This window comes from Pleurodeles waltl, chromosome 5 (assembly GCF_031143425.1).
Source record: "Pleurodeles waltl isolate 20211129_DDA chromosome 5, aPleWal1.hap1.20221129, whole genome shotgun sequence".
NCBI lineage: Eukaryota > Metazoa > Chordata > Amphibia > Caudata > Salamandridae > Pleurodeles > Pleurodeles waltl.
The window spans coordinates 1,606,269,972-1,606,414,150 of NC_090444.1; positions in this window are offsets into that span (position 1 = coordinate 1,606,269,972).

Genomic DNA, 144,179 nt, shown 5'->3' on the forward strand with positions numbered 1-144,179 from the left:
AGACTGTTGAAGTACAGATAGATCTGGACTGAGAGACTGAAAGGAATGTAAGGGACATAATCTTACTACTGACAGCCACCCAGGAACAATGGAAAGCAGAAGGGTTTTTATAAACGGAAATCTAAAATGGGGGGAATGCAGTGTTTTGTCCTAAGGTATTTCAATGCATGTTGCACCTTTACCCTGGAATGTCCTAAAGAGATTCTGCATCATCAGGTTGTGGCATCGGTGGGATGAGTGCAGAGTTATGATCCTCTAGCCTTCATAGAACAAGTAAATAACAAGTGGCTTTTAATGCCCTTAACGCACTTATCCCCAAGTTCCCTCCAAGTAGGGGGCAGTAGAGGGATACATGTGCTGTCATTTATGGTTAGTAATTAGATAACAAATAATTCAGTTTAGGATGCACATGCTATACAAGTGATGCATTTTGGTTTGAGATATGTGGACAGTGTTTACTGTGATATGTATCATCTTCAGTTGTTTAATATAAAGAGTAAATATAAACAATTAAATTAATTACTAGATACGCAAAACGAGACAATTTACAATTGGTATCAGTACATAGAGGAGTTATTTTATTTTTTCCAGAGAGAGCTGGGGCTTGTGCTCTGGTATTTGGTGCTTTGGCTGACCTCTTTGAAATTATTTTAAAAAGTTATTATTATCATTTTTGGGCTTTAATTTCATCAGTGGCCAGGAAAATAACCTGAGCAAATAAATGAGAGAGCAACAGACAATGAACTTTATTGTCAAAGAACACTATAATATTCAGAGAAATGTCTTAAAGACACATGCCGCTTTGCAGGACATTTATTAATGAGAGTTGCCATTGCAATGTTGAGTATCTATTATAGGTTTTTCACAAGTGTCATCGAGCTAAGTTTACTTTAAAAAGATTAATTTAGCAGGCGTTCAGTACAAAACATTTCTGGACAAACAGAAAGGTTCACAAATCACACAGATACAAAATGCAGCATGATAGCTTATGAAATACTGCAAAGAAAGGAGCAACTGACACAATATTTTATTCTCAAGTCATTAGGACACATTCATAAGAGCAAATAATGTTAAAGACTGAGGAATGAAACAGTAAAACATGAGGATAGTGTTAGCGTTTCCGACCTTAATAAGTAAACTTACAAGGGGACGTGAATAGGTCCTTTTGACCCACAATTAAGATGTTCTTACCATAGCTCCAGTACATAACCAATACACAATAATCAATAAACATCAGCAATCAGTAACAGTAATAATCACTGGAGTCAGTAATTGTCACGCACCATCTTTCAGTCATGAATAACCACACCTTTTAGTAAAAGTTAGAATATTTATTTCCCTATATTAACAATGCTAAGGTCATGTAGATTAATCTCAAAATCAAATGAAACACATACAGAAACAATACTGGCTGTCCAAAGTGGCGGAAGAAACGTAATCTGATCAAAGCTTGAACTACAACACATTCTAAGGTTACGGTGCAAATTATTAACAAAGTCAACTTCGTCAAGGGAATCACATATATTAAGTTCAGTAGAGAAATTCCTCAAGCATTATCCCTATTAGCATGATTTCATTAGTGCCGATCCTTAACTAACACCAGATTAGCATCAGCATGTTGGGCTTCATGCAAAGGAATTTAGTAACACAAATTTGGAAAACATCTAACTATGGCTCTATCAAAACAATGCATTTGGTACCTAGAAAGAAAAAGCAAATATGCATAATAATCAACAGTCTATATCATTATACCTATCCTCAATGTGGATCAGCAAGCAGAGTCAGTCTTCGTCCTCAGGACATCAGTTGATCAGCAAGGCATCAGGATCCGGCATCAAAGTTCGGAAAACGCAAAGTCTTTAAGCAGTAAAGTTAAGAACGCCTCTTGTCAAGACGCACAAGAAATATTGACCTTTCGCTAGCAAGAAAATGAGCAATGAGCTGTCTTCTCTCCGTGCAGTCCCGTTAAGTCAAAACTACTAAAACTACTTCCCAAATCCCTATTGGTCAGTTAATCGCATGTTCACACTTTGTCCAATAAAACGAAAACTCCAAATCTATGAATTCTACTATTTCTCACTTCACATGTCATTGATTGGTTTGTCCTGCAATGTACTCATCATTCGGCTTGTCAGGTAACAATATTGTTGCAGCTTCCACTCCAGTCGGTATCTCCATTGTTCTCTTCCTGAGAAAGTCAGTCTCAAAAGCATTACACACAACATTAGTAAGAACAGTATCTTCTAGCAGTCGATTCTCATGGGAATGGTTTCTCAGCTACAAGCACATAATGCAAAATGGAAAGTCACAGTTTAACTCCACAGGACAGCCATTTATTAAAAGTTAAGAAATACAGCTTTAACATGAGGCTTGGCAAGTAGGCCAAGACATTTGCTAAGTTAAGATCTACAATTAATAAAGCTAAAGCATAATGCATAACCCTTAATATGACATATTACTACATCAGTCAAACATATATTCAACATTTCATAATATTGATTCACTAGTAAGTACGCCTTGTGAGCGTTAGTGGCCACTCTTCGTAGTCACATTTTTAAATGCATGCATTATTTTCTACGTTATTATCTGTTCCGCATAAATCCCTTCTTCAAAATACATAAACACTTGTAAATAATTTTTATTAAAACACCTGCGGTAGCAATAGGGAGCGGGATAGTGAGCAAAGGATACAGATGATCAATTCTCCTGTGTATGGTTGATGATCTCAGTCCTGGTGAGGATAAAGGTGATGCAGCAATACTGATATTGCTGGTCCTCTCTGCTGGCTTCAACTCAGTCATCCACAGGACAATGATGGTTTTAATTGGATATTAGATTCTGGGATTGAAGGTTCAGTCGTGGTTTGGTGCCACTTTTTTTCTTGTCTCAATCCGTGGCTAATTCACTTTACATCTCAACATTTACCTAATGTTTACCACAAGGATTTACATTCTGCCTCCCACCTCTCAGCATATTTACCCACCCTTCCTTCACTTATGTGCACTCCTACCTCCATATGACAGCAAACAACACAGAATAGAGTGAGGGGTTTCAATGTTTTCTTGCACACTCTTACAGTTTGTACTGTGTTTGTTCATTGGTGAGAGGACAAAAATGTATTCCCCCCGTACGGAATGGAGTTTTCATAATTGCCGTTTATTCTTTTACCCTCTTTCTTTTTACTCAGCATGACCTCTAGATGGTGGCCACAAATCTGAAAGAGATGGGTGGGGGGAGCGGAGGTATAAATATAAAAAAACATTATGAAAAAAAGTACCTTTTGCTCTATGTCGCCACTGCCGCCTCCTGCTGTGTTGCTCCTCTGGTCTTGTGGCGTCCCAGCATTCTCTGGGACACCAGCACAGACTGCCCAGCAATCCTGGCACTCCTTACATGCTAAACATAGCCCGAATTTACTCTTATAAAATGTAATAAGCCAATCCCAATGTTAACCTACGGTAGAGATAGGCCTAGCAGTCGTGAAAAACTGAATTTAAGAGTTTTCTACCAGCAGGACATGTACAACTAAAAATGTCTTACTTTTTAAATACATTGCACCCTGACATTGAGGCTGTCAAGGGCCTACCTTAGGGGTGACATATGTATTGAAAACAAAGGTTTGGGGTGGGCAAAATGTTTATTTTGCCTGGTTGAAATGGCAGTTCAAAAATGCACATACAGGCAGTACAGTGGCAGGCCTGAAGCATTTTGAAAGGACTACCTATGTGGGTGGCACAATCAGTGGTACAGGCCCACTCGAATATGTTTAATTTACAGGCCGTGGGCACAGGTAGTACACTTTACTAGGGGCATATAAGTAAATTAAGTATGCCAACTGAATATATGCCAATGTTACCATATTTTAGGGGAAAAGCACACGTACTTTAGCACTGGTTAACAATGGGAATGTGCACAAAATCCTAAGGCCAGCAGAAACGAAGTCAGCAAACATGGAAGGATTGAAGGTAAAATGTTTGGAGAAACCACATTAAAGATGCCAGGTCTAATGGGGCACAAAACATTTACCACATGTTCTAAGAAGCTGGTATACATTTTTGTGTGTTGGGCCCTTGGACACACACTTTTCTGAGTCAAGAAGTGTAGTTGTTCTCTTTTTCTGCTCACCTTCCTTACTCCTTTCCCTCACTGTGACTCATTTTCACCCTCTTGTTTTCATATAGTCAGCATGGTATGTGAGAAGCAACAGTGCAGCATGTGGTGTATACAATGCTTCTATTGCTACTGTCACAATGACCGGCTTCAAGACATTCCTGCCAATATGAATCATGACACCTTCCACAGTAGAAATTAATTATCACACATTTTATAGGCTCCAAATCACCTCATATGTCTCATAGGAAGTATTCTCATTTTTCAATGGCAGAAAAAATAACATAATTTACATACTCTAAAACTGATATGACATTGAGGTAGCTCTGACTCCTTTTATTAACTAATACATATCACTTTTCACTCCTGATAACAGTTACTACATGTTAGACCTGTCAGCCTTATGGAGAGTCTTCCCCCTAGCTTTATGCCTCTCCTACTTCATTTTGCTGAACCTATTTTTGTTGGCCTTGAGACTCTGTGCACTTTACCACTGCTAACCTATGCTAAGGTGTTTGTGCTCATTACCCAAAAACATGATTAGATTGGCTTATGTCTAACTGACATATTTAATGTACTTATAAGTCCCTTACTGAGTGGTATACCACATCTCCAGGTCTGGTAAACATCATAGTTATGTGACACTACTGATTTCCTTAATAAAATTGATGATTTATATTTGATTCAGAAACACAATTGCTGGTTAACTTCAATGTAATTTCTTTATATGCGCATATCCCACAGTATGAATGACTGGAGATGATTGAGTTGTACTTGGAACCAAGACAGGAACCGCATAGAGCACCAACAAAGTTTACTGCTACATTGGCCCACATGGCATTGACGAAAAACTACTTTGAATTTTGTGAGGATTTCTTTTTCCAAGTCAAAGGGGCTGTTCTTTTGCCCCAGAGATGGTGATCCTCTATATGGCTCCATTTGAAGAAAACTTCATTCACAGTAACAGCCCCTTCACTAGTAAAATCACAACATGGTTGAGATTGATAGACAACTTCTTTTGACACTGCATCAACTTCTCCAGTGGTTGAACAAATGGACATTGGATATTAAGTTCAATATGTGCCAAAATAATAGCTCCTTAACATTCTTAGACGTTGAAGTCAATGCCTTTAAAAACAAACTGACCACAAATTTGCACCGCAAAAGGACTGACAGGAACAATGCTTTGCATTATGTGAGTTATCATCCACGCAGCCAAAGAGACAACTTGCCATATGGACAGCTTTTAAGAATTAGAAGAAATTGCGCTAACGAAGAAGATTACTTTCACCATGCTACAGTTTTATCTACGAAACTGCAAGAAAAAGGTTATCCTCGCAAACGGGCAAAAATGTGTTAAAAAGAGAATGGTTCACCCCTTGAGAGGCTTTACTGGTGAAAAATGCAAACATAAATCAAGGACAGTGGGTACCCTGCACGAACATTGGAAGTAACCCATTTTTCAAGGGCATCATAAGCGTGGTTCCTGTGCGGTCTGTGACCAAACTATCGAAGGCACTGAATTCAATATCGGCCATTTAAAATGGAAACATACATTGTTTTAAAACTGTAGAACAACAAATGTAGTGCATGGAATAATTTGTCATTGTCAAAAGCTTTATGTTGGCAAAATGAATGAAGAAATTCAACAACGAATAATCCAGCACAAATCAAGAATTTGACACACAGTTTTGTCAGCCCCACTGGTCAATCATTTCCAAGAATTTGATCACACAGAAAATTATTTCCAATGCACTGTTTTATCAGTCATTCACCCTGACCGCAGAGATGGCGATTTAGACTGTATTCTAAACAAAACAGAAGGCAATTTAATTCTGCGATTCACTACGACAATTGAGAGCCTCAATAAAATGTCTGAATTACAAAATGTATGTCAGCAGTGTTGGGTGATTATTCATAAGGTTTTTTGTGGCGCAATTTAGTCAACCAATTAGCTTCACTCCCTGGATTGCCTGCATTGAGATTCCAGAACTACAATTCCCGTCATTCCTAGAAGATCAAGTGTTGATAAAGTGTCCCTTCCAAGTCTAATCATTGAAGGTAGCACAAGCACCAAATGGCTGTATAATTGAAAATCTCATTTTACACTTGATTTGCCCCTTCAGGTTTGCTGTGCTTGTTACAATAGGCTAACAACACAGTTGGAGTATACGATTCACAGCACTCATACCACTGTGACGGCTGCTTCTGGGTCAAAGATTGCTGAAGCTTATGTAATTGCCGACCCTAAACATATTAGCGCAAACCCTGAAGATAGCAAAGCATGGAATTACACTGCAGCTTTGCGTGGAAATGAAAGCTGGCAGATGTACTTTACTCCGCTACCGATACTTGACTTAAGCTGGTCTTATAGCCACATCTCATAGAGCACATACCACACCAATTGAGGATCCTCAACCCATGGAGCTCATATATGACTGAAGATATTCCTTTTTTCAATGAGTGCCAAGAGGTAAGTTTTGAATTGCCGTTGGCGGCCAATAGAGATTTCCTCCTATTATTTCTGTTTTAAGGCTTTCCAAGTTAAGAAATGATGTTGCTGGTGACAAGGACCCATTACAGTGATGTGAGATCCCTCTAATGATACCAAGCCAAGGTAAGTTTATACTTGAGGTGTGGAAGACACAAATTTCTAATTTCTCACTTTGACAAGATCTTTGAACTTTTTAAAAAATGTTGTATTATATCTGCAGCTCTCCCCAGTTCAACGTCCTGAGGATACTCTAAAAGAAAGAGGGTCGAAACGCATTCACACTCCACACTAGGGAGCTGAACAAATGTATGCCTTGGAGGAGTTAACCTTTGAAAAGGTGGGTCTCTACCTGTAAAAGGAATGCTCAGCTTCTGGTTTTGGTGCTCAGTAATGGAGTATGGACAATGAGTTTTGGGACATTGTACTTCACACTGTTTATTTCAATTAACTTAATAGGAAATCAAACAATGTTTTTATTTGTTTTAAATGCTTGCACATAGAGGGTTTTGAATAATGTGGGCTAAATGTTAAATCGTGTGTTGGCTTGATAGATAGGATTTGCTGTTTTCCTTTCCTAAATGCAAAAGTTTTGAATAAGGTGTTAAAATTACAAATGGTGATGAATTTATAGGATCATGCAGATTAAGTTCTTGATCATAAGGATAAATGTGGCAGTGTACCTTGCTGTCCACTTGCCTGGGGAAGAAGGAGTGAGCTTGCAACTTGAACCCAGGACCACCAGAGTGACTCCAAAAGGCTAGTTGCTGGCCTCCTGATCGGAGCCTCCGGGACTCAGAAGGCACCCTTCACATTGGACCCACACCTGAAGCACGCCCAAGTGAGTCCTGAACCTCCAAGTGATGCACCACCATTCCTGGACCCTTGGAAATTGTGCTGAAGGTGAGCAGATAGCCAGAACTCAAAAGTGACTAAAAACTGCTCTGAGAACCAGGTGGAGACTGGGATTAACCTCCTTTCCTATCCACCCGAGATGCATCTCCGGTCAGATTTACTTTGTGGCTTCTCCTGCTAAGTTCTTCCCCGCAGCAGCAAATCCTTTTCAGCGATCCTTTGCCAAAGGGGTATCCAGCCTCATGGAACTGCCTTCAGCTATAGCCCTCTGCCTCATCCAGCTGGGGATTTTTGATTTCCATTTCATAGACTAGATCGTGAGTCTTTGACTGAATTCTGTCCAACAACAACGTCCCTCCTCGGACACTACCTGTAGCCTTGCCCCCTAGCATCCTCAGAACATTTGTCCGACAAATTTTTCTAAGTTCAAAAGTAAGCACTGACTGGGCCCAGTTCACTTCTTGTATTTGAACCGCAGTACATTGTGGTCAGCCATATTTTTCAACTTTGACCTGGTCTTGCTTGACAAGGTGTCCACGGTTGGCGCTTTGATAATTTAGGCACTAGTTTTCACTAAAAACTTTAAAAATTCATAACTCTGGTTCTACTGATTGCCTTTTTGTCACTTTGGTGTGAAATAATTTAGTAAAATGTACTCCACTTTTCTAAATTGTTTTTGATTTTTCTTGTTTATTACTGTTTGTCTGCTGCTTATATACATTATATGTTGCCTCTAAATTAAGCCTGACTGTTTTTTATGCCAAGCTACCGTAGGTTAAGCACAGGTTAATTAAGTGACTTTTTGTGGTTCACCAGGCAAGGGATTGTGGCTTTTGCTTGACCAGGGCTCACAGCCCAGTCAACCAACAACCAAATTTCTTACACCACACTCAGGCCACATACGAGTATTTCCCCACAGTACTGATTTGAAAGAACTAATTAGAAACATTACTAAAGCCAAAAGCTCTGGCCTATAATAGAAAGTGCCTCAATTGGTGAGTTTTAGCAATCAATCACTCATCCTTACACTTTTTGTATTCATTCTTTATTCACCCCTGACTCGTTTTTCATTACCCACTTACTTACTCTTCCACAGACACAAACTTACAAATCACTGAAGAAGTATTTTTAGTTGGAAGCCAAATCTATTGGTTTTGACACTGCTTGTTAAATTAGTGGATAACACACAGATCAACCAGGACAGCCAGATCAGCCATCTATACCTATCTTCACACAACTGTATCAAGGATGATGGTTAATGAACATAAATTAAACAAAGCAAGGCAAATGTTATGGTTTTCCTCTGTGTTTCTCACTTCTGTGGACATCAAAACACAGTCCAGCATTTGTGAGTGCCCTCCCATTATCCAAATTGAAACAGTTGAAAACCTTTGTGTGACTTTTCAGATATCAACCTCTGGTTCAAAATAGATATCACCTTTGATAAAAATGGTGCATTATATTGTGTGGTTGTGTGACTTCACCGTGCAAGACACTCACAATACCTCTTTTGTCCAGTGAAGCTCATTTGGTAAACCTTTGCTCAACCCTGGGTAACTGTGGCTTCGAGTAGTCAGGCTAAAACAAAGGAACAAGTGTAAAGCATTCAGGAGAAACAAAATAACAAATTAAGAAAGTCACACAATACAAAAGAAATTAAACACCAATTTATAACTTTATTTTTATGACCTTTTAGACACCAAAACAACCAAAATCCACCAGAGGCTTCCAGAGAGATGTTTAGGCAAATCATTTACACTGCTTTGTCTGCAAAATTTCAACAACCATTGAAAACTTTGTAAACCTGTTATAAGGTTGTGTTTGGCTTTCCGGCCTGCTTTGGGGGGACCAACTCCGGCAGGTAGGATGTCAAGGATGCCAGTAAGGAGTTGTTGGACAGTTACATTATTACCGAAGCAGTATCAAGTACAGTCCCAGGCTCTATGGGTGAACTGATATAGGCTTCAATGGAGTGGTCCAGATGCAAGGGATACAAGACATTGCAGATGCTGTAAAGTGCTGAGGATGCAGGGCTATGGACTGGGTAGGGGGTTTCTTGGGCTGCTTCCCGGTCCAGGTGGGGGGCAACTTTAGCCACAGGGGCCAATGCCCCCCAAAGTCCTCTTTGGCCCAGCAGAAGTCCAGTTTCCACTGGTCTACTGGTCTCTGGTCACCACGAAACTAGAGGTTCCTTTTGGTGAAGGCTAGTGTCCATCTTGGACAACTTAACTGTACTCCAATGACTCTCCCAGGTCCAGCAGACTCTGGTGCAACTTTTGTACAGTGAGACTTGGTCTTCCCAGCTGCACGTCGGCGGTCAGTGGCAGCCAATCGACTGTGCCTACTGACTAGCCAGGATGGACCTCTGCAGCTTCTGTGGACCTGTTCCAGTAAGAGGAAGTCATGCAACTGACTCTTGGAGTTCACCTCTTCTGTCTGGGGCTTGGGAGTAACTTTTCCATGAGCAAGGCACCACAGCCACAATCCTTTCTTTTCTATCACAAGGAGCAGGAGGTGCAGTCCAGTGGTTGATGCAGCCTTTCTTGCCAGGTCCAGTTAATAGCAGGGCATTCTTTCTTTGGTCCTCTCTCCTGTTCAGATGTGATTCAAGGTCTGGGTGCCAGGGGTGCCATTTTTATGCCCTGAAAGTGCTCTCATGAATGCAGTGGTCACTAACCAATACGCTACCAGATCACTTAGCACCTGTAGATGACTTCCTGCAATGTGTGGTATGTAGCTATCCCAGAGTGCACTTTTCTGCATGCTCCCAAGATGGCTGAACCCTTCTCTAAGTGTGTGAAGTTTCGTAGCTGTTAGACCTGGCATCCTTGGCGTGGTCTCCCCTGATATTTTGCATCTGTTTCCCAGATAGTTAATGTGTGGTGGACTCTGTTTTGCTGTTTTTTGTAATCTGTGCACTTTACCATTTCCAACCAGTGCTAAAGTGCAGGTGCTCCTATGTAAAATGTAAGGGTAATTAGCTTTCCATGATTGGCATATCTGATTTACTAGTAAGCCCCTAGAACAGCGTGCTAGAGGTACCCAGGGCCTGTGAATCAAATGCTTCTAGTGGCCTGCAGCACTGGTTGTGCCACCCACATGAGTAGACCTGTAAACAGGGCTCAAACCTGCCACTGCAGTGTCTGTGGGTGCAGTTTCAAACTGCCAATTCCACTTGGCAAGTGTACCGATTTACCAGGCCTAAACCTTCCCTTTTCATACATGTAAGGCATCCCTAAGGTAGGCTCTAGGTATCCCCCGGAGCAGGGTGAAGTGTATGTTTAAGGTAGGACATATACTAATGTGTTTTTTATATGTACTAACAGTGAAATACAGCCAAATTCGGTATTCACTGTGCAAGGCCTATCTCTCTCATAGGTTAACATGAGGGGTGCCTTTAAATATTATTAAAGTGCAGATTCCCTTTGGGAGCAGATAGAAATATGGAGTTTAGGGTCTCTGAACTCACAATTTAAATATACATCTTTTGGTGAAGGTTGTTTTTGGACTGTGTGTTTGAAAATTTAACTTTTAGAAAGTAGGCATTTTCTTGCTTAAACCATTCTGTGATTCTGCCTGTTGGTGGATTCCCTGTCTGGATCAGTTTGACAGTTGGGCTGTTTGCACCTCTCCTCTAGACAGTGACACAAAGGGAGCTGCGGTGTAGCCTGCATATCCTGATGAGCCATCTGGGCTGAAGGGGAATGGAGGAGTGGTCACTCACACCTGAATGGGCTGTGCCTGCCCTCACACAATGCAGTCACCATCCCGATGGTGTAAATCTGGGGCCTGGCCTGAGCAAGGCCGGATCTTACAAACAAGAGAGACTTTCCTTTGAAGTTTGCCTACTTCAATTGCAGAAAGGGGTATAAGTAGTGGACCCAAAATCTTAGAAAATTAGATCACTTCTGGATTCAAGGGGAACCTCTGTCAAGGAGAAGAGCTGAAGAGCTGATGAGAAGTGCTGCCCCTACCTGTGGGACAAGACTGGACTTTGTTGTGCATTCCTGCTTGAGAAGAATCTACAAGGGCCTGAATTGAGCTTGCCTACTGTTGTTGAAATAATAGGGCCATCAAAGACTTCCTCTGCCAACACCTAGACTCTCTGCTGAGACTCCTGACCTGCCAGTTGGTGCCCTATCCAGTCCCTCGGCCCTTGAAAAGCAAAGTTGTCAAACAAGAACTGAAAATCCACACACAGAACGCTGTGAGGGGAAATCTTTGACGCATCTTCCGCAACACGGCTGACAAAAGACGCGCCGCTGGTTTCGTGGTTGAAATCGATGCTCCATCTGCATCACAGCTGGGAGATCGACCCATCGCAGCTAAAGAAACGACGCACAACACTCGCTTACGGAGGCTAATAACAATACAAACCCAACGCAGCAAGGTTTTTTTGATACCGTGTGACCAGATTTTCCACGCATCATTCCTGGGTGTCCAAGACAACCCGACTGCATGGATCCAAGGAACCCTATCCGGAAATCGACGCATTGCTGTCTTTTGTGGATAAAAACAATGCATTGCCGACCTGACTGGAGAAGAAAACGACACCCGGCCTCACTTATGAGTAAGGAATCGACACAAATTGCTGACTTTTCCTACGAACACTCGCCCTTGCAGCTTTATTTTTGACGCTAACCAGGTACTTTGTATAATAACAGCATTCTCAGTTTTCTAAGGATTAATAGTCTTATTCTTTTGAAAATTCACATCTTGACTTGTGTTTGTTGGATGTTTGTCATTTTGGTCTTGTTTGATTTAGATAAATATTACCTATTTTTCTAAACTGGTGTGGTGTCCATTTTGTAGTGCTTTCACTGTATTACTGTGTGTGTTTTTACAAATACTTTACACATTGTTTCTGAAGTTAAGCCTGCCTGCTCATGCCAAGGTACCAAGGGGATGAGCGGGTCTTAACTAAGTGTGATTTTCCTTTACCCTGACTAGAGTGAGAGTCCTTGCTTCGACATGGGGGTAACCTGACTGCCAACCAAAGACCCCATTTCTAAAAGTAGCCTACCCTCGAGGTGTAGCTACCTTAAGGCTACACACCCGCGGAAAAACTAGTTTGGCAACCGTTCTCCCCTATCTGTTTCTGACTCCAAACTGTCTACTTGAGCAAAAGAGCAGCCCCTCTCGTGTGTGATCACCATTTGCCCTTCAAAGGCTCATCCTCTTTGAAGCTTACCTTTTGGGCTCACAACCTGTGAGGCTTCTGCCAGAGAGAGTTGTCACCATTTCCAATTGCAGTCCTTTATCGTTCTCTCTTCTGGGAATCTTTCACACTACTCTCCAGGAGTGCAGAAGGCTGCTTTGTCACCAGCATCAAAGAATTTTCCACTGAAAAATGTGGGTAAGAGAGTGCCACTTTCCTTATACTTAAAGGTTACATTGGATTTGACTGGGGCATCATGGGGCTCATTTGCAAGGCTTTTGCACTGCTGTAGCATAATTCTTTATTACACTACGCTGGCGAAAACAGTCCCCCACATAGCGCTGCATTAACAAACTTGAGCAATGGTACCATTACACCAGTTTGTCAGGCCTTGTACCACATTATAGCTGCACCAGGGATAATGTATGCAAGCTAAGGCGTAAGATTTCACTGTGCTATTCTACGCTGTCATAGTGTCATTTTGTTCAGGACAGGCGTTAAAGTGACGATATGCTGTTTTCAATGGGGCCCCCTTAGCGTTGCTGGACTAGGGTCAACATTTTTTATGCTTGTCCAGCACTGCTAAGGTTTTATTTCTGACGCAGTTCTGGACACTGTATGGTAAATGAATGGCTCCTATGGTATCTTTAGGGGGGCAAAGGGCAGTACAAGAAAACTGGTGCATCAATCACCATACACCAGTTTCTTGTAAATGAGGCCCCAAGTCTACTTTAATGTAACGTTTAGTTTGATACCTTGTAGTACCAACTTTAGCAGTCCCATTTAGGAGTTAACATAGTGGAACCCTGTATGCGCCAAAGGGGCTACTAGCCTTTCAACAGTAAAAATGTCAAGTTAGGGGTTTTACTGTTAGGATATATAAAATTATATGTCCTACTTTCTAATATAGAGCACTCTGCCTTAGGACGCAGTGGGCCTGCTGTAGGTGAGACTTCAGGGCTGGTTTTAGCGCTGCTGGTACCCAGTGTGACAATGTTTATTAGGTACTACCCTTTAACAGTACACCTCATCTCTCCATGGCCGTTCTCTCAGATGCATTTCTTTTGTCTTACAGCACTACTCATACCAGTGTATGATGTCAGAGCACTTAAATCACACATATTACACAGAGATAATGAATTACGTGTGTGTAAATCAGTATATAGACAATGTTACAAAAGACAATGAGGATTACAAGTTATAGGAATGATATGTCATCCATGCTAGTAGGTGGTATATTTTAAGACTGCTTGGTCTGCAGCAGCACAAATTCAGAATTTAAAGCATTTACTAATAAGAATTGGTTTCTACCGAAATGAACCTATATTGCAACAATAGTATCATGAAAGACTGGGGAAAAACATAACGCTCCAAACTATACCTTGAGTTTGCATGCTGCTCATGGATGACAGTTAATAGTTCACTGTGCTGTATTAAGAGTTCAATAAATAAACTGCAAGTAACAAAAGGATCTCTCTGACAAAAGCAGTAACCCACTGAACTATTTACATTATATTCACTTCTGCATGGTGCGTTTGCTTTGCATCAGGCATAATAACCCTGTGCGCTACTTTACGATGAGTGAAAACTTTCACTAGACAAAAGATCTCTCCAGTATGTCTATTAATCACCAGTGTTGCCTTGCCATTTTGATTGTTGCCATGCCAGTGGCAAGGATACTGCAGGAGCTGCTTTTACATCCATGATATATTTCAAATCCCCCCCTCCGCCTTACCCCCGCCAAAGTCAGCACCTGGAGCAGTAGCACTGGTCGCATATATATATATATATATATATGGGAATTTTGGGCTTTGCCGTTAGTGTACATTTAAATGGCAAAGTCGAGGTACCAGGTCAAAAAATTCTCTACCAGTCTGCGGTGGCAGGTTGGGACACTCGCTTGACTTTGTCACACTTGGGTCACACAGTAAGTACAATGTTCCACAGAAGATGGTTCAATTTGAGAACTTAAAGACAATTATATAAATATTTCACATTAGGCTGCCTCGTCCCTTGCATTAATGAGGTATAGACTTGATGACGTCGATGGCATTCTCTTATGCCTGAACTTATAAGGAGTCCAACAGTAGTCGATAGGATCCTGTTAAACCCATACCTGTCTCTGCCTCCACTGCCCTATGCATTTCACCTACTCTCGGTCACACAATATATCATTTTAATCACTTGGAGTGGCTCTATGGGTCCTCCACGATCAACACTCACAGGTCTGATAAATAAGGTCATCAGGTACCTGATCGTAACATCCGTTTCCTGGGGAAGCTTTTACTCCAAGCCGAAGTGATCTGAACGGTGCAACGCAGTGGCTGTTTTCTCGTGCACTTTGGCACCTGCCTTAAGAATTTTCCCTGCATTTACATTTTGCAGTGGCCAGTGTAGGTCCAGGGGGCACATATCCCTGTCAGCGTTTGAAGATTTCCTCATTAAAGACACTACCAAACAACAAAACTAAGTGGAGCTCCTTTAAACAGCCAGTAGATTTGAAGCAAATGTGGCTTAGATGCACCCCTCTTGGACCCACGTTTAGGACACTGTGCTATTTTATCTCTGACGGGCGTTGTTTTATCCATTGCTACGTTCTAGCCAGTTTAAGAGGTTTAAAGTACTGCGAAGAAAAGCAGCTTCTGACTGTCGTTTCCCTATAACTACGTAGACCAAAATATTCTCAGTTTCAAGAGGAATCTACCAGTTGCCTAGCTACAGTGGCCTAGCAATGCAGTTACAAAAATACTTTTGCGAAGAGTTCATGTACTTAAACATATATTTTTGCACTCAACGTCCATCTGAAGTCCATATAATGATTACACTGTTATGCAACTCGAAGTATTCCCTCTGTAGGTGGACAGAATAACAATGAAAGAAACAGCTATCGCCTATGTAAATAACTGGTAAAGTGAAGCAGGGCTACCCTCACACTCAGGGGTATATGTATGAGCCCCTTGCGCTTGCGTTGTGTCACATTTTCTGATGCAACATGGTGCAAGCGTTGAACACATACATATGAGGCCACGCAAAGCCACTTTGCATGACTTTTAATGATCTCATAGATAGGGAGTAAGATACACAGCGCAGATCACTGCCTTCTATTACTCTGCACAAGGGAGGAGTTCATGAGTGTTGTGGTGGGTGTACCCATGCAACACCCATTGATTTTGACGCTTCACCAGGTTTACAAGGCCTTGTAAATAAGGGGATGCGCCAAAACCTTACGCCTTCCAAGGCAGATGCAATGAGGAAAAATATTTTGCAGCACACATAGAAAGAGGAAAAAGCCTCTCAGGATTGGTTTTGTGCAGGAAGGTGTCCCTTCCTGCACAAAATCCTGCATACAAGTAGGTACCCTTGCACCACGGTGCAAGGGTACCTACGTTGGAGCTAGGCAGCCAAGCACAGTGGGAAAGGACAGGTATGCACCGTATTGCATAGATATGTCACATTCCTGCCTCTTCCCTTTGACGCAGGACAGAGCAGCCAGTTGACTGGCTGCACTGTCCTGGGTCAAAATCTCATAAATATGGCCTCAGTGTATTTGGGATGATGAAAAGGCAATAGCTACTCTGCAGGGACGCTCAGGAGGAAGCCTGCTCCTAACCTTATAAACAGTGGATGTTGTTCATTGTGGGTTATTGTTTGGAGACATTGCTGTGCATGGATGAGTTTCTGTGCTAATTACATCCCCATTGCAATTCTGTTTGTTTTAGGAGTGGTGGATATGTTATTAAACTCCTGTAACCTGTGCCCCTGATTGGGCACTTCATTGCATATAGGTGCTAATGCTAATGAACCTCATCATCGATGTCACTGCATAATATGGTAATGGTATTCACTGCAAGTATTTGAACAGCAGTTATGTTTACCCTTCCACTGTGATTCTGTATTTGCTTCTTTGCTTATTGTAAAGAGATAATCAAATAGGTTTATTCCAGACTAACACTAGATGTTTTTTTTTTTTCTTGCATGCTTTATAAAGAGCAAAGTACTGCCTGATTCAGGTTAGATTTGTAGTATTTCCAGGTGTAAAATTAACAAATAAATAAATAATTTACTACTATGCCTAACCTGGGTACGCTAATACAGTGTTAATTTGCTATTGGTGAGAAATTTTAAGTGTATATAATTATGTGCTCTGTTACTTTATTAATGTGAAGGTGACTCCACTGGCAAAAAGTACATTGTAGACAAAAAAGACACCTTAGCTACAACCCATTGCTATTTCTAGTTATATTTTTCAATTGGGATATAAGGGTTAGACAGACAAAGACAAGGTTTAGTGAGCTCTAAAGTACCATTAGCTTGAAACAATTGAAAGCACAAATTGTGATGCACTGGGTGACAAAAAATTCCACAATGTCAACTAGATACTATTTTGAATTTTGGTATTGGTCAGAGTACCAAATTAAGGAGTGTTGAAGTTAGAGGGCCTTCATACAAGCGCCTGGAACCACTCAAGTAAGAGGTAATACCTATATTAGATGTTAGGCCCTTAACCTGCCTTAACAGCAGGTAGGTCCTATCAGGGCTCCCTCCAACTGTAACTCTCTCCTAGCTCCCATTCCAGACCATACACCGAGATTCCATTACAACATTAAATGACAGCATTCTAGACTACAGCTCAAACAATTATAGAATGTGAACACAGGATACTACAAACCTCCCTGTCTCACAAACAATCAAACATAGAACAGTCATTTCCTTGCATATGAAGTACAAGGACTATCAGTCACAACTTAAGGTGGTCATTATGACTTTGCCACCAAAGACACGGGTGCCAAAAGACCCACATATTACAGATACTGCTGGATTTCTGCTACACTTTGGGTGGAAATCCAGCAGTAGTCGTGCTGGCAGGCGGAGGCGCTGGGGCGGTTCCACCATTCGCCCTTCCCTGCCAGAAGGACTCCAACAGCCATATTATGAGCTGCAATACAGCCTGCCGGTGTCCTGATGGTGGGGTGCTGCCGAGGAGGAAGCGTCCCTTCCCGGTGCCTGCCAGATGACCTCCTCCCCAGACCCGGTATGTTGATCATTCGACAGGGGAGGCAGTGGGAGAGTGTGCGGTGTTGTGTGTGCGTGTCTGCGTGTGTGCATGAATGTGTGTTTGTGTGGTTGTATGCGTGTCTGAATGTAGAAGTGAATTTCTGTATGCATATATATGTGTGTATGCATGTGTGTATGGGAGTATGAGTGTTGTGGTGAATGCGTGTTTATCTGCGTGTGAGTATGCGAGTTTGGATGGGTGTGAGTATGCATGTTTGGATGGGTGTGTGCATGTGTGGTTGAATGCATGTATGAATGCTGAGGTGAATGTGAGTATGGATGCGTGTGAGTGAATGCGTGTAGGTGAATTAGTGAATGAGTGTATGCATGGTGTGTGCCTGTGTGTGTGTGTATGTATGCGGGGAGGTGGGTGCTGTATCTGTAGGGGGGCGATCTAATTGGAGGGGGGCAGGGGGCGGGGGGGCGCTGTGATGGACTTGGGTACAGGTGCATGGACAGTGTGCATGTGTAAGGTGGATGAGTGGGGGCGTTTATTGAAGGGGGCAGACAGGGTGGGAGAGGACAAACAGGACGTGTGTATGCATGTTGTTGTGGTGTGCTGCATGAGGTTGTGATGGTGGTGGTGGTGACTGTGGTGCATGTGATGTGTGGGGTGCATGTCTGCGTGTCTGCTGTTGTGGTGACTGTGGGCAAGCCTGTACAGGTGGCAGGATCTGGGACTGATGATGCAGTGCATGCAGGTGTGAGTATTGATGTGACTGTGAGGGAGGAGGAAGTGGGGGAGACAGTGGAGGCAGTGGCTGTTGTATTATGTGCATCTGTGTATTGGATGTGTGTGTGCTTGTGGAGTGATGATGTGTGGTGCCTGTGTTTGTCTGTGCAAGTCCTGTCTGTTGTTTAGGGTTCATGCTTGTCAGATGTGTGCATGGGATAGGATGGGTTGGGGCGAAGGCTTTGGGACTTGGAACAGGTAGTTTGAGGGGGAAAGAAGAACCAGGGACACTGGCTGACGTCAGAGAGGAGACCAGAGTCTGAAACGATCTCTATAGGGCAGCCAAGCCACTGTGAATGCCCTCCAGGTAGGCATTGCATTGCTGCATCTGGGATGCCAGCCCCTGGATGGCATTCACTATAGTTGACTGACCTACAGAGATGGATCTCAGGAGCTCAATAGCCTCCTCACTGAGGGCAGCAGGGCTGACTGGGGCAGGGCCTGAGGTGCCTGGGGAGAAGGAGATGCCCACCCTCCTGGGTCAGTGGGCACGGGCAACTGGGTGGGGGGCTACTGGGAGGGCAGTGCTGGTACGTGGGTGGTGGAAGATCTGGTATCTGGGGTGGTCCTAGAGGGGTCTGCCCCCACCAGGGAGCTTCCATCGGAGGAGGAATCAGAGTCTGTAGTCATCACTCCTGTCTCCCCTGTGGTGCTCCCCTCGCCCTCCAACCCACTGGTCCGCTGTGCTCTCCTCCTCCCATGGGCTGCAGCTCCCCCACTCGCCGGTGCCCCTGCTCCTTCCACAGATGATGCTAATGCACACAATGACAGGATGTGAAAAGGAGAGAGTGTGGGGAAGAAAGACAGGGGGCACAGGGTCAATCACAGCAACAACAGCACATATGACATACACATCACAATCACTCACTGGGACTAACACTGTGCAGTATGGACCACAATGACAAACCATTAACTGGGAACAACAGCTGTAAAGAATCCAAACACTACCATCTGCACACCTACTTGGACTCAGCAAGCCCTGTTTGCCATGGTATGCTAGCTACTTAACAATACCAAATATACATACCACCGTAGATAGCTAAGCAGGACCACACAAGGAAAGCTAAACCGGCATATTGGGGCATCCACTGACTAGAACCTTGCACCCAAACCCCATGCCAGGCAACAAAAACAAATGCCACACATTCTGTACTCACCCCATTGTGACTGCTGTGCTTCCCTCAAGAACCCATCCAATTCAGGATTGGCTGCCGCCAGTATGCGGGCCATTAGGTGGGTCGTTGGGAGACCATCCCCAGCTTGGCCTCGATGGTCTTCCGGGCCCAGCATCTCAGGTCTTTTCACCATTTCCTGGAGTGGGTGCTCCGCCGGCTATGGACCCCCAGGATCTGCATGTCCTTGATGATGGCACGCCACAACCCTTTCTTTGGATGGGCGTTGCCCTGCAGAGGAGACACAGATAGAAGGACACCATGAACTCAACAATCCATTCTGTCACACAAATGGCTTACATACTGCATATGTCCCACATTAAGCAAACACATGGCCCGTACCTCTGCAAACACATTGCATGCAGCCAAATACCCCCCAATAGACACATTGCCAGCACATACATAGATCTTCATGCACCAATGTCACATCCATCGTACCCATGCATGATGTACTCACCTGTTGGTTTGGAGGCCCATACAACTGCTCATATGGGGGGGGGAACCCATCCACAAGCTTCTCCAACTCCTCGGATGTGAAGGCTGGGGCCCTTTCCCCTGTAGCATGGGCCATCACAGGTTCCATACACAGGTCACAGCAGCACACACAGTGGAGATGTTGAACCGTAGAGAGTCAGGAATCAAATGAAAGTGGTAGGTAGAAAATGGCGGTCACATCCGCGGACGTGAACACCATCACCGCCGGTGTTGATCATCATTGGTTCCTGTACTCCATAGAGCTCCATGTTAGTCAATGAGGAGTTGCACGGCGGTGCAGACCCCCTTCCGCCAGCAGAGTGAGGTCACTTACACCTGTCCCTGCATACAGGATGGGCGGTTGCCATTTCCAACTGCTACTACTCATGTTGGACAAATTTATGTGTCTCATTGGTATAGACTGTACACACCTAGACAATTCCAGTCTTCTACATACATACATGCTCTGTGTACTGTCTGTTGTGATATTGTGTGTCCATACTTCCTGTAGTCACACACATTTTAATTTTGGCTAACTTAGATACCAACCACTGTGGAGGCAATTGACGGGCCCCATATTGCCTTGGTCCCTCCTAGGGTAAATGAGCAGGTCTACAGGAATAGGAAGAGTTTCCACTCAATAAATGTTCAGACGGTGTGCCTTGCTGATCAATACATCTCCCACCGAACTGCCAAGTTTCCTGGATCTGTGCATCATGCCTAAGTATTGAGGAATACCAGTATCCCACAGGTGATAGCACAACTACAGGGGAACAGAGTGTGGCTCATAGGGGAGCTTGAGTCTTCACACAATGTATGTCAGTGTATGCCAACTGGAGTTGTACTCCATGCCATTGTACATGGGTAATGTGTGTCCCTCACTACTTCCAGGTGACTCTGGCTACCCAAATCTGTCCTGGCTGTTGACCTCTGTTAGGAATCTGAGAACAGGGTCTCAAAATCGGTACAATGAGGGACATGGCCGTACCAGGAGGGTGTAGAACTCGCATTTGGTCTACTGAAAGCTAGGTTCAGGTGCCTCCATTTAGCAGGTGGTTCCCTATGCTACGCTCCTAAGAAGGGCAGCCTGATTGTGGTGGCCTGCTGCATGCTGCACAATTTGGCCCTCAGGCACCATCTGCCCTACCTGCAGGAGGAGGGGGAAGACAATGCACCTGTGGCAGTAGTGGACACTAAAGACAGTGAGGAGGAGGAGGAGGATGTGGACAACAGGACATATATCATGCAGCAGTACTTCCAATGACACTCAGGTAAGACTGTAGATCTGATCATATCTCTGTTTAAGTTAAGCGCTGTGTTGTGCCAATCACTGCCTTTACATTTCAATTGACTGTCACTTATGTCTTCCCTTTTTGCAGATGTTGGTGTAGTGACAACTGTGTATTGATGTGATGACTACATACTGTTTAAACACATTTGTTTGATGGATTCACACATTACAGGACATTTGCACAGGATAATACAGTTCAATACTTTGCACTTATCCGTCTGATATAGCACTATTACTCCAGTTGTGTTCAAGGGTGTTTATTAAAGTGAATAATAATGAAGGGATAATGCAATACAGTGGGGTGATGGTTGAGGAAAACTTCAGTGTAGTGGCCCAGTTGGTTTTTAGCACAGGTCCAGTGTCCATGGCGCCAAAGGAAGAGGAGCAATGGCAGTCCAAAGTGAATAAGGTGAATCAGTGGCACACAAGGGGAACATTCTGGAGGGGCTCATTTCCTGGCAGTGGTCTTGGCAACAGTCTCTGGTGTTTGTCTGGGTTACAGAAAACGTTTGTGGGGTGGTTCTTCTGCTGCAGAGGGAGGGGTGCTGGTGGCCTGTGGGTCTTGTGGCAGGTCCTCCTGTCCACTAGCTGCAGCAGATGTTGATGGCTGGTGAGTGGAGTGGTTAGTAGAAGTGGGCCGCGTTTGTGCTCTGTTCTCCGCATGGAGTTGGCCATGTCACCCAGCTCCCCGTCAATGGAGGACATGTTGTCATTTAGGCCCTGCAACTGCTGCATGACCTCCTGGTGGTGTACCCCCTGCAGCTGCTGGTTCTCTTGCATGATGGTGATCACTTGGCCCATCCTGTCCTGGGATTTTTGGTATACACCCAGGACATGTGTGAGTTCCTCCTAGCAGTCGTTTTCCTGGGCCTGGCCTCCCCCGGGGCACAGCTGACCTCTCACTGTCCCTGGCCCCTGTGCCTGTGTCACCTGAAAGGTGTGTCCACTCCCGCTTATACCAGGACTTTCATCATCTTGCTTGTGTGGTGTTGACTTGGGTCCCTGTACAGGTGGGCACACTATTGATCGAAGTGTCCTGGGGACAGGGGTCCGGGAACATTGAGTGGCTTCTGTGGTGTTGGAGTCAGACGGGGGCCTGTGGTGACTGACTGTGGGATGTGAGAGCCGACTGACCTGTGGTCCCAGATGGGCCAGGGAGTTCATCCAGAATTGCTGTCATCACTGAGGGCATCTTCGGGTGGAGGTCAGGGTTGCCGTGGCATCTGCTCGCCATTGACATTAGCTGGGGCACCTGTGGGGATGTAAGTGATTTGTAGGGGTTATTGTCTGTCACATTTTTCACATTTCTACCTTTTCCTATGGGTTTGGTGTTACACTCCCATCTTTGGTAGTGTATGGGAATGGATTGTGGGATTGGTAGTTCTACATGCTGTCCATGCTTTGCTGGTGGGTGTGCATGCAGAGCAAGGATGGTTGGGGTTGCAGTAGGTATGGCATGCAGGGATACACATTTAAGTCTGGTCATTGGGGTGGTGCACTGTGGGGGTTGGAGTGGGGTGTATGGAGACAGGGTGAGGGGGTGACATGCCAAAAAGGTTTTGGTGGGGGTAGATTAGTAATGGTGTTTTACCAGTGTCCAGCCCTCCAGTGACTCAAGTGAGTCCCTCAGGATGCAGGATTGCCGTGACTTGCTCCTCCCATGCTGTCAACTGTGGGGGAGGAGGTGGGGGTCCACCGCCAGTCTTCATGATGGTGACCTGGTGCCATGATGCAATGGAATACACCTTCCCCCGTAGGTCATTCTGCCTCTTTCGCATGTCGTCCATTGTCTGTGGATGTTGTCCCACAGCGTTCAACGTGTCCACGATCCTCTGCCATATCTCCATCTTCCTGGCAATGAAGATCTACTGGACCTGTGCACCAAAAAGCAGTGGCTCTACCCTGACAATTTCCTCCACCATCACCCGCAACTCCTCATCTGTGAAACGGGGGTGCTTTTGTGGGAACATGCCTATTGTGTGTTGTGTGTGTTGTGCAGAAGGTGTTCAGTGTTGTGGTAGGGTGTGTGGTGTGTGATGCATGACGGATGTTTAGGTAGATGTAGTGTGTGTGAGCAGTTCTCTAAGGGATTGGCCTGGCAAGGTGTAGCAGTCTTTTCGTGTTTGCAAACGATTGTGTGTTATGTGGGGGGGTTTATAGTGCTGTTGGTGGGTGTGTAGGGTGTGTGTGTATATGTGTCAGGTCTGGGGGTTTTTCTCTGGCCAATGTTGGCTTGAAGTGGTGTTGGGGCCCAATTCCACCGCGGCAGTATGCACTGCCAATGGCTGACCACTGTTGAATGTCCGCTGTGGTGATTTGTGGATCATAATTTGGGGGGCGGTGTATTGCTGGCGTAGTGGTGAGGGTGGTGGGTCTGACAGTTTTTTGTCTTGGTTGGTTCTAGCGGACTTGTGGTTATGGCTGGTTTCTGTCGGTTTTGTGTTTGTGTGTGTAGTGAAATATGTGTTTTTGAACATTTACTTTGTGTTGCACCACTTTGCACCTGGACTAGCTGTCTAGTGTTCAACAGTTGCAGGCTACATTTTATATTCAGTTTAGCTGCCTATTGACTTTATCGTAGCATTAGACACTGCTATGTTAAATCTATTCGTACTTTTCCACATTTTATACTGTGCTTGTTTTCGTGCTTTTTCTCGCCAAGGGCTTTGGTTGATAAGGATGTACTCAGACGGCAGGGAATGACCTAGTTTTGATTTAGCATTTTGGGATTGTGGCCAAACTCCAATGTGGTATTTCCAAAGCAGACCTAAAGTAGCCAGCATGTTTGAATTACTAAATGAGTGGGGGTGGGGGGGTTCCAGAAAGCTCCTTTTGTTTGTTTAAGATATAAAAAGACCCAGTGAAACAATGAGAGTGAGAGTGGCCTCAATCAGGATTCTTGACGTCAGATGCCTGATATCTGTCCTGTGAGGGTGGAAATCTCTTTCTCGCAGCCGAACTGGGTCATCGTCTTTCTGGCATGAGAAAGATGAAGAGCTTGGCAGGCCCTACGGTGATGAATTTTTACTTCATTATTTGCTTTGCATAATATAATATAATATAATATAATATAATATAATATAATATAATATAATATAAATACATATTTGTTGTGTACATTGCAGTGGAGAATCATTTTGGTATGTTTTCCTTTCATTGTTGTGACTATTTGTAAATGTGTGCTTTCAACATGCTAATTTCCTTTTTAGGAACCTCATGGTGAAATATTAATAAATGTATTCTTTGAAATGAGAAGTGCATTCCAGAGATTTTTGTCAGCTCAGTCATTAGTGAAAGCAAAACAGTGTGTCATAATCTGGTGGGCGGATTAACGCCTCTGCTGCAGTCTGCTGGCAGCCGTCACCACGGCGGTCTTTGGAATAGACCGCCAATGTCATAATGACCACCATAGAAAAAGGAAAACAAAAGGAGAAATAGAGTTATTTCTCATTGTTACACCACCCCTGGGGATGTGTAGGCTTTTGACGCATTCCTAGGTTTATAAATCCTCCTAAATCTGGGAATGTGTCGAAATCTATGAGAGTAGCATGGGAAAATCGATTGCAATGCCCATCGAATGCCTCTTTCACTCAGAGTAAGGCAACGCAGAGACTTGCGCTGCATTGCCTTACTCCATATCTACAAGGCCAATAAAAGCCACACAAATAGGCTTTGCACTGCCTTGTAGATATGGGTCCTCAGCCTGTGCCACTGGTGCGTCAAAAAAAGTGATGCGCCAGCGGGGCAAGCTGCTTGTAAATATGCTCTGAATTCGCATCCAGTAATCTTCCCACTATAAAAGGCATCAGAAAAAGTCGGGACTTCTTTTGAAAACAATGGCGATGGTCTTAAGCAGTCATACTGAAAAATTATTCACACAACACAATCCATCACTAAAACAGCCAAACGATACAACCATTGAAACCAGAACAGTCAAGCAATGCAACCACTGAAACCAGACCACTTTAGCATGTACAACCTACAACAGACTAGAGCTATGTCAAACCTACACCACACTAGAGCTATGTCAACCATTACCATTCAAATACAACAGTGCTTGAAAATTATTATAGGCATCATTATACACACACTGAATAAAATGAATCACAAGGCAATCACACATGTACTAATCTTCCTGTAAAATCCTCCTGACACATCTTTCCCTTTGTACAGGACGATGATTGAATGACCGAGGTGAATCTTGTGGCCTTCATACTCAACTCTACAGGGTACTACACATGTTCAGTTTCACTCCATGGAGTATTTCACTTTGCACCTTCTCACAACAGGATACTATTCTACTCCAGCTTAGCACTCCCTGTGGTGCTCTCCCAGGCATCTTGTATAACAGGGTGCTACTATTTTCCAGTTTTGCATACCACGGGAGGCTCCTACATCAAATCTCTAGAGGCAGGGTGCTGCTCTTTTCCTGCATACAACTAAGGCACCCATGCACCAGGGTGCAAGGTTGCCTGCGTTGGTGCTAGGTTGCCAAAATGGTGCCGGTGCAGTGGGAAAGGACAGTAATGGGCTGTATTGTTTAGATATGGCGCGTTCCTGGCCTTTTCCTTTGAAGCAAAGCAGCGCAGCCTGTGCCAAAAGCCCATAAATACCGGCCTAAGTATTCATCCAACCACAATTATAAAATAAGCTGCAATTCCTAAACGAGATAAGTAATCTAACATGTAGACTTATGAACCTGACACATGTGTTACCAATAAGATGTATATAGTACATGTTAATATTTAGGAATCAACAACCAAACTGTTCCCCAACCTAATGAACCTCGTAGTTAATGGGAAACAAGGCAAGTTTCATGACGAAGACACATAAAGTAATATGAACTTCATGATTATTAATAACCACGCTGAATAATTTAATATTTTAATTAATATTGTACTTGGACAAATGCCAGGCAAATTATGTTTTGACTTTCCATGACTTCATTACACATTGTATCCTAGAACAACACAATCGGAGACCCAAGCTGAGGAATCACTTTCCCATTATATCTTTGTGAAAATCAGTCTTTATGTCCTTCTAGAAAAATCTCAAACTCGGTTCTACTGTATTAATATCTGTTTCATTCATGGCTCATTCATTGGTAATCTTTGCAACTAGATAACTTTAATTTGTTCAGTGTGCGGTATAATTAAAATACGTCCAATACATTTAAATACAATAAATCACGAGTGTCAGTTTATTCACAGCAATACTTGTACACATTTGTCTTTTTCAATTCTCTTGTGCTGGTGAGTTGTCAAGTACTTACGACAGAGCCCATATTTGTTTGTTGTTAAAGGTGTGTCTGATTTCAGAGGCTTTTGAAGTGGCATGTGTGTGCTATAATTAACCATACTTTGGAGTTAGTTTGATATTTTAGCCAGTACTTAGCAAAGACTTTGTTCCACTTTATTTGTTCTCTGTTCCAGTAGATTAATTATAATATGTTTTAGAGTATGTCTTGGAGTTATGCCATCCATACATGTACGTATGTGCCATATGCTGTGATTAAACACATTAAGTCATATCCTAATAGTTTGAAGGTTCTTGCAGCTATAAATAAGCTATTTGTATGTAAATATAACAGATATGAAAATGAAAAACATTGCCTTTGTACAATTAATTTCATTATCTACTAAACACAGATGAGATTCTTCGTTAAACTTGCCAATGGTTGATTTAACATCCAATCCTTGTAATGTTTCCATTTTAATATAAAACAGTAATTGAACTTTCAGAGCAACCGTTATCCCCCATTGTAAACAAATACCCACCACCATGCAAAGAAGAAACGTGGAAAACTGTATACTACACCAAAACATAGTAAACCATGCCAACCTCCTAGTTGGTTTTCAGGTTTTACTTTACTACAAGCTGTTAATTCTAATCACAGTAAAGTCTAAGAAGGGCTGTGGTGTTAAAAATGGATGTGCCAGCTTTGTGATTGGCTGAGATGCCTGTGCCATGCTCCAGGAAAAAGGGTTACTTCTTCACTGCATTAATGCAAAACAAGCAAATTACAACCAGTCTGGCACTAAAATGTTTGAAGACAAAACAGTTCATACATACAGTTCTCAACTGGGCCACCAGTAATATTGAGGAGGATAAGGCCAATCTCTCTTCCTCCCCAGCAGATCAACTGATCCTCTGTAGTTATCGCAAAGTCTGTGAAGCGGATCCGAGTGTAAGGGGAAAAGGAAAGGAGACAAAAAGAGGGAGGAAAAAAATAAAATCTCCTGCACTTTTGTTGATGGAAAACCAAGAAAGGATGGCTTTGGGGCAGCATTGTTGACCAGTGTTCAAGAGGGTAGCAGTCCTCCAATTAGAGAACAGCTAGTACAATCAATAGAAGGGCAGCACACAAGAGGAATATGATTATAGTTATCATAGGAATAGGATCTCGACTTTTATGGTGTTGAGTGCTTAGCAGACTGTAGCTACCCCCAAGCACACCTGGAGACCTGGTCAAGTGCAGAAGTATGAAGACATAACACTGTAACACCAACAGAGAGGAAGCTTGGGATTAGAAGACAAAACGAACAAACTGAGGATACCATCACCTCAAAGGAACAAAAAAGACTGGGAAACCCAAGGATACAAAACAACAGAGGTGACAGAACGAATAGGCAAAGCATGAACTGAAGCATACGTTAAGTAGTCATAATAACCACATTTAGTTTGTATACCTTCTCTACCTCTACTGACCTGGAAGTGCTATTGCTAGGGTTCGTTCTAACATAGTTAGTGCAGTGCAGCTGATCTGTCTGATTCTGGAAGTATTTGTCCTTGATATGCATGCCTCTATTTTTTACACTTAACAAACTATTTGGTTACCCTGTGTTGCTCAGAACTTGAGCTACAACACTATAAAAATCAGATTTTTTTATGTACTTATTGATTCAGTGTAAGAGGTTAGCCTATCTACTTACACATAAAGATGATTTCAAGAAAACACAAGTCTGAGAGCACAAATTCTATTATAAGTACTTTACAAGTAAATTGTGTTTTACTATCTCATTGAACAAAACAACTGAATGGCAAAATATTTTGAGGAGTAATTAGAATAGGCTGGACCCCATAAAGGATGAACAAATAAATAAATGGCACACCATAGACTAGTGGGCCTGGGATAAAAAAAACGAACGTATATGTTGGATTAATTGCCAACAGGCTGGTGGGGGTGGGAAAAAACACTCCTATTCCCCTACGGCAAAACCTCTCCTGGTAGACAGTGTCTTTATTACAAGGGTATCTAACTGCATTTCTCTGGTGCACACAGGAAACAGTATTTTTCTCATTGTGTTTGATTCATCAGTCACAGGGCATGTTCTCTCCGTATATCAAAGATAGCCAGTGTGTCATGCATTGACACCTCCTTTCTTGTCAAAACCATTGTGTCACCCACAAACAACAAATGTAAGACCCATTGAAAAAGTAGCGTTGTTAACCCCTTCGCTGCCAGGCCTTTGCCCCCTCAGGTGACAAGCCTTTTTTTGGCTGTTTGGGCAGTTTGCACTTAGGCCCTCATACTTTTTTGCCCACATAAGCTACCCATGCTAAATGTGCATCCTTTTTTTCCAATATCCTAGGGATTCTAGAGGTACCCAGACTTTGTGGGTTCCCCTGAAGGAGACCAAGAAATTAGCCAAAATAAAGCAAAAATTTCAGTTTTTTAAAAAAAAAGGGCTGCAGAAGAATGCTTGTGGTTTTTTCCCTGAAAATGGCATCAACAAAGGATTTGCAGTGCTAAAATCACCATCTTCTTAGCTATCAGGAACAGGCAGACTTGAATCATTTTTCTACACAATGTTGGCATTTTACTGGGACATACCCCATTTTTACAATTTCTTGTTCTTTCAGCCTTCTTCCAGTTAGTGACAGATATGGGTGTGAAACCAATGCTGGATCCCTGCAGGCTAAACATTTCTGAAAAGTAGACAAAAGTCTGAATTCAGCAAGGGGTAATTTGTATAGATCCTACAAGGGTTGCCTACTGAAAATAACAGCTGAAATAAACAAATTATGAAATTGAGGTCAAAAAGCAGCCATTTTTCTCCACATTTTACTCTGTAATTTTTTTTGCGATGTCAGATTTTTTAAAGCAATATACTGTTACATCTGCTGGACTCTTCTGGTTGTGGGTATATATAGGTCTTGTAGGTTCACCAAGAACCCTAGGTACCCAGAGCCAATAAAATGCTGCACCTTGCAATGGGTTTTCATTCCATACCGGGTATACAGCAATTCATCTGCTGAAATGTAAAGAGTGAAAAATTGGTATCAAGAAAACCTTTGTACTTCCACAATGGGCTCAAGATAAGGTTTTGAGAAGCAGTGGTTATTGGCACATCTCTGAATTCCGGGGTGCCCATACTAGCATGTGAATTACAGGGCATTTCTCAAATAGACGTCTTATTTACACACTCTCTTACATTTGGAAGGAATAAATGTTGAGAAAGACAAGGGGCAATAACACTTGTTTTGCTATTCTGTATTCCCCCAAGTCTCCCGACAAAAATGGTACCTCACCTGTGTGGGTAGGCCTATTGCTCGCGACAGAAAACGCAACATGAACACATCACATTTTTACATTGAAATCTGACGTGTTTTTTTGCAAAGTCCCTAGCTGTAGGTTTTGGCCTCTAGCTCAGCCGGCATCTAGAGAAACCTACCAAACCTGTGCATTTTCTTAAACTAGACACCTAGGGGAATCCAGGATGGCGTGACTTGTGGGGCTCTGACCAGGTTCTGTTACCCAGAATCCTTTGCAAACCTCAAAGTTTGGCCTAAAAAACCCTTTTCCTCACATTTTGGTGACAGAAAGTTTTGGAATCTGAGAGGAGCCACTAATTTCCTTCCTCCCAGCATTCCCCCAAGTCTCCTGATAAAAATGGTAACCCACTTGTGTGGGTAGGTCTAGCACCCGCGACAGGAAATCCCCCAAAACACAATGTGGACACATCACATTTTCCCAAAGAAAACAGAGCTGTTTTTCGGAAAGTGACTAGCTGTGGATTTTGGCCTCCAGCTCAGCTGGCACCTAAGGAAACCTACCAACCCTGTGCATTTTTTAAAAACAGACACCTAGGGGAATCCAAGATGGTGTGACTTGTGGGGCTCCCACCAGGTTCTGTTACCCAGAATCCTTTGCAAACCTCAAAATTTGGCCAACAAAACACTTTTCCCTCACATTTCGGGTACAGAAAGTTCTGGAAAGTGAGAGTAGCCACACATTTGCTTCCACCCAGCGTTCCCTCAGTTCTCCCAATAACAATGGTACCTCACTTGTGTGGGTAGGCCTAGTGCCCTCGAAAGGAAATGCCCGAAAACACTATCTGGACACATCTAAATTATCAAATACAAAACTATCTGTTTTTGCCCGGGGAGGCACCTGCATTTTTGGTCCTGGGCTCAGCAGCCATAGAGGGAAACTTACCAAACCCAGACACTTCTGAAAACTAGACACCCGAGGGAGTCCAGGGAGGTGTGACTTGTGTGTATCCGGCAGTGTTTTCTTACCCCGAATCCTAAGCAAACCTCAAATTTAGCTGCAAAATCACATTTTTCCCACATTTCTCTGTGGGATTACCTCTCCAGGACAAATTTCCTTCCACCCAATGTTCCCCTCACTCTCCCGGTAAAAATGATACCTCACTTGTGTAGGTGGGCCAAGTGCTTGTGACAGGGAAAAGACAAAAACAAGTCGAAATTGAGGGAGAACCATAGCGGGTCCAAAAGGGCAGTTCGAAAAAAACATCTTTAAGCTGACAAGTGGGGCAGAATTTTTATCGGTATAGATGAGACAATGCTGGGTGGTAGGAATTTTGTGGATTCCTGCAGATTCTGGAAGATTCCATCACAAAAATGTAGAAAAAATGTGTGATTTCCAGCAAAGTTGGAGGTTTGCAGGACATAGTAGGTAAGAAAATGGTGCAGGGTGCATGTGAAGCACCCCACCCTGGACTCACCCAGATGTTTAGCTTTCAGATGTTTCTAGGTCTTGTGGATTTTTCTACATGGCAGCATCCCAAAGTCCAAAAAGTGCAGCCCTCACCATTCCATGTGGGATGATTTTGAGAGGTAGCCAAGCTCTTGTGGCCCAAATGTAAAACCAAAACCCAAAATAATCAAATGTCCTCTTGCTTACCATGTGATAAGATGTTTTAGTGCACGGGGAGAGCTGAAAGACTGTTACCCCCTTCAGTTGAGGTTGAAGGTGTCCCTTCCTGCACAAAAGCAATCATCCCTGCAATGCAGACACCCTTGTACCATAGTGCAAGGGTGCCTGCGTTGGAGCATGGTAGCCATTGTAAGCCAGTGCAGGGGAAAAGGACAGGAGTGCGCCATCGTATCTCATGAATATGACCCTTTCTTGCCCTTTTCTTTTGACGCAGGGCAGCGCAGCAAGAATCCTTGCAGTGCTGCCCTGCACCAAAACCTCATGAATGAATCTCATTATCTCTAATTTAAGCCTGATTGATTTTGTGCTAAGATACCAGAGGGTTAAACACAGGCTAATTTAGTGACTTGTTGATCACCCTGACAAGAATTGAAGTTGTTGCTTGAGAAGAGTCTTCACTCTCCTCAATCAAAAACCCCAGTTTACTCAAGCTGTCAAACCAGAAAGGGAGAGACAGGCAGAGATGGGCCTGATTTAGAGTTTGGCGCATGCAGTTACTCCGTCACAAACGTGATGGATGTCCCGTCCGCCATATTATGATTTGATAATATCCTATGGAAATTGAAATACCAGGGACAGGACATACATCAAGTGTGTGACGAGTAACCCCATCTGCCAAACTGTAAACCAGGCCCTTAGTTTGGAAGGGCCTTGATCAGTATCACACCTTCGTTCACAATTAGCTGTCAAAAAAGGGGAGGCTTGAGAGCAGGAAGTCTTTTTTTGGTCAGGGAATCTTTTGATCAGTGAGAGTGTAAGGCGGGGGCATGGAATAAATCCATTAGCTCGTGAACTACAGGGGTAGCAGCAAAATGCAGGAGAATAAAACCGACTGGACGAACTAAAAGGGTAAAAGTACGATAAAGATATCAAAGCCTTCCTTGCAACATATAAAATAATAATCCATGTTACGTAGTTCTTTTAATTTTATTTTTATTTTTATGCATTTCCCACCTCTAGTAATCTAAGCAGAGGGTTCTTAAACAGTTTGTAAGTTAAATAATATGAAGGCCTCCTGCAGCCACACTTGTAGCAGTACACGATTCTCAGCAGGACCATGTTTGGCCTTTAACCTGGAAACAGGTTGCACTGTTTATGGGGATATATCAACTGTCTTATACAACTGTCAAACATGCCAACTGCTTAAATGTTTTACGGAAGAAAGGATGCAGAAAGGGCCTTTTTCGAAGGCCAGGAACATAAAAATAAGAAAACACAAGGGAAATCTGGCAGGAACACAGATTTTCTTACAAAGAAATGCGTTGAATCTTTATTCGATACTTATTATTGGCTGACCTCACATGAAGGCTTCAGCCAATGAAGCAGTGGAATTAGTTGTAAGCAGCAGGGAAGGTATCTGTAGCGGATGCTGTGTGCCCAGGCAATCACGCGGAGAGATAAGTTACAGTTCAGTTTGGGAAACCACAATTTACGAAGGTAGGAACAGTGAGGCAACTTCGTGAGCAAAGTAAATATTGTAAGGAAAAAGAGGGCGTACTCATTGTTCAGGGAACGTAGTACCAGAGAGTTGGGATGGCAGACACATACAGACAAAGGGATCTATATACTTGAGAGAATTGTGAGTAGCTCCCACCTTGGCAATTTATTTTTAACGACAAATAACATAAATTAACGGCAGAAATGTTTGTTATGGAGGTTTCAGTGATTATCGATGAGTTAATTTTGGATTCAAAATGTATCTTTTTTTCTTATTTGTTATTCCTTTTATCTCGTGTAATAATTTGCACAATTAATACAACTTTCAAGTAATTTGAATTGGTTCATTGTTGTGCTCTTAGGATTGAACACAGAGAGGCAGCAGTTCGTCTGACCTCCAGACTATACTGACCGGGACTATGGGCCGTATTTATACTTTTTGATGCAAAACTGCGCTAACGCAGTTTTGCGTCAAAAAAATTAGCGCCGGCTAACGCCATTCTGAAGCGCCATGTGGGCGCCGTATTTATTGAATGGCGTTAGCCGGCGCTAGCAGACCGGCGCTGCCTGGTGTGCGTGGAAAAAAACCACGTACACCAGACAGCGCCGGCGTAGGGGGAAAATGGCGTATGGGCGTCTTAAAATGGGGCAAGTCAGGTTGCGTCGAAAAAATCGTCGTAACCCGACTTGCGCCATTTTTTTTCGACGCCCATCCCCCATCAACATGACTCCTATCATTGTAAAGATAGGAGTCATGCACCCTTGCCCAATGGCCATGCCCAGGGGACTTATGTCCCCTGGGCATGGTCATTGGGCATAGTGGCATACAGGGGGGCACAAATCAGGCCCCCCTATGCCACAAAAAAAAAAAAAAAAAATACTTACCTGAACTTACCTTAATGTCCATGGGATGGGTCCCTCCGTCCTTGGGTGTCCTCCTGGGGTGGGCAAGGGTGGCAGGGGGGGTCCCTGGGGGCAGGGGAGGGCACTCTGGGCTCATTTTGAGCCCACTTGTCCCTTAACGCCATCCCTGACCCAGGCGTTAAAAAGCGGCGCAAATGCGCCGTTTTTGGCCACGCCCACTCCCGGGCGTCTCTTTTGCCCGGGAGTATAAATACCACGTAAAGGCCTGGGAGTCATTTTTTAAGACGGGAACGCCTCCCTTGCATATCATTAACGCAAGGAAGGGGTTCACGCTAAAAAATGACGCACACTCCGGGCACTTTGGCGCCCGAAGCGTCTAACGCCAAAGTATAAATATGGCGTTAGTTGGCGTTAGTTCTGCGTCGAATTTGCGTCGAAAAAAACGACGCAAATTCGGCGCAACCAGAGTATAAATATGGCCCTATATTTGTATGGTTTAAGGATTACTCCATTGATACGGTTAGTTGTGCTCCAGACAAGCCAAGGTTCGCACATTCTGAATATCTATCAAAAAGGCCAAAATACTACACCTTGAAGAAAGATGTGCAAATACATGGCAAAGAGGAATTTATAGTGTATGCAGAGCCACCTTAAACACCTTCCAGAAAGTTCTGGAACCTTCCTTACAGAACATTCTGTAAGCTTCTTCAGGCTTCTAGAGCAGTGGTTCCCAACCTGTGGTCCGGGGACCCCTGGGGGTCTGCAAAGCCTCCTCAGGGGGTCCGTGGCTGCTTAAAAATGAAATAATATTAATTGATTAGGTCCCCAGCTTTCAGTAATGGCTCAGTGGGGGGTCCCCGGATTCCAATAAAGAGTCAGTAGGGGTCCCCAGGCTCCAGTAATGATAAAGTGGAGGTCCACAGATGTCAAAAGGTTGGAAACCACTGTTCTAGAGCATTCTGGAACTATTAGTTTCCAGTCCAAGATGGAAGAACTTCACGTTTCCCATTTGAGTTCTATATAAAGAGCTTTAGATCTGCTAGGTCTTGCCTTGCAGCACAGTCTAAGCCCCATACTCAACAGTTTCCTCACCTTGTGCTGAGTTCCTGTGCTCTGCTGCGAATCGTGTCCTTCATCTCTGTGTTTTCTTTAGCCCTACTTGAACTCCCTTCCTGCTTACCTCCAGCATCGACTGCCTCACTTTTCTCTATGCTCCTTCGGTACCACGCCTAGGGGGGAAGGTGTTTACCCCGTGGTTTTCCCCTTTTAGGTTTCCTTTGCATAGGCACTTCACTTCTACACGGGAGCAAAAGTGGCCACTGGAGTGCATCACCTATACCGCGAGTAGGCCAAGGCTAGGTTGAAGAAGAGTCCACAGTGCCCAGCCATTGACATTCATAGTCATAGTACAACTGTGAATCTGCAACAATTAAATTCCCATTCTTTAAGATGTGCAACCGGCAGTCAAACATGTTATAAGACTTTGCATTGTCTCAGTTTTAGTCTAACCAGTAAGCGCGATGTCTGTTTGCAGAATATCGAGTGCCGAATTCAAAAGGCTATTTCCCTGCGTAAGAGATGCTTGTACGTAAAATATCCCTCTACTCGTGTAAAACCATGTTTTGAAAATAAGAAGTTGATTATTGCTCCTAAGGTAATTTACGCATCCAGCCATTTTCCATGTGCAAAAATCTAGAGTGGAGTAGGTTGGTAATGAGATTTCCAAGTTTGTGGGTTTGTGCAGCCTCACAGAGCATTCCAACACTGGAATGCTTTGTGAGAATATTTACGTGTGATTCCTCATGCAAAAATAAAAGTCAATAACTTTTTCAGGAAAATGTTTATGAATTCCTAAAAGTAGTAAATCTGCACGCATCCTATCTAGGTCATAGGCCTGTGAATGCTTATCTATGGCTTTAATTGAGTAGTGCAGCCTAATGGCCTCATTTGCGAGGCCCTTGCGCCAACGGAGAGTCACTTTTAGCGATGCTGTAGTGGCGCAATGCCCTGCACTATATTTACAAGGCAGCGTTAAACCTGGATTAACGCCACCTTGTAACTACGGCCCCTTTACACGCATCACTTAGGCCCTGATTTATACTTTTTGGTGGAAAACTGCACCAAAGCAGTTCTGCACCAAAAAGTTCAGCACTGGTTTGCACCATTTCTGAGCACTAGCTGGGGACCATATTTATGGAATGGAGCAAGCCGGTGCAAAGGGTAGGCTAGTGTAAAAAAAAAAAAATGACATTAGCCGGGTGGGTCTGGCGGTACAGAAGAAGGGGGTTTTGCACCAAAAACTGACGTTAGGCAGGTTAGAGTAAAGAAAAACGACTAACCAGACTAGCGTAATTTTTTGACAGTAAACCATACATACCACATGACTCCTGTCTTATAAGAGACAGGAGTCGTGCCACCACCCCAATGGCCAGCACAGGGGACCAGGGTCCCCTGGCCATGGCCATTCCACCCATTGTAATGTAGGGGGGCCATTTCAGGGCCTCCAATGACACTTAAAAAAAAGAAATACTTACCTATACTTACCTATACTTACCTGGATGGGGTCCCCCATCCTCCGCTGTCCCTTTGATGTGGGTGGGGGTGTCCCTGGGGTTTGGGGAGGGCACCTGTGGGCTTATTCCATGGTGTTCCACCATGGAAATAGGCCCAAAGGTCCCCTAACGCCTGCCCTGACCCAGGCATTTAATAATGGTGCAAAGAAAGATTTGCACCATATTTTGGCCCCTCCTCCCCACCTTGCGTGATTTTTGCACGGGAGGATAAATAAGGCGTTAGGGCCTTAGAGTCATTTTTGCCCGGGAATGCCTACCTTGCATCTCATTGAAGCAAGGTAGTTTTCCGCAGGCAAAAAATGACTTTAACTCCAATATTTTGCCGCTAGACATGTCTAGCGCCAAAATATAAATATGGAGTTAAGTTTGCCCCGGATTTGCTTTAAAAAAAAAAGACACAAATCCGGGGCAAACAGAGTATAAATATGCCCCTTAGTGTGAAAGACGCATGCAATGGGTGTTGCTCTAGGTGTCCACTGCAACACCCATTGCATTTTCATGCTACCCTAGATTTACGAGAAATCCTAAACCTGAGGCAGCATCAAAAACGAGTGCCACCCTAGGGGCTGCGTGAACATGGCGCAAGGAGGAGAAATACTTTTATTTCTCCTCGCTTTTGCTTTTTGCACCACACAGAAAGAGGAAAAACCCTCTCGCAATTGGTTATGTGCAGGAAGGGACACCATCCTGCACATAAACAATCATTCATATCACATAAAGGTACACTGTTCTGAAAGCAAAAGATCCTACACAGGTCAGCCTAGGCACTTATATAAGTAGAAGCACTGTCTTATGGCTCTACCTTGAGAAACGTCTGTTAAGGCACTCTGTCATCGTGACATCCATCAAACAAGCCCTAGGTATGCTCAGCATCTGTTCACACATTACCTGCCTGCCAAACACCTGTGCTCTCCTTCAGGTAAACCTCTTCAGATCCCTCGTATTATCAAAGCAAGGAAAGGCTGTCGCTGATTCTGTTATCTTACAAGCCACGCCCTGGAACAATTTGCCATCATCTCTTCATTCCACCTCTTCTCTGACTAGTTTCAGGTATCTCCTCAAAACCAATGTATTTTCTAGTTAGCCTATCCACTCATGCCCCGACTCCAATTTCTTTTGTTTGTTTAGCGCTTCATCACTCATTTGTAGGTAACTGCGTCCCCGACAGGTGTACAAATGCATCAATGTATTTATTTTATTTTTGACATTTACTAAACACCGGTGAATCGCCCTCAAGAGGGTCTCTTGGCGCTGATGCACCCCACACAGGCCAGATATAAAAATTAGAAGGTTTTAGAAAAGGCAGGTTTTGAGAGGAAATTGCACTACATTAGCACATTCTTGAAAAAAAAAACAGGTTTTGAGAGATTTTTTAAATAGCACTAGATCAGGGCAGTATAGTGTCTGCAAGGGTAGCTGGTTCCAATGTTGGGGGGCTAAATATGAAAGCGATCGACCCCCCATGTCTGGCCGTACATATTCGACAAGGGTGTAGTAAAGATTTCTCACTGGACCTGAGGTTGAGTGTTGGAACTTAAAGCTACAGCTTCTTCCGCAAAGAGTGTGAACTACTTCCATATAAAGACTTGTGAATGAAACAGGGAAACTTAAAAAGGAGCACTTTTAATGGGTCGCCAGTGTAAAGATTTGAGCGTGGGTTCTGATGGGGATGGGGCTATCAGGAGAACTAAGGCCTATATTTATACCCGGTTTGCGCTGAATTAGCATCATTTTTTTACGCTAATTCAGGGCAAACCTAAGTCCATATTTATACTTTGGCGCTAGACACTTCTAGCGCCAAAGTTATGGAATTAATGTATTTTTCTGGACGTGAAAACCTACCTTGCGTCAATAAGATGCACGTTAGGCCTTCCCATCCAGAAAAGGAAGATATGGCCTAAACACCATATTTATCCCCCAGTTCTAAAATCCAGCACGGGGTATGGGGGCCTTAAATAATGGCACTAAGCTTGCTTAGCGCCATTATTTGACACCTGGGTATGGGCAGGCGTTAGGGGACCTGTAGGCATATTTACATGGTCTGAGACCATGGAAAGAGCCCACAGTTGCCCTTCCCAAGCCCCATGGACACCACCACTCAACCCCACCTACATCAGAGGGCCACCACAGGATGGGGGACCCATCCCAGGTACGTCCTGGTATGTATTTATTATTTTCTTTTCACGTTCAGGGGCCCTGACTTGGGGCCCCCTGCACAGCGCTGGGCCCAATGGCCATGCCCAGGGGACATTTGTCCCCTGGGCATTGCATTTAGGGTGGTGGGCATGGCTCCTGTCTTTACTAAGACAGAAGCCATGTCCATGGGGGTTGTGCACCAGAAAATGGTGCTACACTGCTTAGAGGCATTTTTTGCCTCTAAACAGTGCAGCGCCATAATTTGGTGCACAAGCTCCAGTTTCCCCTACGCCTCCCCCACCCTGTTTGCATTCTTTAAAAGGATGCTAATAGGGCATTAGCACCGGCTAGCGCCATTCCATAAATATGGCGCCCGGCTGGTGTCTTGGAATGGTGCTAGCCGGCACTATGCTTTAGCGCAGTTTTGCGTGAAAAAGTATAAATAGGGGCCCAAATTTCTGACTACCTTTTTAGAGATAAGGACCGACCCTAATTTCGAGGGCCAATCAATCAAAAAAGCAAATGCTTGGTATAATTGCACAAACATCTCTATTGTTCAATAAAAAATATTTACAACAACTGTTCTATAAGAAAAACAAAATGATGTAATTTTGGTGTCCCAAGTGACCTTGTTCCTTTGTTATTGCTATGTTTAGATCTCACCTACAGGCAACTTTTATGACTTTTTTGTTGAAAAGACTTATGGTCTGATTTAGAACTTGGTGAACGGGTTACTGTGTCACAACAGTGATGGATGTCCTGTCGGCCAAAATCTAATTCTTTAGATTTCGGCAGACAAGACATCCATCTCCATTGTGACTGAGTCACCCGTCCAGTCAAGTTCTAAATCAGGCTCCTATTGTGATCAATAGCCAAACATACAGTGTGTTTGGGCCACTCATTTGATTGTTTCTTATTCAATTTCTTTCCATCCTCTTGTTGTGTTTGTTCCTTGTCTGGAGTATAGCTTCTTTACCATCCTTTTGATTGGATCACTGCTATCCTTTCACTGCTTACTTTCAGGGAACTACTTTTTTTCATTTTCTGTCAGCATCATGTGTCGATTTCTTCTTGCTCTGTCCCTTGTGTGCTGCTTTTCCACTGAAATTCTCCCTTCCTCATGCATATTGAACTGCTCTTCCCCAGCTCGCCTGCTGCTTTTATCTCTTCTGAGTCCAGGTGTTCTTTGTGTTGCCCCATTCCTCCTCCCTGTCTCACTCCAGTTTCTGACCTGCCTCCCTGTCTTGTTTCATTAAAAAAAATACTTGCGTGAAGGGCCTTATGGTGACCATTTACTGCTGTGCTGTTCTTTTGTACAAAAAATATCCTTCAGAACCCTTTCTATGTTTTTTCTGTATTCACCAATCCAAGATGTGTGTTTGATATATTCCAAATGTAGAGGAAAGAAGAATGGGAAACTCACAGAACAGTTAATAAGAAAACAGTTACTGTGGCTTAGGCCTAGTAACAGTCAAACTAACTTTAAGAGGGCAAAATGGCAGATAAACAAATACAGTTAACATGAGCAAATACATGGATTATGGTAATAATATACCAATGTGGCTTTATTTATAAGTAATATGGCCACCCACAAATTTTTTTATTAATATAGTGCATAGAGCTTAATTTTACTGTCACACACTGAATATATTAACGAATAAATGTATGGAGCAATACATTATGCAGTCCAACGTGATGACCCATATGTGTGTATGCATCAGTGCCTTATTTTTTGCCCTTTATTTGCCAATGATGTTTGGCTTCTGCAATATCTATTTTCCTCCCGGTATTAAATGTCATTGATTAAATAAGCACTGGCAGAAACTATAGGTCTGCAAAGGCAAGGCCAACTGTCTTTGCCAATGCTTGTTTAACTTTATTGTAGATTACCTGTTCTACCTTGAATTGGTAATGACTGGTTCATTCTGTTGTAAACACAATCAGACTTTGTTCAATTGAACATTTGAGACTACCTGTAAGGCTCTAGTTAGAGATTTGTTCTCAAGTTGAAAAGGACAGGAAAATGGTTCTTTCCTGCAGAATGATGACGTTTTCTAAGTTATTTTATAGCTTTTTCTGGAACATTGCTTTTTAACAAATTATTTAAGAAGGAATTCAATGAAAGTTATGTGTAATACGCCTTTCTGTGTGCACATTAGATAATGTATGTTTGTTTGATATTATTTCTCTTTATTTTACACAACTCAGAAAATGATAGTGTTACATAAATTGTGCATTGTATGTTTGAAACAATTTAGAAGATTTTTTCAAGGCATACTTATCTGAAATATTTACAGACATGCACAACTTGAGCATGTGAAACTTTAGAAAGTGAATTGATTAGCAAGCCACTGGAAAGTGAGCATGATAGGTACACTATCACAAAAACTGGGGGATTGTTTTTCTTACAAAGTTACTGAACCTGAAATGTTAATCGAAGAAAGCTGTCCAAAAGAGTCCTCTTTCAGAACAGAGAAAAAGTAATTGCCAAGCACTCGGAAATATATTACTGCAGGAACAGCGCAGGAGTCAGACAATGGAAGCACAATAAGGGCGATAGTTTAGGAAGATAAGAATTTATTCGCACTGCGCAATCTTGGTGCAATCAACAGTCTGCACCACAATTTGAGGTTTGCAAAAATCAATTTTTCAATTACAGCAAAGCATATTTTGCCCTATAATAAAGATAAAAGGAGTAACTTTGCAAACCACAAAAGCTTACCACAAATTAGTTGATTTACAATTTCAAATTGGAAAATTCAATAATGAATCAAAATTCAGCTGGTGACAGCACAGTTGTAAAGAAGCTAGGCAAATCAGATAAGTGAATGCAAAGTTCAGTTTTATAAAGGCAGAAGATAATTGCATGATGAGTTGGTTGCTCTTAATGGAAATAGCCTATGCTAATCTAAAATGACAGCTAGAGTTGAGGAATTAATTAGTAGCAACTGTCAGCACCCAATGAAAATGGCAGACTAATCGGAGAGATATGGAGCATCGAGCTAAAAAAACGGCCTGCTTTGCAGTTACACCACCTCCACAGACACTTTAATCAGTGCTCAGCATACAGGAAGGTGTGGTGCTTTCAGTGACCCTCTTTTGCTGCCAAAACTTCAAGAGAAACACGTCTTCTAACCAAATGCTCCAGAAGCTGCCTCACAATGCCTGACCCTAAAATGAGTGACACCAGGACTCCACGTGGATGAATCTCTGCTTGACTACCCCAGCGTCACTACGGGCATCATACCCCTAGAGGGGAACACTTAGTGGCACTACTCTACAATGCAGAGCAAAGATGGCGTGGGCCCTCCCGTCCTATGCCTGACCCTAAGATGGCCACCTCCATTTAATACAGCTCTCTCTAAAGTATGCTCCAGAACTTTCTTACTTCTAAACTACACACATTGGGATCCTAAATTTATTCACCTTAGGAGCAACCTAAATTGCAGACAGGAGTGGGCTGAGAATAATCTCTTACACTGCAAACTGCTGTACCTTGCTATTCAACAATCTACATTGCTGCACCATGAAAAATGATTTAATTGCTACTAACCCAGGAAGGATACCAACTTCTGCACCGCACCCTACCTCCCAACATTCAGCGCCTCCATCAAACATCTCAAGGACTATCGAAATCCCACTAGGTGGACCCAACGTGAAGTATACAGTAAGGTTCGCCTTCAAAATGTGCTGCTGATACAATTTTTGTTCATTGGTCCTACCCGAACAAAAACAACTTACAATTGCAAAACCTTCATCTTTGAAGACTCTAAGGAACTGGACTTCTACGTTGTGGTAATCCAAGACCTGAAAATGACTTCTTAAAAACTCGGAAGGAATGGCTAACACTTAACATGAATCCTTCATACTAACTTTTACTAACTTTCTGTTCACTTAGTAATATACGATAATCAAGGCTGCCACAAATAGCCTAAACAAAACCCAGTTCACATTCTTCCCATAATGCTGCAGAACTCTGATCTACCCATAGGATTAACACACGGGCATACAAGCTCATTGTTCCAAAATAACTATAACAGGCTGAAATATTTGTTTAAGTTGCTTCTACTTCTTCAACCAAGACAGAATAAATAAAGTTGACAGCAGCCTACAAAACCTTAACTAAACAAATTAACCAGCACCTACTAACCGACAAATAACCTAGCAATAAACCTAACAACCTACTGTTAACCCTAACCAAAGGTAAGATTTCTCTTCTCCTCTTCAGGGACGGGTACTGTATCTCCAGAACGACGTTCAACCTGCTCTATTTAAAGCTAATGTTTTCTAATTGCCTTCAATCCAATGACAGATTTAATGCAATATTTTATCTTCTCACTTTCAATATAATTTAGATTTATCAAATCTCATATTGACATTAATTAATATTGATACCAGCCTCACATTGATAATAATATCATACAAATCTAGTGCCATCCAATGGGTACTCAGCTGACGTCCAATTGTTATCAAAACTGTGTTTTGACCCATAGGTTTGACAATACAAAAATCACCAATGTTTTCCCACACTACCTGCAATACAGTAACCTGTGTTCACTTGACCGACTCACTTCGATATGTGTTGAATCTGTGTTGAGAATATACAGGCACAATGTGAACATTATGCTGGTACTAGGTTGATAATATGTTGGTTCTTAGTAGGCATCTTACTGATAACTTCGCTGTCTCTACATTGACACTATGTTGATATTATGTGAGCACTATAATAACAGTAAGTGGAGAATTTACTGCAAACTGTACATTGTACTCCATAATTATGAAATATATTTGGTACCATTTTTCACAATCCTAACTGTTGACATAAAAACCTGACTCAGCAAAAATAATGTCACCTGTCACCAATTAACACCCATCCCACAAATAGCCATCTCACTCACTACAAATATTACACTTTCTATATATAAAACAACTACTATGCCTGCAAACACATTAATATAAATAATAGAAAACACATTACTGTCCACTCTGACTAAATGGCAACTAACTCATTAGGCACCTCTATGGAAACAACGCCAGGCAATCCAACCACCATACAATATAGCTAAACATGCCATACTTAAACACTGCTGTGACTCTTAATACACACCCTGTTCTATACAGGGCACAGCAAGACTGCACTCTGGACCTAGGCTTGACCACTCGTGGCCTCCATTGCTTCTCCTCAGTTAGAATGTGTCGGATACCTTTCCATGGTATCTAGATTTTGATCACAAATATTTAATCAATCACTATACAATAATTTTCTTCTCCAATTTCTGTTTACCTTTCATATCTTTCTTCCTGTCCTGTACTGTGCTACTCTACTATTTTCTATTGAAATCAAGGTGGCCATGAGAGAGCCAATCCTCCTAAAAAATAGCATGGGTTAGTGACTTATCATGAACCCCAGCCATGAACAAAAAAATGGGCTAATCACCCTTATCTCGAAAGCCTTTGGCCTCACTATCCTGTCATCAGAAGCAGACAACAAAGGTAAATTACTTCTTACTAAATTACAGAGGGACAGCACTGAAATTATAGTCATCAACATTCTGCCCCCAATAAAGACAACCCTACATTTTGGATTAATCTAAAAAAAAAAAGAAATCTCAACTTTACTTCCCAACTGCAGAATGATTCTAGGAGGAGAATTCAATTTACACTGGGACGCCACATTTGACAAGAATTCTGCATGTCAATTCAAACCCAACAAATCCCATAAACAAATACTAAACATGTGCAGTTCTCTTAAACTTAAAGAAATATGGAGACTATTCAATCCCACAGGGAAAGATTATCCATTTTTTCTCCCATACGCACAATACATTCTCTTGCCTCAATAATATCTTAATTGACAAAGCTCACATCCCAGTCATCTCTTCCCGAAACATTGATCCGATCCTAGGCTCAGACCATGCCTGTATTTCATTACTTTGCGATATCGAGTGTAATACAACAGGAACAAAAACATGGAGAGTGAACAACCTCCTCACGAAGGAACCCTCCTTCAAAGAAATAACAAAAAAAGAGATTGAGGAATACATAGAACTCAATAGCTCTTCTGGTCCAAATGCACAAATCATCTGGGATGCCCGGGCATATGATTAAACTTATGTCAAAGAAAAACAAACTATACAACAAAACCTTAGACCAACTAAAACTACAAATAAAAGCATTAGAGAAAGATCTCTAATGCGACAAAGACAAAATTCAATTAAGCAATCAAATTAAACTCAAGTATGAATTCAACAAGATTCTGAGTAACAAAGTCCACCTAATAGTCTAAAAATACAAAGGCATCAATTTCTGTGGACGTAATAAAGCTGGCAACCCATCATAAGACAAGAATAACCTCTATAACCAACAAACATGGCATCACATCGACAAATGAGAAGGACATCCTAAATACCTTCAAAAAATATCATCATACCCTCTACTCCAAAAGTAATAACATATCTTATGACATGTGCTTACACTACCTCAACAACATTAATGTAACTAAGATAGATGAATCAGTAAAATAATCACAAGAACAACCAATTTATCATAAAGAAATCATAAACGTAATCGAAACAATGAAAGCCAGGAAGACCCCAGGCACAGGTGGCTTTCCGGCGTCATTGTATCAAACTTGGGGAACCTCCCTAATCACTCCCTTAGAAGAGTTATTTGCCCACTTCTCCTTCACTGGCTCTGTAGAGGGCTCTGCAGCGGAGGCAACCATAATTGTTATACCTATAGGAGGGAAAGACCCATCCAGTCCCAATAATTACCAACTGATATCCTTCATAAACACAGACTACAAAATATACGTAAAGATCCTAGCCCTCAGAATAGAGTCCATTCTCAAAAACACAATACATCCCTCTCAATCATGATTTATCAAAGGAAGATTCAGCGCAGATAATATTCGATTTTTTTCCCATTCGATTGAAAAAGGCAAATACCTGCACCAACCAACCTGCACAATAGCATTCGATGTAGAGAAGGCCTTTGATAAGGTATTGTGGACCTTCCTCCAAGCCTCACTCACCTCCTTCAACTTTGGCCCTGCTCTCTCAAAAATGATCCTTGCTCCACACAAAGAACCAAGAGCTAGAATAAACATCACTGGAAAGTTGTCTAATCCCTTTTACCTCTAATAAGGAACCAGACAAGAGTGTCCTACCTCCTCCTACTATTTCTACTAATACTAGAAACCCTACTTATAGTGGTCAGTGAAAATCTATTTATCCCCGGTATCCCTTTCTCATCAGGCCCACAAAAAGTAGCTGCCTACATAGATAATATTATCCTTTTTACCACCCAGGCAGACTCAGCCTTGCGGCACATCATATTCACCATCAAAAACTACTCTAAGATGCTAGACTACTGTCTCAACAAAGAAAAGACAGTTGTTCTTCCTCTTAATATGTACAGCAACAGCTCACATGTCAGCCCCTATGGACTCAAATGGGCCCCAGATGAGATAAAATACCTGGGTGTATGGTTCACCCATAACCTTAAAGACTCCATCGATCTCAACGAGAAAAAGACACTAGATATCATTAAAGATAGCTTAGACAATTGGTCAACCAAGTTAATTACTTGGTGGGGTATAATAGGATCTATCAAAATGATGATTTCCCTCCTCATTAACTTTTTAATCAGCATGTCTCCCATATATCTCTCAGACACCTTTTTTACTAAAATAAACATGTTACTTACCAAATTATTCTGGAAGTCTAAAAAGCTCGGAATTACCCTAAAGAAACTGAGACTTCTTGAAAAACTTGGCGGACTAAAATTACCCAACTACCGGAGATACCAGCATGCCTTAGTATCAAAACAGGGGAGTCACAGGCCCTTAACCACCAACAACCCCTTGCCGTTATGGCTTGCTATGGAAATCACTCTTGCTAAACCCTTATCCCTCATTTATTTTCTAACCATCAAAAAAATAAAACACACCACTCTATAAACATTCTATCCAGCACAGGCACTCTGAAAAATTGGCAAAAAACTACCCAGCACAATTAAACACTCATGTCTAGCCACACTATGGCACAATGAAAACTTAAAACTACAAGGGAGAACGATGTATACAGAGAAATGGGCAGAAAAAAAAATTATCTCGGTGAGAGATATCAGCACCCCCTCAGAACCCATACCGTTTTCTCAAATTAAGGATGAAAATGACCTAAACGACCTAAACTTTTACCATTTCATTAAAATAAAATCACTTATAGCCAAGCATAAACCTCCAAACCCCGACCTACCCAACACATTAGAAACATTTACCAAAGGCGGCCACCTAGCTTCCAAACTGTACTCCTTTTTATTCCCCACAATACCGCTTCCATCCTATCCCCCACAAAAACCTCACTAGATAACCAACACAAGACAAGTGGGAAACTCTACTATCAAACTCCAACAACACTCCAAAGGTCTCACCGGACTGGCCATTTTCCTGGAGTAACCTCACTTCCAACATAATAACTCCATCACTAGCACAAAGCAGATACTGGATTGTCAATATGGCCCACTGGACTCCGGCCAAACTTTTTAAACTAGGCCTCTGATCCTCCAAAATATGCTGAAGCTGTGAGAAGTAAATAGGAGACCTAAAACACATGATAATGGAGTACACCTCCACCAAATATTTCTGGCAGGACAACAGTAATACAATATCTCAAATAATTCATTCAAAATGGACTCCTACTTTAGACTCTATTCCACTGGACATCCTCCTCACTGACATTAAACAGGCATTAAACAAAGAGGACCATCCCCTGTGCGACATTCTAGTCACAACTGGCCTTAAAGTTATCCTCAATAAATGGAAAAACTCATCTAAACTATCCCCCCACACGTGGTGGAAATGGGTCCAATTCACCAGAACTGCCTGCACCTCACTAAAGCTATACTTGAAGACAACACCAATGAAGAATGAAGACTGGTAAATTCTGGTGCAAACTAGACAACTTTATGTCTCACTCATCTATGTAACCACGATCATCTGGTCACTCAATTATTCATGCATTCACTCACTCATTCTCCCACACTCCCCCTCTTATCCCCACTCTCCCACCCCATTCTCTCCCTACCCACTCTTCACTTCCCCCATGTACTCCTTACTTTTCACCCATTATCACCTTCTTTGTCTCTTCTCTAATCTCCACTCTTTTACCCTGTCTCATTCATTTACAGCTGAGGGACCTTAATCATTCACCACAACATCAAAAACCACTCTGTCACAATACATATACTGATTAACCTCACCTCACCATTGCTAACACATACATTTATCGCTACTTTTATAACTGTGGACCGACTCCTCATGCTATATCCTAAAATACTGTTCCCACTTGATGTGATGGTACCATACATTGAATTGTTTCTTTTCATTTTGTTATTTAATTTTCCTTTTGTATAAAATCCCAATAAAACACTCTTGGAATAAAAAATAGAACCAAATGAAGGTTCCAATCACGGAAAGGAGAAATGTACATGCTCTAGAAATAAATCTATGAGCGGAAATATAAGGAGCATTGGTCTCAAGAGAAGGAACAGAGATGTCCACCTGCAAGGATGGACAAGGGCAAGTGTCCTGACTAACAAGCTTCACACAGTTAAAACATGAGATTTCATGAAAATCTTACATTCTACAGGTTCCCACTGAATAGGAAACAATCAGAAATCAGTGTACCCGCAGTACTTGGTGTCAGCCTCCTTCTCACTGATAATGCAATATCAACGTCTTCCCTTATCTTGGTCTTATCTTTGTCTTCATGATACCTCACAAAGGAGTAATCACTTCCTCAGGTTTTCTTTCTGTGCAGGTGATGAAAGTCTCTGTCCAAGATAGTTAGGGCCATATTTATACTTTTTGACGCAAAACTGCGCCGGTGCAGTTTTGCGTTCAAAATATTACCGCCAGTTAACGCCATTTTGGTGCGCACGGCGGCGCAAACCACAGGTGTGAGTCATTTGTTTTTACGCACACCACAGCATCAAGTCGTAAAGCAAAACGATGTTAACACAGCAGAAATTACTGTGGGTCAATTTACGATCCCCGCAAACCGGATATGCGTCGTTTTTTGACAAGATAGCGTAAAAATTCCCTGCGAACACAGCCATTTCAGCAGAGGAGAGCCAAAATTGATCCCAGATGCCTCTACAGACCCCAGGAAGATGACAACAGACCAGGAACCAGCCAGGAGGACCCACACAAGAACCAGGACACTTTTAAGAAGAACATGTTGCTTCAGTGCAGAGGAATAGGAAATTCTGGTTAAAGAGGTGACGGAACACCAGCACCAACTGTTTGTCACCTCAAAGTTGCCAATCAGTAGGAGAGAGGCTATATGGCAACAAATTGTTGACAAGATTAACAGTGTGGCAGAAGTACGCAGAACAGTCATTGAGTGCAAGAAACGCTGGCATGACTGCAAGCGCAGGACAAAGGAAAAGATGGCCAGGAACAGAAAGGCAGCACTGCAGACTGGAGGTGGGAGTCCAGCACACCAGGAGGCCCTGGACCACATGGAGGAGATGGTTGCAGCTGTCATCCCATAGGAGATCGTCACAGGGATTCAAGGACAGGACACCGCAGACTACCAGGAGACAACGCACATGTAGGGTAAGCCGCATGGGGAATTAAAATGCACTAATGTTAACCGTAAGCATGATGCCATGCCAACGATGGAGCAAAGGTAAAGCCACGCCAGGAGGGAAGGGCACAACGTCAAATTGACATCCTGGCACACGTCAGCCACCATACCCCCTACATTAACTAGGGCCCAATTAACAACCTCTAGCCATACCGACAACTGGAATGTAACAGTGACAACAGTTGTCACTACCACCTCCGCTCTGTGTGCAGCTCAAGTAGCAAATGGCAGTAACTTCCCCATGGATCATACACAGCAAAATTTGAGGGTTGATGATGACAACTCCAGTAATCCCCTCAAACAAGACAAAGGCCCGAGTCCTGTCAAATGTCAATGCCCATAGTTGTCGCAAACATCCGCCAATGTCATCAACAGTAGGAGCTACATAGCACTAAGGACATACCCATGCTGCATATGTCAGGGTCCATCCTGTGCCTGGGTCACAATGTAACATCCCAAATGTCATACTGATCAGACAACAGCATTGAGGGGTAGGACACATGTAACTGGTCACTGAAATACACCTGCACAGTCAGAGGAGGAAATAGGGCACTGATACGATTATCAGGACAATCCAATGTACCACACATTCCCAACATCAGCTGTACACATTACCAATGCCAACATCCATATCGTGCCATAACAATGCTATGCATAGTATACGCTACATGTCAACTACATTTAAGTGGATGTGAAAGATCAGAGACTGGGGCAGGTCCAGATTGTCAAGTGTGCTGCCAGTGCCATTAGAGCACCCACAGCCAGTGAAAGGCCTCACCTTGAGAATGGATGTAGACGGAGGGTTGAGTAGGACAAGAAGGTGTCAATTCACTATTTGGCCTAAACAAACACCTAGAGGAGATGATGCCAACAAGTCTAATAACTTACCACAATACATGTGACATGCAGGTGGGTCGTAGGCCTGGTAGAATGCCCATCTGAAAGACTGGAGCAATTAACACGAAACAAGGTCACAATGTGAATTCATCACAAGGCAGGCATGTCACATCACTAATGCCACAACACACACACACTAATTGTACCCCAGTTCATTGCAGAGGAAGATGGACCTCCTGCGGATATGCCTGTCCCATAATACCCTGATGACATGGATGACGAGCTGACAAACATTCCCCAACAGGCCATCCAAGAAGTCCTTGGAATCCTCCAGACCTTACCTTCAGTCACAGGGAGGAGCACAGAACAAGCAGCCATCACAGAGGACCTACCCACCACCTCAATTATAAGACCTGCCAGCTCCAATACAGCTGAGGACTCAGACGACACAGGCACCAGCTTTGAGAGAACTGTAGTTGGGGTACAGCGGGAGCTGGCCAATGAGGTGCGGTTGGGGAAGCAAACCATGGCAGCCAGCCTAGAGGGGGTGCGTTCGTGCATGATGTCATCTGCAGATCAGGCAGCAGCCATGCAGGCGCTAACATCCATCCTGCAAGGACTACAAGAAACTGTCAAGGAATTCACCACTGCAGTAAGGGAGTTGCCACAACACCTTGCACCCCAAACCTTCCACTGCATGCACAAATGCAATCATGACCCCCTCAGGGCCGGCCTGGCTGCCTACCATTGTGATGTGGCTGCAATTCTTAAGAACCAGCAGATCCTCCTTGCTGCAGTACTGCCCTTAAGACCTTAACAGGTAGCAGTGACCAGGATGTCTGACTCCACGTCTTCTAACACTGAGGTGTGTGTTGCCACTTCACAACTACCACCACCAAGGACAGAGGAGGCAACACACACATCAGAAGAAGAAGACATGGAACAGATCACATTCACATGGAAAAGTACCCAGAAGCACTAGTCCCTGCCACATGGCCAACTATTACCAAGGTCCTGCGTTTTGTAACATGCCAGTCTAACAACAGCTCTACTCAATGACTATTTTGCTAATCACTGTATATCTTGTCAGCCTGCCCAGTGATTGTCTCTCTCTTACTCATTGGCAAATCCTGTCCTTCTGCACTGTCTGAAACATCACCTCAGCATGTCAAAAGCATTTCCTTAACCCCTTGTGTATGATCACAATGTAAGATGTCACTATAATGGACTCACAATCATGAACAAAGTACATGTAGCACTACAACACTTTTCAATAAATAGCACTTACACAACAAATCTGTCTCTGGGTAATGTGACACATCAACTGTGCAGTAGATAACTGAAATGTGCCTACTGTCAAATAACGTAGCTTGTCAATACAACTGTCCTGAAATTATGTAGTCAGATAAATCTGCACAGTGGCCAGGATTGCATCATACTCTGCCCTTCATGAGGGTAATATCTGATGAAGTGAGAAACCATACACCATCATGCTGTGTTGGACAGAATAATGCTTCCTCAAGGGATATCTAAGTCATAAAATAGTGGCAGCAAAATGTTGTCACCATACAATACTAACACATATAACAGTGCACACAAATCTAAGCAAACACTCAAAAAACTGCATGAATGAAGGTGTCTGAGTTTACATCCAAATAGGTAATCATGCTGAACAGTGTCACAAATGATCTATGTGAGTCATGAAGACAATACTACAAGAGTGCTTACGACAACTCATCTTATAAGGCTGTCCTTGAACATCACACTGCAGTCAGACCTACAACTGTTCCCCCAATACCAAGTCTGGAAGCACCGTTTGTGACTTATAAAACACACTTACCGACAAAAACATGTTGGGATCCATATTAACTGTGATTGGTGGTTGCAACAAATGGAGGAATCTTTGCAAGGTAGCTCTGGGGTAGCTGCCAATCTTACAGCTCAGTTGGGATTTGTTTGTAGCATAGGACACACATGTAATAGAACAAAATTCATGTACACTAATGCCAAGGCCATGATCAAGTAGCTTTTAACACATACTGTAAAGGGTTCACTATATATTTATTAAATGGTAATCACAGAAGAGGAAACTGAGGGAAAAGTCTTACCTACCCTAATCTACCCTGACTACTTATTACCCACAACTGTCCCTAACTAACCTAACCTAAACTTACTTATCACATGTAACGAAACGTCCTAAACATCAACCTCCCACCCCCCTTATGAGACGGGACACTTGGAGGACAACAGATACTAACCTAAACACATACTATACTATCCTAAACAAAAATATTTTTTTTTGTATTTTTTTTTTATTGTTTTTTTTTGTTTGTTTATTTTTTTATTAAGCACACAAGAACCCCAATATAGCTCCCCACCCACACACTTAATATGTAAAAATAGAAAGAATCAGGACCCCCCACCCACTAACACTAACTAAACTAACAGACTATAATAACCTAACACTAAGCCCCCTGAGCCCGCTAAGTATGAGAACAAGGAAAGAGAAGGGAGGGGAGGGAATCACGTCCATTGTCATCAAAGTCTAGAGGTTGGCCCTCCGGAGGGTCCGCTTTATGGACCGCACACGCCTGTTAATATGGCGAACATCCCGGCTCAGATTACTGATCTTCCTCAAAACACGGTCCATCTTACGTTCCATTTCCTGGATGCTGCAAGCTCAACTGTTGGAGCTGGGGCAGTCTGGGTACCGGCAGAGGAGGTTTGTGGGCGTGTAGAGCCAAGGCCTGTGGGCTGTCCTGAAACTGTTGTAATGCTGGGGCCTGGAACTACAGCAGACATTGGGACAACAGTCCCAGCTGTGGGTGGTGCCACCTGGGTGGAACTGGTGGTTGTGCTGGTGGTGGCTGTGGTGGGCAAAGTAGGGCCACCCTCTGGGAAAGCCCTCCATGCTCCGGAGGCCATTCATGGCGGTATCTACGGGCCATCCTCCTGAACCCCGGCTCTACCAGCAGGATGTGTTTGTATCTCATGGCCCACCTCTGGAACTCACGGACCTGGATGGGTGTCATGTTTGCAGCTGTGAAGACAAAGGCAAATAATTTACATTAGGAACTGCATTGTCTGAAATGGCACAAGAAGTAAATCAGACAGTACATCTACTGTACTTGAAACAGCTCATATCACCATACAGATCATTGAATGTCCCTGAGGAAGTACATGGCAGGCCAGCCTACAAAGGTCACATCACACATAGCACATCCAAAACCTACGAGATGGGTAACAACAGGCATTGACTTGACATCTGAGTTCTGCCAGTTATCAGTTAACAATCATGCTGCATATCCTCCGCCAATACCTGGGCTACAGATGTCAGTGTACGGAATGCAAAACTAAAGCCACATGGTCTGCAAGTTGTAACTGGACTTGCCAGTATACTAATTTCCGACCAAACAGTCACTTATTCACATGTATTTGTAACATACTGGTAGCATCAGTCCTAGGTACCCTATTCACAAACCCATGCCTGTGTTTGAGGGGGGGTGGAGAAACAACTAACAATTCCAAACAACATGGACACCCAGGAGTGTATAGAAAACACCACACATGTTTGGCTGTACCCACACACCACAGGTAAGGTCTATCAACAATCAGGAGTCTGCAAACCCTTGACCAATCATAGCGCCACACAGTCAGGAAATGCAGAGCTTGGTACACAACATATAATTCCAGTAAGGCATGACTTACACCAGACACAGAGTTGCAAGAACACCCATGATCATGATTAGCATGCACACCTAGGCCATTGCACTCAAGTTCCACGTACCTGTAGCACTACATGTGGAAGTACATGCTGCTAGGAAGTTCTACCTACAGTTTAATAAGTACTTTGATGAATAGGGAAGCAGAATTCTGTTGGAAAGCGATTTGCAGTACCAATCTGGGAGAATGTGGGTCTGACAGGCTGACTAAATCTGAGCTGAGTTCCAGTGCGACTCTTGTTGATACAAGTGTTATCCACATGACTCACCCCAGTACTCATTGTGGGGCCTATAGGAATGACCTACAATCCCTAGATAATACAATCGGATAAGCATTGGCCAACTCAAAACTTTTGAGAAACTAAAATCCCACTCATGGACCAAGACAAATGATTGGCCAGCGCATCACACCTTGCTATGTGTTCAACACACAGGAGTCCATCACACATCACCAGCAAACACAACACATAACAGACATATCAACACTTACTGGAGTGGTCGGGGTCCTCAAATGTAGCCACCTCTCCCACAGTGTAGGGTGCCGGTCCACCTGTAAGGCATGGAAGGAAGAAATGTGCTCAGAATCTGTGCACTGACCAACAATTTCAAAGACATATACAATGTGTAAGCTGAATAAGGAAATGACAGCCATCCAGACATGATGATACTGCATCTGATATATCACGTCTAACATGTACATAGCATGGGTCTCCTGTGACAGTTACACATATATCTGCACACATGCAGTGGCCCTAACTATCATGTGGTGGCAAACATGCTCCCTCATTAGTGATCAGAAATAATAATGGAGTGTAATCATTTCATCATGTGCATCCAAGAGAGACATCCAAAGCCTGGTTACGTGAGGACTGCATTACCAGTCAAACAGCCCATGTGGCCATGACACATTTATTACACATAGGTACAATGTACAGAGGGGCAAGGACTTTTGTAAGCCCTCATGTTGTTACAGTTTCTTCATTTGATGTGGCCCAGCAATGGTGATTTGCACCAACCATGGAGATGTGAACCCATGTGCATACCTTTGGACTGCCATCCCTAATTGGAATGTGGCACAACTAACTCCAAATACCAGTCTACGATGTTAGCTGAGGGCACCTTACACCATTTGACTATGTTTTCAAATCCATATATGACATGTATCCAAAAAGATGAAGGACCACAATAATCCCTAACATTCATAGAACTTCCATGAACGCTTTCCTTCCACACTCACCAGGCTCACATGAGACATATGACTGGGCCACTTTGCTATCATCAATTGACGTTAAGCCAGCACTCATTTTCTGCATCATGTAGTGTTTCTCAAGTCAGTCTAGCTATTGCGTCAACAAAGTTAGCCAATATTTTAGTACATCTTTACTTCTCTGGCAAATGTGACCTATATAGACATGATTGGCTCCTATTTTATTTGGTTGTCTGACATAAAGGCGGCACCAATTTACTTAACGGAAAAGTATCCTATAAGTTTGCAGAGCACGTGCTTCCTAACAGCTAGCAATTGTGATCCTTCACATAGTGCATCAATTACCTTGTATGTTTCCGAAGCATTACACACAGTCAGCAACTTAGCTGGCAGATATTGTACAAATCATCTGATGTCACTACAGAGCATTTAATTGTGCACATTTACATGATTAGTACTCACCAACAGGCCCACCAATCACTATTCCCAGGTGGTCCAGCAGATCTTGCTCCCTGGTGATTGTAGTGCTTTCCTCTTATTTAGTTTCTAAGCACTAACATAACACAACAGAAATGCACTTCTGAGGTCAAAGAAGACTTTTATTGTTGTTAATTCTTCCCCAACCACAATATTTTATGTATGACGAATTAGTAGCTTTCAAGTCCGCGTTAATCAAACAAAATATATCAGTTTGCAATATACACAGCAGGTTATATTTATAAGATATTGAATGCAAAGCAAAACAAATACTTCACTGTGTGGGAATTATCTACAGCTTCATCTTTCTAAGGTCTGCAAGCTGATGACCCCTGTCAGCCGCGAGAAAGAGAGATTCATCTACCCACACGGGATTGCTGGCAGCCTGCGCCAAGCTCCAGCACGAGGTCCGGCAGATTTGAATCTGACTCTCTGCAGCCTGTTACATTCGTTACAAAGGTGTGCCCCCTCCTCTCAGACCTGGGAAACTGAGCAAGCCTTTTGGAGACTGGCCAGGTCTCCAAGACTACTCCTGTTCCCAAGCTCAAGCGAAGAAAACAACACCCATGTACTCTCTCTTATCATGTCTAGTCTACTGTGAGAAAAACATCTTGGTTCTCTGGTGCAAAAACACAGCTTGGAAAAATACAGCTTGGATTCTCAACTGCAATGTCTAACTCCACGTTAAAGGCAATGGGCAGCTAACCTAAGTATCAAATGCAATGTCTAGTGTCATGTCAAAGCCAATAAGCATCTAAGCTGAATACAAAATGCAATGTCTTATATCATGTCAAAGCCCATAGGCAGCTGAGCTGAATACAAAATGCAATGTATAATATCATGTCAAAGCCAATAGGCAGCGGAGCTGAATATAAAATGCAATGTATAATATCATGTCAAAGCCAATAGGCAGTTAAGCTGAATACAAAATGCAATATATAATATCATGTCAAAGCCCATAGGCAGCATATCTAATAGCATGTCAAAGTCAATAGGCAGCTAAATTGAATACATCATGTCAAAGCCAATAGGAATGCAATGTCAAAGCCAATAGGAGGCTAGACTGGATACAGCATGTCAAAGCCAATAGGCAGAATACAGAATGTAATGGCTAATGCAATGTCAAAGCCCATAGGCGGCTCAACTGAATACAGAAAGTAATGGCTAATGCCATGTCAAAGCCAATAGGCAGAATACAGAATGTAATGACTAATGCAATGTCAAAGCCCATAGGCGGCTCAACTGAATACAGAAAGTAATGGCTAATGCCATGTCAAAGCCAATAGGCGGCTCAACTGAATACAGAAAGTAATGGCTAATGCCATGTCAAAGCCAATAGGCAGAATACAGAATGTAATGACTAATGCAATGTCAAAGCCCATAGGCGGCTCAACTGAATACAGAAAGTAATGGCTAATGCCATGTCAAAGCCAATAGGCGGCTCAACTGAATACAGAAAGTAATGGCTAATGCCATGTCAAAGCCAATAGGCAGAATACAGAATGTAATGACTAATGCAATGTCAAAGCCCATAGGCGGCTCAACTGAATACAGAAAGTAATGGCTAATGCCATGTCAAAGCCAATAGGCGGCTCAACTGAACAAAACATACCATGTGCTACTGGTGAACATTGAGCAACTAATATGCGCAGTGGTGAAACACAAAGTCATTGGTCAAAACAAACTTTATCAAATGGCAGTACAGTGATGAGGTCAGCCCACCGGTGATTCAGCTGGTGGTCACTCCTCTGGCTGGCATACACGCGCTGCAGGTGATGCAGCACCTTTCCCCAACAGATTCTGCGCGCCTCAGTGTGATACCCCTGTATCACCCTGCCCCCCTGCCTCGATCATGAGTGGTAGGAAATGGCACACAAGCCATATAAATCCCCCCAACTCCTCCTCACCCATCCTGCCAAGACGTGGCCTACCAGACATCTCGGCAATGAAAAGGGAATAGGGGATAAAGAAGAAGAAAGGGGAAAAGGGGGAAGTAGGCGTACAATAAAAGAAGAAAAGTAAACTTAACCACTAAAAGAGCCCAACTATCCCCAAACTAGCACTACCCACAACAGACTCCCACAAACAACAAAAACACTAGAATACTGGACAAATTTTAACAAAACACACTAGGACACTATACAACAACAATATTTATTTCACAAAATGACAATTAAGATAGCACACAGGACACAAAAGCACCAAATCACTGGACACCACTCTGAACATAGCCACACAGTCTAGAAGATTCACAGACTGCAAAGTGAAAGTGAAAGTACACCCACTGTACATAATCTGTAAACAGGATATCCTATTACATCACTTCCTGCATAAAATGGCCACCGTTTTTCACGTTATACGTCATATTATTTCGAGCATACAGTTTGTTTGTCAAATTTTTTGCCGCACAGGAGCGAAAATTAGGCCGCATCAACATAATAGTAAATAGTCTGTACAAATATTTGGGTGTGGCCTAATTTTCACTCCTGTGCGTCAAAAAATATGACGTACAATCTGTATTGGTGGAAAAAACATGACGCATAACACGAGCAACATAAAAATTTCAGTGCATGAACTGGTTTTGGGCATTTTTTAAGTTTTTATGTTATGTTACATTTGGGACACATCGGAGATAGGCTGCTTGCACCCACTATGGTGTTGATAGTGTATGTTCACATGTGAGACATCATACTGCAGCGGACCATGACCCGCTACTTCCTTAACAGGATTTTGACGGTTGGCTCACGCACTAGATGGCCATATGTGTGGCCTACATATATGTATTGCACAATTTGGGCATGTTTGGCATCAGGAGAGGATAGCAAGGTGACGCACATAAGTACAATACCTCAATGCCTATGGCTCAATGTGTGTGCAGTGGCAACTAATGTAGTTGTTGACCGAGTGTGTGTGCATCACAAGATGCATTATTGAACATATGCTTGTATGAATGTGAAATCAATGTGTCCATACGTTAGATGCAATTCATTGTGGAAATGAGAGAGGACATGTGTTAGTCATACATGTAGCAACATCTGTTATGTGCACTTCCAGGATTTTGGGTAACGTAGACACCACAAATGACAAAGCATGCACCAGATAGATGGCAAACGCTTGTTCATGCCAATGGTCCACAATTTCACCATCCTATGTCCTAGATTTTTGGTAACAGCTTCCTACGCACTTGTTGGTGAATTCCACAGTGAGTCAGACACATGCATTGAGGAAGTGTGTACCATGTGATTGTCCCAGACAGCCAAAGGTGAACCACAAATGTATGATGACGCCACAGTTGAGGTCATATAACTGAGCCACAACTCTCCAGTGGCTGTGGTGGACCAGCAGACGAGGCAGCACGTGTCCACATATTTGCAGTGATCAATTGCTCAAAGGTGTCTTGTTCATGTGTGAGGTCCAATGTTGATCCTGTATATTTTTAGGGGTGTATGTTGTCACAGTTAGGTCCAGGTCTCATCATGAGTCAGTGGCAGCTATTCCTGTATCTACTGAGTATCCTTTGTTGATCAATGTGAGTAAAGTGGATGAGGATATGAGAACCTACATGGGGATGGTCCCACCCTGTCACTGAAGACATGTAATTAGACTGTCAACAGGGCAACCTTGGTGTGCTGAGTGAGATAATGTCTCAGGTGTCATGTTCCGGCAGGTGTCATTACAACATTTATACACAGGTTGGCCTCTGCAGTTCCCACTGCTTCTGGGAACATCATAGCCTCTGTGCTGATTACTTTTTCAGCTATTCACCACACAGGGCCCATCAATATGTTGTGAGCAATGTAATTGTGTGTGTGAACTGTCAGGGTCCTGACATGTGTGGACATTTCATGGATATTATCAGAGGTTGCTGGTTCTGCTGAAGGCCCGTACCCAATCCCTGCATACGGCCCTGGGACACTGTCACACTTTGTCATTCATGCATAAATGAGACCCAGACAAGGGATGGGCCATAAATTTTGGTATTCACAGAGAATTTAACTCATATGGTACAATTAAAAGGCAGATGATGCTATACAATGTATTTGGGTATGTATTGATGAAGCACATGACCAAATACCCTCTGAGGAATAAGAGGCTTGGTAAAGCAAGTCTGGTACATATGTAGCCACAGGGAAACTTTATGGTGACGCACAGACAGATGCCAGTCAGGCTGACAGGATGCAGGGTCAATCAGGATCCAGCAAATTCACAAGTTACATAATCAGTGGTCTGACTAAGACTGTTTGGAGGACGAACTAGACAGTTGACATGTAAAACTGTGCTTGTCCTGTGTTTTTGAAGGTGACACATGAACCCAAGGGCTGTGTTACACAGCTTAATTAGTAGCTATGCTTAACGGTGTATTTGACAAAATGGCAACTCCTATGCTGTTCCAGGCATCAGGAGGGGCAGTGCAGGTTAAAATGGGTGGTGTGCATGGAGGTGATCACTGGTGTGGGCTGCATCAGTTTCTCACAGGTCCTGTAGGTGAGATTTGCATTCTAATGGCCAACAGCCGTTTTCACACGGGAAGAAATCTACAGGTGCTAACAGGGCTTAGAAACTAGAAGCCAGTGTATTAATTGACCTGACGTCCATGCAGTCAGATGTACTATGACAATGGTATACCATAGGAAAGGGTGTAGCACACTGGATTGCTATTGTTAGCCTGTGTGTGTAGAGGAGGGAATATCGGGGTACACATATTACTATTCCAGGGACCTCTTCAGACAGGTGGGTTGTGACCAGGTGCATGGGTGTGTCAGGAGTTAGGAAATGGGCTGACATGTACATGGAATGTCATGTGCGCAATGCTGCTCAGATATGTGGCACTTGTACTGTGTATGTTCTGACTCTAGGGAACTCTAGTCACAGATAGTCCTTGCAAAGATTGGATGCAGTTGGACTTCCTGATGTCACGGGTCTGGTCATACATTCCTGTTACTGATGCAAAAGCACATCAACTGCCTCATGTATGAGGCGTGTTTTCCCCTTTTTGTGTGATGGTGTCTTAGTTGTGTGCCATATGCTGCGATGAACCAAGTGTCTAACATGTATGTGTGAAATAGGTGTGGTCCTCTGCTATTGTCCTTCAAAGGTGAAATGTACAGGATGTATGTCATTTACAGTGTGTGTGTATGTGACCGTTGTATGGTACGCATCACATTTTCTCTGGGATTTTCAGTGTCCTAATCGGTATATCAGCAATGCTCCATGAGCTATTCTGATAGTTAGAGATAAAGGTGTGCAAAAATGAATAGCCAAACCATGATATCGTGTTTATTTAAATTAGTTCATAAAGTGGTGATGGTGATTATATTTAAAAGAAATTGTTCACAATATGTTGCCGCCTACGCAAACCAGCGGCCGTGTTTTGTTGTTCCCCCTCATGTTGCAGGCCACCATCCTCCTCTTCCTCCTCTTCAGGCATGTGTGGCTCTGGTTCCAGGAGGGGAATGTTCCTTCTTATGCAAATGTTGTGCAGAACGGCACATTTTAGAATGATCTTACAGACCATTTCTGGGGAATATAGGAGGCTACCACCAGTGATGTCGAGGCACCGGAATCTCGACTTGAGGATGCCGAAGGCCCTCTCGACTATGGTGTGTGTCCTCCTATGTGTATCATTGTAGGCACGCTCTGCTGCAGTACTCAGGTTGCCAATAGGTGTCATTAGCCATGGCTGGATGCCATACCCCTGATCAGCTGCAAAATGAATGGGATCATGTTGATGTAGCTATCCCCATTGAAATCACCTTGGATGGCAGAAGTTATCTTGTGTTGTCTGTGACTCTTTTGTGTTATTGTGGCGCATCCTAGGCTTGTAGGATGCACCATCTGCATTGTGTTGTTTCCTTGGCTGGACGAGTGTTTGGCTGCTGACCAGTTGTCAGCAGTATGTTTTGGGATTTGCAGTACAGTGAGCCCTCCCTAGCATTGTGACTTTTCATACAGGTGTCCCCACTGGGGGTGAGATGATAGTTCCATACACAGGTTAAAATTGACAGTGTTGTTAACAAGTTCAAATCAATTTACCCTGGACATCACATACCTTTAGACTTATGCAATGGATTAATGTAAACATTATTGAGATGCTTACAATTTGCAAGGTGACATTTAGGCAACACACTCCAAACGTTGTGATCATTGACGTCTTAACATAAGGCTGTACACCAATTTCAGACGTGTGACAGGTTCAATGGTGACCTAAGAAACAAGGCTAGTGATGTCACAACCCCAGTGTGATCCAGTCGACATGTTGCTGTTGTGGTATATGTGTTGTGTGTCCTAGAGGGTTGCTGTGCAGGCTGTATATAAGTAGTTTTTTTTACTTACCAACAAGTAGTCCATTGCCATACCGTCCATCTTGGAAGTGTTGATTGATGGTAGAGTGACGGAAGATGAATGAGTCATGGACACTCCCAGGATATTTTGCCACAATGTTAGTGATCAATCCTTGGTGATCGATAATGGCCTGCACATTGATGGAATGTGTGTGCTTCCTCTTGCGGTAGAGGTGTTCAGTTGCAGCAGGTGACACAAGTCGTACATGTGTGCAGTCCAATGCACCAAGGACATGTGGGAAGCCACTAATGAGGTAGAACCCCTGTTTTGTTTCCTGCTGCTTCTGCTGTGTGTTAGCGAAGCAGATGTGACAGGGTGTGAGTCCAATGATGGCATCCAGTACTTTGGGCAAAAAGGCAGAGAATGACGGCTGTGATATTCCGGCAACCAGGGCACCAGTTGTTTGGAAAGAGCCACTTGCCAGCATGTGAAGTACGGCAAGCAGCTTGGTTTCTGTTGGGATGGTGCGGGGTGTCAGCAAGGTGGGTGCCAACTGTGGCTCACTGTTTCGCAGCAGCTGCTGAATGGCCTGCCAGTTCAACCTGTACCTCTGGATGATGTCATGATCCCTGAGGCCATGAAGGGTTGTTCTGGTGCGGAATATCCTCTCCTGCCTTCTGTGCTGCCTTTGGGGTCCCTGCTGGTGTTGTGGTAGCTGCTGTTGTTGCTGCTGGGCTCTGCGTCTGGGTGGACGCTGGATGAGAAGCACCTCCATGTCTCCCTTTTGCTGCTCTGCTGCTCTGCTGTTGCTTCTGTGTGTTCTGATTGAATAGAGGTGTGTTTGCCCCATTTTAACGCCTACCCTGACCCAGGCGTTAAATTTTGACGCAAATCGGGCTGTGCGTCATTTTCCAGGCCCGCCTCCCGGCCGTGGGTAATTTTTGCCCGAAAGCATAAATACGACGCACGGGCGTATACGTCATTTTTTGGACGGGAACGCCTACCTTGCATATGATTAACGCAAGGCGGGTTGTTGCATCCAAAAATTTACGCACACAGTGGATTTTTGTCATCCGCGGGCTCGGGCGCCAAAGTTTAAATACGGGGCAAGGTTTGCGCTGGATGTGCGTCAAAATTTTTGACGCACATTCGGCGCAGACGGCGTATAAATATGCCCCTTAATTTCTATTCCATGTCCTTCAAACTGTACGCTAGTATAGAACAACTTTTCTAAATCAATACACAGTGTCTCTGGTGTCTGGAACAGAAAAGTGTAATGCACAGCAAGCAGAAATACAATGTTTATTTAAAAAAAGGATTAAGGCACCAAAGCCTACTCACAATAATATTAGGATCTACATAGGATCTACATGGTAGCTAAAAGTAATTCAGAAAATGTGGTTCATTCAGTTTACTAAACCTAGATGTAAAACACCATGTAAAATAATGTGTCAAATAATATATGAAATAATAAATGTCATATGTAAATCATGTGAGAAGTGGTTATGCCTGTTAATGATTAACAAACCATTATGCAGAAATAAAAACACTGTGGGGGTCATTCCAACTTCGGCGGGCGGCGGAGGCCGCCCGCCAAAGTTCCCCCGCCGAATGACGGCCCCGCGGTCAAAAGGCCGCGACGGCCATTCTGGCTTTCCCGCTGGGCCGGCGGGCGACCGCCAAAAGGCCGCCCGCCGGCCCAGCGGGAAACCCCCTGCAACAATGAAGCCGGCTCCGAATGGAGCCGGCGGAGTTGTAGGGGTGCGACGGGTGCAGTGGCACCCGTCGCGATTTTCACTGTCTGCATAGCAGACAGTGAAAATCTTTGTGGGGCCCTGTTAGGGGGCCCCTGCACTGCCCATGCCAATTGCATGGGCAGTGCAGGGGCCCCCAGGGGCCCCACGAAACCCGTTCCTGCCATACTGTTCCTGGCGGTAAAAACCGCCAGGAACAGGGTGGCGGGAAGGGGGTCGGAATCCCACCGCCGGTTCCCCTTTTCTGACCGTGGCTTTACCGCCGCGGTCAGAATGGCCCAGGAAGCACCGCCAGCCTATTGGCGGTGCTTCCGTGGTCGTTGACCCTGGCGGTCGATGACCGCCAGGGTCAGAATGACCCCCTGTGTCACCAATTTCCCCCTTCTAATGGCTCTGGGAGCCATTACATATAACATCCACCATTTTCCCACACTGCAGCTCTAGTGTTCCACCACAGACCATCTCTTTTCATGTCTCGATTCCTCCAACTCCTTTAACTTGGTACTGACAAAACACTGTGGCCCACATTTTGAGATTGGTGGTAAATGCCGCCTACTGCTGCGGTGGCTGCCGCCAAAAGACCGTTCCCGCCGCTAACATACGTCCACCAAATTATGACCATAGCCGGATTTCCACCACAAGAAGGGTGGAAATCCGGCTGTAGCCATACTGGCGGATGGTGTTAAGTTGCCGCTGCTACCACCAGAAGCGCAACGCCAGTAGACCGCCACCAGATGTATTACAAAAAATAATACTGCCTGGCAGTGTTCTGCTGGCGGACACTTCTGCCGGTAGCAGCACCCCGTCCCCTGCTGGAAGACTCCCTGGATACAGGTAAGTTGGGTTTCCGACAGGGGAGAGGGGTGGGGAGTGTTGTATGTTTGTGTGGTGGTGTGTGCATGAATATGTGAGTGTGTGCATGAATGCGAATGTGTGTGTACTGTTGTTTGCATGTATGTGTGCATGTGCCAGAATGCGTGTATGAATGGAAATTTGAATGCATGTCTTCGTGTCAGTATGAATGTGTGTACGGATGTGTGTGTGAATGAATGGATGCATGAGTTTATGAATGCCTGTAAGCCTGTGTGAAAGAGTGTGTGAATGCGTGGTGCGTGTCTGCAAGTGTGCGTGTATGGGGGCCGGGGGGTTTGAAGGGGGAAGCATGGATGGGGGGGCATCTGGGGAGTGTTGGGGGTAGGTGGGCCTCCTACCATTGACACGGAAGGAATTCCCTGTCACTGGTAGGGCTTACCGCCATGGTTTTCTTGGCGTTACGAACGCCATGAAAACCATGCAGTAGGCAGGGTCAAAATGCCGCCAGCGGGACATTAACAGCCGCCATGGCAGTCAGTGTGGTATATTGGCGGGTTGGCTTCAGCCAACCCACCAATGTCATAATGTGGCGGTATGTACCGCCAGCCTGTTGGCTGTACTACTGCCACATTAACACCGACCGCCGGGGTCATAATGACCCCCTGTATCTCTTTCAATTCTATTTCTTCTCGCTTTCTCTTCAGTCCTCTGTCATCAGCTGATTTACTGCCCTCTTACTGTTCAATATTCTTTCCTTCTTTCATCAGTTTGAATCTCTTCATCATCAAGAACAAACAAACCACACAAACCCTAATGCTCAGTAGGGGTCTTTATATAGCACTAAAAGCCCCTTGCCAAGACCACTTAGACCGCTAACTATAGAAGAAAAAAACCTTGTCCAATTGCTTCCCAAGCACCTGTCTGTTGCAATTCCTTCAAGTCTTTTGACAGACCCATGGCTCTCATTGCTACTGATTCTAAATCTATGGCATTTAATGCACCTGCGGTGTCAGCTGCCAACCTGCCAACTAGATTGGACAACTTTCTAATTTTCACATCATTCAAAATCACCCCTACAGAAGGAATCATGACACCAAACATATTGCCCACTAGATACTATTATGAACAGATCTCCCATGTGTGCCTTTACTCTTGTCTTCTATCCCATTTACAAGATATATTTTAGAATCACTAACCCCATAAAACAACTTTATATCCAACTAGAAAACAACTGAAAATAATCTTTAGTCACTCAGATATAATATACAGCAGGATTCACTGACCCAGTTCCACTCAGAAATTATTATTTCTTTTTCACTTCTGCTCATTCACACTAACTCCATCCTAGTAGTAATATATTCGTAACCTATTGTTTCACTCTTATAAAATATACCTTCCCTTGCATTACTATATCCCAAAAACATCTAGGGTGTATGCCTGCATCTGCAACTCCGGTTCTGCCGTATCCCAACTAGTAGCCTTGCTGTTCTCGGAATCCTTTGTAATCAATTCCCATCTTTTCTTGCCTGCAACTCTTCCATAAAATCCTTTTCATTCCTGTTCATCTTGCAAATAAGATTCCCTTTATTATAGCACAGCGAGGTCTCACCATCCAAAAGTATCCCATTCTTTTACATGTGCAACTGCAGCACATGGAATCAATGCTCTTAACATAGGTGGCATGTGAATGGGCTTGCCAATATTTGACAAATAAACTAAACTACCTTCTATGTAAGACAAACTATTGATAATCCTACAATTTAGAGGATATGTTAGCGGAATTTGGTGATAACTCATACCACCAGCAACAGACGTTAGCAGGAAAGTAGAAAGTTAATATCCTTTGGCATCTATTAGCTGCGAATAACCATGCAATAACTTAAAGAAAACCTTATTTGAAAAATTACCCTCAGAGTCATTGCTGTACAGAAGCTCTAAGTTAAGAGTGTGCTGCTCTTTTTCATTATTCAAATTAGGCTCTAATCCGGATTGTTCTACTATAGGAGTAGTGATAGGAGAGGCAACTAGCTCTGCAAGGGAACTCAAGATTATCATTAAAATGATAAAAAACATTGATACCATGACCACTGTTGCGCTATGCTGTTTCTGCCAAAGGGCCAACATGGTTTCTTGTGAATCAAAATAAAAAGAAAATTCAAGATTTACAAATAATATAAACAAGCAGTCCAAAAGTCTCTTCTTATTTTCCAAAGTTACAAAACTGTCAACTTGTCTATGAAGAATGTCAAGCTGAGATGCTTTAAAGTCAAGCCCTGTCCCTACATCAATCTTCTTCTAAAATGACATCCCTACTCTTCTACAGAAGCCTGGGCCCAAGAGTCATCAAAAAATTCAAGATGATGGTTCGGTCACCATAAATTGGCAGCTAAATCCAGTTCAGTCTAAACAAACATTAATTAAAGTCAGAAAGTGGAGGTTTCTCAAAAATGTTCAGCCATCTCATATATCCTCAAGTCAGCTTCACTTTCAGCAAAGTATGCCCTTTCAGGAGCTTTGTACCTTCCAATTAGTACCCTTGTTTTCTTAGGCCTTCTGACTATTGACTGTTCAGTGTCACCGTCAATTTGTTCATGTGTCTCTGTTCTTTCATTGATGGTGTCTACAGTATGTTCTTTTGACATAGAAACACTTTGTATTTCTCTACTCCTTGGCCACCTTTTGTTTCCTGGCCCCCTCTGGTTTTGATGCTTGTCCCTTCTCTAGGATCAGAGTCTGTGCTTACAGCTTCTTCAATTTGGATCACTGTGCCTATTCTTAGCTTATTAGTAACATTATCTGCTCCTGTCTCGAGTTCACTGTGAAACACTTGTGCACACTTTTCATCTTCTCCCTCTGAGCTCTCAGGTTGCACACAATTTGGTCTCTGCACATTAGTAGTAGCTGTCACCACTTCTACTACAGCATGTTCCCCTCTCTGAGTGTGTGATGCATACATGCAGTTTGGAAGGCCTCCACATTTAAAAGCGGTGTTCATGACCAGGGAGCCACCCTAGCTGGGATCCAGACATGATTTGCTCATGTGCTCAGACACAGTCAACTGGACAGAGGTGATGGCACTAATTTAGCCTAATGATTGACAGAATGTACCACGTCAGCCAGGCCTTTGCAGTAGTCAAGAATCATGCCATCAGAAGGCACAGAGGGAAGTCTAATGGCTCTGCCCTTGAGTAATTCATGTAGGGACAAGCCTGTCCTCGAATCTAGAATACTTAGGCTCATCAGTACCAAAGGAAGGGCATCAGGCCATTTTATAGATGTGCATGAAAACACCTTGGCAAGATGTATTTAGGTATCCCATTAATCTGTTCCACGATGCCTGAAGCCTCAGGGTAGTAACTACAGGAAAATCTCTGGTCATCCTGCAAAGCTGCACACAACGGTTTCATAACTTAATTCTTGAAGTGACTACCATGGTATGAATCCATTGAAACAAAGATTCTAAAACAAGGGATCACTTGCCTGCATTCATGTGTTGGCATGTGACACACCTGTGACATAACTGAGATGTAATTATACATAATATGGAGTGTAAAAAAGAGATGAACCATGGTGCCTTGGCCTATATGAGTAGCACAATGAAAATAACAGGCCATGGGAGACAACATTGAATCATGCAGCACAAGACGACCATCTACGGAAGCCTAGAATTTAATTGTCCTTCTAAATACACCCTGCTCTGGTCCATTTCTCTTGTTCGCAATCTGGTGCTTCTACCTGTAATTGTTTTTACCTCTTCACATGTATAAGAATATTCAGTAGAAGATTCATAGAAGTGCCATACTCTGATTCATCTGGAAATGCTCCATTGAAGGTGCAAGACTCCAGAGCACAATATACAACAAATTTGTCTGCGTGCCTATTTCAGGGGTCAGAAAATCATTTCTACCCTTGTGTGCTACACATTTCAGAATAGCCACTTCGGCCAGTTTCTGCAATGCATCAAATGTTCTATAACATAATGTCCATTAAAGATTAGGGAGCCATACGAGGGCATGAAATCCCCTGGGAGTACAACTGTCCAAATTTGTGGACCACGCCAAACCAGTACTGAATCTCAGTGTAGATGGTGACTCTTATATTGTCAGAGACACAGCCAGCTCTAGTAAGAGTGATCAGTTCAGCCCCCTGTGCGGAGGTTACATTGCACAAACAGGAGTCTTCCTCTGTGCCTTGTAATGTGCAAACGGCATAGGTTGGTTCCAAAATTTCTCATTCACTTCTTAAGCACAGCAGCCCACAAACAGCATATAACCATGCTCTTCCAGAGGGGCATCTCGAATGTCAGGTCTTGGTTTGGTACACAACTCAGTAACATCTAGATTGGTCTATCTATCATCCTCATTTTCATGAACAACAATCAATGGCAATAGTGTAATAGGATTGGGACATGAGCATCTCTTCATTGTGATGTCTTCTGCAGCAATAATGATTTGTTTGTGCTTTGTAAGTCGACTATTGGTCATGTGCTTATTTTGGGTGCGGGTTAAAACTATTACTGTGAGAGGATACCCCATTACAATGTACTCATATTGTTGAATACTGATATCAACTGTTCCCACCGTCTCTAGGCGACCCGGTAACGTGGCAAATTCTGGTTCCAAATTGGCTGAAAAATAGGCAACAGGGCATTCTGCAATTCCATTTATCCCAGTAAGTACTGACGGAGAACAGATCCTTCTCAGAACAGTAAAGAATAAAAAGCTTTTCACATTTTGACATTCCTAGAACTGGGGCTCCGCAGAATTTTTCTCAACTTGAGAAAGGCTTTTTCACAAATGTTGTCCTATGGTAGTGCATTTGACACATTTTTGTGTGTAAGCCTCGTGAGAGGCTTGGACACTAAAAAAGGTTGGGAATCCAGCGAGGACAGCAGCCCGCATTCCCAGAAACATTCTGGCTTCTCTTTAAGTGTTGGGAGTGCTCAACTGCAATATGTCAGAGATTCTCTCTTGAGACACTTTCCTTGCTCCTTTCTCAATATGATATTCTAAATAAGGACCTCCTTCTGAAAGTACTGCAATTGGTTTGGGGACACATTATGTCCATTTTCAGCTAGATGATTCAACAATGCTATGGTATCTTTCTCTATGCCTCTTGGGTTGTCGACGCCACTAATAGCTTGTCAATATATTGAATCAAGACTGAGTTACCCAACGGCTTTAGGGTCTGCAGGTTTTTTAAAGATCTGGGTGAATATTGAAGCCTTATCTGCACACCTTCAAGGAACTCAGCACCATGCCAGAACTTTCATGATACCAGAATGCAAAGAGAAACTGGCTATCTTGATGCAACGGAATTGGAAAGAATGCTTACCACAAGTCGAGTACTGTCACCGTAAGAAATTGGGTTGTTGGTTGAATGGTGACTGACCCCTGTTCAAGCAACAGCCACAATCCCTGTCAGGTTAAACCACTTAAGTCACTTAATTAACCTGTGCTTAACCCTTGGTACCTTGGCACATAAACAAACAACCTAGAGGCAATGTGTAAAGTATTTATTCAGCATTTAAACAGTAATAAAGTAGGAACACCACACAAGAAAATTCCCACTGCAATTTAGAAAAATAGAGTACATTTTAATTAATTAGTTGACACCAAAACAACAAAAATACAATCAGTAGAACCAGAATAAAGAAATTTTAAGGTTTTAGGAAAATCTAGCAGCTCGAAGATCAAAGCGTGAACATCTAGTCGCAAAAAAACAGGTCAAAGTAAAAAAATATGACTGACCGCGATGGAGCACAGGTCAATACAAAATAGTCAATTGGGCCCAATACAAGAAGTGAATTGGGCCCGGTTGGCGCTCACCTTTGGACTTAAAAGAAAATGTTCAGAGAAGGTAAAGTTCAGCAGAGCAAGGCTGCAGGCTATGTCTGACTAGGGTGTGTGGCATTGGGGAGCTGCTGGATGAAGTTGTGGTGAATATTTCTACATTTTGACTTACAGCCTGATCTAAAGTTTGGCAGAGGGTTACTCCAACACAGCAGTGATGAATATACCATCCTACAAAATATAAATCCCATAGGATACAATGGGATGGGAGTAACCCCTTCATTAAAATCTAAATCAGGCCCTTAGTCACTTTTAAGGGAGTCGAAAATGTTCGGCAAATGAAGCTGGAGGCTGTGGCCGTCGAGAGTTCCAGAAGGCCGGATAACCCTGTACCTTGGGACTTCTGAACAGGATTTGCTGCTAAGGAGAAGAACGTAGCAGGAGCAATCATGAAGTCTGGCCGATCGGAGATGCACATCAGGTGAAACGATGAGCAGGTCGGTCCTGCTCTTCTCTTGGTTCTCAGTCTTATTTTTTGACAAAAATGTTTAGTCCAAAGTTTTGAATTTTGGCCATGTGGCCACCTGTAACATCTAAACCAAGTGTCAAGGACCCAAAGGGCACCACGTGGGGGTTCAGGACTCACATAGGCTGGGTCCAGGTGCAGGTTAAGATGGTGGGAGCCCTTTTTATCCCTGTTGCTATGAACAGAAGGCCATCAAACTAGCACTTGGAGTCACTCTGGTTGTCTTGGGTTTCAGTGATGAAGCAGGCTCAAGCATGATTCAAGGCAGGCTCCAGGCAGCAAAACAGTCCTTCCAGATGCAGCAAAGCCTTCTTTTGGAGGACACAGTATTTCACAGAAGCAGGCAGTCATCTGAGAATCCTACTACAGGTCCAGAAAGTGAACTGAAGAGTGGGTCTGTTTTTTATCTCTAGTACCTTATTTGAAGTCAGGGAAGTTTCTAGAGGATTTCCTTTGACGTCCTTAAGTATCCTGACGCCCCTGCTCTGGTTCCAAGCTGGCTGCATGAACAATACAAGTCCTTTTTGTGAAGGCAGAGCACATCCTATTCAGCTACAAGTGGACCTGTGCCTAGCTCTTGTCCCCCATTCTGCCAATTGATGGCCTGTTCCAGCACACACAATCCCTCTAACTCTATTGTGTGACTTCCTGGGAGGAATAAATAAAGTCTACATGCCAACAATACGCAGTCACTTGACCTAGGACAGGTGGCAGGCACTAAATAGCAAGGGCACGAAAATGCCAATTTTCTGAAAGTTGCATTTTCAGAAATGTAATTTAAAATCTGACTCTACCATTAAAGAGACTTTTAAATGACATTTTAACAAATAACAAACATGAAATGCTTACCTGTTCCCAATCGAATGTTAGCACTTATTAAACAGAATGAGGCAACACAAAATTATCTTTTTCCAAGGCCCTCTCAGTCTCATCCTGCTTTTGCTCGGCCTCCATGGCCAGTTTCTTTTCCTCCATCTTAAGTTGAGCCATCTGCAGCCAAAACTCCCTTTCTACTTCTCTGTTGGGGACAGGCCTTGGGAGGTCATACTGCTTTATGCTCGGGAGGGAGTTCCAGTTCAGAGGACATGTTATCTCCTACCCTGTGTGCTACAATTCATGGCTGGCACCCAGGTCCTCCTCCTGCTCTATCACATCATCTTCCCTCTCCTTGCTCTCAGTTGCTGTAAGTAATTTATAAGCTTTTACCCAGGCACCCTGAGCCTTCTGGTGCTTCAGCTTCCTGGTTTTCCTCTTGGTGGTTAGTCCCCCATTTTGCTCAAGCAGAGTGTAGTTATCCAGGTTGGCAAGTTCTGACTCCATGCTGAAGGTGTAGCCACAGGCACAGACAGTTAGGTAGAATGAGAGTGAATTTTGAAAAAGTGAAAGAGTTGATCAAGGAAAATTTAAAAGAAACTGTAAACAGTATGAACTCATTTATCTGGGACTTTGGTGTTACACAAAATCACTGTAAGGCACTGCACAAGCACAAGTACTGAATCTTACTGCTGAACACCAATGTAGGTTACTGGTTGGGGGAGAACCCTATTCAAGCAGCAACCACAATTCTTGTCAGAGTGAAACACAAGAAAACTCCAAATTAGCCTGTGCTCAAACCTCTGGTTGCTTGGCACAAAAGCAGTCAGGCTTAACTTAGAGCCTATGTACAAAGTGTCTGTGCAGCACATACACAGGAATAAAGTGTAAATAAAACACTAAAAAAATCCCACACCAATTTAGAATAACAGAGTAAATTTTAATAAATGAATTGACACCAACACAACCAAACTCCGATCAGTAGATCTGGGGTTATGCAATTTTAAAGATTTAAATTAAAAAATACCTACTGTGGTTATCTGGTTGCCTTAAAAAAAAAAACTAAAAGAGGGGTTTATACGGAAATGGGGAGGTTTGGATAAATAGAGTCCTGGTCCTGTGTATAGAGCTCCCAATACATGTACAAAAACAAAGTATACACAGTTCCACTAAAAAAGTATAATCAGGAAAACCACATTGGATCCTGATCTAAGAAGAAGAAGAAGAAGAAAGAACAAAGAAGAAATGTCCCTGGAAAAATTATTTCTTTGGAACAAAAGCCCTCACTCACCAAAAGTGACATGCTTCATCCTTGGGCTCTTCTCCACATCAGGCAGGCGCTGCAATGCCTGACTTGCCCCTCAAGGGGGCTCTTTGCCGGAGATCTTTTGAGATATATGGCCGGTTAGAAAGTGTTGAGTATAGGATTGGAGAGAAAAGATTAAAAATAACTAGAGGTTAGGCAAATTTTATTGAAAAATCCAACCACTGTCATAATTAAAACCAAACACCGGGGAGAGAAAAGAACAAGGTCTAGGCTCCCCAAAGTCACTTCCTCACTCAATTTGAGGTTGGAAATTGTCCGTACAGGATCCCTTGTACGATTTATCAAGAGGTCAACATGTTTCTCGCTATTTATGTCCTATGGATCTGGCACGATTCTTCAGGACTTAAACTACCTAATCCTATGTGAAAATGTATCCTATAGTAAGGAATATTAGTTTAATGCAGGGACCCTCCTCGTATTAGTGGATGGGCCGCATCAGGAAAAGCACCAAGTGATGGAGGTCCTACTAGATTGAGACCTAGCCGTGATTCGCGGCTTTCCCTGCCCCGTCTCGGTGCTCCTGGAATAGGGTTGCACCAGACCAGGACAGAGTAACAAATGCAGGCCAACCACGAAGGAGCATGGGATGGCTGCAGGAACCCAGTCATGCCTGCTGAACCGAGTACCCTAAATCCTGGTGGCAAAGCATTGCAAGGCCCTACATCGAGGATGTGTTTCACATTGGTGGTTTCAAGGAGCTGCAGGGCTAAGATGCGAGGCCCTTTGTCAAGGGGCATCGTAAACCAGCTTCCTGAGGAGCTGCCAGTTCCTTTGTCTCGTACGCATCGCTTAGCAGTGGTTGCGATGTAGAGTTGCTAGGTGATGTGTTGCGCTGCAACCATTCTGGGAGGACCACAATTGGGCTGGCAGAGCACCATCAGACTCACTTCCAAATATCCAGGACAGGGGTGGAAGCACTCAGGGGGCAGCAAAGTAGCAGCCCTTCCTACAGCAGAGTGGCATAGCAGTCCTATTTCTGAGTCTCCCACAGGTCCAGATTATGTACTAAAGATTTGGGTCTGTAGGTCCACTATTTAACCTTGGTGCCATCTTTGAAGTAGGAGAAGTTTCTATAGGTTTTCAACCCCAAAGGTGTGTGGAAGTCCTTTCCTCCCTGCCCTGGCCCCAGCTTGTCACGATGCACAGAAGACTGGTGTGAAACCCTCTGTGAGTGTGCTAAGGCAGAATCTTTGTGACATGCAAGTGAGGGAGGTGGCAGCTCCACCCCCCATCAAGTCAGAGATGGCCCATCCTACCAACATCTATTGCCCCTTTGTCTCACTGTCTGGGAGCAATACACAAAGACCAAGTGCCAGCTACACCTAGTCACGTGACCTAGGAAGCAGGCTGCAGACAAATGGTTGAGACAAGAAAATGCTAACTTTCTAAAAGTGGCATTTTCAAAATTATGACTTAAAATCCAACTTTATCATTAAAGAGAGTTTCAAAATCACAATTTCTTAGAGACCAAACTTGACATTCCTAACTGCTCCTAATTGTAAGTTATTACTTTTTGAAAGTAATAAGGTATTACAGTGCTATCCTATAAAAGAGGCAGGCCTTGCAGTAGGGAAACAAAAGTAAGAGTTTTTCGCTTCCAGGACATGTCCAAATTTTAAGTACACTGCACCCTGCCCTCTGGGCTGTGCAAAGCGTACACAAGGGTGACCATGTATTCAAAAGGAAGGTTTGGGTCTGGCAAAAGATGTTTGTTGCCGGGTGGAAATGACAGTTTGAAACAGCACACACAGGCTGCAATAAGCAGGTCAGATTCATGTTTAAAAGGCTATTTAAATGGTTGGCACTGTTAGAGCTGCAGGCTCACTAGTAGCATTTAATTTACAGGTCATGGGTGCATGTAGTATTACTTTACTAGAAACTTACAAGTAACTTCAATGTATCATTTGGGTGTAAGCCAATTTTACTACGTTTAAGGGTGAAAGCACAAGCATTTTAGCATTTGTTAGTAGTGATTAAGTGTATAGAGTCCCCAAAGCTAGCAGAAATGAGTTCAGAACACAGTAGGATGAAGACAAACAGTTTAGGGGTGACCCCGCTGAGAGGGCTAAGTCCAACAGTTGTGTTTTGTTCTTATACAACTGTTTGTTACTTCTTGGTGCTTTACACTGGTTATTTTGGTAAAGCCTGGCTGCTCTGAGCCACAGCTACCCAGGACTGAGCTCAGGTATTACAAATGAAAATTATACGGAATTGTGACTTTTTTAAACAATGAGGGCACATAACCATACAATTTAATAAACGACTTTCCTCACAATGTATATTTGAGATGCTTATTTTTTGTATGCTTAACTTTCAGGAAATACCAGTCTCTTATTTAAGTCACAGAGTTGGTTATACAGAGGCAGGGTTCAGGTATGTTGGTTCATAATTGCATTTACATTCAGTCTTTTGCATGACAAGTTACTTAATATCTTCTTATCTTGTAGGAATCCAGTACATTCTGCATGCGCCATTGTCCAAATGAAGTGACGAGTCGGAGTGGTGGAGTCCTTTGTCTCTTTTCTCCCTTGTCCTATTCTCCTTTCTCCACCTCTAATACTGGCCTTCATATTTCTATCTACGTCTCCACTGGTGGGGTGTTGAGAGATGGAAAAGAGCATTGCTCCTGTTGGATCTTCCATACAATGTAGTGAAATATGAGATTACCTAGCCCAAATTATCATCTATCCTGGGTGACTAATCAGGAATCTTCTCCACCTCAGATCTTGGAAGTCATAACTATAACAAGAAGATAGTGTTGTTAAATCAGAGAATAATTCCCTTCATTTTTATTTACTTGCAATTAAACAGCAATAGGCATGTTATTGAAAACAGCGATGAAACATGTGAGACAGATACCTTTGCTCACTGATGCCGACAGCTCACTTTCATGAGCATTGCTACCTGCCTTGAGAAGTACCTCGTTTTTTGCACATTATTTTTCTTCAGTGACTCCAGTTATCCTCTTAACACCATCAGAGAAGGCCTCTGGAAATCGAAGGAAGTTTACATTATTCCTTAATCTGTGCTAGTTATTATTTTTGTGTGCAAACCTGCAATCTTTCCAGATGATCAAACCAATGTGGCATTTTTTTAACACATTGCTTTATAATTTATCTGCTTTTTTAACATCAAATACAGAAATTGCTATTTAAAAAAAATGGTTCTTCTGGCTCTATTGAGTTATTACAACATTCAATGAATTGATAGTTGAGACTGGGTGGCCAGATTAAAAGAGGACATCTTTATTTTATTAACCTCTTCAAAATGAGGTGAAGCAATGAGGTGTTTTATCTCAAGCTGTGGCCATGCTCACTCAGTTGTATACTTTACCAAGACATTTTCATCAGCAACGTTAAATGACGCCATCACTGATTTTGGTCATTAAAAGATCTTTTGAAGAATGGGGGAATTATTTGTTGGGGACAAAACACATCATAGAAATGTACCCAGATCACAGAAATCTGCAGTTGGTTTAATCAGCCTGAGCACTTTACTTGCTATGTCATGAAAAAGCTGGGGTTTTGCCATCAGATCATTTAAGACAAACAGCTATGAATTGGCTTCATGACTCTAATGTTGCTGGGCATCATGGAAATGCTAAACCTCTTCCAGCAGTACAAAGGTATATTTGAGGACAACGTTTATTTACTGATGTTACACATTATGTACAGGCATGCTTAATCTATGCTCAATTCAAGAGTTCAAATAGTAATATTCATTGAAAACTTTTCCTGATCTACTTAGACGTTGGTAAATTGTGTCAATGGATTTTAATGTCAAGTCAAGTGCCAAGGTTGCACAGTAATTCTAGAGGTTGTGGATCATTTGACTAAAATGCATCATTTTTATATCTTTTCTTGTTTTATCCAGATTTAAAGAGTACGAACAGAATTTGTCCCAATATGTTATTTGCTTGCATGGCTTTCCACAGTTGCTGTTTTTACTTTGAGAGGGTAAAAATTCTGGTCTGTTCTGTGTTCACAGCTAAATATGGAAGCCTGCCTTTCCATTAGCTATGTCTTTAAATGATTGTGAAATGGAAAAGTCTGAGTACTTGAGGTATCAAACCTTTTCAAACCTTTACACAAGAGGAGGATAAAAGCATTATGTTTTGTTTGGTGGAGTAACGTATAATAACACAGACCACTAATCCATTGGAATAATCTTTATTCTGCATGTGTGCTGTTATTCCCACATTTTTTTAAATTAGATGAGTCTTTGGCTATCTCAGTTCTTTCTTGGCAAGAACACTTAACTACGCTAATTGATATTCAGACCTCTGCCAAGACACCTTTGGAAAATCGAAAGAAACGTATAAATTCAATGCAGATCATACATAACGTCTTACACCTCAACATATTGTAGCTGAGCAAATGTGGTTACCTTTCAAAAGTTTGCAGATCTTCTAAATTGCAACTTACGTTTGTTAGTCCCTTTGAGATGGAACAGACTTTTAATGCAGCTGCTGTAAGGTAGTGCAAACTGTTCTCAATACTGTAGCCCCATGTCCTTTCCATGTTTACTGTAGCTCACCCAGTTGTGTGTGTATCTTTATGAAAACCTAACACTCCTTACTTCACATTGTAAGCCAGTTTAATTGAATTCAAAATATTAATATGAGGTGTATAAGATATTAGAAGCATACATTTTAGGAGGATTTCTCCAATTCTTGGTGCTTTGGAAGGGATTTGACCCTAAGCCTCAAGCACCTCCCTAAAATCTGCATACTCCACATTTTTGGCAAGACTTTTTTATAGCTCTTTTTATTCATTTTTCTTTTTCACAAGAACAATACAAAATAACATACCACCATTTCACTTTTGTAAGTTTCCAGGGTGACCCAACAATCCGCTATACTGGGTCGTAAGGGTGAGTCTTTTGTGACATGATTGGGGGTCAGATATCTTTTCCCCCATCCAAAGTTGAGCCGGTACTACCCCTTTCTTCAGTTGTCTCGATGCACCCCTCTTACCTGGGGGTAGCTAGAAGGGCTGAACTAATCCAGTCCAGGTCATGGTGTGCCCGCAACTCTCCCCAAAAATTTCCTCTGGCAGGCCCTAGCTTCATAGACCACTTTTTCTACTTCATACAGCTCAGCATATCTGTTTCCCACTGAGCCATTGTGGGGGGAATTGCAGGGCTTCCCCATTTACTGGCTATGTCTCTTTTGGCAACACAGAAGCCCAGGACTTGAATATGAGGTGCAGTCTGGGGATATCAACATCTCCCGGTATTTTTAAAAATAAAAACTGCTGAATGGGTTTGATGTCAGTCTCTAACACCTCCCCCACCCCAGGTCTACAACTACCTCCTTCCAGTATGTCTGTATGTGTAGACAGGGCCAGAGAGTTTGAAAGAAAGTGTGTCTCTCCTCCCCACATCGCACACAATTAGAGCTGTGCTGTCTCATTATGAACAGTCCTAGTTTGGAGTACTATGTCCTGTGATGGACTTTGAGTTGTATAAGCCTTAAGCTGGTCTTTGTTGCCACTTCCTGTAGATACATTAGTGCTGCCTCCCAATCCAAATCTTCCATGGGACTCAAGTCTGCTTCCCACTTAGTTCTCAGTGGCAGAAGTTTGCTTTGCCTGTTGTTTAGGAGGGTACAATATGTTTAGGTGATGGTCCTTAAGGGCAAGTCTTCTTGGAGTATCCTATGTTCCAGGGAGCTACTGTCCTCTAGTGTTTCCCACTATATTTCCTCCACCTGGAGGACATGGCATATTTCAATATATCAAAAGATTTGGGTGTTGTGTAGGTTCCATTTGACATGCAGTTCTTGGAAGAACGTAATCCCTTTCTTCCGTCCCAGGCCTGCAAGTGTTGAGATCTTGTTCTGATCCCAAGGAAGCAACCTAGACATCTCCCTGAATTCTCTCAAAGAGTCTCTGATCCACAACGGGGTCAACAGAGAAATTCTGTCTCTCGAACACTTTGAGGCTTCTGCCTTGCCCCAGGCCTCTGAGGAGCTTTTAGTGGGCCCTACAATTGTGAACAGTAACTCTTTCTGTATATACAGTCCATGTGGCAATTGCCCCCAATGATTGACCTCTTCAGCTATGTCCCTGGGTTGGATCCATGGTAAAAGCACCACTGACCACCAGGAGGTATAAGGCCCAGTAATATGCTCCAAGGTTCAGGAGCGAAATACTTTTATATACGTTCGTCTGCAAGATATGGAGGGCAATGTGCACGGGACATCTGTCCTACTGCAGGGTCCGTAGCGTGCTGTCCACTTTTTGGAAAGACTCCTCGGATACCGGCCACAGGGTATTTTGCAGCACATATACAAATTTGGGCAGAGTAATAATCTTGAAGAGGGCCATCTTTTCCATGATCGAGAGGGGCAGGTGCCTGCAGTGTCCCACATCCCGGCCGAAGGTCTGATAGATCACTTGTATATGCTTCATTCAAAATAATCCTATTTAGAGGTATGACTCTCTATTTCCAAGTAGTAGAACCCCACTCTGCTGGTCATCACCTGGGGAGGGAGTACTACCTCTGGGGTCCAGGCTTCCACAATGGTGCCATTCACTGGCACTCTTTCAACTAGTGCATGATACAGGAGGCACACCCACCTGCAGAATTCGGTTTTTCCTCAACCTGGCCAGGACCTGCAAGAGAAAATACCATCTGTGGAATCAAATGCCTTCTCAGCATCTAGGAATAAAATCACCTGGGACGTCTGTGATTCAATTTGGTGGTCAAACCAACAGCAAAGCCACCAGAGATTTTGCCATATCGCCCGTGTGGTATGAAACCCTGTCTGGTCCGGGATGACCAAATCCACGATAAATGAGCGGTATCGCCAGTGTTAGGGCTAGAAACGTAACTTCTGTGGTCAAGAGGAATATTGGTCTGTAGGTTGCGTGGCTAGTGCTTGGTTTCTCAGCTTTGGCCAGCACCACCATCATAGCTGTGTGTAGGTCCAGTGCAAGCTCCGCCTTTTCCAGGGCTTCCCTAAACATGGAAAGGACATGGGGTCTACAGTATTGAGAAATTTAAAATTCTACTGGGATTCCATTGGGTCCTGGTGTTTTCCTCAGCTGCCTTAACCGCAACCCCTTCATCATTTCTTCCAGGGGAAGGCCCTGGTCCAAAGTCCTCACGTCCCCTGTTGGGACTTGTGGTAGCAGCAGCTCCCACAGGAAGGCTACAATATCTACCTCAGAGGTGTGAACCCTCTCTCTATAGAGGTTCTGGTAAATGTCACCACTATGATCTCAGGAGCAGCCTTGAGCTTCCAGCTCCCCCACCCACCAGGATGCTCATGTCTGCTAAGCTAAGCCATGCCAGCAGCCGTCCAGCCTTGTTTCCACTTCATACAATTTCCAATGGGTCACAACAAATTGTTGTTTGGTCAGGTCATAAGTCAAGCAATGGTATTCCCCTGTCAATACCTTCAGGCGGTTTAAGTGTTGCACATCCCCTGTCTTGGCGTAGTCTATCTCAGTAGCCGTGTGCATTCTTCTAAGGTTCTTAGGTCATTCTCTTTGTGTCATTTCCTATGGGAAATTATATTTTGGGCTTTGTCTATTGGACATTGTGTTTTGTAGCCCTCACACAATGTCACTGGTAATGTACCTACACCCATATTTATACTTGCTTTGCTCTGAATTTGCGTAATTTTTTTAAGCACATTTGACACAAACCTAGCTCCAAATTTATACTTTGGAGTTAAAAAAATTTGCTAGCAGGAAACTACCTTGCGTCAATGAGATGCACGGTAGGCATTCCCGGGCAAAAAATGATGATATGGCCTTAGTGCCATATTTATCCCCCTAGTCTAAAATTAAGCACAGGGGGAAGGGGCCTTAATAATGGCGCTAAGCTTGCTTAGCGCCATTAATTAACACCTGGGGCAGGGCAGGGCAGGTGTTAGGGGACCTGTGAGCCTATTTCCATGGTCAGAGACCATGGAATGGGCCCACAGGTGCCCTTCCCTAGCACCAGGGACACCACCACCCACACCACAGGGACGCAAGAGGATGGGGGGACCCCATCCCAGGTAAGTCAGGTAAGTACAGGTGAGCATATAATATTTTTTTTAAAGTGCCATAGGAGGGCCTACCTTGGCCATTTGACCCTTGGAGTCCACCTTACAAGTGGGAGCAGGTCCAGCCCTTGAAGAGGGTCTCCTCACAGGTCACAAAGGCAGGCGCAGTCCTACTTCTGTCTTCCACAGATCCAGAGGTGTTCTGAACAAGATACTAGGGGTGCCACATTTATGTCCAGTGCCAACTTGTGGGTGGGGGAAACTCCTGGACACTCCTTAACCAATGGTGTAAATGTTTCTAGGGTGACCCTAGCCAGTTGTGCAGCAATTCCTGTGTGTTTTACTGTAAGCATTTTCACAGTGCCCCTCTCTACCTAAAGCCAACATGGCAGAACCTTTGTTCCCCTGTGCCAAAGCTCCCAGTGCATATGCAGAGTTCTGGCTATAATAATGGGCAAACCGTCCCTTAAGGTCACTTCAAACCAGTTCCCAAATGGGTTTGGAGACAGGCTGGCTTTGAGGACAAAAGGGTGACAAGCTAAGGTGTGAGCTGCATCTGCCAGTGAGAGCTTAGGCCTCCTTTGAAGCTCAGAAAGGGGCTGGGCACAACCTCTAAGACCATCCTGTTCAGGGAGAAAACCATCTTACCACACACAAGCCCTTTGTCCACTGCCTAGGAGTAATACAGGTCTCACCACATGAGAGCCATTAACAGTCAGATGACAATGAACACTGGCAGTAAGACACATTTAGCTCAGGCAGGAAAATTACAACTTCCTAAAAGTGCCATTTTCAAAATAGTAATATAAAATCTCACTTGACCATTAAGTTGGACTTAAAATTACCATTAAAATGAGTGAGTGAATCATTTTTATAGTTTTTCCGAAACTAAAGTAATGCATTACATAGTGTTATAATGGAAACCAGTGATTTTCTATAGGAGAGCCAGACTTACCATTGTGAAAAATGACTTTGGAGATTTTTTACTGTTGGAGCATGTAAAATATAAGCACACATACCCTACTTTTTAAATACAATGCACCAATCCCTGCCATGTAGTGTCCTCTTTAAGGGTGACTTAAAAATATTTTTTTTAAAGCTTTAAGCTTGGCAAAAGGTTTATTTTGGCAAGTTGAACTTTCAATTTTAATAGTTCCTACCTAGGCTGCAGGGGTAGGACTGGTGACAGGCATCGCATTGTCATCTAAGTAGTGGCACAATATGTGCTGCAGTACACTAGTTGCATTTAACTTACAGGCCCTGAGTACACTTTGGTATCATATACTAGGGACTTACAGGTAAGGTAAATATACCAATCAGGGTATGTATTACTTACAGGGTGTACTTTCCCTGCTTGTGCGAATGCGCACCTTTCGAAACAGAACAGGGAAAGTGCATGCCTATTATGGTGAATACACTGTCCTCAGGCCTGCAAACTAGAGCTGCCCTGGGGGCAATGCATTCAAGTGAAATACAGAGCTTCTGTTTATAAGCTGCTATGTTTTTCACTGTGAAGGTGACAACCTGCCTGCATTTTCAAGAGGGATAGACATTCCCTTGCAGGCGGGTGCAGCGAGTGACTGCCCCTGCCCGCAGAAGGGTTTCTGAGGGGTTCATGCAACCCATTTCCCCCTGAGGGCAGCCTTCTGGGGGTGCACTGACAGATTTTCTCTACTGCTTGAGCGAGGAAACTATCATTCTGGACTATGCATCTGTCCTTCCTTGCTACAGCTACGAAAAGATCTGCTTTACAGAGATTTTGGAGCACATGTACAAGATTGTCAGGCGCAAGTCACCTTGTTGCACTGCACTGCATGACAGGGAAAATGCAGGCTCATCCCTGCCTTTTTCCTGTGCTGGCATCCTTTTGACAGCCTAGAACACCTCCTTAGTGCAGAGTAATGCAATGCAGCAATTTTGCTGTGTTGCATTACTCGAGATCTATTAAGCCACTCAGGGCCATGCAAGGTGGCCTTGAGTGGTTTCATAAATTCTATTTTTTGGTTCTGTCGCTCTTGCACCAAGTTGCAGGGTGCAAGAACAATCCAAAGGGGTTCATAAATATGTTCATGTGTGCGCCAGCACTATCCATATTACAGAAGTGGGCAAAGATGCAGCACAAGCGTCTGCGGCTCATTCTTAAATACCAAGGAGCCCTGGGGGTCACTAAAGCGGGCATACATGCCTGTTGTGCTCCCAGGGCACATTGCATTATATGGCCCAGGAGAGTAGCTAATTTCAACAAGTTTTAGGAGTCAGAGAACATGAACTGGGGCCTTGTTAACAGTGCCCCATACCACAGTCATAAAACCAACAGCATCAGATCAGAAAAATGGAGGTGACTGTTGTATCTATGTGTAGAGTAGAATGTAGCATGTTGGAATGTCGCCAGACTTCCAGCATCTCAAGCCCTTTGTAATTCTAGATGTCAACAGTGCAAATGTCAGTTGGTGCTTCTATTTGACCATACAGGAATTCTGACTGGTGGACTCTTATTATAATTACTTGAACTTGATTAAATGTACTTGAATCAAAGTACAATGGAGTTACGGGTCTCGTACTTACCTGAAGAAACACCACATTTCGATGATGATCTTATGTAAGAGCTAAGGTTCAACAAGCCCACTGCTGAAGAATCCTCTGTATCCTATTGAGCTCCATGATCTGTCATGCATTAGGAGTGGAGAGTTTTTAACATGAATACAGTGCAGTTTGACTTCGATGCTGGGTGACCAGGGGGGCAGGAGTGACCAGAACCGGTTTCGGGCATCACCCCTCATTAGACAGGCTAGTTTTAACCCAGTGTTATAATGAGCCCAGGACCCGTGTCTGGGAATACCCGGCGCACCAACGGCAACAAAAGCAAAAACACAAAAATGATTGATGAAACGCAGAACGGATCAAAGATTTACCCCCCATTAACAGATCTGGGTTTAATCCGTCAATTCTTTTGCTCACAATGCCGGCCCAGTTCGGACCCAGCAATATGCAAATCAGTCTTGACATTGTTCCCCTGCGGAACATTCCAGCCCAAACTGCCAAGCCAGGTCCTCCCTAGACTAGAAACAAGCATTCTAGGACCTGTTTCAAGGTATCACCCCTTATCAGTTAGGCTAGCTTTAATCCAGTGACAAAGTGGGCCCTGGACCCACGTCTGGGCATACCGGATGCACGTAGGCCCATGTTTATAGAAAAATTACAGAGCGTGACACTGCACCAAAATTGGCAGCGCCACGTTCCGTCATTTTCACAATTTTGGGATGCGCTGTATTTAATTGAATATGGTGCAACCCTGTGTTGTCCCCTGCGCTGGCTCTAAATTTAGCTGCCAATGCAGACATCCTTGCACCACCGTGCAAGGATGTCTGTTTTGAGGAGTGTCATTGTTTATGTGCAGGAAGGGGTGTCTCTTCTTGCACATAAACAAACATTAATGGCGAATTGGCACTTCTGTGTGTGCTGCACATGTCAGAATTACTGCCGCGGTCTTTCGACCGCGGAACGGTAACCTGACGGCGGGACTTTGGCGGGCGGCCTCCGCCGCCCGCCAAGGTCAGAATGAGGGCCATTATTCTTGAACCTGTTTCCCATGGTAATAGTCCAGCTGGAACTGCCAGGCCAGGTCCTTCCTGGAACGCAACCAACTATCCTGGGACCAGTTTCAGGGTATCACTCCTCATCAGGCAGGTTAGCTTGCATCCAGTGTCATAGTGAGCCCGGAACAGCCAGGCCAGATTTTCCCTGTGCCAGAAACAAGCTTTCTGGGACCGGTTTTGTGGTATCACCTCCTTATCAGCCAGGCTAGCTTGAATCCAGTGGCATAGTGAGCCCCGGACCCACAGCTGAGCATTCCTGGTGCACTTAGCCTGAACTGCCAGGCCGGGACCTCTTGGACCAGTAACACGCATCCTGGGTTTCAGGGTATCAGCTGTGACTGGGGGTGAAAAGTTTCAGCACTCCATCCATTATCCTTTTGTGTTGTCAGTATTCAATCTTCTCATCAAGGCATGCATAAAGTCATCTGACTGACCATCTTGGATTGGGCACATATTCCCATTGAATGCGTGTCATACTATGTTTTCAGTCACAAAATGGTTGTTTAGCACATAAGAGTCATCAAGGCTTTTGCTGAGTGCTGGTAATCAGAGAAAACAGTGGTCTATGGATTTGTTAATAGGATTTTTTTTTTTTTTTTGATGAGACTGTTTACTACATCTGTTGATGTATTGGATACCATTATATGTATAACATTCAAGTAATTGAGAGTGGTCACTAACAACTAAAGAGACCTGGAAGTGGCAACATTCATTGAGCTTCACATTTTTTCCCTAGCCCTGCAAAACCAAATTTGGAATGGAAACACTGGTTTTTGACATTTGAAAATTACTCATTGGCCAAGGATTCTTATAACTATTCCCTTCAAAGGACATTAACGTTATTATTTAATTGTATAGCTAATAAAAGTCAGAAGATATTTCATCATCTACTAGCTGTATAAGATCCAGGGGAGGCCGCAGGTGACAGTGGAATTCGGAATTTGTAAATAGAAGGCCAAAAAAGGCTGGCTTTACATGTTTCAGAGAAACTAAGGCCCATATTTATACTTTTTGACGCACAACTGCGCCAACGCAGTTGTGCGTCAAAAATTTTACCGCCGGCTAACGCCATTCAACGTGCCATGCTGGAGCCTTATTAATGGAATGACGTTAGCCGGCGCTGCGGACTGGTGTGCGTCAAAAAAATTACTCACACCAGGCAGCGCCGGCGTATGGGAAAATGGGGGTTGTGCGTCAAAAAACGGTGCAAGTCAGGTCTGAGGCAAAATTCAGGCCTCAAACCGGATTTGCGTCATTTTTTTTGACGCCCAACCTCCATTGACATGACTCCTGTCTTAGCAAAGACAGGAGTCCTGCCCCCTTGCCAAATGGCCATGCCCAGGGGACTTATGTCCCCTGGGCATGGCCATTGGGCATAGTGGCATGTAGGGGGGGCCAAATCAGGCCCCCCATGCCACAAAAACATTCGGAAAAAAATACTTGCCCAAACTTACCTTTACTTCCCTGGGATGGGTCCCTCCATCCTTGGGTGTCCTCCTGGGGTGGGCAAGGGTGGCAGGGGGTGTCCCTGGGGGCAGGGGAGGGCACCTCTGGGCTCCTTCCGAGCCCACAGGTCCCTTAATGCCTGCCTTGACCCAGGCGTTAAAAAACGGCGCCCATCAGGCTGTATGCTGTTTTTTAAGGCCTGCCCCCTCCTGTGCATCAAAATGACATCAGAGTATAAATAAGAGGCACAGGCCTTAAAATCATTTTTTGGAAGGGAACGCCTACCTTGCATATAATTAACGCAAGGCTGGTTCCCCCTTCCAAAAAATGACGCACATGGTGGAAATTTGACGCCCGCGGGGTCGGACTTCAAAGTATAAATATGGGGCAGGGTTTGCGCCACTTGTGTGTCAAAAATTTTGACGCACATTCGGCGCAAACAGAGTATAAATATGCCCCTAAGTGTGGTTTTGGTGCATTTAAATTTGTATTCTAGAAATCAATTAGTAGGAGAAAATATCAATCAGTATGTGGCAGGGCACGGAATATTGGCCAGCACATGCTAATTTAACAATACACTTAATGAATATATTAGATACCAAATTGTATTGAATTTCCTTCTTAAAAAAGTACAAGAGCATTTGTTATGGTGTACGAATCCTACACTAGAAGAGAATTTTAAAGTTGCCAATGGTATAGAACGATCTGTTGAATCAGTGAAACTGCTAATGGGAACTAATAGTTTATCTGAGTGTGTGAGCGTGAGTGCGGTAAAGAATACTCAAGTCACATGGGCAAGGAATTTTAAGGCGGGATATAGAACAACTGTTATAGATGTAGATCTAATAATCAATTAGGTAACAGTATGAGTTGTCCTGCACAAGGTAAGGATCGTAACAAGTGGAGAAAGATTGGACACCTTATGGGGGTAGTTGTCTTCCAATGGGTGGGTAGCAAAATATAAATAGTGTATCCTCCACACCTTTACAGGAAAACACAGTTTTAACTGAGATGGTGAATGCTGAGTCGAGTGAGTTGAAGTTGAATATTGATGGGTTGATTGCAGCAATTGATGATTGGGGTATACTTGCATGTAAACAAGGTCCTCTTTGCAATGTAAGTATAGGAGATGTTGATCACAGCAGATCATGGCATTTCCAGGTTCACCTGTGACGAGGGTATCTAAAGTCACTTAAAAATCCTTGTGGAATAATATCAGTATAAAAAAGAAGATATAGAGCAATTGCCTATGGAGATACTGAAATGTTAACATTGGAATATTTTGAAAGTACGCTATGATTTTCAGGAAGAAACATATTCACCAAAAGATATGTTATTGTCAATGGAAGGGATATTATGGGTTGGAGCGACAAAGTTAGATTAGGTACTATTTTGAGAGGTGGTACCACTACTCCTGCGATGTTGGTAAGTCAGTACGTAGGTATAAATGAAATATTGAGTAAATAACCACAAGTATTTTTTGGCACAGTGAAAGGATGTGAACACAGGATTCTTTTGAAGAAAAATGCTCCATCAGTTGTACATAAACTACGTGATGTACCTCATTGCATAAAACAGGATCTCTGGAAAGGTTTAGATCAATTGTGCAAGGACAAAACTATCGAACCAGTGAGTGTGGCAGAATGGGTGAGTACAGTAGTTATTGCCAAGAAGACAAATGGACAAATCAGATTGTGTGCAGACCTGAGGTCTCTGAATAAGTACATAGTGGCAGATTGCCTAAAATTCATGAACTACTCAACACTTTAGGTGGGGCAAAATTCTGCAGCAGTATAGACCTTAGAGCAGCCTTCCACCAGATCCCTTTGATGAAGGAATCACAAGTTCTTACTACATGTATCATTCCATTCAGTGCTTTTAAGTACTTAAGACTACCATTTGGTCTTGCATCGTCTGCAAGTGTTTTCCAAAAATTGATGCATTGTCTATTCCTGAATGTTCCTAGTGCAGGCTTTTCAGGACAACACTGTGGAAGAGTAGAATTGCATTTTGAATAAAGTCTTAAATATTTTGAATAAACATGGTATGACTGTCACGAAAGATAAATGTAAATGTTAACGCATTATGTGGAATATCTTGGTCATAATATAACACCAGAGGGAATAAAACTAAAAAATGACCTTAGTAAGGTCTTGAGGGAAGTATGTTGTCCGAAAAACAAGAACGAGCTGAGATCTGTCAGAGGTTTATGTGATTATTATTCAAGGTTCGGACGGAATTATGGCACTATCATGGAAACTCTTAAAAAATTATTGAGGAACAATGAAAAATGTGTCTGGGAAACGAAACAACAAGAAATGTTTCTTGAGATAAAGAACATTCTCATGCAGGTACCAGCTCTGAAAACGTATGTCTCTATCTATGAGTGTATTATCATGGCTGATGCTAGTTCCATTATATTAGGAGCTGTGTTGTGCTAAAATATTGATGGTGTTGAGAACACAGTTGCCTTTGCCTCCAGGGTTTTGTCCAAAGTAGAGAGAAAATATAGCACTTTAGAGAGGGAAGCTCTGTCCTGTGTGTGGTCAATGGCAAAATTTAAAACAGATCTGTGGGCCACAAATGTTATTCTCTGTACAGATCATAAGCCACTGTTGAATTTGTTGGAGGTTAAAGGGACCTCAGCAGCATTTTCTAGGTTGATACACATACTATATAAATTGAAAGAATACAATTTTGATATATCATATAATTCAGGAAGTTCCAATGTCAGGGCTGATTGTCTTTCTGGACCTCCCATTTGTGAAGAAGCAAATCCAGTGGACAAAGATCTTCAGCTCAGAATGTGCAGTGACTGGAATTTATATTGGAGAGAGTTGTCTAGGTACCATTAGCAAAGAGCAAGGGAAATCCAGAAACGAAAAAGATACTTGAGTGTTAAAAGTGGCAGAGTACATGCAAGAAGATTGGCACTTGAATATGATGTTTCCATCATGTTTTTTCCCAACTTTCCGTTGAGTCAGGAAGTTTGTTAAAACCTGTTAAAATTGTTGCACATGCAGAACTTAGATCTCAGATCATTGGTCTTGCCCATCAAGGGTCATTTAGAGTCAACAGCTATGAAGAACATTTTAAGAAAGTCCTTTTCATGGCCAAAAATGGACAAGAATGTTAACGATTTTGTGAATAAATGTGAGGAATGTTATTGGCTAATAAACATTGGAAAGTCAGAGAAACATCTTTGTTGCCTACACCATTTACAGACATGCTATGCTATAAAGTGGTTTTAGATTTTGCAGGACATACTGTAGGAGGCTGGCCTGGTTTGTAGTGGGTACCTAAGGTACTGACACCTTATACCAGGTCCAGTTATCCCTCATTAGTGAAATGTAGCCAGTGTTTAGAAGCCAGGCTGTCCAGAGGTAGCTGTAGGCAGAACAGCCAAGGCTGAACTAGGAGACATGCAAAGCTCTTGCAATATCACTGTAGTCACACATAACTCACACATATGAAAGACAATACTCAGTGTTACCAAAAATAAAGGTACTTTATTTTAGTGACACCAGGCTAAAAATACTTTGGAGACTATACTCCCTTATGAGGTAAGTAAATTACACAATATATACACTAGTAACCAAAAACAGGTAAGTAAACAGTCAGAAAATAGTGCAAATAAGGAAAACCCATATAGGTTACAATGGGCCTAGGGGGAACACAAACCATATACTAAAATAGTGGAATGCGAATGTCGGTTTTGCAAGAATAGTGTGGAGAGGGGCACTGGGAGTGTAAGAAAACATCAAAGGTGAGTAAAGTACCCCACCCCAGAGCCCAGGAAAACAGGAGTAAAGTACAGCAAGTTTCCTCACAACACACTAGGAGTTGTGATAAACAATAATGCAAAAAACAAGCAAGTCTTCAAGACATTAGTGATGGATTCCTGGACCTGAAGACCTGCAGAGAGAGGGGACCAAGTCCAAGAGTCTCTGAAGAGTCCAGGAGTAACAGGAACCCCTGCTAACCCGGATGAAGGTGCAAAAGTGGATTCTCCGATTCGAAGAAAAAGTCAGAAATGCACCAAAGAAGACAGCTGCAGGTTCCTTCTTGATGCAAGGGATGTCCCACGTCGAGTAGATGTATGCAGGCTGGTTTTCATCATTGGATTCTGCCAACAAGCCTTGCCTCATGCAAAAGACGTGTTGGGCAGGAAAAGGTGCTACCTGGGGCCAGGAGGGACCCGGGGGTCTCTACTTGGACTGAGGTGACAGAGGGGGCTTCCAGCACTTCAGAGAGCCCTCAGAAGACCAGGCATCACTCACAAGAATCCCAGGACATGGGGAAAAAGTAGTTGCAAATCGTGGTTGTCAGCACTACACAAAGGGATTCCACGCCACCGGGGAACAATAAAGGGAGCAGAGCATCACAGGGTAGAGTGCTGGGGACCTGGGCTAGGCTGTGCATGAAGGAGTCCTTGGACAAGCACACAGAAGCTCTAGGAGCTGCAAAAGACACAGTGCATGGGGGTACTGTCTGGCACGGGGAGGCAAGCGCATACCTCCACCAAATTTTGATATTTGTACCTTTGGACAGTCAGAATAACTTCATTCCACTACCTGTGTTCCAGGATCTACGCTCGTCGTCTGGAGAGGGGACCCAGAGTACCAGTCGTTGCTGCAGTGAGGTGCCTTTTGAAGCAGGGAAATGACTCCGTCACTCCACAGGAGATTCCTTCAATTCTTCTTGTGCAGGATGAAGATAGGCAGTCCTCAGATTGTGCACGACCTGGAAACAGTTTTAGTTGCTGGCAGGAGCTGAAGTTACAGAGTTGCAGTAGTCACTTTTGATACAGTTCTGCGGTTGATCTGACGATAGAACGTAAAGCAAAGGATGCAGAGGAGTCCTGCTGGAGTCTTGCAATCCAAATCTGAGAAAACACCCATAGAAGAGACCATAAATAGGCTATAGAGGGGGATTAGTCACCTAACCAGGTAAGCACCTATCAGGGGGGGTCTCTGACGTCACCTGCTGGCACTGGCCACTCAGATGCTACCAGTGTTCCCTGCCCAACCTGAAACCAAGGTGTCAGAACCCAGGGACACTCTGGAGGAGCTCTGGGCACCACCCCTGGAATGGTGATGGACAGGGGAGTGGTCACTCCCCTTTCCTTTGTCCAGTTTCGCACCAGAGCAGAACTCCCTCCATGCCTATAACACCTATTTCCAAAGGGAGAGGGTGTAACACCTCTGTCCCAAAGGAAATGCTTTCTTCTGCCTTCCTGGGATTGGGTTGCCCAAGCCCCAGGAGGGGAGAAGCCTGTCTGTGAGCTGGCAGCAGCTGGGGCTGCAGTGGAAACCTCAGAGAGCTGGTTTGGCAATACTGGGGTCCATGGTGGAGCCCCCAGGGTGCATGGAATTGGCCACCCAATACCAGAATCAGTATGGGGGTACAATTTCCAGTTCTAGACACCTCACATGGCCATATTCGGGGTTACCATTGTGAAGCTACATATATGTATTGACCTATATGTAGTGCACACTTTATAATGGCGTCCCTCCACTCACGATGTCTGGGACAATGGGCCTAGATGATGTGGGGGCACCTCTGCTAGTGCAGGGGTGCCCTCACACGCAGGTACTATGCACCTAGCCTTCAGGGTCTGAAGGTTAGATGCATAGGTGACTTATAAGTGTCCTGGTGCAGTGAAATTGGCTGTGAAATAGTGCTTACACTATTTCACCCAGGCTGCAATGGCAGTCCTAAAGAAGTGTGTGTATGAGCTCCTCATGGGTGGCAAAATAAATGCTGCAGCCCATAAGGATTGACTGGAACCCCAATGCCCTGGGTACCTAGGTATTATATACTAGGGGCTTATAAGGGGGTCCAGTATGCCAATTTGGACTGGAATACTGGGTTACCAGTATGTCAGTACAAATTTGGAATCAGAGAGAGCATAAGCACTGGAGTTCTGGTTAGCAGGACTCCAGTGGCACAGTTAAGCATACTAACAAAACAGTAAACATACTGACATGTAGGCCACAACTATGAGCACTAGGGCCCTAACTAGCAGGACCCAAGTGGGACAGTAAAAACACACTGCCAAACACTCACAAACAGGCCAAACATGGGGGTAACCATGCTAGAAAGAGGCTACTTTCTCACATCTATTGTCACATTACCAGAGGAATCTGAGTATTTTATTGTAATTGTAGATTATGTGATTATTTAGGATTTTGTTCAAGAAATAAGCACCAATGTGGCCATAAAATGTGTGAACTTTTTTTGTCTTGAAGGGTATCCCCATGAAATTAACACAGTTAATGGTTTGCAGCTCATGTCTGATAGGATGGAAACTTTCTTAAAATATAAGGGGTTTGGTCATTATATTGGGGCGTTGTACTGCCCACAATCCAATGAATCAGTGGAGAGGGCGACCAGATTACTTAAGAAGAGTATAAAAACTGCCCTTATATGTGGTAAAGATGTACACGATTTTGTCAGGAGTAAAGTATGGACATAGCATAATAATTCTCATAATACTACAGGTGTCTGTCCTTTTACCTTGTTAAGAGGCAGAAACTCTAGTACTGCATTACTTTCAGAGGTCATGTTACATAAAGTGCCCAGGGAGTGCAACTGCATTTGTGCCCGCTTTGCACACCCGAGGCACTTTGGTATTACAAAAGGGGCTGCAGACGCATGTGCATTCCCTTCTGTAATACCATTAGCTCTGGCGCACATATAACACAGCATTTTCACCAGAGGTTGTTCTCTCAATTGCATGGAGGTGTGGTCCCATGCAAATGAGGAGATCCCTTTGCCTCTGTGCCCGTGCCATATTACAGACGCGCAGACACTGAGGCAAAGGAGCGGTCAAGAGGCGCACTGTCAGTACACCCCCTGATGGCATCCCTCTGAAAGGGGGAGAGGGGAATCCTATTGACCCCCCCAAGACATCCCCTTGCAGGCATGTGTAGTCAATCACTGCACCCACCTTCAAGGGGATCTCTAATACTCATTAAAAGTGCAGGAGGGTTGCTGCCTGCACAGTGAACCACAGAGCAGCTTTACAGCAGCTGCTCTGTTTTTCATTTGAAAATGCTGCCTTGGGTACAGCATGCGTTCACGGCTGCCCTGGGGGCAGTGTAGTCAACGTAATAGGGCGCTAATAGAGAAAGTGTGCCCTAAATGTAATAGGGCCCCAGGTTGGTTAAGTGACAAATATTCTCTAATGCAAAGTGAAGAAGAAAAAAATGTGAAAGAGTATTATGTACAAAAGTTCAAAGCTAATGTTTGTAAGGCTTATGATAAAATGAAATTGTTTTTTGAAAAAATAAATGTTGAGAAGGAGAAAACTGCATGTAGGATGTTGGGTCATGCTTAGGAACATGAGAACAAGGAAGTCTTAAGTTCACTTTCAATTGGATGGTCCTTTCCAAATAGTGAAAGTAGCACACTCTTTTGTTAAACTAGCTGATGGAAGACGGTGGGCAGAAAGGAATCTACTGGTTCTTGAGGAATTCCAAAAAGTTTATGCCAAAGAAATTAGTGAAGCAAGATGATTCCTTGCTATTAGCGGTGATGTATGAAGAATTGCATTACCTTTCTGAAAACAGTAATAGCCTGAGTAGTTTGTCTGATACTCATGATGTAAATGAAAATCTTCGTAATGATCTTGGTAATGATGTAATCGAAAATCAACAGCACGTCATTAGTAAAAGTGGTCACATGACAAAGAAGCTTAGCCACTTGCAAGAATTTTGATACAAAGAAACAAGAGTATTCTCAGATGTAGTTGTATATAGTTGTCTGACATATATAGAACTGCATATATTATAAGTGTAGTGTTACATTGGTTTTGCTTAAATATTTAAATTTTTGTTATAAATAGGGTCTTTGGTTGGCAGTCAGGTTACCCACTGTCCAAGCAAGGACCCTCACTCTAGTCAGAGCAAAGGAGAAACACACCTGGTTAACCCTCACTCATCCCCTTGGTAGCTTGGCACGGGCAGGCAGGCTTAACTATAATGTGTAAATTATTCTTACCAACACACACAGTAATACGGTGAAAGCACTACAAAATGGACACCACACCAGTTTAGAAAAATAGGTAATATTTATCTAAATCAAACAAGACCAAAATGACAAAAATCCAACATACACAAGTCACGATATGAACTTTCAAAAGAATAAGAGTCTTACTCCATAGAAAACAATGAAAACATTGCTGTTACACAAAATACCTGGTTTGCATAGAAAATAAAGCTGCACGGGCGAGTGTGCGATGAAAAGGTCAGCGATGCGTTGATTTCTCACTTGCAAACAAGATCGTGTGTCATTCTCTTCTCCGGTCGGGTAGACGCTACATCGTTTTTCTCTCCTGCAAGAGAGTGATGTGCCGATTTCCGGACGGGCACCTAGGATCTGCGCAGGCTTGGGTTGACTTTTGATGGCCATTGATGATGTGTGTGAAATCCGGCCTCACAGTGATGAAAAAATCCCCAAAGTCACTGAATGGTTTAAGCAAGAAAATGCCCACTTCCTAAAAGTGGCATTTTCAAATATCAATCTAAAAACCACTTTCACTAAAAGCTGTATTTTTGAATTGTGAGTTGAGAGACCCCAAACTCCATATTTCTATATGCTCCCAAAGGGAATCTGAACTTTAATGATATTTAAAGGCAGACCCCATGTTAACCTATGAGAGAGATAGGCCTTGCAACAGTGAAAGCTGAGTTTAGCAATATTTCACTGTTAGGACATGTATAACACATCAATACATGTCCCACCTTTAACATACACTGCAACCTGCCCAGGGGGCTACCTAGGGCCTACCTTAGCGGTGTGTTACATGTATAAAAAGGGAAGTTTAGGCCTGGCAAGTGGGTACCCTTGCCAAGTCAATTTGGCAGGTTAAAACTGCACACACAGACACTGCAGTGGCAGGTCTGAAACATGTTCACAGGGCTACACAAGTGGGTGGCATAACCAGTGCTGCAGGCCCACTAGTAACATTTGATTTACAGGCCCTGGGCACCTCTAATGCACTTTACTGGGGACTTACTAGTAAATCAAATATGCCAATCAGGAATAAGCCAATTACACATACAATGTACACCAGAGTACTTGCACTTTAGCACTGTTCAGCAGTGGTAAGTTGCCCAGAGTACCAAAAACAGAAAAAACAGAGTCCAGCACCCAGTCAAAACATGGGAAGCAGAGGCAAAAAGACAGGGGAGACCACGCCAAAGATGCCAGTACTATCAATTGTTTTTTATTTGTTTAATTATTTTATTAGCTGTGTAATGTTCCCTTTAGGTCTGCTTGATTTATTTTTAGTTATTTCTAGAAAGGGAGATGTTGTATCTAGGGGTTTAGTAGAATGTAGCATGTTAGAATGCCGTCTGCCTTCAAGCATCTCAAGTCCCCTGTAATTCTATACGCCATTGGTGCGATTGTCAGTTGGTGCTTGTAATTGAGAATGCGGGGATGCTGACTGGTGGGCTAGTATGGCAATTACTTGAACTTGAATAAATATACTTGAATCAAAGTACAATGGATTTTCGGGTCTTGTACTTACCTGAAGACACACCACAGTGACCATACAAAAGGAGGCATTTTCCTGCACATGTACATTTATGAAGGTCATGTACAAATATTGGAGTATCAGTAAATGTATATATTTAACTTACTGAGATTAGGGAAAAATTGGCTATTTACGATATTGGTTATTTTGCAGTTCTATAGAAGTCAAGTAGAAACTATAATACGTTTTCCACAACATCGTGTTTAGTAGCGAAGTTTGATGTAGTTATTCAATACACAGGGAGGAATACTAATACACATGTATATTTGAGATACTTATTTTCTCTATGTTTAGTGGTCAGGCCATACTATTCTTATATCAAAGTAAACAGAGTGTGTTACACAGAGGTAGTTGTCAGGTATGTTAATTCACAATTGCAGATTGCTCAATACTTTCAATGACAAATTACTTAAAATATTGCTTTGCTTTGTATGTGATGACTACATTCTGCAGATATTACTGACTAACCAAAGTGATGAGGCAGAGTGGTGACATCCTAGGACTCGGTTTTCTCTCTTATCCCATTCCCTTTTTCCCTCTTCTATCTCTGGTCCTCAGATTTCTGTACATGTGGTCGCTAGTGGAATGGCGAGAGGCAGAGAAGAGCATCGCTTCTGTTCCATTCCGTGCACATCATTAGTGGTTCCATTAATGCCTGTGTAATCATTACAAAATAATTGGTTTATTTCAAAGTCCTACTGGTTGAACAAGACATCTCCCTATTGTTATTAGCTCTTCCACAATTAAACACAAATGAAGGTATAGAAGAACAACTGAGTTTATTACAAAGATGTGTAGCATGTAAGATTGACACAAACAGCTTCCCATGAGGGAGTCACCAAATGTCTCTCCAATTAAAAATCTAACACCATGCATTCTACACCACAAATCATTCATTACATGTTCTATTGCTACGATCAGCCCTCAACATTCTAGCATTTATACAAAGCATACACCACATCTGTGTTAGTAATTCAGTGGCTAACCATCTTGACCTAAGACACTGCAAGACATCATCCAATGGTCGAGGTGCACAATCTATCCAAATGATAGGTCTCTAAAATGAAATTCATATTACCCAATATCGGCAAATTACATTCACAGATGGAAGGCTGGCTCAGCAAATTGTAGCTTAATGCTTTGCTCCCACTCTCAAAATCAACTCCAGTGCATGAGATTCTAAATTTACCCCTGCTTTGTTCGGAGGGCATCTATATAAGAAATGTAAAGGATCTGGTACCGGTTGAGTCTCACAGCTCTCCCTTCATAGTACAAGCACCTGTGGCCTTAATCACTCTGCTGACTGGCCTCTCTGGGTGCATCGTTGGCACCTAAAGTCCTTCCTCTATGCTGCAAAATGTTTAATCATCAGGCACCACAAGAACAACCACCTCACCCAACTCCTAAAGATATTTACTTTGGATTATATTTAAATTTAAATCATTCTGCAGAACAAACCTGAAAAAACTGAAGATTCTGTGCCCCAAGCCTTTGAATTTTCTTGCCCTATCTGTGAGAATGGTCCTTTCACTCCTGGCGTTCAGGATAGAATTAAAACAGTTTATTTTTCTGCATTTACTTTCCCCCTTACCTTACTTCCACACCATCCAACAGATAGGGGCGTAGCTTAAGGAAGGGTGTTTGGGGTGTTACACTCCCCTAAAAAATGTATTTTCTGGTAAATAGTTGGGTGCAGGTACTTTCAGTCGGGTATGGTGAGGTGTCTGTAGGATTTCACCACAAATGTTTACAGACACACAGACACACAATTACACACTCCCTTTCTCTCTTTTGAAAGTCTTCAAAACTGTTGGTTAGTTTTGTGTTTTCTTTCACTTATTACCACTAGCAATCTGCACTCCTTTCCCTTTCCACTGCCCCTTAAACTCCTCTCATGTATCCTGCCCCCGCATAATGCATTTTTACATTATATGTCAGCGCGATTGTTGGAAAATCTGAAGCTCATACCCCCTAATCTTACTAACCATGCTACACCAGTGCCAACAGTCCTCTGATCTTTGTGTAAATGTTTCAGTGCCTCTGCCTAAACTAATGGGATTCACCATACCAAAGTTTATGCAGAAATCTGTCCCTGGTCCTGTTATGTGAATGTTATTAAAAGTAATCCCTTACCTATATACAGGTCTAGCCTACAGGGATAGATAAATAAATTAAATATTAAATATGGACCCTTTTTGTAACCAGAAAGCTTCATATTGTATACTAATAGAATGGTTGGAGGCATGGAATAGAGTTTTACAGGAAAATTGAGAATGACACATACAGCTACAAATTTACAGATCAGGGGAGCTCCATTCCTTATTCTGTGGTTCGCAAGAAATGTGATTGGTCTCTCAATGGCATAATTAATACCATATGATCAGGGCCACTGGAATTAAATTATTCTGCAGCTGTGGCTTTTTCCACATGTGAGAGAATAGGGCTGATTGCAGAGGCCCCCTAACTTTTTACCCCCATTTTCCACTTTTTGCTGGTGTTTTCCTGATTCTGATGGTGCCCTGGGTACTGCGAACCAGTGCAGGGCCTGTGCTCTGTGTAAAATCAGTATGCAAATTAGGCTAATTATAATTGGCTAGGTCAACCTACCTATAAGTCCCTTGTATATGGTAGGGCATGGAGGTTAGGGACCCCAGCATAGGTAGTGCCCTCATAGGTGCACTGCTGAGGTGCCCGGTGTCATTTTAAAGGCAGACCTGCCTTACTGGCTGCTTTTAAACCAAAGTTATATGCAAATTTAACTTTGGAATTAAAAGTAGTTCCAAAGTCTTAAACTACCCTATTTTTACATATAAGTCCCCCCTACGGTGTGCCCTGTGTGCCCCTAGGGCTGGGTGCCATGTAACTATAAGCAGGGACCTTATAAAAATAGTTTTATAAGCCCTGGTGAGGTAAAACAGCCAAATTCGTTTTTCCCTCATTATAGTGATGAGCCTCCATAGGCTAGAATGGCGAGACTTTATTTTAATTTTTAAAGTCCCCTTAAGTAACAGATACTAGACGTTTGGTATCAAATTAATTGTTATAATAAATCCCACAACTTCCAGTTGTGGGATTTAATATAACTTGTTCAGGTAAAGAGTTTTGAACTTTACCTGAAAAGTTGCCAACTTCAGCCCTGCAGTGTTGTTGCTGCTGTGCTCTGATTGGCCAGCCTCTGGCAGCCTCGCCAGGCTGCCTTAATGAAGTGTGATGTGGCCTGGCTTCACACAAAGAGATGCTCCTGTGGGAGGAGATCTCCCCTCAGCAGATAGTGAGGCAGGAAGGGGGAGGGCTGCCAAACTGGTCTTCAAAGGCAGAGAAGGACATTTGGAGCAACCCAGCAACACCCCCACATCCTGCAAACCCAGACAATTAGGTTCCCCCTTGATTAGATTAGGAGAGGGAAGGAGAGGGGTGTGTTTATGATTTTTAGCCACACCAGTGGGTGGGCTCAGCCAGGTGTAACCTCCAAAAATCATTTTCAGCCATGATGGATTTTTTAGGAATGTTGCTCCCTGGGATTGATTTTTGCCACACTTCCCAGGAAGTGGTCATCACAGGGGGAAGGACCCTGTCCCTGATTGGAGAACCATGACCCCCCTGTTTTGCACCCAGGAGCAGGGATAAAACTGGCAGACCTGCACCCACACCTCAGTTCCGTACCAGATTCCAACAAGGAAGAAGAACAGGAGAAGAAGGACTGCCCTTCTGGACCCCTAACCTGCACCTGGACACTGCACTCTGGAGGACTGCACCAGCTGCACAGTTGGGCTTCATCACTAAAAGTACTTTACCTGTCTTCTACTGCTTCAAGAAGGGACTCCCTGTTTGCTACAGGTACAAAGGAGCTGCCCAGAGTCCCCCGCATCAAGTCCTGCAAGCAGAGCCCAGATGACCAGCGTCCAGTGGCCATTTGAGGATTCTGACCAGGTGCATTCTGGGAATTGTCGTCCCAACTCCCAAGGTGCAACTCAGAGCTTCTGGAACCTTGGATCAAGTTTTGAACACTTCAAGGACACAAAAAGGACATCTGGAAGAAGATACAGAAGTTTAGAGACATTTGGAGCAACTCCTTAAATTGAAGAGGTGCATTGTGGGAGTTGTAGTCTCAGACCCCAAGAGGCATAACAGAGCCTCTGAACCCTTGGCTGGTGCTGTGGACCACTTTCCTGAATCAAACACTTCTGAAAGTAAGTGTGACAGTGTTACCTCGTGGGTGGCTTGAACTCTGGGCTTTGTTCCTTTCCAGTGCAACCTTTTTTAACCATTTGAGCGCTAGTTGCTTCTATGCGCTAGAAAGCATAATTAATTCTTTAAAAATGCATATTTCCGGTTCCCCTTATCCGATTTTATTCGTTTTGGTGTCATTTCAAAGATAAAAATATGATCTATTTTTATAAATTGATTTTGGATTTTTAAACTATTTCCTGTGTTTTATTTAATTACTGTTTTGTGATATTTGAATGCTTTACGCTTTGTCTCCTAAATTAAGCCTTGTCGCTCATCGCCAAACTACCAAGGGTTGAGGTGGATTTAATTTACTGATACCTAACTGGACCTAAGTGGAGGTTGGTGGCCTATTGCTAAGTGTAGGTACTTACCTGCCCTGTCCAAAAACCCATTTTCCAACACCACATAATTAAACAGTTACCGCATATACCACATAATCTACCAGCTGCTACAAAATGTGCAGATTTTATAAAAATTAGGGGCAGATTTATGACAAGTGGCACTGTACCTAGTGCAGTGCCACTTTTCTTGAGCCCCTTAGCGCCCCCTAACGCCACCATGTGTGTGCCATATTTAAAATATGTGCACCATGGCGGTAGACAGGGGTACTAGCGTCATAATTTTTTGTGCTTTGCGGGATGAGCACCAACAATATTGCCACTAATCTTGCAAAGTACCCAGGGGCCCGTTGAAAACAATGGGAGCCTCCCTTTAGTGCCTGCTAAGAGCAGGCATTAAAAATGCCAGTGAAAAAGACGCACTCCCCCTAGTGCTGGAATACCTCCCTTGCATACATTATGCGCAGGCATAATGTGGCGCAAGGGGTTACAAAGTGGCACAATGCAAGCATTGTGCTACTTTGTAAATATTGTGCAGCGTTTTTGGCCTTCCAATGCCACATTAGCGAGAAAACAAATTATGCTAATGTGACGTTAGAATGGCGCTAGGCCCTCTTAAATCTGGGCCTTAGTTTCTCACACAAAAGGATCAAAAGTTGCTAAAAAAGCACAGCATAGGGAGGCATACAGTGGAAAACTCTTTCCAAATATTAATTGCTCACCTTTCAGTGGACAATTGTTAGTCAGGTGATAAACTGCTGATCCCGAGATTATTTATTTTGCCTCGACAGTATTTATGTGTGTCAAAATGCCACTGCCACAGAATTTACCGTATAATACCGAACGATTTGTATTTTCCTTGCTGCATAATTTAGTCTACCTGGCCCCCTTTGCCCGATGATTCCAAAAGGTATTCATATGATTTAAATAAATATAGGGGGTCATCGAACACATTCAACCCACAAGAACTCTTCTTTTTGCTTTTTCAAAGTCCTAATCATAGATTGTTGGGATAATCAGTACCAAGGAACTTGAAAATTAATATTTGGAATTAGATCACAAAAACAGTGAAGTCTGTCTGTGTCACCCACAGCGCTTGACTATGAAAGTTGATTGCACTGTACAAAAATAGAAGGGTGGTGATGTCTATAATAAATATAATTGAACTTCTGAAATGAGTCACAGAGCTCTTGACTTACCTGACATTTCGCTAAACTCACTAGAAATGGGATTACACATATTCCCTGTGAATATTTTTAGCCTGTGTATTGAAGCACTAAGCGGGAATGCGGTGGCTTTTTTGAAACAAAGATTTTTTCTGTGTAAATGGTTTTCAAAATGCATGCTTTCAAGAGTTGAACACCTCCACAAACATTACTTAGAAAAAGAGCGAAAATCATCTTTTTCTTGGAATGCCCCTGCAAACTTTATTTAATATCTTGTCGTCAGATTCTCTGCAGAGAACACACGGGGTGTTTTTATAAGGCAAACATCACGTTTCTGATGTCCAGATGTCATTCTTTGTGTTATATATTGTCCTTGAATATACCACTCTGGAACCAGATTTTAATTTGTGCGACGACTCGCATAATCTCGATTTTGGTCCAATTGGGAGGAAGTAAATAGCTGCAAGTTAAACAACCACCTCAAAATGGAACTTGAATATTCGGCAAAACCGAAATCACGTGTCTGCCCATTTTGTTGCTGAGGCCTCCAGCACCAGGTAAAAGCTTTTTTGTCAAGCAGCGGTGCCAGAGCTCGGAGTGAGATTTAACTATTGAACTCACCGCAGTGGTACCAGTGGGGCCATTCTGCAGGGCAGAAAATGGCAGGCTTTGTGTGTCAGCCTCCCCGCTGCCGCTGAGCCCACGGCAAGGTATCCACCACGCTGAGACCCACACAGCGGAGCCAAAAATAGGGATTATTGTTCATTCAACGTGCTCAACGTAAGAGCAACATACATTCTAGAACTTTCTGGGCAACCGCTGATTAGCGGTGGCTTTTTGTGATTGCCAACTGATAGCCCATTATGGCTGCTCAATTTTATTTTTCGCTGCGACATTAAAATCAACATTTCTACACTATCGTGAGTCCTAGATGCTTTTTGAGGGAATGCAATTAAACAATAATAAAGCACAGACTCTAGCGAAAGTATTTCACCATGCACAAATTATAACCACTGAAATTTACACATTACTTATTGTCCTTTATGGACATTGTAAAACCTCTGTCGATTATGACCCTTGCATGAAACTTCATGAACACTTTTCATTTTTGTTTATGGAATAGATTTCATAATATATAATGCGAATAACACAAACGGTAGTGTTAATGAACTTTAGTGCGCAAAATATTTTTTGTCTTGAAAAGGGCGCTGTGGAGCCTAAAACCCAGGCCAGGCTATTCAGAGTAGGTGTTAGAGAGCAGGAAAATTACAAACACACTAGGGAAATTGTGCCTATAAAAGTCGAGACAAATAACATGACGGAGAAAAACTAGCTCAAACAATGGGCAGGAGTCAGAGGTTATGCCATTGTATCATTTTCAAAGTGGGCCAAAGCTACAAAAAAATGTGCCTGTGTGTGTGATTTACTCTTGTAACACTCCCTGGTGAGTCGGACCCAATATGTGGAAGTTTCATGGAAGATTGACAATTTATGAGTCACACTTGGGCAGTTGTATAAGTGATTTATGTACATAGGCACATAGATCTCAATATTGCACGCAACGCAGCAAGATACCTTGCTTCACCACGCTGCGTGAAAGGGAGAAGTCTGGAATGCACTGTATTTAACATTATATGGCGCATTTCTGATCTCTAACTGATATAGGCCCATATTTATGGGAAAATGACGGAGCGCTATGCTGCACTAAAATTGGCAGCGCCGCGCTCCGTAATTTTCACAACGCAGGAATGCATCGCGTTTAAGTGAACACGGTGCACCCTAAATTTAGCTGCCAGCTCTAACGCACGCTTCCTTGCACCATCGTGCAAGGATGTCTGTGTTGAGGGGTGTGATTGTTTATGTGCGGGAAGGTGTCCCTTCCTGGAGCAGAGGTTAGCGCCACTGGAGCATCACATGAAGTGGCACTCCAGTGGCGCTAGGGGCTCATAAATCTTTTCATGCAAAACTACACTAACGCAATTTTGCATCAAAAAGATTAGCACCAGCTTGCGCCATTCCTGAGCACCAGCTGTGCGCCAAATTTATGGACTGGTGCAAGCCGGTGCAAAGGATGGGCTAGTGTAAAAAAAAATAAATGACGTTAGCTGGGTGGGGGTGGCGGTATTGGAGAAGGGGGTTTTGCACTAAATAAAGATGTTAGGCTGGATAGAGGGAAGAAAAATTCTCTAACCAGCCTAGCATAATTTTCTGATGCAAAACTATCCATACCACATGACTCCTGTCTTAAAAAAGACAGGAGTCATGCCCACTACCCCAATGGCCAGCACAGGGGACCAGTGTCCCCTGGGCATGGCCATTGCACCCTGTGCAACTGATGGCACTTTATTTTTAAAGAAAAAGAATACTTACCTATACTTACCCTACTTACCTGGGATGGGGTCCCCCATCCTCCGGTATCCATCTGGTGGGGGTGTTCTTGGTGCTTGGGGAGGGCACCTGTGGACCCATTCCATGGTGTTTAACCATGGAAATGGGTCCACAGGCCCCCTAACGCCTAGTCTGACCCAGGCGGTAAATGATGGTGCAAAGCAAGCTTAGAAAGAGGAACAACAAAGAGAAATTAAGACATTTCTCCTTGTTGCGCCTCTGGTGAGAAGGGGTATAATTCCCAAGCCTACCAGTGTTGGTAAATCTAGGAATGTGTCAGAATGCATGGGTGGATGGGTGAGAACATCCATGCTCCACCCATGGCATGCTTCCCTGCTGCAGAGTATAGCAAAGCAGCAATTTACGCTGGTTTGCATTGCTCCACATTTATCTAGCCACACAGGGCCTCTCAAAGTGTCCTTGGGTGGCTTGATAAATATAATTTAGGGTTTGCATCACCTGTGTGTGCTCTTGCATGGCACAAGGGTGACACAAGACCTTAATATATATGGGCCTTAAGTTTTCCCTTGGAGTACAAAAGTGTCTCAGATACCACTCTATCAGGATTCTCTTTGAGTACAGAAGCTACGCAAGCTTGCACTATCTACCCATATGTCCTGGCATAATGCTAAATGGCCTCAATATTGCTTCAGCCTAGCATTATTTGATTTGCTGATGTTACTGCTGCTAACTGTTCTGTAACTACAAATCTATATTTTTTCCCATTCACACAATGTAACACTGTAGATTTTCGCAAAGTCTGAGTACTGCAAATCTTAGTAAATCTGCTCTTAAAGTGTTCAACAGCCTTTTTTATTTTAAAACAAATATACTCTTATGGGCGTCTTTGATGAAAAGCTCTCTAGCTTCTGCCCACATATGTACGAATTACACTTTTAAATTCTACTTATGCTCTTAAGTGGTTTCGTGCACTGATTCTTTTGCCTACTCCTGAAACAATCACCAGCACTGTGTTTCTTTTCAGTTTGCTTATGATCAGCCACAAGTCACGTTTTCTTACGGAAGCATTATAGGCTCATGACATTTCTAGAAAATCCATAAACAGTAGTGAAGAAACATGTTTAAATGATTCTATGAAAGAAATGGACAACTTTCCCTATGTTCTTTCTGGTCCCAGTTTTACAGTTTGAAATAGAGATTTCACCACTTAATTTTCAAATGAAGACAAAGGACCCCATATTCATGAAAGAAACCATAAAACTAATGGTTGGAGATGTAATTCTCCACCCCTTATTATTGCATCTCCACCAGAAATACACTTACAAAGCTGCACCAGCACGAAATTCAAAGGATGCTTCTCGAAAGTTCAGGTGACATCCCTGTGGGTTCTTTTTCCACTGCGTGGAATTCTTACATGGCGGGATTGAGTCCCTTGTGCATTCGCCCAATTTTTCGTTCTTGTCAAGAAATGTTTCTTTCCCACAGAGAAAGCCCTTCTCCAACATCCACAATAAGGGCCAGATTTATCATAGGAATGTGTTGCCTTTGCGTCCTGCAAGGTGATGCAAGGGCAATGCAATTTTTAAGTCAGATTTAGCAAGCCATGCAAAGCCACCCTGCATGGCTTGGTAAATATGGAGTAAACCAAGGCTTTGCAAGTCACTGCCTTGCGTTTATTGGAGCTGGAAGGCATTACATGGGTGGAGAATGAGTGTTCCCACACTACAACCCATGCTTTTTGTGCATTTCCTGATTTACCAAGTGTAGTAAACGTGGCAATGAATAAAAATTGTAAGCCCTCTCAAAAGAAGCACAAGGAGAAATATCTTTATTTCTTCTCATTGTTTCATCATTCTAATTGAGCTGCATTCTGTAGCACACCTAGAAGGAGAAACAGTCCTCTTAGTATTGTTTTTGTGCAATACGGTGCCCCTTTCTGTAGAAAGACAATCCTGCCTACAACACAGGCACCTTTGCACCATGGCTGTCAAGGAGATGACTCCTGGTGGAGGGTCTTTGGCTGTGGGTTGGACCAGATGACCAGGTTTTCACATTTTGACTGCCAGACGTACGGGTGACCCCCAGCAAGTACCCAGTTTGCTGCTGAAACAGAAAGCGCGTCAACAGAGCTTGGGGACAAAAACCTCCAAGATGACTTCAGGGTGCTGTAGAGACTTCAAGCCAGGAATCAAAGCAGCGATGGAAGGATCCAAACCAACAGTGGAGAACTGGAACAACAGCCAATAATCAGGAAGGAGACAGTCGAACCCTCTGGGATCCTAAGGAGGGACTGGAGCTCTGGAACACACCACTGGAGACCTGGAAGCATCGCAATGCAAGGAGAGAACCGAAACTCCTCTTTAAATAGGTAGTACACAGGAAACACTTCACATGAAATCAAGCCACCATGTTGGGTTGAGAAGTTCCCCTAGAGATCAATGGAGGAACTGTCATTTTGGATTGGGCAGTATAACCTATCTCAGAAATCCCCACCAAAGAATTCTGGGAAGAAGAAGCCATAGTATGGAAAGGTGAATGCTGTCCTCCAGAAAGCCTCCAGGAAGAATACTGCCATAAAAAAGTACACTGACGGGCTGGCCACCTTTAGGTAAATGAGGGTAGGCACTGCGGTAGCCCACCAGTGTCTACGCGGTCCTTCCCGCAGTCTTTCTGGCACCTGCGGGGGCACCCGTTCAGCCGGCTCGACTTGCATCAGTTTCAGGCATTGTAATGACCGCCACAATGGCACAGTGGTTCCTGCATTGGTGATAGGCAGCACAGAGTGAGAGAGCAGGAATGCACTGTATTGTAATAAATATGCCCCATCCCTGCTCTCTCCATTTAATGCAGAGCAGCACAGCAAGTTTACTTGCTGAGTTGCACTTCGTCAAATATTGATACATGTGTGGGATGATCCATTCCAAACCTGGAAAGTGAGTTACACTACCCTTTAGCTTTAATAACTTTACAGCTTGCTCCAAAATAGGAAAATGACATATTGCAGTTTGCAAATGGCAACAAATGTACATGTTTGTGTGTGTTACCAGAATTCTAAGACATAACACTTCTTGAAACAACCTCCTACTTCCTCCTAAATTGGGAATACAACAGAGGAAAGCAGCATTTTTCAATTATTTTTTTAATTAATCTAACTTGCCTTGTATGTTGTAAGACGTTGGGTTATTTAATGAAGGGGGAGAACCAACTTCAAAGAATAATCAAAATATTTATCAGAGTGAACCACAAATGTCAATAAATAAACATGTCCAAACCAATTTAGAAAAGTGGAGGGTATTTTAATAAATACAATGACACCAAAACAACAAACATCCAATCAGTAGAAGCAAAGTTCTGAGATTTTAAAATGTAAGTTCAAAATAGCAGGACATGCAGATATCTGGTTGTGCTGGTCTGGGACAAGCTCAGAAGTTCAGTCTGGCCCTGATGGACTGTGTGCTGGATGCATGACTAGGGGCCAGATGTGCGACCCCGAGTTTTGCGACTCGCAATTTGCGACTTGTTTGTGAGTTGCAAATTGCGAGCTGCAAAACCTTATGTACAACAGTGTACTTTACACTGTTTGCGTTTCACAATGGGATCGCAAATGACCTACCTTATGAATATTCATGAGGTAGGTCGCAATTTGCGACCCCATTGGGAATAGCCGTCCTCACAGGGATGGTGGCTTGCTGGAGACAGCAGACCGCCATGTCTGTGACTGCTTTTAAATAACCAGTTTTTTTTTTTTTTAAATGCAGACTGTTTTCCTTAAAGGAAAATGAGAGGCATTAAAAAAAGAAAAATTAAAAGTGGGACCTCTGCCTGCTCTGAAAAAATATTTTCGTTGCATTCACAAAGGGGAAGGGGTCCCAGGGGGACCCCTTACCATTTGCGAATGGGTTGGCACCAGTTTAAAACTGGTGCTAACTGTGATTGTTTTGTGAATGCGTTCACCGTCACAAAACAATGCTACGTCGTGCTGCGACTTGCAGATTACGAAGGGAACGCCCCTTCCTAACTGCGACACACAAACCTATTTTGTGATTCGGTAAATAGATTACCAAATCGCAAAATAGAATCTTTACATACCAAAATGTTTTCTTCCTGTCGCAAGCGGTCCGATTCTGTAAATCGGGCTTTTTGCAACAGGAATTTGGTACGTACATGTGCCCCAAAGTTATTTATGCTGGGAGTTTTATCTTCTGACTTTGGTGTGTGATCTGTGGGGCATTACTTTGACCAGTAGCTGGCTGTTGTGATCACACCAGGAGAATGTGTCATATCACCAACATCTGCAAAACGAATATCCAGAGGTAACAGTAAGTAGTGCACAGAAGTGGGTAATGCCAGCATGGCAATGCCACACAGAACACAACAATACTCATAGAAATGTAAAGTTGCACTGTCTCACCTGTGTGTCATTGGAAGTACTGACTTATCAAAGATGTTCTGTTGTCCACATCCTCATCCTCTGTGGAGCTCATTCTCACTGTCCTGAGGGACCACTGCTGCCACAGGGGCATGTCCAGTCTCCTCCTCCTGCAGAAAAGGTATGTGGCGCCTGAGGGCCAAGTTGTGCAACATGCAGCTACCACTACTATCTGGCAGATTTCTTGGGAGAGTAGCACAGGGATCCCCCTTTTAGATGAGGGCACCTGAACCTGGCCTTCAGGAGGCCAAAGGTCCTTTCAATTATCCTTCTGCCTCATTATAACATTCTTCTGCCCTTGTCTTGGCATTCCTCACAGGGGTCAGCAGCCATGATAGGTTTGGGTAACCAGAGTCACCTGCAAATATTGAGGGACAACATTTAGCCACACACTATCCTAAATGGCCCACACCATAGGCATACACCAACATATACTGGGTGGCAACCAGGGCTCACCTATGAGCCACACCCTGTGCCTCTGTAGTTGGGCCATCACATTTGGGATGCTGCTATTCCTAAGAACAAAGGCGTCATGCACTGACCCAGGATACTTAGCATTGACGTGGGAGATGTACTGGTCCGCCAAGCACACCATCTGCAAATTCATGGAGTGAAAACTCTTATGATTCCTGAACACCTGTTCATTCCAGGGGGGGGCACAAATGCAATATGTGTTCCGTCAATCGCACCTATTATATTGGGGATATGTCCCATTGCATAGAATTCGGCCTTCACAGTGGCCAAATCCTCAACCTGGGTGTTAGACTTTTTTCTTTGGCGTGGTCTCCCTTAAATTTTTTTGCCTCTGTTTCCCAGGTTTTTGATGTGTGCTGGGCTCTGTTTTTGTTACTCTGGGCACTTTACCACTGCTAACCAGTGCTAAAGTGCAAGGGCTCCTATACAAAATGTGTACGTAATTGGTTCATCTATGATTGGCACATTTGATTTATTGGTAAGTTCCTAGTACAGTGCGCTAGAGGTGCCCAGGGCCTGTAAATCAAATGCTACTAGTGGGCCTGAAGCACTGGTTGTGCCACCCACATTAGTAGCTCTGTAAACATGGCTCAGACCTGCCACTGCAGTGTGTGTGTGTAGTTTTAGACTGCCAATTCAACTTGGCAAGTGCACTCACTTGCCAGGCCTAAACGTTCCCTTTTCTTACATGTAAGACCCCCATAGGGTAGGCCCTAGGTAGCCCCATGGGCAGGGTGCAGTGTATGTTTAAGGTAGGACATATACTAATGTGTTTTATATGTCCTAACAGTGAAATACTGCTAAATTCGTTTTTCACTGTTGCAAGGCCTATCCCTCTCATAGGTTAACATGGGTGCTGCCTTTAAATGTGATTAAAGTGTAGATTCCCTTTGGGAGCGGACAGGCATGTGGAGTTTGGGGTCTCTGAGCTCACAACTGAAAAATACATCTTTTAGTAAAGGTGATTTTAAGATTGTGTGTTTGAAAATGACACGTTTAGGAAGTGAGCGTTTTCTGACTTAAACCATTCTGTGTGTTTGTGGATTCCCTGTCTGTGACCCCTGGGATCAGGGAAAACAGTGAGGCGAACTGTCCCAACACCTGGCGACAGTCCCTCTGCTGCTCTGCAATCAGGGAGGGGGAGAGGATCACTCCCTCCACAGACCCATCTTTTTCTCCTGCAGACAGGAGGTCAGGGAGAGGACCACTCTCCTCCTCCACCCCATCATCTGTTGCAAGGAGCATTGACAGTTCAATCTACTCAAAGTGGGGTTTGAGGCGGTTAACATGCAGGACCCTCAAAGGGTTCCTGGGAGTCTGCAAGTCCACCAGATAGGTGACACTCTTGCGCTCCACCACTTCATAAGGCCCAGTCCACTTGTCTTGGAGCGCCCAAGGCTCCACTGGTGCCATCACCCACACTTTTTGACCAGGTTGAAACTTGACCAGAGTAGCATTTCAGTCATACCACTGTTTCATATCCTCCTGGCTTGCTTCCAGGTTCTCCTGTGCGAGACTCCTGAAGCGGGCAGTCTGTTTTCTCAGAGCCAGTATGTAGCTAAATAGATTCTGAGGGGGTTTACTAGGAGCTTTTTCCAAAGCCTTCTTCACCATACTAAAAGGTCACCTCACAGGATGGCCATATATAAGCTCAAAGGGACTAAACCCAAGTCCCTTTTGAGGCACCTCCTTGTAAGCGAACAGAAGCATGGCTAGAAGACGTCCCACTTCTGCCTCAAGGGCTCAGACAGGCCCATAATCATGCCTTTCAAGGTGAGGTTGAATCTCTCAACCAGACCATTACTATGGAGGTGGTAAGGGGTGGGGAACTTGTAGGTTACCCCACACTCCTTCCACAGAGACTTCATATACGTGGATATGAAGTTGGTACCCCTATCAGAGACCACTTCCTTGAAGAACCTCATGCAGGTAAAAAACCCCATCAAAGCACGACCCACTAAAGGGGAAGTGATTGACCTCAGAGCAATGGCTTCTGGGTACCGGGTGGCATCGTCCACCAAGACCAGGATGAACCTGTTGCCCATGGCTGTCTTGGGATCCAGAGGCCCCACAAAGTCAATACCAACCCTTTCAAAGGGGGTACTAACAAAAGGAAAAGGTTGGAGTGGAGCCTTCCATTTCCCCCCACTCTTGCCACTTGCCTGACAGGTTTGGCAAGACCTGCAATGTATATCTGTGTGCCTCCGCATTAGGAGCCAGTGAAAGTGGTTGACAAGCCTTTCAAAGGTCTTGTCCCACCACAAATGTCCATCTAAAGGCACATCATGAGCCAACCCCAGTAGGAAGGCCCTGAAGTACTTGGGTACCTCCAGCACACGGGCTGACCCAGGCTCAAGAACCTTAGACTCACTATACAGGAGGCCGTCCTCCCAATAGATCAGGTGAAATCCTGGTTCCCTGCCAGCCGCCTGGTCTGCAGCCTGCTGCCGCAAACCGTCCAGAGTAGGGCATGTCTTCTGTGCTGCACAGAATGCTTCCCTGGTGGGCCACCCTTCCTGCTGCCACTGAGACAGCTCAGGGGACTCCCCCAGTTCAGCCACCTGCACTCCTGTAGGCTCCGGGACGCCACCCTCAGGCTCCCACTCCTCCTGGACCGTGTGAACTTCTGGGGCTGGTTTCCCACACCTCCTGCCCTTCCTCTTTTTGGCGGTCCCCTGGGCCACTGTCTCAGGCTCCAAGGGCTCTTGACCAACCTGACGGGATGCCATTGACCTGGTAGATACGCATACCGACCCAGGGAGACCCGACATCTCCAAGTGTGACCTGTGTTCCACCTCCATCCAAGGGGAATCCTCCAAGTCATTGCCAAGCAAAAAATCTACAGGCATGGTTGGACTCACAGCTACTTTCAAGGAACCTGAGACCTCCCCATTCAAAGGGAACCTGCGCCACTCTGCACAGACACTCTGAGTTGTCCACTGCAACTACTTAGTGGGTATTGGTATTGATATTGGGGTTCCAGGAGAACCCTATGGGCTGCAGCATTTCTTTTGCCACCCATAGGGAGCTCAGGCAATTCTTACACAGGCCTGCCACTGCAGCCTAAGTGAAATAACGTCCACGTTATTTCGCAGCCCTTTTTCACTGCACATAAGTAACTTATAAGTCACCTATATGTCTAACCCTCACTTGGTGAAGGTTGGGTGCCAAGTTACTTAGTGTGTGGGCACCCTGGCACTAGCCAAGGTGCCCCCAAATCGTTCAGGGCAAATTCCCCGAACTTTGTGAGTGCGGGGACACCATTACACATGTGCACTATACATAGGTCACTATCTATGTATAGCGTCACAATGGTAACTCCGAACATGGCCATGTAACATGTCTAAGATCATGGAATTGTCACCCCAATACCATTTTGGTATTGGGGGGACAATTCCATGATCCCCTGGGTCTCTAGCACAGAACCCAGGTACTGCGAAACTGCCTTTCCGGGGTTTCCACTGCAGCTGCTGCTGCTGCCAACCCCTCAGACAGGATTCTGCCCTCCTGGGGTCTGGGCAGCCCTGGCCCAGGAAAGCAGAACACAGGATTTCCTCTGAGAGAGGGTGTTACACCCTCTCCCTTTGGAAATAGGTGTGAAGGGAAATGCTTTGATGGGCACAGATGGTGCCCATCTCTGCATAAGCCAGTCTACACCGGTTCAGGGATCACCCAGCCCTGCTCTGGCACACTGGACTGTTCTGAGTGGCCAGTGCCAGCAGGTGACGTCAGAGACCCCCTCTGATAGGCTCTTACCTCTCTTGGTAGCCAATCCTCCTTTCTTGGTAGCCAAACCTCCTTTTCTGGCTATTTAGGGTCTCTCCTCTGGGGTATTCTTCAGATAACGAATGCAAGAGCTCACCAGAGTTCCTCTGCATCTCCCTCTTGGACTTCTACCAAGGATCGACCGATGACTGCTCCAGGACGCCTGCAAAACCGCAACAAAGTAGCAAGATGACTACCAGCAACATTGTAGCACCTCATCCTGCCGGCTTTCTTGACTGTTTCCTGGTGGTGCATGCTCTGGGGGTCACCTGCCTTCACCCTGCACTGGAAGCCAAGAAAAAATCTCCTGTGGGTCGACGGAATCTTCCCCCTGCTAACGCAGGCACCAAAAGACTGCATCACCGGTCCCCTGGGTCCCCTCTCATCCTGACAAGCGTGGTCCCTGGAACACAGGAACTCTATCCAAGTGACTCCCACAGTCCAGTGATCCTTCAGTCCACGTTTGGTGGAGGTAAGTCCTTGCCTCCCCACGCTAGACCGCAAACCTGTGTACTGCGTGATTTGCAGCTGCTACGGCTCCTGTGCACTCTTCCAGGATTTCCTTTGTGCACAGCCTAGCCTGGGTCCCCAGCACTCTGTCCTGCAGTGCTCAACCCTCTGAGTTGGCCTCCGGCGTCATGGGACCCTCCTTTGTGACTCTGAGCCAGCTCTGGTTCACAAATCTTCCAAGTGCCTGTTCGGGTACTTCTGCGGGTGCTGCCTGCTTTTGTGGGGGCTCTCTGAGTTGCTGAGCACCCCCTCTGTCTCCTCCTCCAAGGGAAAATATCCTGGTCCTTCCTGGTCCCCAGCAGCACCCAAAAACCTCTACCATGACCCTTGCAGCTAGCAAGGCTTGTTTGCGGTATTTCTGTGTGGGAACACTTCTGCAACCTTCATCGCGACATGGGACATCTTCCTTCCAAAGGAGAAGTTCCTAGTCCTCTTCGTTGTTGCAGAACTCCAGGCTTCTTCCATCCAGAGGCAGCTTCCTTGCACCTTCATCCGGGGTTTCCTGGGCTCCTGCCCCCCCTGGATACTATTGCGACTCTTGGACTTGGTCCCCTTGCCTTGCAGGTCCTCAGTTCCAGGAATCCACTGCCTTGCTGGTGTTTGTTGTTCTTGCAGAATCCCCCTATCACGACTATCGTGTCCTTTTGGGGTAGTAAGTGTACTTTACTCCTACTTTTCAGGGTCTTGGGGTGGGGTATCTTGGACACCCTGACTGTTTTCTTACAGTCCCATCGATCCTCTACAAACTCCCATAGGTCTGGGGTCCATTTGTGATTTGCATTCCACTTTTGGAGTATATGGTTTGTGTTGCCCCTAGACCTATGTTCACCTATTGCATCCTATTGTAATTCTACACTGTTTGCATTACTTTTCTTACTCTTACATACCTGTTTTGGGTTTGTGTACATATAACTTGTATATATTACTTATCTTCTTACTGAGGGTACTCACTGAGATACTTATGGCATTTTGTCATAAAAATAAAGTACCTTTATTTTTAGTAACTCTGTGTATTGTGTTTTCTTATGATATTGTGCATATGATATAAGTGGTATAGTAGGAGCTTTGCATGTCTCCTAGTTAAGCCTAAGCTGCTTTGAAATAGCTACCTTCTATCAGCCTAAGCTGCTAGAAACACCTCTATTCTTCTAATAAGGGATAACTGGAACTGGCACAGGGTGTAAGTACCACAGGGTACCCACTATAAACCAGGCCAGCCTCCTACAGGGATACACTGATCACCAATACAATTTACACAGAGAGCATATTCACTTGAGCACTGGTTAGCAGTGGTAAAGTGGCTACAGTCCTAAAGCCAGCAAACACAGGTCAGAAAAAATAGGAGGAAGGAGGCAAAAGGTTTAAGGATGGCCCTACATAAAGGCCAGGCCCAACAAGCACTTATCAAATGTAGAAGGTTAAAACAATGTTAATATATGGGAAGCCAGGCTTGCCACAGTGAAAACAATTTTGGAGGTTTTTCACTAACAGGACATGTAAAAGATTAAATATACATGTCCTACTTCTTAAAGAAATCTGTACCGTTGCCTATAAGCATTTAAGGTATACTTAGAAGAGGCTTCTGAGGATTAAAAGGAAGGTTTATGCTTGAAAAAAGGGGTTATTTTGCCAACTTGAAAATGTAGCTTAAAACTGAAACGCAAGTTGCCATGGCAGGCCTGGGGTATGGTTTAGGGAACTTCTTTGGTGAGTAGCACAATGAGTGCGGCAGCCCAGCAGTAACATTTAATTCACAGGTTCCTTGATACAGGTAGTACCATTCACTAAGGACATATAGGCAAATTAAATGTGTCAATATTCATTACTATTTTAATCTGATATTCATGATATAATCTGCCCTATGCTATAACATGAGCTGAGTATGTCCTGACTTTAACATGAGCCAAGTGAAACTGGCCTTCACTATAGTGCAGAGTGAGCTTGGACTTCATCAACAGATGAGTATTGGAATTATCAAGCAAGTGGGGTGTTCGCTTGTTGGCCATCTCTGAGATTTGTCCAGTAGTTGAATGTCATGGAGTTTATCATGACATTTGCGGAGAAAGGTATTTCTCCTTGTTATGCCTCGCCTGGGGAAGAGTAGGTTTTTGGTGCATTCCCAGGTCTGCAGCTTCTAGTAAATCATGGAATGCATCAAAATGCACCCCTGGAAACACTTTCCTGGCCCAGAGTAACACATTGCAGCAATTTGCAGTGCATTGCATTACTCAAAATTTATGAATCCACTCAGGGCCATCTATGGTGGCCTTGCGTGGCTTCATAAATCTCACTTAAGGTTTGTGTGGCGCATGTACCTTGTTGCATGGTGCAACCATGATGCAAACCAGGTCATAAATATAACCCTGCTCTGATGTTTATTAAGAGCTGAGTGGTGGTCAGCTGATTGCGTGGTTGTTTATTAATGTGCTAGTCACGATCATTATTTAATAATACTATGTTATAATCAATCACTTTACATTCCTGATACCTGTGTATTTCCTGGCATGTTATATTGTTTTGTAATTTTGTACATGGTACATACCACAATAACCCTGGTGCTCATTATTTCTCCTTGCCTGTATGGAAATAACTTCCACTGCTGCAGAACATTTCAGACTGCAATTGTTTCTGCTTTTTTACAGTCAGGTTCTATTGGTATATAAATACCAGCACCTGATAACACACCTTTTATTCACACATAAGTAAAAACAATCGATTCACTCGTTTATATCTGTGATTCACACATAACTCTGCAGCAATAGCACTAATGGATGAACAAAAACAAAGTAATTCAAGAGGCTACATGATGTCTAAAACTAAACATTCTGTCTGATCCAGCATAAATAATAAAGGAAATAGTAAAGTTATCAATTTACTGGAAAAGAAGAGAGTTAAGAGCCCATCATTTCCAGTGCTGCTGACAGCTTCATTATTGTCTTTCTTCATGTATGAACTGTATTACATAAAGGGCCAGATAACGAGCCTGGCGGTCTGACTGCGACCATGTTGGCAGTCCAACCTCCGTATTTCGATACATGCGGTTACATAGAGGACAGACCACCACGGTCTTGTCCACACAGCCAGCAAAACTAGACCACTGTGTTGACGAGATAGGCCAACACATCTATCGGAGGGCAAACCGCCTTTGCATCCGCTGTCCCATTCACGATGTTGCTTCCCGCTTATTGTGACCGTGGCGGCCATACCACCACATTAGGCAGAAACAGAGAGATATAAGGCTGAAAGTCACCTGTAGGCAGCCTCACACATCTGGTGCCACCACAGAGTCAATCCTACATGTCCTGCTGTTGCTTGTGCTGCCCGATGGTGCACAAAATTGACGTTGTTGACGCAACTGACGGTAAGTCAAACACCTACCCGTTTACTCCAGCTCCACAACAACTCTACAGGCTGCCATTAACCTCGTATGTGTGCTGGGCTCCGTGCCCTAAATATATTTTGTGTGTCCCGGTTCTGAGTTGTACACAATGTGTCCCAACACAGCCCCATGGCACCAGGTCATTGACACTGCACCGCCACGTTGTACAAAACCTGAGAGGTGTGCACATCCCAGTCTCAGGGACAGTGATGTGTTCATATCATTGTGCCACACAACAGCAAATCCACATCAATATCACAACTACAAGTTGAAGTGATACCTTCACATTGTACACATGCCATCGCCAATCATTACAGAACACATATATCTGTATAGATGTGTCATTGAAACCAAACACACATTCCCTGAAACACCCTTGCAATGGACTCACACATATCACCCACATTGCAGGAGAAAGTAAAGTAAATGGGTTGCAGAATAATTTGAGTGACAAACATCCTAAGCACACAATGTAAACAATCCCTGTTGAATGGGTATGGCAGCATCAGCGGGATTTTAGGAAGGCTGCTGCCCTGGGACACAGTTCACTGTGCACAAGCCTCCCAAACACTATTTGCAGTATTGTTGATTTACACCTCAGGATCCAGGACTAGAGGACAGAAGATGGTAGCAACTATGCTAGGTACACAGGTTGGTGGGGGCACATTGTTGTCTGGGATATTGCAACTTGGGTGGAGCTGTTGTTGTGATTTGTGAGACTCACTGTTATCATCTGACCAGGCTGCCCAAATGGGTCTGGATAGTCATCCATGTCAACATGTCCATGAGTATCGCCATCACTGAGGGCATCATCCAGAGGTGAGTTGGGAGTCTGGTTGGTGGACGATGTCTGTCCAGGGGCTGTGCCAGTTCGACCCGTTGAGAAATAGAATCCAATATAACTGGTTGAAGTGTGGTATCTATATCCAAAGGTTTTGTGTGACTGTAAGTAGAGACCTTGGACACTCTTAAATGGTAGGTTTGCTCATTGTGCTAGGTTGCCATGGTATTGAAGTTGTTGACATGACATGTGTGAAGCTTGCAGAAACTATTAGACTCAAGCAGTTCATTAGATGTGGTGATCAGTTGCACTTGATATTATGGAATGAACATCACGTCCTAGAAACTATTAGACTCAAGCAGCTCATTAGATATGGTGATCAGTTACACTGTATATGATGGAATGAACATGACATCCTAGAAACAGTTAAGCCAACAAGTTGGAGAGGTGACGTGTATTTGAACATTCTAAGGCCTAGTTGTGTGAGATACAGGTGAACACTAACCTTTGTGTATATATAGTTGTAATCATCATATGAGCAGTGCTGAGTCCATTTGTTACTTGCCACTACCAATCTGAGGAAGCTGCTTAATGCCTTTGAAATTCTTGCTGTCCGCATTTGGTAAGGTGTTATTCCTGTCCTCAGTGGTTTCATTTGGGGATACTAGGACAAGAGCAAGCTAGGTAGACAGACGTGTCTCTGAGTTGAGCATGATATGTAGATTGCTAACTCCGAGGGGAAAGTACATCATTTGAGAGATGGCACACAGGTGTATTTGGACAAGTGAAGGAAGGCTGGTTGGTTAAAGGTACCGGAACAGGTCATCCTGGCAGTTGCACTCATGTCACTCTCTGTGCTTCCCAACACTTAATAAATGTTAAATGATTAATTGTACATATCTGTTGCCACACTGAAGTTAGGTTGGCACATACACTTACATGTTGACACATACCACGGGTCCAGGCATGATCTTTTGATTCTGAAACACTTATAGACCCCATTACAACATGGGTCATGGAATGGGGATTGATACATGTGATGTCATGTAGGACAATGCACATTGACAAGCTTACTTGTAACTCTGGGTATTGCATGTTGGAAAGTAGATGAACAACACAGTGGCAAAAGGTGAGATATGAGCATGCAGGACGTTGAAGATTTGTGACAGTTTTTGTGTTGTAACTTACCATACTCCACTCCCCCAGCTATTCCTGCCAAGCCCTAAGAATGCAGGAGGCCAGGACCTTCTCCTCCTAGGGAGAGAGTTGTGATGGGGAACTGCGAGGAGCACCATCAGTCTGCTTGAGCTCCATGTGTTGCTTGGAGGCCAGGGAACATACCTTCCCTCTCTTGTCATTTCACCTCTTACTAATGTCCTCTTTTGTGTGCAGTGTGGTGCCTAAAGCATTCATTCTGTTGACTATCCTTTGCTACTTTTCCATTTTCCTACTGAGAGGATATACTGGACTTGGGCTCCAAACAATTGTGGCTCTACTCTTGTGATTTCATCTACCATACTCTACTCATCTTCAGACAAAATGGGTTTTTTGGAATGTGACATGGGTGTAAAATGAAGTGGGTGGCAGGGACGTACTTAAAAAAACAGTGATATAGTATTTGAAAGGTGTTGAATGGGATGGTGAAAAAAGCGGTGCCTTATCTGTCAAGAATGGGAAAAATGTTGGGCTCTGGTCTCTGTCTTGCATTGGAGAGGCAAATGATCATGGTCTGGGAAGGGATGTGTTTTATAGTGTGTTTTGCAGGTATGTCCATTGGGCCAGTATATTTCAGCTGTGTTGGTTTTGAATCCATCCAATGTGCACTTGTCTGTTGCTTTGCTGAATGTGTACCGTGGTGGCCAACCACCGTCAGCTGACTGCCACAAGGAGACCATGTGTAAGGAAATGCCTCCTTGGCATGGTTACCCCCTGACTTTTTGCCTTTGCTGATGCCAACTTATGATTTGAAAGTGTGCTGAGGCCTGCTAACCAGGCCCCAGCACCAGTGTTCTTTCCCTAAAACTGTACCTTTGTCTCCACAATTGGCACACCCTGGCATCCAGGTAAGTCCCTTGTGAATGGTACCCCTGGTACCAAGGGCCCTGATGCCAGGGAAGGTCTCTAAGGGCTGCAGCATGTCTTATGTCACCCTGGTGACCCCTCACTCAGCGCAGACACACTGCTTGCCAGCTTGTGTGTGCTAGTGGGGAGAAAATGACTAAGTTGACATGGCACTCCCCTCAGGGTGCCATGCCAACCTCACACTGCCTATGGCATAGATAAGTCACCCGTCTAGCAGGCCTTACAGCTCTAAGGCAGGGTGCACTATACCACAGGTGAGGGCATAGGTGCATGAGCACTATGCCCCTACAGTGTCTAAGCAAAACCTTAGACATTGTAAGTGCAGGGTAGCTATATGGTTTGGGAGTCTGTCATACACGAACTCCACAGCACCATAATGGCTACACTGAAAACTGGGAAGTTTGGTATCAAACTTCTCAGCACAATAAATGCACACTGATGCCAGTGTACATTTTATTGTGAAATACACCTCAGAGGGCATCTTAGAGATGCCCCCTGAAAACGTAACCGACTACCAGTGTGGGCTGACTAGTTTTGCTAGCCTGCCACACATGAGACATGTTGCTGGCCACATGGGGAGAGTGCCTTTGTCACTCTGTGGCTAGTAACAAAGCCTGTACTGGGTGGAGGTGCTTCTCACCTCCCCCTGCAGGAACTGTAACACCTGGCGGTGAGCATCAAAGGCTCACCCCCTTTGTTACAGCGCCACAGGGCATTCCAGCTAGTGGAGATACCCGCCCCCTCCGGCCATGCCCCACTTTTGGCGACAAGGCCGGAGGAGATACTGAGAAAAACAAGGAGGAGTCATGGCCAGTCAGGACAACGCCTAAGGTGTCAGGAGCTGAGGTGACTCTGACTTTTAGAAATCCTCCATCTTGGAGATGGAGGATTCCCCCAATAGGATTAGGGATGTGCCCCCCTCCCGTCAAGGAGGAGGCACAAAGAGGGTGTAGCCACCCTCAGGGCTAGTAGCCATTGGCTGCTATCCCCCCAGACCTAAACACACCCCTAAATTGAGTATTTAGGGGCCCCCAGAACCTAGGAAAACAGATTCCTGCAACCTAAGACGAAGAAGGACTGCTGACCTGAATCCCTGCAGAGAAGACGGAGACACCAACTGCTTTGGACCCAGCCCTACCGGCCTGTTTCCCCACTTCAAGAGAAACTGCAACAGCGACGCGTTCCCCAGGGTCCAGCAACCTCTGAAGCCTCAGAGGACTACCCTGCATCTAAAAGGACCAAGAACTTCCGAGTACAGCGGCCCTGTTCGAAAGAAACCAAAACTTGCAACAAAGAAACAACTTTAAAAGGACTCCACGTTTCCCGCCGGAAGCGTGAGACTTTCCACTCTGCCCCCCACGCCCCCGGCTCGACCTGCGGAGAAACACCACTACAGGGAGGACTCCCCGGCGACTGCGACCCTGTGAGTAGCCAGAGTTGACCCCCCCTTACCCCCCTCAGCGACGCCTGCTGAGGGAATCCAGAAGCTCCCCCTGACCGCGACTGCCTGCTTCCAAGAACCCAACGCCTGGTAAAGACACTGCACCCTCAGCCCCCAGGACCTGAAGGATCCGAACTCCAGTGCAAAAGCGACCCCAAGGTGGCCCTCTCCCTTGCCCAGGTGGTGGCTACCCCAAGGAGCCCCCCCCCCTTGCCTCCCTGCTTCGCTGAAGAGACCCCTGGGTCTCCCATTGAAATCTATTGCAAACCCGACGCCTGTTTACACTCTGCACCCGGCCGCCCCTGTGCCGCTGAGGGTGTACTTTTTGTGCTGACTTGTGTCCCCCCTGGTGCCCTACAAAACCCCCCTGGTCTGCCCTCCGAAGTCTCGGGTACTTACCTGCTTGCAGACTGGAACCGGGGCACCCCTTCTCCATTGAAGCCTATGTGTTTTGGGCACCACTTTGACCTACCTCTGCACCTGACTGGCCCTGAGCTGCTGGTGTGGTAACTTTGGGGTTGCCGTGAACCCCCAATGGTGGGCTACCTTGGACCCAACTTTGAACCCTGTAGGTGGTTTACTTACCTGCAAAACTAACAAATACTTACCTCCCCCAGGAACTGTTGAAATTTGCACTGTCTAGTTTTAAAATAGCTTTTTGCCATTTTTGCCAAAACTGTACATGCTATTGTGTTGATTCAAAGTTCATAAGATACCTGAGTGAAATACCTTTCATTTAAAGTATTGTTTGTAAATCCTGAATCTGTGGTTCTTAAAATAAACTAAGAAAAGATATGTTTCTATTTAAAAACCTATTGGCCTGGAATTGTCTTTGAGTGTGTGTTCCTCATTTATTGCCTGTGTGTGTACAACAAATGCTTAACACTACCCTCTGATAAGCCTACTGCTCGACCACACTACCACAAAATAGAGCATTAGAATTATCTCTTTTTGCCACTATCTTACCTCAAAGGGGAACCCTTGGACTCTGTGCATGCTATTTCTTACTTTGAAATAGTACATACAGAGCCAACTTCCTACACCATGTCAATTCTATTTTTTAATGGGCTCTGAAGTTCCACATGGCCATGACGGCAATGGAGGGCACACTGCTAAGATTGCAGATGGCCTCCCAGCTGGCGGGCAGACATTTGTTTTGGCGGTCAGTGGTTCTGCCTACATACATTGTAATATGGCAGTACCACCTTGGCGGTCTGGCGATCCGACCGCCAAACTCGTACTCAGGCCATAACTCTAGATCATTTTGGTGCCTTCTTTATTTGCCTGATGCTGTTTCCTTGTGGATGAGGTTGTTTGAGGGTGTTGTGGTTGAGTTGTGAAAATTGTTTGTGTTTGTTCTCTTTTCAGCACTAAATGGACCTGGCACAGACAAAGCCCACAGTACAATAAAGCAAGAATTGAGGGATAGTGAAAATTGACTTATGGCGGTAAAAGAAACACAGAACGGAGGACTACCGACAAAAGGTTATATGTGTATATAAACCGAAGAAAGTTTCACAGGGAAACTTGTTTGAAATAGTCAATTATTTTGTGTTCTGTTTTTCAGATACACAAGTGTTAGAGAGGAGAAAATAAGGGTCCCATAAAAACTGTAAATAATTTGTAAAGAAAAAGGCAAGTAAGATCTGAAATAGAACATACAAAAGGGGTAACGGTCCAGACTTTGGAGTCTACTTCTCAGTCCTGGGTCAAAGGACAAGCATACCCACTTTTGTTTGTTAGCCTTAAAGCCACTAGCCCACAGTGCACCATTCACAGAGAAAATCCAGATGGCAAAATCTTTCTGCTCCGTTAGGATGCCGGTGGCTGACGAAAGGTTGTGTCTGGTGAATGATCAGTACCCTCCTCCTGGCCATTTTATTTTCGATTTTAAGGGTAAAAAAGTAATTTACCTGGTCCCTTAAAAATTGTGTTGCAACAAGGTTATCTCATGTTTGAACTGAAGGCTAGAATGTTCTAACCGTCTGCTTTTTGGTCTATTAAATCTGTCAGATGGTCTACATTCAGTCCTAAATCCTGAGGTGAAATTCCTTGCTATCCTCAATTGAAGAGAACATTGTCAACTGCTATTAAATACAGCGAGGCAGAGAACTTTATATGTCTTTGAATTATGCAGTTATTTGACCTAGTTAGCACCACATTGCTTTTATATTTTATATTACTCCATAAAAGAAGGCAAGTGCTTCACCATATTGTCAGATATCTCCAAGATGCAGTTCCCATTTCATTTTAGGGGGGTTGGTGCATTGCCATCACAGGCTCTAATGAAGAGCAGGCCCTAATGCCTTCTGTCTGTTTTTGAGCACTTCACAGCCCAAAGTAAGGCAGATGCACTTGCATTTTTAAGAAACTCTTTTGGGAGCTGGAAGGTTTTATTATGGCTTAGATAACCAATTTGGTTCGAGACTTGGTTCAAGGAGCCTGTAATGTAGGAGTCCTAACTTCCAGCAGACAATTTTCGGAAACTAAGCAAATGGAACCCAAAACATACTGGCCCTCATTACAACCCTGGTGGTTGGTGTTAAAGCGGCAGTAAACCCGCCAACAGGCGGGCGGTAAAAAAAATTGAATCATGACCACGGCGGAAACCACAAACACAGACAGCCACTTTAACACTCCGACCGTCACGGCAGTAGCAACAAACACCACAGCGGTAACCGCCAACAGTCAGGAGGAAAACAAGGTTCTGCCCACTGTATTACAAGAGGCCTATCCGCCCCCTTTTCCGGGGTACCAATGCCATCAAAAGCATAGCGGAAACAGTGTTCTGAAGGGGAACGATTCACCTCTCGAAACTCAAGGAAGAACCAGGACGCCATGGAGCCCGAGCTGCACGTCTTTCCCATGCTGGTGTATCTGCTCATGTACCAGGAGTACCAAAGCCGGCGACGACGACCACGGTGAGTACTGCACCTAGCACACAGGGGAGGAGGGGGCAAAGATAGTGACACACACATGCAACACCCCTACCCCCAGTACCATACACACATACACATGCAACAACATTACATACACACCCCGTAACCTTCAGGAATAACACAAGGACAAAAGGAATGGAGTAAAATTAGTGTAATATTAGAAATACTTAGACATACATACATAAATAAATGAGCAGTATGTACAATATATACAATATATACAAAATGAGGGACAATGTCCACACAAAAACAGTCCATGGTCCACTGAGCCATAATACATAGGCCAAGCCCACACTTGACTCCTGCCTCAAAACGGAGTGAACACTGCAGGGGCATCAGGTCGAAAACACTCAGGCACCTCAGGGGGATGAAGAAGGGGGGGCACCTCAGCCGGAAGATGGTACTGCGCCACTACTCCTGGAGGGGGCTCCATGCCCACTGCTTGGTCCTGGGGAGTGCAAAGCCACAGTCTCTCAAGTGGGTGGTTTGCCCACTGCTTGGTCCTGGGGAGTGCAAAGCCACAGTCTCTCAAGTGGGTGGTTTGCCTACTGCTTGGTCCTGGGGAGTGCAAAGCCACAGACTCTCAAGTGGGTGGTTTGCCCACTGCTTGGTCCTGGGGAGTGCGAGGCCACAGTCTCTCAAGTGGGTGGCTCCTCCACTGGTTCTAGAAGGGGCTTTGTGCCCAGTGTGTTTCATACTGCCAAGGATAGGGTGAGTGGATGCCTTCTTCCACTGGTTCTGGAGGGGGCTTTGTGCCCAGTGTGCTTCATCCTGCCAGGGATAGGGTGAGTGGGTGCCTTCTTCCACTGGTTCTGGAGGGGGCTTTGTGCCCAGTGTGCTTCTTGCTGGCCATGAGGTGCTGAGTGGATGCCTTCTTCCACTGATTCTGGAGGGTGCTTTGTGCCCAGTGTGCTTCTTGCTGGCCATGAGGTGCTGAGTGGATGCCTTCTTCCACTGGTTCTGGAGGGGGCTTTGTGCCCAGTGTGCTTCTTGCTGGCCATGAGGTGCTGAGTGGATGCCTTCTTCCACTGGTTCTGGAGGGGGCTTTGTGCCCAGTGATGCAGCACTTGCGGGGTGCCAGGTCACAGTCCCTCACCTGGGTGTCTGAGCCACGGGATTTGCAGTGGCCAGGATGCATGATACCGCATGGAGGCAGGGCTACAGTCCATTCGCCGGCGCCTACGGCTGCACAGTGGTGATAGTGCCGGTGCTGGTGGGGGTGCTGTCAGTGGTGGGGGGAGGCTCCAGCCCTTCCCCTGCAGCCTAGGACGGCTGCCCACTGGGGCTGCTGCTGCTGGCAGTGGTGCTACCTTCAGCTTGCAGGTGGCGGTGCTTGCGGCAGGGCTTGCGACGGTGCAGGTGGCGGTGCTGGCCGTGGTGCAGGTGTCGGTGCTGTCAGTGGTGGGGGAGGCTCCCGCCCTTCTCCTGCAGCCTCGGATGGCTGCCCACTGGAGTAGCTGCTGCTGACAGTAGTGGTGCTTGTTGCAGTGCAGGGGGCGGTGCAGGTGGCAGTGCAGGTGGCGGTGCTTGCGGCAGTGCAGGTGGTGGTGCTGGCAGTTGTGCACCTGCAGGCTCGGATGGCTGAAGTGCCTTGGCTGGTGTTCTGTGCCCCTTCCTGCCCTTGGCAGATGGTGGTGTCACCTTGGGTCTGGCAGCTGGAGTCTTTGACATGGCCTTGCTAGGTGACTGTGGCTCCTTCTCCTTGCTGGATGCTGTCCCCTTTTTGACCTTGCCAGGTGCCGTAATCTTCTTGGCCTTGGCAGGGGCTGGTGGCACACTGGCTGGGCTGAGAGGTGCCCCCTTAGAGCCTCTAACAGCTGCAGAAACCACAGCGGATGTGGACTTGGTGGCTAAGGTGCTGGGCTGGGTTCTGACCACCCTGGCCCAAGGTGAAGGGCAGTGGGGGAAGGGTAAAGGTCAATGTTGGCTAGGAAAAGCTTCTTAGGGACATTGGGGCGGGAAGAGGGTGGAAGTTTGGGAGTGGAGAAAGAGGGACTGGTTGTAGGTGGTGTCAGTCTGCTGTGTTTGGGTGCAGGTGCATGAGCTGGATGCTGTTGTGAGGTGGACGGCTGCTGTGTGTGTGTGTGCTTGCGTTTGTGTACTTTGGGAGGATGGGTCACAGACACAGTGGGAGAGGACACAGGGGACGTGTGGATGGATGTGGGGGTGGTGACTGCCACTGAGGGGTGTGTAGTAATGGGCATGCTGGTGATGGAGGTAGTGAATGAGGATGTAGTGCATACAGGTGTGAGTGGAGACGCTACTGAGAGGGAGGTGGACGATGTGTGTTGATTTGGGTGAATGCTGGTCTGAAGGTGTGCTTGGGATAGGCTGGGGTTGAGGGTTTGGGACTGGGTAGAGGAAGTTGGAGGGGGAGGTTGGAGATAGGGACAATGGCTGCCATCAGTGCGGAAGCCAGAGCCTGAAATGCTCTCTGTTGGGCCGCCACACCAGAGTGAATGCCCTCCAGGTATGCATTTGTTTGTAGCAAATGCCTTTTGACACCCTGGATGGAATTCAGTGTGGTTGACTGCCCAACAGTGAGGGATCTCAGGAGGTGAATAGCCTCCTCACTGAGGGCAGCAGGGCTGAGCGGGGCAGGGCCTGAGGTGCCTAGGGCGAAGGAGATTCCCACCCTCCTGGGTGAGCGAGCACAGGACACACGCTGAGGGGCTGCTGGTAAGGTGGTGCTGGTAGGGGGGGTGGTGGCTGTACTTGTTGTTGGGGTGGGCACAGAGATGTACGCCACTGCTAGGGTGCTTTCATCAGAGGAGGAGTCGCTGTCTGTAGTGTCCCCTCCTGTCTCGATCGTGGTGCTCCCCGTGCCCTCCGTCCCACTGGTGCCCTCACCGTCTGTGGATTCGGCCTCAGGCCCATGTGGGATGCAGCTCCCTCTGTCGCTGGTGCCTCTGCTCCTCCGCCAGATGATGCTAATGCACACAAGGACAGGGTGACAAAACAAAAAGGGGGAGAGAGAGACAGAGGATACACTTGGTCAGTGCCAGCAGCAACACTACTGTTGGCATACACAACACACAGGGAGCAGCCCTATGCACTAGGCCATGCACTACCAGTTACAATGATAGTCACCAGCCCATGGGGTACATTGCCCAATGCCATTGGCTGCACATCGGAAACCAACAGGACCCTGCCCAGTAGTAGATGCCCACTAACACCATTGGGGTTGGAGTGCTTCAGAGCCTGACCAGCAAGGGACCTACCCTGCCATGTTCACCCTGGCCTAGAGGCACCCACAGTCCACATCCCGACCAAGGTAAAACCTTAACGCGCGCAAAGTCATGATTCTGAATCTGTACTCACCCCCTTGTGGCTGCTGTGATGCCCTCAAGCGCCCATCCAACTCCTGATAAGCAACTGCCAGGATGCGGAACATCAGGGGGGTCAGGGTACGATGTTCACCCCTTCCTCGTTGGGAGGCCAGCCCCAGCTGGGCCTCCGCCATCTTCCTTGCCCAGTGACACAGGTCCTCCCACTGTTTGCGGCAGTGGGTGCTCTGCCTGTCAAAGACACCCAGGGTCCACACCTCCTTGGTGATGGCACGCCAAATACCCTTTTTCTGATGGCCGCTGAAAAATACAGCTGAAAAGGGATTAGTCATACCGTCCGGACTGTCATACTCATGGCCCACCATATCCCTTTCATCCCCTTATGCACATACATTGACCACCATACACGCAGAACTCTGCCCAAGACCCCTCAGCCCCCCCTACATATGGCTTACACACACAGCACTCCATACATTCATGGCCCATGCACCATGCTCACAGTGTACTCACCTGTTTGTCTGGAGGACCATCGATTAAAGTGTACTGGGGTAGGACCCCATCCACCAGTCTCTCCAACTCCTCCCAAGTGAAGGCAGGGGCCCTTTCCCCAGACACATGAGCCATTGTCGCTTCCAGACACAGGTCACAGCAGCACTTGCAGTGTAGGTCCTCTCCTGTTGAAGGTCAGGTGGCAAGTGAGTGAACAGATAGAAAATGGCAGGCACGTCTGCGGCGGCGCATACCGTCACCGCTGGCGTACATCGCCATCGGCTCCTGGAACCCATAGGGCCTAATGTTAACCAATGCGAAGTTGCATGGCGGTCATCGACCGCCGACTTCTACGGCGCTCAACGCCAGCGGAATTACCTAATTTCCACTTGTCTCTCCTGAGAGGTCAGGGAGCCGCCATTTCAGGGGGGCACAGGCCATGGCACCTAACTGCATCACAGCAGACTTTGACACATCAACTGACTCTCGAATTTACATTCTGTTTCTGTAAATGAAGAGATGCATCATTATTTCAATAGATGTGTGAATATGACCTTCTGCTCACCGTTTTTCTCCCTAGACTTCAACCGCTGAGGATGAATATGAGATGGAGACATCCTCCAGTGTACAGACCCCTGATGGACCTGGCGACAATGGAGGACAGACACATTACCCTAACCTACAGACTTGATAGGGCCACAATTCAAGAACTGTGTGCCCAATTGGAGCCAGACCTGATTTCAGCTATCCTCCAGCCCACAGGTATCCCCCCTCTAGTGCAGGTCCTGTCAGTGCTCCTTTCCTGCTAAGTGGTTTCTTCCAAGCGACAGTGGCCATGGCATCAGGGATGTCACAGCCTATGTTCTCCAACGTGTTGACCAGAGTGTTGTCTGCCTTGCTGAAACACATGCGCAGCTACATCGTATTCCCCCAGGTGGAGGATTTGGCAACAGTGAAAGCTGACTTCTATGCCCTGGGACATATTTCCAACATCATTGGTGCCATTGATGGTACACATGTAGCATTTGTCCCCCACCCCGGAGGAATGAACAAGTGTTCAGGAATAGAAAAAGCTATCACTCTCTGAATGTGCAGATGATGTGTTTGGTGGACCAGTACATCTCCCATGTGAATGCCAAGTATCCTGGCTCTGTGCATGATGCCTTCATCTTGAGGAATAGCAGCATTCCATTTGTGATGTCTCAATTCCAGAGGCACAGGGTGTGGCTAATAGGGGAGCCCAGGGTCCCCACCCAGTTGATGTAGGTAGATGGGTGTGGGGTTGTCTCTGAGAGTGAGTGTATGACTAACAGGTATACCTTGAATATTTGCAAGTGACTCTGGTTACCCCAACCTCTCATGGCTACTGTCCCCAGTGAGGAATGCCAGGACAAAGGCAGAGGAATGTTACAATGAGGCACATGGGCGAACAAGGAGGATCATTGAACGACCATTTGGCCATCTGACAGGTGGATCCCTGTACTATTCACCCAAGAAGGTGTGCCAGATCATCGTTGCATGTTGCACAACCTGGCTTTGAGACACCAGGTGCCTTTACTGCAGGAAAATGAGCCTGTGGATGGTCTTGTGGCAGCGGTGGAGCCTGTGGACAGTGAGGAAGAGGAGGCAGAGGAAGAAGATGTGGACAACAGAAGCTCACTCATACAACAGTACTTCGAGTGACACACAGGTAAGACACTGTAATTTCCCTTTCCATTGCAGTTTTGTGTTGGACATTGTACATGGCAGCCTGATTTTCCATATTGTATGACCACTTACTGTAGCTTTTGGCATCTCTATTTTCCGATCTCTGTGCCCCAGTCTGGCGCCTGGTGTGTTCCCTAATGCCCACTACAGGTCATACCTATGTATACATGACTGCACAGTTGAATTGCAATGCTTACATCTTGTTAAACAAATACATATTTGAATCAATTGATAGACTCCATACTTGTATTACTTCTAAGGGTGTTTATTTATGTGCAAATAAGTGGAGGGGGTATTGCAATGGGCTGGGTTGATGATGGAGAAAAGTCCAGGGTAGAGTCAAGTCTATTGGTATCACAGGTGCATTGTCCAATGCGGCATAGGAGGGGGAGCAATAACAGTTCAAGGTGGACAGGGTGACAGAGTGGGACAGAAGGGTGACAATCAGGAGAGTCTTGTTTCCTGGCGGGGGTCTTGGCAATGTTCTCTGGCTTCTGCCTGGATCGCAGGGACCGTTTGCGGGGTGGATCTACTTCTGCAGGGGGTGGGGTGCTGGTGGCCTGTTGGTCCTGTGGCAGGGCCTCCTGTCCACTAGCGCCAGCGGAGGTGGAGGGCTTTTCATCGGTGTGGCTAGTGTTAGGGGCCGGTTGGTGAGCCACTGCCTCCCTCATGGTGTTGGCCATGTCAGCCAGCACCCCTGCAATGGTGACCAGGATGGTGTGGATGTGTTTGAGGTCCTCCCTGATTCCCAGGTACTGTCCCTCCTGCATCCACTGGGTCTCCTGCAACTTGTACATTATCTTGCCCAAGGTCTCCTGGGAGTGTTGGTATGCTCCCAGGATCCCTGCAAGTGCCTGGTGAAGAGTGAGTTCCCTGGGCCTGTTCTTCCCCTGTTGCACAGCAGTCCTCCCAGTGTCCCTGTTGTCCTGTGCCTCTGTCCTCTCAACCGTGTGCCCACTGCCACTGACCCCAGGTCCCTGATCGTCCTGTGTTTGTAGGGTTGCCTGGGGTCCCTGTAGTGGTGGACACACTGCTGATTGACATGTCCTGGGACAGAGGTATGGGCCTGCTGGGTGGGTGCTGTGCTAGTGTCTCCTGACGGGGAGGCTTTGTGGTGATATGGGACTGTGGCAGGGCAACCGCCTGTCCATAGGTCCCTGATGCGCAAGGTTGGTCATCGTGATCCAGGCGTGCAGAGCTGCTGTCATCACTGTGGGCCTCTTCTTGGGGGGGACTGGATGTTGTTGGCACCTTCTCTCTGGTGACGTTAAGTGGGGGTCCTGTGGGGATGTAAATGCAGTGTTATTGTATCTGTGTGTGCCATCTTGTGCATGGGTGTGTTTCCCTTTATGGTTGTGATTGCCCTGCCAGCTTTGCCTTGTGTGAGTGTTGATTTTGTGGGCTAGGTGATTCTCTCTAATGTGCATGCTTTAGTGATGGGTGTTCATGCAGGTCTGTGATGGGTGTCCATGCATTGGTGTAGCATGCAGCGCTTGGTTTTGCGATGGGTGGGTTGTGATAGTGGGGTATATGTGAGGTGGTGGAGGGATGGGGGTGAGGGTAGGGGTAGGTGTTTGTGATGGTATGCAGGTAGGGTGGGGGATATAATAGTAATAGAGATTTGACTTACCAGAGTCCAGTCCTCCTGCTACTCCTGCGAGACCCTCAGGATGCATTATTGCCAAGAGTTGCTCCTCCCATGTTGTTAGTTGTGGGGGAGGAGGTGGGGGTCCACCACCAGTCCGCTATATGGCCACCTGGTGTCTTGCAACCACGGAATGCACCTTCCCTCATTGGTCATTCCACCTCTTCCTGATGTCATCCCTTGTTCTGGGGTGCTGTCCCACGACGTTAACCCTGTCCACGACTCTCCGCTATAGCTCCATCTTCCTAGCAATGGACGTCTGCTGCACCTGTGATTCAAAAAGCTGTGGCTCTACCTGCATAATTTCCTCCACCATGACCCTTAGCTCCTCCTTTGAAAACCTGGGGTGTCTTTGGGGTGCCATGGATGTGGTGTGCGTGGTATGTGTGAGGGTGTGTGGGGTGATGTGTTGTGGTGTGTGCTGTGAGGTGCGTGGATGGTGTATGGGTGATGGTGTTCTGTGGCTCAGATTGAGTGGGTGCTCCTGGCTTGTCTCTCTCTCAGTTAGCAATCTTTTTATTCATTGAAAGGGCTGTGGGTATTGTGGGCGTGTGTTTTACATGGGATTGGGTGTGTGGGTGTGGTGTGTGTATGTGTGTCAGGTGTGTGTAGTTTGAATTGTCCAATGTGGTGTAGTTTTGTTAGTGTGTGTGTATTTTTAGTGCAGCGGTGTGTACCGCCAATGGTTTACCGTGGTTGAAAGACCGCCGTGGTGATCCGTGGGTCCTGATACTGTGGGCGTATTTCTGTTGGCGTAACGGTGTGGGTTTTGGTACCGCCAGTTTATCACTGACCTTTGGTCTGGCGGACTTGTGTGGGTGTCTGTAGAGTGGCGGATTTCTCTGTGTGGGTCATAATACCTGTAGCGGTCTACCGCCGTGGTCCCGGTATGTTGGCGGCCGTCAGCACGGCGGTAGGTGGCATTTACCGCCAATGTTGTAAAGAGGGCCATTGTCTCTGTTCTCACTGGATTTACAAGAAACCTAAAGCTTCCTACAGCACCCCGTGTGGAATAGGGCTTTCTCAGTGCCCAAAACGATTTAATGGAGGCCGATGCTCCACAGCTTCAAAAGTGTACAAAACATGCAATGCTTGATTTAAGATACCCAGAGCATTACGGATTTGTATTCACCAGCATTGCCACCCGATCTGCAGCAGGAACTATCCATTGACAATTTTTGGCGACTGCTGAAAGCATGCCTTTTTTCAGAGTTTTATCTCACACCCCTGTGACAAGAAAACAACAGAAGAGTGTCCAGAGTCTATTTATATTATCTATTTTATTGCTATAGTACAAAGTATTTGCAATTACTCCAATAAATCATTAAATGTGAATAAAAGGATCCATGTTTACCAGATTATGATACAAGTGAACCGCACCAATTAGATTCCTTGAAAGGGAAGGCCGCTTACACGCTACAGAAACAAGAGTAAATCTCAATGAACTCCTCCGTAAGGTCAACAGCGAGTACCAAACTGTCTTTCACCTGTAATTAAAAACAAATACATAAAATCAGATGCATCAAATGTCAGCACAATGCTCCAGCACGTTATTGTACCAGTTGCCTAAACTTTTATTACACATTTTCAAACAGCGATCAGTCCTATTCTGCAGTTTCAATATAGTAAATTCACACAATTTAACAAAACAGCATTTGCATTTCCAGTTGTTCCAAAACTGTGAGGCATGCTCTTGTATTTCCCTACCCCCAAAAACGTGGCCTCGACAGTGTAATAACACAGGGTGTCTACATAGGTAGTGACTCCTCCTTAGCCACACAGTCAGCAACACTGACATTTAGGGGGAATACTTGGGAAAGGAAACTGCTTAAATATCATAAATATAGTCTGATCTAACATATTTGTTCACTGGTTTTCTTAAAAATGGGTGCCAAGTGGGCGTGACGTATCAAATGGAAGTGATTGCACTTTTAATCAATCTACTATGAATGAGGCTTTAAAAAATGTCTCTACTCTTAAATTGATTTGTCAATGCTAGTTGGCCCCAACTAGATACTACATATTTCTCAACTATATAAACCCTGATTCATTGTTTCATCACACAATAGCAAAACACAAAAACATTAAAAGACCCCTTCTCAGTCTTCCTCAATCTACCACAATAGTTAAACAAAGGTGAGTTCAGTTTAAACCCATGATGACTAGTCCGAACTCTTATTGTAATTGCACAGGTGATTATGAGTTAGAAAAGCCAAAATCAACTTTCAGGTCACTTCCCTAAAACTTTATCCAATCGACCAACCAATTGGGGAATTGAGGCAAGCCTTTCGCCCAGCTCCTTTGTCTTGCCCACTCCACTCAATTCTATTTATTTTTATTATTTAGTAAATTATATAAATACAGAGTATACAATAAGTCTTAAACAGATCAAAATGGTTTTTAAAAGCTATGCGGGTGGCAACAAACTTTCACAGCGTCAGGTGAGTCAAACAAGGCCATCGCATCTGATCAGGTTACAAGTCCACCTTTAACCAATATAAGTGATACACAATGAGATTGCTCATTGGATGATGCTCAGCAAACAAACAACTCGTTGCAGATCCTGAAGTGGATCAGGGAAGAAAGAACATTTCCGTGTAAAATTGGATATCAAGGGCCATATTTATACTCCGGTTGCGCCGAATGTGCGTCAAAAATTTTGACGCACATTCAGCGCAAACGATGCCCCATATTTATACCCTGACGCCCGATGCGGCGCACAAGGGGAATGGCGCTATGTGCGTGAGTTTTTGGAAGCGGCACCCCGCCCTGCGTTAATGACATGCAGGGTAGGCGTTCCCGTCCAAAAACCCACGCATACAGCGGTGCGTCGTATTTATGCTTCCGGGCAAAAATGTCTCCCGGGCCGTAGGCGGCGCAAAAAAATGACGCAAAGCACGAATAGCGTTAAATTTTAACGCCTGGGTCAGGGCAGGCGTTAAAATGGGGCAAACACACCTGTACTTAAGCAGAACACACAGAACAAACAACAGAGCAGCAGAGCAGCAACAGGGAGCTATGGAGGTGCTTTTTCTTCAACGTGCACGTAGACGCAGAGCCCTGCAGCAACAACAGCAGCTACAACAACAACAGCAGGGACCCCAAAGACAGCACAGAAGGCAGGACAGGATATTCCGCCCAAGAACAACCCTGCATGGCCTCAGGGAACGGGACATCATCCAGAGGTACCGGTTGAACTGGCAGGCCATTCAGCAGCTGCTGGCAAATATCGAACAACAGTTGGCCCCCACTTTAGTGACACCCCGCACTATCCCAACTGAAACAAAGCTGCTTGCCGTACTACACCTGCTGGCAAGTGGCTCCTTTCAGACAACTGGTGCCCTGGTTGGTGGAATATCCCAACCATCATTCTCTGCATTCCTGCCTAAAGTCCTGGATGCCATCATTCGCCTGACACCCCGCCACATCTGCTTCCCTAACACACTGCAGAAGCAGCAGGAAATTAAACAGGGGTTCTACGCCATCAGTGGCTTCCCGCACGTCCTTGGTGCAATCGACTGCACACACGTACGCCTTGTGCCACCTGCTGATTCAGAACACCTCTACCGCAACAGGAAGCACACACATTCAATCAACGTGCAGGCCATAGTCGATCACCAAGGACTGATCACCAACATCGTGGCCAAATATCCTGGGAGTGTACATGACGCATTCATCTTCCGTCACTCCACCATCAACCAACACTTCCAGGATGGACGCTATGGCAATGGACTACTTGTTGGTAAGGACAAAAAACAAACCCATACACACACCGCACACAAACCCTCTAGGACAAACAACACATACACCACAATAGCAACACCTAGCCAGGAACACACTGAGGTACTCACATCACTAGCCATGTGTCAGAAGTCAACATTTAACCTGTCACACATTGGAATTTAATCCACAGCCTAATGTGAAGACATCAATGAGTGTGGTTGGCCAAATGTCACTTTACAGATTGGAAGTCTCAAAATAACCTGTACACTAATACAATGCATAAGTCAAAAGGTATGGGATGGCCTGGGCTCATACACATGAAGGTGTCAAATACACTTTCACGTTTTAACTCGGCATGGAACTAACATCACACCCCCAGTGAGGACACACAGACAACTGTATCACTAGTCACAATGCTAGGGAGGGAACACTCTACTGCAACAACAAAAACAGTCCTTCTGACAAACGGTTAGCCAACAAACACTTGCTCAGCCAAGGGAAAATATATCAAAGCAAAGTTTTCAATAACAACCATAGGTTGGAACATTAGTACACAAAAGAGTCACAGACAACACAAGACAACTACAGCCATCAAAGATCCGTACAACACTGCCTCCTACATCTAATTCAATCCATTCTCTTTCTCTTTCAGCTGATCAGGGGTATGGCATCCAGCCTTGGGTGATGACACCATTCGGGAACCCAATCACTGCTGCAGAGCGGGCATACAATGACGCCCACAAGAGGACCCGCAGCATTGTGGAGAGGACCTTTGGGATCCTAAAGTCTAGGTTCCGCTGCCTTGACATCACTGGCGGGAGCCTACTCTATTCCCCAGAGATGGTGTGCAAAATCATCCTCACTTGTGCCATATTGCACAATATATGTGTCCAGAGGAACATTCCCCTCCTTGAACTGGACCCAGGCATGCCTGAGGATGACGAAGAGGAGGATGCTGGGCTGCAACAGGAGGGGGGACAACCCAACACGGCAGCAGGACAGCGTAGGCGCCAGCAGCTTGTAAATAATTTTTTTGCTTAATGTATAATAATCACCTGTATTACACTATTGTAAATAAACACAGATATCAAACACCACATCATGCTTTGGTCCATGCATTACTGAGCACCTTTACTTATAAAATGCTGACGAAGAATGTGGTCTCCTTGACCAACAATGCCATAACAATCATCACAACAAAAAAGAACATTTCAATTGTATGCACAGAGGGTAGGATGTGACATGATACATTGCCATACACAGAGGCCCACATGAGTACAAATGTGGCAAATCCACATGCTACATCAAAACACCTGAGACAGTCTTGCACCCAGACAAAAAAAGTAGATCATGTGAAAGTCACATCACATGTGGTCAGAGACAGGGTGGGACCATCCATGTGTACGTCACCATGTCATCAATGGCTTCTCTCCAGTGGGTGATATGAGCAAAACACAATTGGGACAACATTAGCTGCCACTAACTCAGGAGGAGACCTGGATGTCACAGTGACAACATACACCCAGACAGGTGATAGTGGATCCACATACCAACACACATGTACACATATGTCATACAATCAACCAAATTATTGAAAGTAGACCATCACAGTCGGGTCCCAGTTTGAACCTAGCAGGAAGAATGTGACATGCCACTTAACCAGTTAATGCAGAAAGGGACACAGACACCCACTAAAGAATATTCCCCAGAACATCAGGAACGCTCAGAGTCTTCCAAACATAGTCATTGGGAAATGGTAGGCATGTCAGCTCAAAATCATCATTACTGCAAACTTCTAATGGGCTAATGAGATGAATGAATGGTCAACAGTCATACATACCATATGGCCTTACATTAGCCTGCTGCTGCAGGTTTCCCATAAAATATTAAGCCAAGCCATGGATACTGTAACTAATCAGGATGGTCAAATCCTAGGGTGCTGGGGGCCTAAGTCCACTTCTACGGTCCCACAAACATACACAAATCCTGTACTTGTGAGCCAAACACATGCATAAGGTACATGTGTGGCCTACATGTCAAGAGTAGAACACAAAGCACAAACACAAAATGAGGCTAGGACATGGTTAGCCCCATAATAACTGTAAGTGACCATTGCACTCCCTGTTAGGACTCCAGATAAAAGCATCACCATCATAAGTGTGGACCAAATTTGGAGAAGGAATACATCATGGTATCCCATCCATCATTTCCAAACAGCCATCAGCAATTGCCACAAATATGTTGACAAATATGGAAAAGACATTATGTAACGTATCCACACCATTACTGTGTGAATGCCTGCCATACATACAACAATGGACATGTGGCATATCCAAACACAAATGTGTATCACATTGCCCCGTTTGACCCTGACAAATCACCTTCCCCAAGTTAAAAACATGAAGACGTAACAAAAAGATTTGATCATAATTCTACGCATACAGCATGGGTGTCATATTTTGGTCACGTACATGAGTGCACAGAATGCAGAGTCAAATCTGAATGTATACAAAAATTTCACAGATTTAGACAGCAAAATATAAGTTACATCATATTTCAGATTTGACTCAGCAGCATGTGCATTCCTGTACGTTTCAAAAATATGACGCCCATCATGTATGCGTCGGAAAAAATGACGCAACATGCACATATTTTCGTACATCTCGTACAGTAAATGAATATTAATATTTGTAGGAGGCTGGACTGGCTTGTAGTGAGTACCAAGGGGTACTTGCACCTTGCACCAGGCCCAGTTATCCCTTATTAGTGTATAGGGTGTCTAGCAGCTTAGGCTGATAGATAATGGTAGCTTAGCAGAGCAGCTTAGGCTGAACTAGGAGACGTGTGAAGCTACTACAGTACCACTTAGTGTCATATGCACAATATCATAAGAAAACACCATACACAGTTATACTAAAAATAAAGGTACTTTATTTTTATGACAATATGCCAAAGTATCTTAGAGTGTACCCTCAGTGAGAGGATAGGAAATATACACAAGATATATATACACAATAGCAAAAATATGCAGTATCGTCTTAGAAAACAGTGCAAACAATGTATAGTTACAATAGGATGCAATGGGGAAACATAGGAATAGGGGCAACACAAACCATATACTCCAGAAGTGGAATGCGAACCACGAATGGACCCCAAACCTATGTGACCTTGTAGAGGGTCGCTGGGACTATTAGAAAATAGTGAGAGTTAGAAAAATAACCCTCCCCAAGACCCTGAAAAGTGAGTGCAAAGTGCACCAAAGTTCCCCTAAGGACAAAATAGTCGTGTTAGAGGGAGAATGCAAGGAAAACACAAATCAGCAATGCAACAACGATGGATTCCTGTCTGAAGGTACCTGTGGAGCAAGGGGACCAAGTCCAAAAGTCACAAGCAGCTCGGAGATGGGCAGATGCCCAAGAAATGCCAGCGGTTGGTGCAAAGAAGCTCTTACTAGGCTGAAGAACTGTGAATACTGCAGGAACGACAAGGGCTAGAGACTTCCCCTTTGGAGGATGGATCCCCCACGCCTTGGAGAGTCGTGCAGAAGTGTTTTCCCGCCGGATGGATGCCAACAAGCCTTGCTACACGCAAATCGTGCGTTTGGCGTTTTTGGACGCTGCTGGGGCCCAGGAGGGACCAGGAGGTCGCAAATTGGACCTGCAGAGAGAGGGGACGTCGAGCAAGACAAAGAGCCCTCACTGAAGCAGGTAGCACCCGGAGAAGTGCCAGAAACAGGCACTACGAGGATGCGTGAAACAGTGCTCGCCGAAGTTGCACAAAGGAGTCCCACGTCGCCGGAGACCAACTTAGAAAGTCGTGCAATGCAGGTTAGAGTGCCGTGGACCCAGGCTTGGCTGTGCACACAGGATTTCCGCCGGAAGTGCACAGGGGCCGGAGAAGCTTGCAAAGTCGCGGTTCCCAGCAATGCAGCCCAGCGAGGTGAGGCAAGGACTTACCTCCACCAAACTTGGGCTGAAGAGTCACTGGACTGTGGGGGTCACTTGGACGGTGTCGCTGGATTCGAGGGACCTCGCTCGTCGTGCTGAGAGGAGACCCAAGGGACCGGAGATGCAGCTTTTTGGTGCCTGCGGTTGCAGGGTGAAGATTCCGTCGACCCACGGGAGATTTCTTCGGAGCTTCTGGTGCAGAGAGGAGGCAGACTACCCCCACAGCATGCACAAGCAGGAAAACAGTCGAGAAGGCGGCAGGATCAGCGTTACAGAGTTGCAGTAGTCGTCTTTGCTACTATGTTGCAGGTTTGCAGGCTTCCAGCGCGGTCAGCGGTCGATTCCTTATCAGAAGGTGAAGAGGGAGATGCAGAGGAACTCGGCTGAGCTCATGCATTCGTTATCTAAAGTTTCCCCAGAGACAGAGACCCTAAATAGCCAGAAAAGAGGGTTTGGCTACCTAGGAGAGAGGAAAGGCTACTAACACCTGAAGGAGCCTATCACAAGGAGTCTCTGACGTCACCTGGTGGCACTGGCCACTCAGAGCAGTCCAGTGTGCCAGCAGCACCTCTGTTTCCAAGATGGCAGAGGTCTGGAGCACACTGGAGGAGCTCTGGACACCTCCCAGGGGAGGTGCAGGTCAGGGGAGTGGTCACTCCCCTTTCATTTGTCCAGTTTCGCGCCAGAGCAGGGGCTAAGGGGTCCCTGAACCGGTGTAGACTGGCTTATGCAGAATTGGGGACATCTGTGCCCAACAAAGCATTTCCAGAGGCTGGGGGAGGCTACTCCTCCCCTGCCTTCACACCATTTTCCAAAGGGAGAGGGTATCACACCCTCTCTCAGAGGAAGTTCTTTGTTCTGCCATCCTGGGCCAGGCCTGGCTGGACCCCAGGAGGGCAGCTGGCTGTCTGAGGGGTTGGCAGCAGCAGCAGCTGCAGTGAAACCCCAGGAAGGGCAGTTTGGCAGTACCAGGGTCTGTGCTACAGACCACAGGGATCATGGGATTGTGCCAACTATGCCAGGATGGTATAGAGGGGGCAATTCCATGATCATAGACATGTTACATGGCCATATTCGGAGTTACCATGGTGAAGCTACATATAGGTAGTGACCTATATGTAGTGCACGCGTGTAATGGTGTCCCCGCACTCACAAAGTTCAGTGAATTGGCTCTGAACAATGTGGGGGCACCTTGGCTAGTGCCAGGGTGCCCTCACACTAAGTAACTTGGCACCTAACCTTTACCAGGTAAAGGTTAGACATATAGGTGACTTATAAGTTACTTAAGTGCAGTGTAAAATGGCTGTGAAATAACGTGGACGTTATTTCACTCAGGCTGCAGTGGCAGGCCTGTGTAAGAATTGTCAGAGCTCCCTATGGGTGGCAAAAGAAATGCTGCAGCCCATAGGGATCTCCTGGAACCCCAATACCCTGGGTACCTCAGTACCATATACTAGGGAATTATAAGGGTGTTCCAGTAAGCCAATGTAAATTGGTAAAAATGGTCACTAGCCTGTTAGTGACAATTTAAAAGTAATGAGAGAGCATAACCACTGAGGTTCTGGTTAGCAGAGCCTCAGTGAGACAGTTAGGCACCACACAGGGAACATATACATGCACACCTATGAGCACTGGGGCCCTGTGTGACAGGGTCCCAGTGACACATACATATAGGCCACAAACCTATGAGCACTGGGGTCCTGACTAGCAGGATCCCAGTGACACATAACAACCATACTGAAAACATGGTGTTTTCACTATAAGCACTGAGGCCTGGCTATCAGGATCCCAGTGAGACAGTGAAAACAGTGACAAACACCCTGACATACACTCACAAACAGGCCAAAAGTGGGGGTAACAAGGCTAGAAAGAGGCTACCTTCTCACAATATTCATATCATATTTTTTCACTCAGCAGCATTAGCACTCCTGTAGGTGGATAAAATATGACGCCCATCATGTATGCGTCGGAAAAAATGACGCAACATGCACATATTTTCGGACATCTCGTACAGTAAATGAATATTAATATTCATATCATATTTTTTCACTCAGCAGCATTAGCACTCCTGTAGGTGGATAAAATATGACGCCCATCATGCATGCGTCGGAAAAAATGACGCAACATGCACATATTTTCGGACATCTCGTACAGTAAATGAATATTAATATTCATATCATATTTTTTCACTCAGCAGCATTAGCACTCCTGTAGGTGGATAAAATATGACGCCCATCATGCATGCGTCGGAAAAAATGACGCAACATGCACATATTTTTGGACATCTCGTACAGTAAATAAATAGTAATATTCATATCATTTTTACACTCAGCAGCATGTGCAATATTATGCGTCATAAAAAATGACGCGAAATTATGTATGCGTGAAAATACGACGCAAACCGCGATTAAAAAACGGCGGCCATTTTATGCAGGAAGTGATGTAATAGGATATCCTGTTTGCCAAAGCTGTATTGGAAGTTGACTTTCACTTTCACTTTTCAGTCTCAGATTTTTCTAGACTGTGTGGTTCAGTGAAGAGTGTTGTCCTGTGAATTACTGCTTTGTTGTCCTGTGTAGCTTGTCTTTTGTACTTTGTTCAGTCTAATATTGTTGTGTATCATTGTCTCAGTCTGTTAAGTCTAGTTTTGTCCATTCCTGTATTTGTTTGTATTGTCTGTGGGAGTCTGTTGTGGCTAGGGTAGTTATTGGGGTTAGTTGGGCTATTTTCTCCTTTTCTTAACTTCACACCTCTACCTTTCCCCATTTCCTACTTTATTTTTTCTGTTAGTCATCAGTCATAATGTCAGGGAGGCCTCGCCTGTCCAGGATGGGCGAAGATGAATTGGGGGGATTTATCTGGCTAGTGTGCCATTTCCTCCCGCTGATGCTGGAGGCTGGGGGCCGTGTGATACAGGGGTATCACACGGAGGCCCGGAAAATTCGCTGGGAGAAGGTGCGCCATCACATGGTCCGGGTCCATGGGACCATGCGGAATGTCCATCAGTTGAAACACCGCTGGGCCGATCTGATCACGAGGGAACAGGACCTGCTGGACCACCTGGGAGTCAGGATTGGTGGCCCTGTTGGTGAGTAGCAATCAATTACATGGACATGATAGTAATCTGTGTGTGAACATGTGATGAATGTTACCCAATCTGCTAGATAAGGAGCTGCCTATGTGTAATGCTAGGGAAACCTAGGCCCTTGTCAATATATATTGATATCCCCAAATTGGCTACACTTTTTCTCCCTCAAACAGCAGAAACTTAATACATATATCTGTATTTGGCAGGTGTGGCCCATCTCTGCGTGATGCAATGATGCAAATGCTGCCTTACTAATGTTTACATATGTGCCCTAATGTGTACGTGTTGCACAATGTGTATGAAGACCTATGCTAGCAGTCAGATGGCTCAGTTGTTCTACACATACCAGATGGCTGTAGCTGTATGTAATGTAGTGTAGCATTTGTGTCAGACAAGCAACACGTTAATGGCTCTATTTGTACTCTACATGTCATAATGGGCAATGAGTAAGTCATGTCGAAACAACATACCTACATATGTAGACCCCATCGCTCGAAATCTGATTTGAATCCCATGATGATGATATACATGTGTGTTTTATACACGTCACATGAAGTCAGATATGTTTTCCACAGATATGTCACATGTGTGTGTGGTTGCTGTGTGTTGAACATGTCCACATAGGCTGTTTGACTGTGAGTGGTCATGCAGTCCTCATGGAACAAGTGTCTGGATGTCTCTCTGGAATGCACATGCTGAGATGTTTGGATAACAATATTGGCGGGGCATAATTATTGTGAGTAAACTTGGACGACACCTGACTGTCCTGGCCACTGCATGTGTGTAGTAGGGTGTGTAACTGTAGCAGGAGAATCATCCAATGTTAATGTTGAATACAAACTCATCCATGCAGTATGAGCATGTGTGAAAGTGTATCATTACCATGTCATATTCTCACAGTGTCATTGTAACAGAATTATTTTGTCAGTCCACCCAGTCTGAGTACATTCTTCCTGTCATGCTTTACAGGTGGACCAGAGCCTTACACCGTGGGAGAGGTGGCACACTTCGACGACCCCGATACCTACAGTGAGTGTTGCCTGAGTGCTATTTGATATATTTATTTGGCAATGACGCAAAATGGACTACTGTGTGTTCAAGAGAAATCATGATGTGATGCGCTGGCCGTTCATTGCCATTGTCGTGTTAGTGTGATATCAAATTGGACTTATGTTTCTGTTAAGCAACACCTAGCCATCTCTGAGATTGAGGGGCTGTAGGACATTACAGTTGGGCCGCAATGGGGAATGGGATGAGTTACTTAGAATACACTGGTCAAAGTAAGACTTGGTCGGGGACTTGACATGAACTGAGTCTGCATATCAGACTGACATTCTCCCATATAGCTTAGGCACATGGCTGTGATGAAAAGTGCATCTTCCTAGTTGAGGATGGACTGGGCACACTGTAGGTTGGATCTTCCGGGGGCATGTACTTACACAAGCTGAACTAGGAGTGTGTGTGACTTGAGTGCAATGGCCTATGTGTTCTGTTGAATCATGAGAATGGGTGTTCCACCTCCTCTGTGTGTGTAGTAAAACATGCCTCACTGATAGTATGTCATGTTGGCAAAAGTCATATCATTGTGACATGTGTGGTCCATGGATGTCACAATGTTTGCCTAAGTCCAACGTGTTGCTAGCCATTCATAGGTCTTGTGTGTGAAGGCACATACTTGGTGAACGTTCAATACACTCCTGGGTGTGCATTTCACATGGGATTGGTGGTTGTTCTTCCCACACCACCCTCAACGACTGGGATGTTAATGTGAAACAGGCTACCTTGGACTGTAGCAACCAGTATCTCACACTTACTTGACACCTTTTGTGTCGTGAGTCAGAACCTAGGGCCAGATGTGCCAAACTGTGTACAAGTTGATAAACTCATAATTATTGTGTGTGAGTTGCAAACATCTGTTTCCTATTGCGAAATGTATTAGGTGATCATGAAAATATATGGGAGATTTTATTCCCAATCCTAAATATGAAGGCTTTTTCCAGTCCTATTTGCAACTGACAGTGGTATGCAAGTCCATTTGCAATGGAGTTTGTGGTTGCTAAGTGAGTCGCAGTTATCATCCACTTTAAGTGGATGGTAACCCACTTGCTAGCAGTAAGGGGTCCCCATTGTAACCCATCACCTTTCCGAGTGTACCAAAATAATCCTGTACAAAACAGGCAGTGGTCCTTGGGACCACTGCGGCCCGTATTTATAATTTTTTTGCACCACATTTGCCCAGCTTTTTGACGCCAAAACGGCGCAAACTTACAAATTACAATTGGAATTTGCAATTTTGCGCGGCTTTTGCGTCAACAAGTGACGCAAATGCGGCGCAACAACTAATATAAATACGGGCCTAAGTGCCTTAAATTATTCAATATTGAAATTGTCGTAATTTATTTCTAAGTGCTGCTCATTTCCCGTTGAGGTAAACGGCCTACACTTGGGGAACATGTTCTGCGTTATTTCCAAGCGGTCACGGACATGGAGGTCTGCTGTTCCCAGCAGGCCTCCATCCCCGTGAGTGCCCATAGTTGCAAAGGTGGAGCAACTTGCAACCCACATCATTGATGTAAATGAGGTGGCTCTTAGCAACCCCATAGCAACTCACAGACGGTGTCAGATACCCCATTCTGCATTGCAGATTGTTCGTCCCATTTCCCATCTTCCTACATCTGGTCCCTAGTGTAGACATTGGGTTATAGCCCATTGGTTCAATCTTAGCACACAACCAATTCCAGATGGCTTAGAGTGAGGAGTGTGATAGTTATCACATATAGTGACATATGTAGTGAAGTAAGTATGCGGAAGAGGTGCAGCCATGATGTACAAAACCGTAGGGATGATTAGGATGAGTAGTGTAGGGTGATGTCATCCATCATGTAGAGACCTGGATATTCTAGGTGTGATATGCCCTTATGTATGCATGCTTCACATGTACTTCCTCTGAGCCCTTCTGTGAACTATGTTGTGACAATTGCTGCAACCTATACATTTCTAGTAATGTACAAATAACCCATTGTGCTATCCCACCCAATGCAAAGCCAAAGGTAAATATCTGCCTTTTCTCTTCACAGCTGCTAACATGAGG